We start from the raw sequence: 144,179 nt of genomic DNA, 5'->3' as shown, positions 1-144,179 counted from the left end.
TTTTAGAATTTCTTGTAGAAGTTTCCATAGAGGATGCTGGAAGTGTTGGAGGAAATTCTCGATTAGTGTTATCAAGAAGCGACAGAGCTGACGGAGCAAGTTCTCGATTAGTGTTATCAGGAAGTGACGGAGCTGATGGAGAAGATGGACATGGTGCAAGGTCACGAAGTGAGACAGTTGACTGACGTCCATCCCGATACTTGATAGTTGCATAAGTAGGGTTGACATCAGTCAGTTCAACTTCATCAACAAAAGGTTCATTCTTATTTAATCGGACATACCGACGAAGCAACACAGGCCCAGGGCTCGTCAACCATGATGGCAGAGAAGTACCACTAGAAGAACGCCGTTTTAAGTTAAAGAACCGTTCGTGTGGAGTAGTATTGGTAGCAGTTGACAGTAGAGATCTGATGGAGTGTAATGCATCTGGTAGAACACATTCCCACTGCTGATCTGGCATATCATTTGACTTTAAAGCCAGTTTCACTGCTTTCCAAATGATTCCTCTCAACCTGACCATTTCCAATAGGATGATATGGTGTTGTTTTACTTGTTGCAATTCCTCTCTTAGAAAGGTAGTCCTTTAAATCTTTTGACATGAATGAGGTGCCCCTATCAGAATGTATGTAACTTGGAAATCCACAGAATGAAAACAGTTGATCTAAACATTTGATAACCATAGCAGCTGAAATATTTGGACAAGGAAAGGCAAATGGAAACCTCGAGTATTCGTCAACTAAGGTAAGTATATAAAAATTTTGAGAGGAGGATGGTAAAGGCCCTTTGAAGTCAATACTCAAACGTTCCATAGGTTGAATAGCTTTGATCAATCTTCCTTCTTCAGGATGGAAGAACCTTGGTTTTAATTCAGCACAGATTCTACATGAAGCACACGTCATCTTCACATCTTCTGTAGAGAAAGGTAAATTTTTGGAACGAACATAGTGTCACAAACGAGTGACTCCAGGATGACACAGCCCATTGTGAAGGTCAGTGAGTGCAGAAGAATGAACAGAGGCACAAAATGCTCGAGTTAATGTGTCCGGAGCAACATTATCCTTACCAGGGCGGTACTCAATTGAATAACTATATGCGGATAATTCAATCCTCCATTCATGAATTTTACTATTTTTAATCTTCGGTCGTTTCCGATTATCCAGCATAAAAGCCACTGAACGCTGATCTGTTATCTAAAGAGTAAGCTTGATTGTAAGCTGACTGATAAATCCAAGGTTTTGTGTTCTAATAGTCTCTGTCGTATTAAAGGCGATGCCAAACCATTGATAAAAGAGTCTCGAATAACTTCCTGTCGATATTGATCAGCAGTAACTGCTTTGAAGGCACAGTCTTTACTAAGTCTTTGAAGCTCTTGTAAAAATTCATCAAGTGACTCATCAGGTTTTTTGTTTCCGAGTAGCAAGGAGGTGTCGAGAGAATGTCTTAGGGTGTCTTAACGAAGAGTTTGCTTAGTACATCAATAGCAGAATCATAAGTTATACATTCCTCTATGTAATCATATACATCAGAAGAGACAAAGCTTATTAATGTCTTGAGTTTGTCTGGTGCATCATTGCCACACTCATCAAAGAAGTTATTTAGTATACAAAGCCAGTGCTTCCAATTCTTTGCAGCAGCAGGTGAGTTGGGATCCAGATCCAAGCGTTGTGGTTTCAGTAGCTTCTCCATCCCAAGTCGGACTGTTTGACTTCTGAAAATAAGTTGCTTAAATTGTTGTGAGATAAATGAAACTTTCACTACTCGTAATTAACTTAACTTTATTTAAGCTTTAAGCAACTTATTTCTGCAATACACAAACTCAGAAACGTCTGGCAAACATGGCTGATTCCGCAGGCTTTTCCCGCCCGAAATACTTCGCACATGCGCACACTCCGGAAATGTCCTGCGCATGCGCACACTCTAGAAATGTCCTGCGCATGCGCACACACTAGAAGAGCTCCGCACATGCGCACATGCGCCCACTTCATCCCACTTTTCAAGAAAGGAGTGAGAGAGAAAACAGGGAATTACAGACCAGTTAGCCTGACTTCGGCCGTGGGAAAGATGCTGGAGTCAATTATTAAAGAGGTACTAATGGGGCATTTGGATAGCAGTTAAAGGGTTAGTCCAAGTAAACATGGATTTATGAAAGGGAAATCATGCTTGACTAATCTTCTGGAATTTTTTGAGGATGTGCCAAGTAAAATGGATGAAGGGATGCCAGTGGATGTAGTGTATCTAGACTTTCAGAAAGCCTTTGATAAGGTCCCGCACAGGAGACTGGTGACTAAAATTAGAGCACATGGTATTGTGGGTACGGTGTTGACATGGATAGAAAATTGGTTGGCAGACCGGAAGCAAAGAGTAGGAGTGAACGGGTCCTTTTCAGAATGGCAGGCAGTGGCGAGTGGAGTGCCGCAAGGCTCGGTGTTGGGGCCGCAACTGTTTACCATATATATTAATGATTTGGAAGAGGGAATTAGGAGCAACACTAGCAAGTTTGCGGTTGACACAAAGCTGGGTGGCAGTGTCAACTGTGAAGAGGATGTTAGGAGGTTGCAGGGTGACCTGGACAGGTTGAGTGAGTGGGCAGATGCGTGGCAGATGCAGTATAATATAGATAAATGTGAGGTTATCCACTTTGGCGGCAAAAACAAGGGGGCCTAGTATTATCTCAACGGGGTTAGGTTAGGTAAGGGGGAGGTGCAGCGAGACCTGGGCGTCCTTGTACACCAGTCACTGGAGTTGGCGTGCAGGTACAGCAGGCAGTGAAGAAAGCTAATGGAATGTTGGCATTCATAACAAGAGGATTTCAGTATAGGAGTAAAGAGGTTCTTCTGCAATTGTAGAGGGCTCTGGTGAGACCACATCTGGAGTACTGTGTACAGTTTTGGTCTCCTAATTTGAGGAAGGACATCCTTGTGATTGAGGCAGTCAGTGTAGGTTCACGAGATTGATCACTGAGATGGCGGGACTGTCATATGAGGAAAAGATTGAAAAGACTAGGCTTGTATTCACTGGAGTTTAGAAGGATGAGGGGGTCTTATAGAAACATATAAAATTATAAAAGGACTGGACAAGCTAGATGCAGGAAAAATGTTCCCAATGTTGGGCGAGTCCAGAACCAGGGGCCACAGTCTTAGAATAAATGGGAAGCCATTTAAGACTGAGGTGAGAAAAAACGTTTTCACCCAGAGAGTTGTGAATTTGTGGAATTGCCTGCCACAGAGGGCAGTGGAGGCCAAGTCACTGGATGGATTTAAGAGAGAGTTAGATAGAGCTCTAGGGGCTAGTGGAGTCAAGGGATATGGGGAGAAGGCAGGCACTGGTTATTGATTGGGGAAGATCAGCTATGATCACAATGAATGGCGGTGCTGCACCTATTTTCTATGTTTCTATGAGACTGGTCACAACTGATCCAATCTTGGCCTCAGCACCAATCAAAGGTATCAAAGGTATTTTATTGGTCACATTCACATACACCGAGGTGCAATGAAGTGAAATGCTTTTTGCCATTTTGCAGCACACAAAGAAAGAATACAGACATAACACCAATGAGAGTCTTAAACACAAAGAACATCCCCCCACAATGGCTCCCACCATGAGGGAAGGCATAAAGTCCAGTCCGCAACCCCAGTTCACCCATAGTCGGGCCTATTGAGGCCTCCACAGTTGCCTCTACGGAGGCCCGATGTTCCTGGCCGTTCTCGCCGGGTGGTGGTGCTCTGGCATCGGGAGAGTCCTCACAGCGGCATGGGAACCCTGGAACGGCTGCCTCCGTACTGGAGGCCGCGGCTTCCGAAGCCGACAAGGCCGTGCCGGTTGGAGCTCCACAACTGGCGATCTCGTCGCGAGATCCCAGGCTCCCGGTGTAAAGTTCGGCGCCGCCGCCCGCAGCTGGTCGCTCTACAGTCCCGCAGCTCCGCGATGTTGTTCCCGGCGGTCTCAGCTCTCCGGAGCTCCAGCGCGGCGACCCAGGCAAGGCATCGCCCGCTCCACGATAGCGCTCCAGCGCTGTGCCACCGCCGAAGCCGAGGTTCTGGGCGGTCCGCGACAGGAAACGCCGCTCCAGGCCCGCTGGTAGGCCACGAGGACGGGTCGAAGCTGCAGCCCGAAAAAAAGCTGCCTCTCCGACCAAGGTACCCTGAAAGGCAGTTTCCCCCCCCCCCCCCCCCCCCCCCCCCCACCCCCCACAAAAAAAAATCTAGACCTCCAAACAGAACACTTTAACTAACTAAAAATAAAAATAAAACGGTGAAAAGACAGACAATCTCCCCACTCTCTGCTCATTCCCGTTATTTACAAAACCTGCCATACTCCCCATTTAATACATTCTGCAAGGCTGCCTCCACTGCTCTCTGGAAAGATTCACAACCATCGGAGAAAGGAAAATCCTCCTTGTCTCTATTTGAAGCAGGCAACCTCTTATGCTGAATCTAAGCCCTCAGGTTTCAAATACCCCGATAAGGGGAAACATCCTCTCAGCAGCCACCCTGAATCATGATCATTGTTTCAGAATCACTGTTCGCTCTTGTATATTCAATGACTATTATCCTAGATAAACACAAAATGCTGGAGTCTAGGCAGGACAGGCAGCATCACTGGAGGGAAGGAATGGGTGATGTTTTGTGTCAAGGCCCTTCTTCAGACTGACATGTTGAACCTTTCATCATAGTTCACCCATTCATCCCAGTAATCAACCTGGTGAAATTCCAGAAGATTAGTCAAGCATGATTTCCCTTTCATAAATCCATGTTGACTTGGACTAATCCTTTTACTGCTATCCAAATGCCCAATTATTACCTCTTTAATAATTGACTCCAGCATCTTTCCCACCACCAAAGTCAGGCTAACTGGTCTGTAATTCCCCATTTTCACACTCGCTCCTTTCTTGAAAAGTTAGATAATATTAGCTATATGGACCTCCAATCCACAGGAACTGATCCTGAATCTATGGAACATTGGAAAATGATCTCCAATGCGTCCACTATTTCTAGAGCCACCTCCCTGAGGACCCTGGGATGCAGACCATTAGGCCCAAGGGATTTATCATCCTTCAGTCCCATTAGCCTACCCAATACCATTTCTCGCCTAATGAAAATGTCTTTCAGTTCCTCTACCCCCTTAGATCCTCTGTCCTCCAGTACATCTGGGAGATTGTTTGTGTTTTCCTTAGTGAAGACAGATCCGAAGTACCTATTCATCTCTTCTGCCATTTCTTTGTTGCCCATAATAATTTCCCCCGTGTCTGCTTTCAAGGGACCCACATTTGACTTTGCTACTCTTTTTTCCTTAACATATCAAAAGAAGCTTTTACTGCCCTTCTTTATATTCTTGGCCAGCTTCCCTTCGTACTTCATCTTTTCAGCCCGTATTGCCCGTTTTATTTCCTTCTGTTGTCCTATGAAAGTTTCCCAAATCCTCTGGCTTCCGGCTACTCTTTGCTGTGTTATACATCTTTTCTTTTAGTTTTATTCTACCCCTAACTTCTCTTGTCAGCCACGGTTGCCTTCTACTCCCCTTAGAATCTTTCTTCCTTTTCGGAATGAAATGATCCTGCGTCTTCTGGATTATGCCCAGAAATTCCTGCCATTGCTGTTCCACCTCCACCGCTCCACATCACCTCTATGGATGGAGCTCCATAGAGTCGTACAATGTGAAACCAGGCGCTTTGGCCCAACCTGCCCATGCCGACCAACATGCCCCATTTACACTAGTCCCACCTGCCTGTGTTTGGCCCATCTCCCTTAAAACCTATCCATGTACCTGTCTAACTGTTTCTTAAACTTTGTGATAGTACCTCCAATGCAGGTACATTCTTCCTTAAATGTGGAGACCAAGACTGTATTCAGGTGGCACTTTATTATAAAGCTGCATCAAAAGTTCCCTACTGTTATATTTCCATTCTCTTTACAATAAGAAACAACATCCTATTAGCCTTCCTAATTACTTGTTCTACTTGCATGCTAATTAATTGTGTTTAATGTACCAAGATCTCCAGACCCCTTTGTTTCGAAACATTTTGTATTCTCCATCCAAAATTAACGTTTGCTTTTCCATTCTTTCTTCCAAATCGCAAATCCTCACATTTTCTGACATGATACACATCTGCCAACTTCTTGCCCACTTGTGCAACGCATCTTTCTATCTTTGTGTCCTCTTCACAACTTGCATATATTTCATTCATTGTTCTTTATCTCTCTACATCATCGTCTATATCTCTCGTTTCCCTAATCCCTAGCCAGTCTGAAGAAAGGTCTCGACCCGAAATGTCACCTATTCCTTCTCTCCAGAGATGCCGCCTGTCCCGCTGAGTTACTCCAGCTTTTTGTATCTATCTTTACCACTAACCTTTGAATCCATTTACCTTTGTATCATCAGCAAGTTTGGTTTCAGTAGGGTTGGTTCCTTTACTGCAACCATCATTGTAGATGATACATGGGTCAACGCCAGCACTAATATCTGTGGAATCCCACTATTTACAGATTGCCAATTTGAAATAGACCCATGTAAATTCATTTTTATTAGTGAGCCAATCCACTGTTTATGCTAACAATATATTGCCCTCATCTCCATATGCTGCTCTGCAGTAACCTTTTACTGTTCTACCTAATCAAGTGCCCATTAAAATATCAAATACACTACTAGTTCTCAATTACCCATCCTACTTGTTACATTTAGTTTACTTTAGTTTAGAGATACAGCACAGAAACAAACCCTTTGGCCCACCGAGTCCACACCGACCAGCGATCCCTGTTCACTAGCACTAGCCTACACTCAAGGGGTGATTTACAATCTTTACCGAAGCACATTAACGTACAAACCAGTACGTCTTTGGAGTGTAGGAGGAAACAGGAGTACCCAGAGAAAACTCACCCGGTCACAGGGAGAACAAGCAAACTCCACACAGACAGCACCCAAGGTCAGCATTGAACCTGTCACTCGAGTGTTGTGAGGCAGCAACTCCACCGTTGCAACTGTGCCGCCCTATTTAAACCATAGGTTATTTGATCGCTTTATTGGGCACATTTCAATCTATTTTGTTCATATTGTAAAGAAAATGCTGCATGTTTTGAGTAAGTTTCATAGAAACATAGAAATTAGGTGCAGGAGTAGGCCATTCGGCCCTTCGAGCCTGCACCGCCATTTAATATGATCATGGCTGATCATCCAACTCAGTATCCCGTACCTGCCTTCTCTCCATACCCTCTGATCCCCTTGGCCACAAGGGCCACATCTAACTCCCTCTTAAATATAGCCAATGAACTGGCCTTAACTACCCTCTGTGGCAGAGAGTTCCAGAGATTCACCACTCCCTGTGTGAAAAAAGTTCTCCTCATCTCGGTTTTAAAGGATTTCCCCCTTATCCTTAAGCTGTGACCCCTTGTCCTGGACTTCCCCAACATCGGGAACAATCTTCCTGCATCTAGCCTGTCCAACCCCTTAAGAATTTTGTAAGTTTCTATAAGATCCCCTCTCAATCTCCTAAATTCTAAATTTCCAGACATACAGGGAAGAAAATATATTTTATGGTTAACTTCTAGACTACAAACACAGAGTTTGATTTAAAACATTTATTAAATATTTACGTTAATTAATTTTTTTGACACAGGAGAATTGAATAATTTTATTGCACATCAAATCCCAACCTTTCAAAATGATTGCTAGTTTAACAGTATTTACACCACGTTTAATCAGCCTTCAAATATTTTATGAGCATTGACGATGCATACCACAGCAAATGAGGCAATCATTTTGTGTTCTTTGGTATCTTGACAAAAGAGCTTTCTGCAAATCTGGCACGAGTACATTTATGCAGTAATACAAATGCAATAATTCTTAGCTTGCATTGTCTCGTTACATGTGCGGCTTTTTAATTACATTTTAACCTCTAGACCTCTTGCAGCTGTACGGATCTCATCCCACTCTGCACCAGTTTCCAGGTCGCCTAAATGAGAGGGAATGAGCGACTTCTCTTTTGACCATTCATCTGGCGAACCACATATCATCCGGCAGTGCTTAAATAATTATTTTTTTATTCAACGATAATATTTTAATATAAACTTCTGATACATATAACAAAGAGGGACCCGGCTGGGGGGGGGGGGGGGGGGGGCTGCCGAAAACTAAGGGGAGCTGGCAGGAGGGGGGGGGTTGAAGAAGGGATGAGTACTTTTGTACCTTTGTCAGCGCCATTTTGTTTAACTTTTAGTTTAGTTTAGAGATACAGCACAGAAACAGGCCCTTCGGCCCACCGTGTCCGCACTGACCAGTGAACCCCGCACATTAACACTATCTTACCGACACACACTAGGGACAATTTACAAGCCAATTAACCTCCAAACCTGTACGTTTTTGGAGTGTGGGAGGAAACCGATGATCTCGGTGAAAACCCACGGTCACGGGGGGGAACGTGCAAACTCCGTACAGACAGCACCCGTAGTTGGGATCGTACCCGGGTCTCCAGCGCTGCAAGCGCTGTAAGGTAGCAACTCTACCACTGTGCACTAACGACTCTTTTGTGTACTTTCTATGCAAAAAACAAAGAATTTCACTATATCTATAAGTACATGGGACAATAAATTATCATCATCATCATAAATAAATAAATATAATCAATTTTTCTCAAAGTACTATAAATGGCTCCTCTCTCTGTACAATGAGGGCAATGTGTCAAATCACAGAACAATCAGCACTGGTTAATTCCTGACATTTCAAGAAATGAGATGGTTCAACAGATTGCTAGTGATGCAGCATTACCCTTTGCATATAACGAGTACAAGGATGGGTGATTTAGCTCGAGTTTTCTTTGTCTGATGCGTTTGGCCAAAGCTTAAATTGTACCTATCAACTTTACAGTTCATCTACAGTTCCAATTTAGTGTTGAACTGTTTATCACCAGATTTTAAATTATGTTTAAACTCCCAGTTAAGGAAAGCCATTCACTTTATTCTGTTCTGTAATATTATTTTGACTCATAGTCGGAGTCATATTTGTCATGCTGTACACTTTTTCTAGGATTAATAATGTTTTTGTCATCCACATAAATTCTTGCTCCCTCCACAGTCTAGATTTGCTTGGTATTGATTCTGTCCACATCCTTTATTCCTGAGAAATCCAAAGCCATTATTTTTATTTAGTAAATGCGTCTATTTCTCCAAAATTCTTAATTAAAATGTACTTTGTTCGGTCAATATAGGCAAATTAGTATTTTCTCAAACTTGGTGATTTACTGGCTGCTTCAGATTGCTCTTTCCTAATGGTTTTCCCCTTTATAGCAATAGGCCATATTTCACGATGTGTTGTTTTATGTTCGATTCATTTCTTACCTGCAAGCATTTTTATTGTATTTTGACGTCAAATATTGAATTGCTCCTAAAATGAGAATTGGGTTCACATGTAGGTTTGCCATCTAATCCAACCACAGTTATTGGCTGAGATCATCTTAAGTGGCTGCGCCGGTTATAATACATGATATCCATTACAATTTTCTCATCTTGGAGGGAAAAAATACTCTCAATTTGACAATTATTAATTTAAAAACTCTAATTTCACACTTGCTTTCCAGTGATATAATCACAATGCAAGTTAAATATCCTTTAATGAAAGGCCTGGATAGAGTGGATGTGGAGAGGATGTTTCCACTAGTGGGAGAGTTGAGGACCAGAGACCATAGCCTCAGAATTAAAGGACGTTCCTTTAGGATGATAAGGAGGAATTTCTTTAGTGAATCTGTGGGATTCATTGCCACAGAAGGCTGTGGAGGCCGTTAATGGATATTTTTAAGGCAGAGATAGATAGATTATTGTTTAGTGCGGGTTTCAGGGGTTATGGGGAGAAGGCAGGAGAATGGGGTTGGGAGGGAGAGATAAATCAGCCATGATTGAATGGTGGAGTAGACTTCATGGCAGGCACGGTAGGGCAAGGTAGGCACTGCCTACCCTGACTAAAATTATAAAATGGTAATTACTAAATATAAATAGTAAAGGCGTGGGAGAATTATGCCTATCTCGGAGATCAATCTCTTACGTAGGCATAAATTTCTCCGTGCCTTTCATCCGCAGCGCTTGTAACCCTTGAAGGTCTGTGCAGCCCACGTGCAGCGCTGCTTCAAGCCGTCAATTTCAAGCGGGGCTGAAGGCAGCTGAAATTCTGCCTTTGCAGCACTGCGCAGTCGCATGCGCAACGCTAGTTTCTTGGCGGGGTTTTCAAATATTGATTGCCATTATTTTAAGTGTATCTTAGGAAACAAAGAGAGAAGAATGGAGTTTGTGTACCGACAATGTGATAAGTACATTTCTTGGTGATTTATGTTTTTAAATACCGTATTTCCCGGGGTGTGGGGAGAGTTCCTTTCACAGCGTTTGGGGAGTCTGGCCCGGGGTAAAGTTGCGGGGAGGGCAGGAGCGTTGTGAAGGAGGGGGTCGGGATCATGCCACTTGCGACGCTCCTTGCACGGAGCCACCGCATCGGGGCGGAGGCGGGGGTGGGGGAGAAGCAGTTTGGGTGGCTGCGAGCGGCCGCCGGGCTGGACAGCGGAACTGGTCGCCATCTCAGCGCCTTCTGCCGGCCCCCGCTCACTTCTGGCAGCTCTCTGTCTAAAAAACTCTCTCCTGCCGCTCGCTGGCCTCACTCATGTCAGCCGCTTCCCGCAAATCCTTAAATTCCAACAGCGCGATTGAGGTTACTCGGCTGTGGGAATTTAAGGATTTGCAGGACGGTGCTGATATGAGCGAAGTCGGCGAGCGGCAGGTGAGAGGTGTTCAGACGGAGAGCACTGCCAGAGGTGAGCGGGCTGGCAGAAGGCGCTGAAGTGGCGGCCAGTTCTGCTGTCGGGTCCCGGCAGCCGCTCGCAGCCACCCAAGCTGCTTCTATCCCCGGCTCAATGCGGTGGCTCCGCGCCTGGAGAGCGTCGCGGCATCGGTGAGTGAGTGAGTTACTGGCATTATCCCCGACCCCCTCCTTCTCAATGTTCCTGCCCTCCCCGCAACTTTACCCCTGGCACAGACTCCCCTACGATGTGAAAGGAACTCTCCTCCCAATTGGTCCCTTGAACAAGTGTTGTCATTCAATTAGATGACAACTGATTCAACTTTTTCCTGTACTCCCATTTTTCCCACCATCTCTCCACCTCCCATCACCCTTCACCCCCCACCCATTAGGTAATTCAGAATAAAGGAGACTAGGAAACCTTGGGCAAATTGAATTGTTACTTTTTATTTTTTATTTTTACGGAGAGAACAATCTGGGCGTGCGCGGTTTAATGTTTTAAAAAGACGACTGACTGCCTACCCTGAGTAATTACTCACAGCACGTGCCTGCTTCATGGGCCATATGGCCTAATTCTGTGCCTATCACTTTAGTTTAGTTTGGTTTAGAGATACAGCACAGAAATGGGCCCTTCAGCCCACCAAGTCCATACCGACCAGCGATCCCTGCAGATTAACACTAGGGACAATTTTTACACTCTACCAAGCCAATTAGCCTACAAACGTTTACATCTTTGGTGTGTGGGAGGAAACCAAAGATCTTGGAGAAAACCCACGCAGTCACGGGGAGAATGTACAAATACATTCCAGACTGCACCTTTAGCCGGGGTCGACCCGGGTCTCTGACGCTGCAAGCGCTGTAAGGCAGCAACGCCACAGTGACGCCCCTTATGAACTTATGAAATTAAATATCCTGTTATATTTGAAGTAAATGTATGAGGCATAGGTTATAAAAATGATACCTGCCACAGAACTATACTTGATTACTGGTATATTGCCATGATTTTCTGTCCACTAAGACTCGGTAGAAATTTAGAAGATTGAGGAGGATCTTATAGAAACTTACAAAATTCTTAAGGGGTTCGACAGGCTAGATGCAGGAAGATTGGTCCCGATGTTGGGGAAGTCCAGAACAAGGGGTCACAGTTTAAGGATAAGGGGGAAATCTTTTAGGACCGAGATGAGAAAAACATTTTTCACACAGAGAGTGGTGAATCTCTGGAACTCTCTGCCACAGAAGGTAGTTGAGGCCAGTTCATTGGCTATATTTAAGAGGGAGTTAGTTGTGGCCCTTGTGGCTAAAGGGATCAGGGGGTGTGGAGAGAAGGCAGGTACAGGATACTGACTTGGATGATCAGCCATGATCATATTGAATGGCGGTGCAGGCTCGAAGGGCCGAATGGCCTACTCCTGCACCTATTTTCTATGTTTCTATGTTTCTAATGTGAACAAAAAGAAAATTGTCAGAAGTGCACCCATAGTTTTCCACATATTCCTCAAAAATCCAAATGATGAGCCATATCTGTAACCTTTTTCGTCTGATTAGAATCTTAGTTTAGTTTAGTTTAGAGATACAGCGCGGAAACAGCCCCTTCAGCCCACCGGGCCTGCGAAGACCCACGATCGCCCCGCACCCTAGCACTATCCTGCACACTAGGGACAATTTACAATTTTCGCTGAAGCTAATTAACCTACAAACCTGTATGTCTTTAGAGTGTGGGAGGAAACCGGAGCAGCCGGAGAAAACCCACGCAGGTCACGGGGAGAACATACAAACTCCGTACAGACAGCACCCGTAGTCAGGATCGAACCAGGGACTCTGTCGCTGTAAAGCGTTACAACCACTGCACCACCATGTTGCCCATTCTCGCATCCTATTTTGCTCCTCTGAAAAATATGCTCATTATATGCATCTCCTTAGCCTTGAATGCTGTGTATTGTAATCACCATAACTTTCCTTTCAATTTCATCCAATGGAGCCATTCTAGCGGAAAGTTAAAACATTGAAAATTGCAAGTTATTTTGCAGATGCTCCTGTTTCAATGAGATATTAAATATGCTCATGTTAACTGTTAAGCAAATGCCTTTCAGGTGCAGTGTGTTCTTCACTTCTGTTGACAGGCAAATATTTTCAAATTAATAGATGCCTCCAGTGAATACAATGCATACAACAATAATACATTATACTTCTGTCACTTTTTGCTGATTAAATCTATCTGTGCTTCTTGCCATAGAAGGGGTACAGAGAAAGTTCACCAGACTGATTCCTGGGATGTCAGGACTTTCATATGAAGCAAGACTGGATAGACTTGGCTTGTACTCGCTAGAATTTAGAAGAATGATGGGGGATCTTATAGAAACTTACAAAATTCTTAAGGGGTTGGACAGGCTGGATGCAGGAAGATTGTTCCCGATGTTGGGGAAGTCCAGAACAAGGGGTCACAGTTTAAGGATAAGGGGGAAGTCTTTTAGGACCGAGATGAGAAAAACATTTTTCACACAGTGAGTGGTGAATCTGTGGAATTCTCTGCCACAGAAGGTAGTTGAGGCCAGTTCATTGGCTATATTTAAGAGGGAGTTAGATGTGGCCCTTGTGGCTAAAGGGATCAGGGAGTATGGAGAGAAGGCAGGTACAGGATACTGAGTTGGAAGATCAGCCATGATCATATTGAATGGCGGTGCAGGCTCGAAGGGCTGAATGGCCTACTCTTGCACCTATTTTCTATGTTTCTATGTTTCTGTAGATATAGTACAGTACTTCTATCCTGTCCCAATGTCTTTTTTTTCTGTTTTTCAGCAGTTTTGTTAAATCCAGCAGTGTTTCATGACCTAATTTTATTATTTTTTCTAATTTCCTTTGAATTATTGGAATTTTTAAACATGAATCACCTGCTAATTAAAATTCTTTCCTAATTATTAGTCACTGATATATATATTGTTTACAGAGTACTATGTTAACATATTCTGCTGTGCCGCTGCAAGTAAGATTTTCATTGTTCTATCTGGGACATGACAATAAAACACTCTTGACTTGACTGTGAAAGGTGAGTGTTAAAACTATTCTTTATGTGATATCTGGTGCTGATTGAAGGAATTACAATTTTACAGCTTTTGCAGGGACATCCAAAAACAGGCAAATATGTAGGCTGTGTTCATAACTTTATTTTGTTTGAATTATGCTTTTCGGGTGCAGGGATGGGGCGGTCAGGAGGGCTGCCGTGCCTCTGTTTTCCTTGCACCCACCCATCATCAAATCCCTCTAAATGTAAGAAGCCCAGAAATCCACTAGTCATTGCCATCAGAGTGACTTTGCAAGGGGAAGACACGGGAAATTGCAGATGCTGGAATCGAGCAAAACACAAAGTACTGGAGTAACTCAGTGGGTCAGGCAGCATCTGCGGTGGGAATCAACAGATGACATTTCAGGTCTAAGATGCAAACTGAAAAGTCGCCTGCCCATTCCCTCCTCAGAAGCTGCTTGACCCCTTGAGTTCCTCGCACTTTGTGTTTTGGAAAGGGGAAGACTCAGTATATGAGAGAACATGGAAATAAAATTTGTCTTTAACTAAAACCTTCACTGTTAAAAAGCTCAGACAAGTTAGACAAGTCTCTTGTCTGAAACATAATATTTTAAGTTTGCCATTCTTAAGTAGCAGTTCTTTATTTTAAATCTCAGCAAATATTTATTGTCAAGGACATAATTATAAGCAATTTGTCTGATAATAAGAAGCTAACACATATTCGAAAGTTAAATCTAAATTACATAAAAATTAAAATTACGACTTTCAATCTTTAACCATTTTAATGAAGTTAATTGTCTAAAATACGAAGCTGATGTTTGTAGTATATACATTCTCTAAATAAGTGTTGGGGAGATTGAATAAGGTTCGTCCTGACATTATCTTTGACACTTCACAGACATTGCAGCTGAAGGACATGTTCCAATGCTATACTTTACGAAAGTGCAAATACAAAATACAACAGTTACAGAAAATATGACTCAAAACTAGAAAAAGAGGGGAATTCAGCAATGAGAGAAGCAAAGAGTTGATTATGCAAGTTGATCGTATATTATCAGAATGAATTAAAAATATTTGCATTTTCCATTTTGTATCTTTAATATGGCAGTCTGAAACATATTAGTAAATTCACCGCAATATACAACAATTAGTTAGCCTAATGATATTAATAGTGAAAAGAGTGAACAACATTTATTCTGCACCCTTCAACATAATGGTTCCTGTAAAAATGTGGCATAGTATTTTCCCAAATGCTTGGAACAAACACAGTTTGAGGCCATCCACATATTGCCAAGCAACGCATTTAAGATAATGATATGAAATAGGACGAGTGACCATAAATCTTACCTCATTCTTCCTTTGTGAGATAGTTCCAACAAGTCTCTGGTGTATCTTAATACAACCTCTTCATTTCCAGATACAGATAAAGATGATAAAAAAATTCTCCATATCAAAGCTCTGACCAAACATAATGAAAGCAGTAGATTTTATCTTGCCCTTACCATGCACGGCGATTTTGATTACAGCCATAAACTGTCCAAATGTTCTCCATCAAGGAAAAAATCATTTCCAAGGAAAGAACAAATAAACTTTTTTTTCTCTTTAAGTATGCCTTCCATTATGGTAGTAAACAGTGTTATCACAATTTTATACGTTATGGCCACATCCTTGATTATCGGTTCCTTTAATGGCAACTCCTACCTTAATATCATGAGTCAGTACTCATAACATCATCTTCCTCTTTGACTCTTTTAATGACAACGTGTTTCTACTGATGAGATGTCACACAGAGAGAACCATGAAAAACAAAGTGCAATTTTTCTTCCAAAGATATCTGATTTTGAGATGAAGACATGGCCATTAGGTGATTTATTAAATCCTTGACAATGTGATTTCAATGCAGTTGATGGAAGTGTATTTGAAGCTTCATCTAGAAGAGCACCGCCACCTTAATTGCCTTTTTCAACAGCACTCACTTTCATTTGCTCTCTTCCTAGAAAAAGCACAAAGATAATTTCTGCAAATGAAAACAACTTTAACAAAAATAGAAGTTTTTTTTTTTTTAATTGATACATTTCTGGGTGAAATGTGAATTAATTTACTTTTGAGCCTTACTCAATTAAGCCTAAATTAAATGGAAACTATTTGTTCTTCCCTAGCAACAGAGTAAAACAGTTTCCATGGTAACTGTGAGATTGCATTGATAAGAAAAGTACATTATATTGACCAAATGCATTGCATTTCAAATATTTTGTCATTTATTAGTTCACAGCACCAGAGGGAAATGGCACAGATTTTCATTCTAATGATAATAGATAGTAATAAATTCTCTTTCAAGCAGTTTGTTTATGTGAAACACAGGTATCCAATATTCACAAAGGCAACAATCAGCGTGTCTTTAAAATGTGTGTCTGAAAAAGGGTCTCGACCCGAAACGTCACCCATTCCTTCTCTCCAGAGATGGTGCCTGTCCCGCTGAGTTACTTCAGCATTTTATATCTATCTCCAGTGTAAATTAGCAACTGCAGTTCCTTCCTACACATTTACAATGTGTGTATTTCTCTGAAAGTGCTTTAGAAGTGGCTTAGTTTGGAATACCTCAGGACGCATAGAGAGCAAACAACACAAGTCTCAAAACATTATGTTTAGGAAGAAACTGCAGATGGTGGTTTATACCGAAGATAGACACAAAATGCTGGAATAACTCAACGGGTCAGACAACATCTCTGGAGGAAAGGAATAGGTAACGTTTCCAGATTGAAACCCTTTAGACATCTTCTAACATTATGATAAATTCTTAGATACAGATTCAGAAGTTCCTTCAATAATTTTGTTTGTAAAAGCACCACAAAACACAAATCACGATCGAGGAAGCTTCATCCTTAATTAGACCCAGTCGGGTAATTTCCATAAGAGTAATTTACAACTAGCTGCAGATACTGTGCAGAAAATAGCCAGGATTTTCACTATAGATCATTGTCTAATGACTATACTCGTATGCATAGAGAGCATCGGGTGTGAGCTGAGGTAATAGATCCCAAGATCAAGCAATTTTCTGAAAACCATATTCTATGTTCACACATAAAGAATAGGGATTAATGTGTGAATCATTACAGCGACTGCTGTATACCCTTGGGGAGATGGAATATTACGAGGGAAAATAAGAAAAGCTTGCGACAAACACAGAAACGTAGAAACTGGTGCAGTAGTAGGCCATTCGGCCCTTCGAGCATTCACTATGGTCATGGCTGATCATCCAAAATCAGTACCCCGTTCCTGCTTTCCCCCCATATCCCTTGATTCCATTAGCCCTAAGGGCTAAATCTAACTCTCTCTTGAAGGTTTATATGCTGTAAAGTGAGATTAACAACCATGAAGACGCAAGAAACCGCAGGTGCTGGAATCTTGAGCAAAACACAAAATTCTGGAGGAATTCAATGGGCCAAGCCACATCTGGGGAGAAAATGGACAGGCGATGTTTTGCATAGGGACCCTTCTAAGTCCTCTCTCAGCCGCTTTTAAGGCAGAGATAGATAGCATTTTGATTAGTGCAGGTGTCAGAGGTTATGGGGAGAAGGCAGGAGAATGTGTGGTTAGGATAGATAGATCCGCCATGATTGAATTGCGGAGTAAACTTGATGGGCCGAATGGCCTAATTCTACTCCTATACCTTATGACCTTATTGTTTTTGCAAAGATTGCATTTAGTCTTGGCCTCTTATTGGCAAATTTGAGGATCACCATCATCACCCTTTGGGGCGACACAGTGGCATAATGGTAGAGGTATTGCCTTACAGCACCTGATGCCCGGGTTCAATCCTGACTGTGGGTGGTGTCTTTATGGAGTTTGTACATTCTCCCTGTGTCCGGTTTCCTCCCACATTCCAATGACGTGCAAGTTTGTAGGTTAATTGGCTTCTGTAAATTGTCCCTGGTGTGTGCAGGATAGAACTGGTGTTAAGGGGCTGTCCCACTGCGGCGACCTAATCCGCGAGTTCTGACGAGTTTGCCCTCGACTCATACTCACAGCATGGTCGACACGAGGTCCTAGGAGGTCTTTGTAACTCTCCTTCATGCTCGAGAGTTGTCCCCGCGTACTCGAGGTCTCAGCTAGGTCGCGGCGTATTTTTCAACGTTGAAAAATGCCCGCGAGTAAAAAAAAGGCCGCCATGGAAAAAATCAAAACTTTTTTACTCGTAGGTTTAGTCGAAGTAGGTCGTTGTAGGTCGGCATGTTATTCGTAGGTAATCAAGGGTAGTCAAAGGTAATCGTAGATAGTCTTCAACATAGTCGAAGGGAGGTCGAAGGATGTCGTCTTCACTCTCCACTATTCGGAGTCCAATTTTCCCGAAGCTAGTTGAAGCTAGTCTTCAACATAGTTGAAGGAGGTCGAAGGAGGTCCTCTACATAGTCGAAGGAGGTCTTCAACATTACATTTTTTCAAACTCTCCTAAAATCTTCTAAACTCGCCAATTAGGTCGCCGCAGTGGGAACAACCCCTTTATTAGGGCGATTGTTGGTCAGTGTGGACTCAGTGTGCCATTGGTCCTGTTCCTCACTTTATCTCTAAAACTAAAACTAAAATTAAAATAATCTAAAAAAAATTGAATTCTACATAAATTGTGAGAATTCATGTAGATTGATAAAATACCAACCAGAAAGAACATCTTAATCAGAAAGTATCACATGAAGGGAAAGTAATGATATCCCTTGGTATATATCTCTTTCTACTTTACAATAGTACCTATATTTCAATGGGAATTCAATAGCTAAAAGCACTTTCTGACATTTTAATACTGTGAAAGGTGCCACGTAAATTCAATTCATTATATTACTTGAAAATCAAACAGAGCAAAAAATAATCACATCAAATAGTTTGTACTAGACTAAGTTGGACCCGTTGGGTCCCAGCATCACGGGAGGGCTGGTCACCAACACAATATTCCACCTCTCCACCAATTCCAATATTGCTCGCCAGTGGGGGGAGGGGGGGCTGTCAGTTGCGCTATTATGCGTGTTGCGGTACGAAGGTACTGGTTTCCAGAGGGCTAGTATAGACACTGTGGGCCGAATGGATTCTTGGGCTGGCATCCAACTGTTGCAACAATTTTAAAAGCCAAGCCAAGGCAAACAATTGGGCTGCAGCCACCTGACAACCAAAATTCACTTTGTGAATACAAACTTTAAAAAAAGGCGGGGCAAACAATTGGGCTGCAGCTACTTTACAGCCGCATTGAGGGGAATCACCGTGGAGTAGACATGCGTTCAGTGTTATTCGCAGCTCAGAGAGCCGTGACCCTCTCGCTTCCTGGGTCTGGCAGAGACTGAGTGAGACACTATACTTCCGGGTTTTATAGTCCCACCCCCTGCCGCCAGTGGGGGCAGCAGAGAGAATGGGGAATTTTTTTTAAACATTAATATCTCTCTGATTTTTCATTGGAAAAAATCCTCTGGTCCCGGAAGGTGGAGGGGGGCTATAATTGAGGTGGCCAAAAATGACGGCCGTTGGTGGTGGTGTTCTCTCAGAAATCGCAGCACAGTGGGCCAAAAGCGGTCAAGATCAGACTTTTAGTAATATAGATTTGTCTCATACCCAGCGGTATGCACATTTACTTCTCTAATTTCAGTTAGTCCCTACTTTCTTCTCCCCTTCTCAGCTCTCCCTCAGCTCACTGGCTCCACCTCTTACTTTTTTCTTCCCCTCCCCCCCATGCCCCCACCTTCACATCAGTCTGAAGAAGAGTTTCGACCAAAAACGTTGCCTATTTCCTTCGCTCCATAGATGCTGCCTCGCCGCTGAGTTTCTCCAGCATTTTTGTCTACCTTTTGTATTTGGGATCCATTTTACCTTCACATGAATATGACAGCAATGATATGATAAATGACCGGATGATTTTCCAACTAGTGGTATCCTGTTTTCATGTGCAGAATTGCAAAGATGTCACATTAGTCAATTAGTGCTTGAAATGAATTTACGGCAGTTTTCAGTGCTGCCAACCCTAGTGGATTAAGAATTGCATCAACATAGTTGGCAGGACCATTCTAAACACTGTACAGAACTCCTATTTCCTTCTAGATTTTCACAGACCATTTACACGAGTAAATAATCAAATTTAAGATATAGTCTGGCTGGCTGTGAGGCTAAATCATGCAGGAACAAAAGGTTGCACTGGTGACACCATTTGTCAGGTGGGCTTTCAGTCTGAAGATGGTTCCTAACTCGAAACGTCACCTGTCCATTACCTCCCCGAAAGCTGCCTGACGTGTGCAGTTCCTCCAGCTCCATGTGTATTGGTCATAAGGTCATAAGTGATAGGAGTAGAATTAGGCCATTCAGCCCCTCAAGTTTACTCTGACATTCAATCGTGGCTGATCTATCTCCCACTCCTAATCCCATTCTCCTGCCTTCTCCCCATAACCCATGACACCTTTTGCTCAAGGTTCAGGCATCTGTAGTTCCTTGCGTCTCCATACATGTTTCCTCTATCTGATACGTAAATATAAGAAAGTTAAATGATGGCTGCTACCATGAATGAATCTATGAGCAATGAATCAGTAACTTTATTGGCATTGTGCCACCCTGGCATCAATGACCATAAGGAATTTCCACATGCCTCCTATACCTTGAATTTAGATACCAAAAACAAATCTTAGGTTTTTCTACTGAAACCAACTGGCAGATATTATAAACAAAGAAACATAGAAAATAGGTGCAGGAGTAGGTCATCTGGCACTTTGAGCCAGCACCGCCATTCAATATGATCATGGCTGATCATCTAGAATCAGTACCCTGTTCTTGCTTTCTCCCCATATCCCTTGATTCCGTTAGCCCTAAGAGCTATATCTAACTCTCTCTTGAATACATCCAATGAATTGGCCTCCACTGCCTTCTGTGGCAGAGAATTCCACAGTTTCACAACTCTTTGGTTGAAAAAGTTTTTCCTTATGTCAGGCCTAAATGGCCAACCCCTTATTCTCAAACTGTGGCCCCTGGTTCTGGACTCCCCCAACATGGAGAACATTTTTCTAAATCCCAGTGAATATTCGCCCAGACGGCCCATTCTTTCTTCATACATTTTTGCTGCTTTCTTTTTTCTTTGTAACCGTGAAGATATTTGGAGGTATGTGAATAACATCTAGCCTTTGATCCTACAAAACAAATCTCAAATGTCGTAAATGGTTGGATTTCAGAATATTGCAGTCCTGCTTTATCAGTTTTTGTTGGATTCCCTCAGCTCGTTTAATCCACACTGTTCCCGCCAACACTGAAATAGCATTTATTATAAATGGCATTTCCTACTCATTAATCTTTCTGTTGGGAGAAAGATTACCTTTTGCCCGACTTATTTTACCAGCGCAGTAAACCCTGACAATAACGGACCGTGGGGGGCGGGATAGTGTCCGTTATTGCCGATTGCACGCTATAACCGAGTGAGGAGGATAAAATTCAAACCAAGGTCAGGAGGGAGTAAATGTGTCATTGGGCGGATGGAGGTGAAACAAACAGGAATTCACATGCCAGGGACCTTCAGAGCTGCCGGCCCCACACACAGTACTCACTCCACCTTCATGCTGCCCGCTCTCTCTGCTCTGCAACCAGAAGTACATCACGTGGTACCAGCTTGTTGGGTAACTGGCGGAACGGTGCAACGGGAGCCTTGGTCCGCTATAAACAAAGTCTTTTATAAAGAGGTTCGTTATTGCAAAGGTTTCCTGTATCTCAACTCCGTTTACTTACAGTATATACTAGACTAAGTGGGACCCATTGGGTCCCAGCTTCACACGGGAGGGTTGGTCCCCCAACGCAATATTCCACCTCTGCACCAATTCCAATATAGCTGGCCAGTGGGTGGGGGCATTCTGGAGCGCTAGCATGGTTGTTGTGGGTCAAGTCAAGCACAGTGAGTGCAGGGCCAACAATCCATTTCAAGTCAAGTCAAGTCAATCCATTTCAAGTCAAGTCAAGTCAAGTCAAGACAATCCATTTCAAGTCAAGACAATCCATTTCAAGTCAAGTCAATCCATTTCAAGTCAAGTCAATCCATTTCAAGTCAAGTCAGTCCATTTCAAGTCAAGTAAAGTCAAGTAAATCCATTTCAGGCCAAAAAAACTCATGGCATTGTCATTTCATTTCCAATTTTGCATTGCAGTTTCAAGCACGGGCAGGGCAGGCCAAACAACTCATGGCATTGTCATTTCATTTCCAATTTTGCATTGCAGTTTCAAGCACGGGCAGGACAGGCCAAACGACTCATGGTATTGTCATTTCATTTCTAATTTTGCATTTCAGTTTCAAGCAATGGGCAGGGCAGACAACTCATGGCATTGTCATTATGGGCAAACAAATAATTTATTGCAAGTACATTGTAGACTCATAGTTCAGTTGATTCACAGCTTAGAATCACATTTGTGGCCTCTCCCTCGCGATTATTCCAGAGTGACTGACTCACGTCCAGGCATCTGAGGTTTTATAGTCCTGCCCCCCCCACCCAGAAGGGGCATTACCTCCATCATGGTGATTGACAGCCGAGAGGACCAATCAGCAGATCTCAAGATTATTTAAACGCTCATAACTTTTTTATTTTTCATCGATTGGAAAAATCCTCGGGGCTGCCTCAGGGGAGGAGGACTGTGAGTAAGATGGCCAAAAATTATAGCGATATACGGTAACGTCCTTTCTAAATTCAATATACAGCACAGACAGGAAGTGGTCAAGATGACACTTTTAGTTATATAGACAATAAATACTCGTAACCAATAAAAAATATGTAGACTGGCAATATATTTCGAAGGTGGTGTATGATTTGGAGGGGAAATTGCAAGTGGTGGTGTTTCCATGCATGGCCCCTTGCCATTCCTGGTGGTGCGGGCCATGGGTGTGGGAGGTACTATTGGAGTAACCTGGGCAGGTAACTGCAGTGCGTTTTATACCTAGCACATACTGCAACCACTCTGTGCCTGTTGTGAAGGAAATGAATATGAGTTTGAGAGTACACAATCACACTCCTGGCATGTCTTGTTGATGATGAAAATGCCTCAGGGGGTGAATCATACACTGCAGGATACCTGGACTATGTCCTGAACTTGTAGCCACCGGATCCATGTGCTTAGTGCAGTTGAGTTTCTGGTCAGTGGTGGTTCCCAGGATATTGATGGTGGGACTCTCAGCAATGGTAGTTTAGTTTTCTTTCATTTAATTTAGAGAAACAGCGTGAAAACAGGCCCTTCAGTCCACCAGGTCAGCGCTGACCAGCAATCACCTGTACATTAGTTCTGTCCTGCACACTGGGAACAATTTACAGAAGCCATTTAACCTACAAACCTGTACGTCTTTGAAATATGGGAGGAAACTAGAGCACCCTGAGAAACGCCACACGGTCACAGGGAAAACATACAAACTCCGTACAGACAGCACCTGTAGTCAGGATCAAACCCGGTCTCTGGTGCTGTAAGGCAGAAACTCTACTGCGGCACCACTGTGTCATTAAATGTCAATGTTAAGAGTTAACGGTTTCTAGCTGGAGATGGTCATTGTCCAGCAATGCTTCCTGTTCCACCAGCCTATGCCTAAATCTTGCTGAGGTCATGCTGAAAACAGGCATGGTCACTTCTTCGCCAATTTGCAAATGGCATCTTAATATTGTACAATTTTTAGCAGGGGCAGGATTGATGAAGTTGGTGAAGGTAATCGGGGCTAGGATACTGTCCGCAAGCGACGTGGACAACCGACCTCCTGCAATTGCAAAGATCTTTCTTTGTACCAGGTGTTATTCCAATGACTAGTGTTTACCTTTTGATGCTCACCTCATCAGCCCACACGCCCACTGAAACGCTACAATACCTCACGGTCAAGAGCAGTCACTTTGAGTTTGGGTCTAGTTCATTGTCATGTGTACCGAGGAACACAGTGAAAAGCATTTGTTGTGAGCTAACCAGTCAACTTTCACCCCATCTCTGGAATCTAATTCTTTGGTGCATGTTAAAATGGCAGCTGTGACGAGGTCTGGTGATAAGTGCTTTTAGCAGACCCAAACCTAGCCTTAGTGAGTAGGTTATTTTGTACTGCTTGACACTGCTGTATGCAAAGGCATCCATCATTTTGCTCATGAGATCGAGCATTTGGTTTGGATTCAATTTGGTGTGTTTTTTATAAACATATACTCGGGCAATTTTCCCACATTATTAAGTATCTACCACTGTTAGTGGAACAGCTTGGCTAGAGGCACAGTTATTTCTGGAGCACAACTCCCCAGTACTGCAGCTGGGATGCTGCCTGGTCCCATAGGCTTTGCTGTAACTGGTGATCTCAGCTGTTTAGTCAGAGCCATAAAATCATACAACACAGAAAGAGGCCCTTTACATAGAAACATAGAAACATAGAAATTAGGTGCAGGAGTAGGCCATTCGGCCCTTCGAGCCTGCACCGCCATTCAATATGATCATGGCTGATCATCCAACTCAGTATCCCGTACCTGCCTTCTCTCCATACCCCCTGATCCCCTTAACCACAAGGGCCACATCTAACTCCCTCTTAAATATAGCCAATGAACTGGCCTCAACTACCCTCTGTGGCAGAGAGTTCCAGAGATTCACCACTCTCTGTGTGAAAAAAGTTCTTCTCATCTCGGTTTTAAAGGATTCCCCCCTTATCCTTAAGCTGTGACCCCTTGTCCTGGACTTCCCTAACATCGGGAACAATCTTCCTGCATCTAGCCTGTCCAACCCCTTAAGAATTTTGTAAGTTTCTATAAGATCCCCTCTCAATCTTCTAAATTCTAGAGAGTATAAACCAAGTCTATCCAGTCTTTCTTCATAAGACAGTCCTGACATCCCAGGAATCAGTCTGGTGAACCGTCTCTGCACTCCCTCTATGGCAATAATGTCCTTCCTCAGATTTGGAGACCAAAACTGTACGCAATACTCCAGGTGTGGTCTCACCAAGACCCGGTACAACTGCAGTGGAACCTCCCTGCTCCTATACTCAAATCCTTTTGCAATGAAAGCTAACATACCATTCGCTTTCTTTACTGCCTGCTGCACCTGCATGCCTACCTTCAATGACTGGTGTACCATGACACCCAGGTCTCGCTGCATCTCCCCCTTTCCCAATCGGCCACCATTTAGATAATAGTCTGCTTTCCCGTTTTTGCCACCAAAATGGATAACCTCACATTTATCCACATTATACTGCATCTGCCAAACATTTGCCCACTCACCCAGCCTATCCAAGTCACCTTGCAGTCTCCTAGCATCCTCCTCACAGCTAACACTGTCCCCCAGCTTAGTGTCATCCGCAAACTTGGAGATATTGCCTTCAATTCCCTCATCCAGATCATTAATATATATTGTAAATAGCTGGGGTCCCAGCACTGAGCCTTGCGGTACCCCACTAGTCACTGCCTGCCATTGTGAAAAGGACCCGTTTACTCCTACTCTTTGCTTCCTGTTTGCCAGCCAGTTCTCTATCCACATCAATACTGAACCCCCAATGCCTTGTGCTTTAAGTTTGTATACTAATCTCTTATGTGGGACCTTGTCGAAAGCCTTCTGGAAGTCCAGATACACCACATCCACTGGTTCTCCCCTATCCACGCTACTAGTTACCCCACTGGATCTATTCCAACCACCCATTTATATTAATCCTACCCTGGTTGTTATTCTTCCCCACATTTCCATCAACCATCATGAGATTCTACCCCTCACCTCTGCACTGAGGGCAATTTGCACCAGCCAACCCACATGACCTAGGGAGCTGGGAGGAAACTAGAGCACCCAGCGCAAACCCTTGTGAACGCAGAGAGAATACGCAAACTCCACACGGCCAGCACTGGAGCTCAGGATTGAACCCGGGTCACTGGAGTCTTAAGTCTAGAGACGAGATACAGAAACCTGAAGTGCCACACTGTCAGGCTCAGGAACAGCTACTTTCCTAAAACTATCAGGTTCTGGAACGGACCTGCACAACTCGTATCCTACCTTGAAAACGGACTACTAACCACCTCTTGCACTATCATGCACTTGTTTTCTACTTGTCTTTTGCACTATTATAGACTTGCTTTGTACTTGTGTTTTGCACTAGATTCTTTGTTTTTTTGGCACAGCCATTATCTTGCGGAATCTAAGCATAATGTTAGACACAAAAGACACACCCAGGGAGTTGTGAATTTGTGGGATTCTCTGCCTCAGAAGGCAGTGGAGGCCGATTCACTGGATGCATTCAAAAGAGAGTTAAATAGAGCTCTTGGGGCTAGCGGAATCAAGGGATATGAGGAGAAGGCAGGAACGGGGTGCTGATTGTAGATGGTCATATTGAATGGCGGTGCTGGCTCAAAAGGCCAAATGGCCTACTCCTGAACCTATTTTCTATTTATCTATGTGCATCTAAAAAGCTGGAGTAACATAGCGGGACAGGCGGCATCTCTGTAGAGAAGGAACGTGTGACGTTTCGGGTCGAGACCCTTCTTCAGACCCAAAACGTCACCCATTCCTTCTTTCCAGAGATGCTGCCTGTCTCGCTGAGTTACTCCAGCTTTTTGTGTCAATCTTCGGTTTAAACCAGCATCTGCAGTTCCTCCTTATACCTTATACTTGGCATAATTGATCTGTTTGTGTGTAATGTGTGTTGTCTGAGTCCATGTGCCCCGTACCTCACATACTGTAAACTGAACTTGACTTGATGACTACAGCTCAAATTACTGCACTACAGTTCTGCCTTGGATATTATATGTGCCACATTGAATTGGCTGGACCTTGTCTTCTGTGATGGGGAAGGAGCTAATATAGATTATTCTGGCTGCACATTAAATAATCAAGTGGAGGATTTATTATCACAGTCAATTTAAAAAAAATCTACTGATGGTTGGTTTTTTGCATCCGAGCAAATCAAATATATATTGGATTGCAGAATGTTGCATTTAACCCAAATCGCAAATTTGAAAGTAAACAGCAGTTGTAAAACAAGATAATGCTGAAAATTTGATAATTACCTTCAAAACGGTCAAAAGTATTTAATACTATGCAAATAAGAGGCAGCAGTCGCACATCAACATAAAATTAATTAAAATTTGATTTAAATCTGTCGCATTTGATAGCTAATTAACGATAATAAAAGCAATTCTGGGAGACAGCGATAATCACTGGAGCTGGGTGGTGAGGATTTAACTCCTGCATTTTGCTGCATTTCCTGCTCATTCCGCAACGTGACCGGCTGTGTGAAGGTCCTTGTATTTCCCGATAACGTTGTATTTCAATCCCAAAGGAACACATTTGAAGGATTGTGTACAAAATTCCTTTGAGTTTCCTCAATCATTTGGGCTCCTTCTGACCACTGATTCCCCTCCAAAGCCCACATATACCCCATTCCCTCTGTCAATGATGCTGCAGACGCCAGCTTAGGTTCCTTTAGTTTAGTGATACAGCGCGGAAACAGGCCCTTCGGCCCACCGACTCCGCCCGTACAGCAACATCATCCCACACACACAAGGAACAATTTAGAGAAACCAATTAACCTATAAACCTGTACATCTTTGGAGTGTAGGAGGAAACTCGGAGTATCCAGAGAAAACCCACGCAGGTCAAGGGGAGAACGTACAAACTCCGTACAGACAGCACCCGTAGTCACGATTAAACTTGGGTCTCAGGTGCTATAAGGAAGCAACTCCTTTTGTACCCTTGATAACTTCCACCCGTAGAAAGCACCCCCTACACTGACCATGAGATGTGACCCCACTGATCTGTGGAGTAGCTTCCAGGTAGCGATAGCCATGATCCATGCTTGGTACTAATCTTTGAATACTTCCAGAGGTGCAATCTTGACTTCCCTGGAGGGAGGCTCCATCTGGGTGCTCAGAATAAAACATGTGAAATGGGAGATGAGTGCTGTTGCTACACTGGGCTATTTCCATTTGATTTTTTCTGAAGCACAATACAGAGCCTACCAAGTACAATGGGCTAAATGTTGTGCATTTCAAATTGTCAAATTTTACATTGTAGAATGGAGATGAGGAGGAATTTAGTTAGTCTACTGGTGGTGAAACAGTGGAATTCATTGGTACAGACGGTGATGGAGGCCAAGTCATTGGATATTTTTAAAGCGGAGATTGGCAGATTCTTGATGAGTAAGGGCGTCAGAGGTGGTGGGGAGCAGGGGGTCGAGAGGGAAAAATAGATCAGTTATTATCGAATGGTGGAGCAGAATCAATGGGACAAATGGCCTCATTCTGCTCCTTGTGTTTTATGGTCTTAAGTAGTTGTAGGTGTACGTTCCTTGACAAGGCTCCTGGAAGATTCAGTGGAGCACATGGCATAGAATAAGGATAGCTGTGTGCAACATTGTTGATTTTTACACTATGATATTGAGTAAGAAACCAAGTCCTTGGTTCACCAGTCAACCCCACTGAGGTTTTGGGTGCTTAATTGCCATTATAAAGAAACTCAAAAACCAACACATGGATCAGCACGAAAAATCATAATTGTTTCTGAGGTTCTTTTACTCAATTCTTCGTTGATGGAGCCAGTTAAAGTTGGTGCAAGTCTTTTCAAGTTTATTCTTAGTTTATAAATGCTACTACAAGCATCAAAAAATCAATGGAACTGGATGAGACCCATGGCCAAGGGTTTCCCCCTGGTGTTCACCAGATGTTACTGCATGGAAAATAAACTAGGATAATCATAATCATAATCGTAATTTATTAGCCAAGTATATTTTGCAACATACGAGGAATTTGGTTTGCCATACAGTTATACCAAAAAAGCAATGCCATATGAAAACACCATTTGTTTTGTTTGCATAAATATAACAAAGTGCTAAAAACATCATATTAACCTGTTGAAAGGATGGCAGAGGAATCCAAATCTCAATTGTATTTTGTAAATTTAAACAGTTTATGTTTTTTAATATCAGAACATAACTGGTAAAACAATCACAGCACCATTTACTAATAGCTTATGGTTCATTTGTAAGCTAAACCACATTACAGATCACAACACAACTACATCTCAATCTACAACACAGGTAAAAAATATTTGCTTTAACATTTTGAAATTAGGTAAAGTAGAAATGCCACCATGCTAATTTTCCAAATATTCATTTGTAAATGATGGCTAATTATAACTGTGGTGAAATAAGAGGAAAAAGATGTGAGCCTGCCTATATTTGCTCATTCTATTCCGTGCCAACAAAACATCATTTACGCCCGGAGATCTCTCACCATCTCGAGAAAGAGTAGAAACACAACTGATTGAATCAGTCAAAATGACGTATTGAAAAAAAAAGCTTAATGAACAGTTGAGGTATAAATGAGTCAATATAATGCAGTTTCTGAGAGTTCGATTTAAAGCACCACTTTTGAACCAGAACACTACATGACATTCCATTAATGCATCTAATACAAACTTGTAATAAAATTACTCTTATAGTTGAGCAAACATATCTAGAAGACATTTCGATTATAGTTGCTACAAAAATATGCTACAATCAGTAGATCGAAGAGACAATAAAAGTGTTTGAAAATTCTTCCTTGATTAAGAGATAATAGAAATGATTAAGCATTTAAACATGCAGCTAGATTCATGGATTCTATCAGTCAATATGAAAAATCCTTGAATATTGATGCATAATGAAATAGTCTTAATCTTAATACATGCATTTCTGGATGATAAGGGAATAATTATATTAGCTCAATCCTTTTTGTTGGATCAAAACATTTGGAATTATGAGCAGCAAAACTACAACAATTCCATGCGACTTTTCAACAATCATAGAAAATAGAAACTTAGAAAATAGGTGCAGGAGGAGGCCATTCGGCCCTTCGAGCCAGCACCGCCATTCATTGTGATCATGACTGATCATAGACCAGTCATAGATATAACTTTTTCCCAAGTGTGCAATTAAGAATTTTTTGGTGGGCTCTGGCATTTGAACTTAAGGTTATCTTAAATTCATTTTCCCCTAACAATTCGAAACTTCCGGCATGTTGTAGATTTTGATCACTACAAACGACACGCCAGAATTTCCAAGATTGCACATCATCTTGTCAACTTGCCACTCTACTCTTTCTATAAGTGTAACAAAGTCACCTAACGCCCATTAAATAGAGTATGATTATCAAACAACAGACGCATATGAATGTAGAGAAAAAACCCCCCATTTATACTGACACCATCCATTTGGTGGATAGATGTGACAGAGGACTTTTCAATGACTGCACGTGGCCACAAGCTACAAGTATATGAGGACCGTTATACTGAAAACTATACACGTTAAAAACGAATTGAATATTGCCAACGATTTAAAAAAATGTTTTGCTGCTATTTTGTTTTTCTCTTAAAAATGAATCCATAACAAAGAAAAGTTGTGCAATTTATATGTGACTTTCACACAGAACACCATCGGGTTTGTTTGTCTTCGTCTTGGGCAAAAACTCCTCACATTGCTCAAATTGGCTGCTTCCTTGAGATAAATTGTCAATGCTCTGTTTCTCTGATTGAGAGTGTACGGAGACTTGAACAGCAATCTCTTGACATTCCTCGTGCATGAATGAGTCATCGGATTCCCCCGCAGGTGAACAGCTGCGTTTCATTTCAGAATCGATAGTATAGACCTCATCACTGCACCCCTCTGCTTGACCCTCTTTGTTTTCTTCATCTGTTGCAGGCTCTGCTTCATCCATCCTCACAGCCTCGATGATTTCTTCCACAAAGGCTCTGCAATTCAGAATAAGAGGTGGCAGAGGAATGCTCCGAGCAAGTTCTTCTACATATCTGGCAAACTCCATGGTCTTAAACTGAGTCACTTTAGCTAGCTCGAGTGTCTTCGCTGATGTGATGATGGGAATGCGTTTTGCAATTTCAAATGCTTTCTGTAATTTTTCCGCTCCTTCCATTTTGAAGAAGTCGTTGATTGCTTTTTCGGTTTTCCTGAGGTGGCTGCTCATCATGCAGAGGCGAGTAATGTTCAATATCATAATGATCGAAAAAGCAATGAGGCAAATTATCATATAATAAATGCCCATATCGCCCGTGGTGAAGATAACACGCAACGTGATTGTGTAGTTTAAAGTGCCGTGAGGATGTATTGCGATGCATGTGTAACGGCCTCGATCGGCAAACGTAACGCTGGTGATGTTCAGGTCTCCACTGTCTAGAATTAGCCATTTTCCATCTGTTGAATTAAGAAATGGAAATTGGTCTTCAATAGGTGCACGTGACACATACATTTATACATTATCTTTTTTCACAGTGCTTAGGAATCATGCTGTAACATTGAGGTATTCTTTCCAATATGCCCCTTGAAAGGGCAACCTAATTAAATGCACTGACTTGCTCACTCTTTTTCACGTCAACAAATACTCCTACATTTAGGGCAACACAGTGGCGCAGTGGTAGAGTTGCTGCCTTACAGCGTTAGAGACCTGGATTCGATCCTGACTATGGGTGCTGTCTGTACGGAGTTTGTACGTTCTCCCCATGACCAGGAGGGTTTCCTCCCACATTCCAAAGACGTGCAGGTTTGCAGGTTAATAGGTTTATGTAAATTGTACCTTATGGGTGGGATAGAACTAGTGTATGGGTGATCGTTGGTCGGCACGGGCTCGGTGGGCTGAAGGGCATGTTTACATGCTGTATCTCTAAACTAAACTAAAATATTTTTCTTGCAGTTGCTTGAGCCTACATTGTTTTCTGCTTTACATATTTATCGAATTCCTTTTTTCATTTGCTAACTCTACTTTGACAATCCTTTCGGGCAATGCAATCTGACATGCAATTTGCAACCTGAAAATCTATATTCCCACATTGTTGCCTCTCATTGTTTCGCCAACTTGTCTCGCCTGGTTATTGACACCTTACCTCAAAAATGTGGTCTTTAGTATTCTATCAAAGCCATTCATTTCAAATAATCCATCAAGTCTTGCTTAAGCCTCCGCTGCTCTAAGAGCAATTCCAGTTTCTCAAATTATTCACATAATTGACTTATCTGACTTCGTCTAACATTCTATTAAATTTCCTCTGCGTTCCCTGCTGCTCAGCTCCAAGCCCCTCATGATTAGTCTGCTGCTGCTGCTGCATTTCACTGCCCTCTTTTTTGGAACTGCTGCTTATCATCTGACATTAACCAATCCTCTGGCAACTTTCTCAAATCCTAGTTGGATTGGCAGACGAAACCTCCACTATTTCCACTGCTCAGCTGCTTAACATGCGTCCCATCCATATTAAGTCATTTTTCAACTCCGAATGCAGGCATGCTTTTAACTTTTTACTTCACTGCCAGAATGAGGGCCCTGAACATAAACTGGAAGAACCACGCGTCTTCAGTCCAGGTACTTTACAACCTTCGAGAATGAATACCGAATTTTCCAACCAGATAAACTGCTCTCTCATTGTTTCCCATTATTACGCTTATGTACCTTCTCACCCCATCTCCTGAAAAACTCTCATTGGTGGTCAATGCTCATGGTCCTTTTCATTTAATCTACCTTTGCCAATCTCCACGTAATGTGTTTTATCTTGCACCTCGCTCTTCCCCACCCACAAAATCTGCTTTGAAAATTGACAGCATTTCACATAGTACATGTTGATTCCAGACCACTGTAAATGACTTGCAAATACCAACTTTGATAGTGGTTGTTTATCATGGAAAACATAGCCTTCACTAAAACTGACACTTCACTCACTATATGATAAAATTACGTTTTGCTTTTAAATTGAAACATCAAATTTTCAAATAATTCAATGTGTTCATCTTCAATTGATAAACTATTTCTAGTATATTTGCTCTGAAAGGGTAGACAATAAATTATAATTGAGTGATCTAAACTTCACATTACCTGTCGTGCTGCTGTCCTTGAGGAGACTCCCCTTTGAGTTGTACCACAGGATGTTGTAAATCTGGCTACTGTTCACATTGCATTCAATCAACACACTTGTTCCTTCTTTCACTATGAGGTCACGATGTGCTAGTAGTTTCGAAAAGAAATTAGATCCTGCATGTGGCACACCCCTTTGCACATTTACAGAACTGTCATTTGCACTGTTGTACAATCCACAAACAAGCGTGCAGCCATGAAATAGCAAAGTTACTGTTAAACCCGGATGCTTCATTGGAGAAGATTAAGATTTTCAACATTTACAATAGTTGCTGCTGTTGTACTGCAGGTCCCTGCAACACAATGTAAGTCTTCAAGCACATATAACGTTACTTCAATCACCACATACGGTTTTGTCAGGTATTGGTGTGTATGTCCAAGATCAATTCAAAACCTGCAATTACAAAAACACAGATTTATAAATACATAAGCGCTGTGGAATATTCATTGGCACAGATGGCTGTGGAGGCCAAGTCAATGGATATTTTTAAAACTGAGATTGACAGATTGTTGATTAGTACGGGTGTCAGGGGTTCTGGGGAGAAGGCAGGAGAATGGGTTTGAGAGAGGATAGATCAGCTATAATTGAATGGCGGAGTAGACTTGATGGGCCAAATGGCCTAAGTCTTCTCCTATAACTTATGAACTTACAAAGAGCCAAGTATCAATAGTGCCACAAATGTTTCCATTAACAAATCATAAAATACTATTGGAGTATTAATATTGCACTTATTTAGAAATTATGACAAAGTGGTAACTCACTCGCCATTAAACAGTTGGCTACTCTCATCATTTAATCCATGAATCTGAGTTACGGACAGGTTCATGGCTGAAATGATTATCTCACAATTAATAACATTTGCCAGTATATAATTTTGGGAGATTTCAATTTTTTTTTAAATTAGAACAGCATTTCATAAAATTAGAACACAATATTACAATGGTTTTGAGAAGCAGCGCTAAATTGACTGGACCGAATCAAAAATATAAGTACAATTGTGCAAAGGAAATAAACATATGGCTAATATGGACAGTGCAAGTTCTAGTAATTAACACAGATTATCATTCATAGGAAACTGATAATCTATATAATTTCTTAAGGAACTTATAGAGAGAGTACAGAGGAGATTTACTAGAATGTTGCCTGGGTTTCAGCAACTAAGTTACAGAGAAAGGTTGAACCAGTTAGGGCTTTATTCTTTGGAGCGCAGAAGGTTAAGGGGAGACTTGATAGAGGTCTTTAAAATGATGAGAGGGATAGACAGAGTTGACGTGGATAAGCTTTTCACACTGAGAGTAGGGAAGATTCAAACAAGAGGACATGACTTGAGAATAAAGGGACAGAAATTTAGGGGTAACATGAGGGGGAACTTCTTTACTCAGAGAGTGGTGGCTGTGTGGAATGAGCTTCCAGTGAAGGTGGTGGAGGCAGGTTCGTTTTTATCATTTAAAAATAAATTGGATAGTTATATGGACGGGAAAGGTATGGAGGGTTCTGGTCTGAACGCAGGTGTATGGGACTAGGGGAGAATACGTGTTCGGCACGGACTAGAAGGGTCGAGATGGCTTGTTTCCGTGCTGTAATTGTTATATGGTTTATATGGTTATATGAACTGTGAATTTTGTTTTTCAAGACAAATAAAATTATGGCCATGTTTACACAGCACTTTAGATGTTGCAAAGCTTGATCGTCATGTTAAAATTAGCAGATTAGTGCTATCTTCTCCCAATGCCCCTAAAATAATAAACTAGTTACTCATGGAAACATTACACATATTCCAAGTGTACACTTCAAGGGTCAAGAGTGTCGAGTCAATAGTGTTTTATTGTCATATGTCCCGAAATGGAACAATAAAATTCCTACTTTCAGCAGCACAATAGATACGTAAATATAGTACTCGGTAAACACCATAATGAACAAATAAAAAGTTCAGTATATATATTAACAAAATTATAGTGCAAAGACAAAAACAATGTCCCCCATGTCTATGTAGTTCAGAGCTTACTTGAGGTTGGAGTGTTTAATAGCCTGATGAATGTTAAACATAGAAACATAGAAATTAGGTGCAGGAGTAGGCCATTCGGCCCTTCGAGCCTGCACCGCCATTCAATATGATCATGGCTGATCATCCAACTCAGTATCCCGTACCTGCCTTCTCTCCATACCCCCTGATCCCCTTAGCCACAAGGGCCACATCTAACTCCCTCTTAAATATAGCCAATGAACTGGCCTCAACTACCCTCTGTCGCAGAGAATTCCAGAGATTCACCACTCTCTGTGTGAAAAAAGTTCTTCTCATCTCGGTTTTAAAGGATTTCCCCTTTATCCTTAAGTTGGGAAGAAGCTGCTCCTGAACCCAGAAGTTACAGTATACAGCCTCCCATACCTTCTTCCCGATGGCAGGCATGAAATGAGAATGTGGCCAAGGTGGTGTGGGTCACTGGCTGCCGTTTCAAGGCAGTGACTTCTACAGATCCCTTCGATGGTGGGAGTTCAGTACCTGCGATGGATTGGGCAGTGCTCACCACTTTTTGCTATCTCGCCTTAAGCACTGAAACAAGGTCCCTTCTGCCCACTCTGATAAAAAAAAGGTTTCAATGCATTGTTTTGAAGAGCATCAAGGTAAATCTTCCCATTGCTTGGCCAAGATTTATCCCTCAACCAACACGACCAAAACAGATTACCTGGCCATCTCATTATTGTTTTCTATATTACATTAGTGACTAAGCTTCAGAAAAATGTATATGGTATAAAGTTCAATGGAGAAAGTATTAGCGAAAGGTGTTATATAAATGATTTTTTTTTTAATTTCTCTCTTGTTGCAATATGTATTTTACTTATCAAGTTGTATAAATAGAAACGGTATTTGATTTATCATTGATTAATCCATGTTTTTAACTTCTATGGTTTTTATATTTAAAATAAACAAAAGCAACAAATGAATGCCTCGATATAAGCGGTTACTGAAAGATACACAAGCATACTGTCCATTAAAACCTAACAATATAGCTCAAATCACAATTCCCAAACAGACTCCCATTACTTTTAACTGATGCTTGGAAAATCAATTCCAAAGATCTAGTTATAGGAATATCAGCCATTCCAAAGACTAACCATTAGCAAATATAGCAGAAAATATCCTTTTATTCAAATTGTGAAATTTTGATCTCAACAAAATTGAGGGCACTACTGGGTGACTGGGCAAGCTATTGTAATTTCAATTATAAATTTCAAACAGACTTACATTTACACCGCACCTTTTATGACCTGGCAGTTTTTCTCAGTTTTCTTGGAGTCAATTTTCGCACTGCAAGCTGTTAGGAAGACTAATAAGTGATAATGACACAATAATGTATTTGAGAGTTTGTGAGATAAATATTTGCCAATACATTGCAGTTAATTCTCGTAATGATATTTGAAATTGTGTCAACAAATCATTTACACCCAACTGGCTTAATGTCAGATCTGAAAGAAGACAGCTGATAGAAAGAAGTGTGCTCCCTTCATAATAAAACGTCACACTATATTCTGTGGTCAAGTTACATGGAAATTTAAACTCGTAAATTAATAATTTTGCTTCCACAAGATCATCATGTCAAACAGGAAAGATTTCCATCTGGAAAGCATTATCAAAAACCATATGTAATTGTTTGATGCAACCGATCTTAAAAACAACAACATAGGAAACAGAGAGACGATATGCACCATTGGGCCCTTCGAACCTGTTCTGCCATAATAAGTATTAGTTTAGTATTGTCATGTGAACCATGGTACAGTGAAATGCTTAGTTTTGTATACTATCTAATCAGATCAGGTCATAAATACAATCATGCCAAACCAAAGTACAATAGATAGAGAAAACCAGAATACTTTATGATTTTACTTTAGATTGGGTAAACCTGTTCCCAAACCAAGCTCTTTGCAACTCGACAGTATACTTTCTATGGTCCTTCTGTAGAAGTTTGGAAGAGTCACTGGAGACATGCATAATTTCCTAAAGACATTTCCCAAATAAGGGTCCCGACCCGAAACGTCACCTGTCAATTATTTCCAGAGATGCCACCTGACCCACTGAGTTACCCCAGCATTTTGTGGCTATCTTTGTGTCCAAGCCCTTGGCTAAGATTGCCAAGGGCTTGGACACGCTAGAGGCAGGAAACATGTTCCCGATGTTGGGGGAGTCCAGAACCAGGGGCCACAGTTTAAGAATAAGGAATAAGCCATCTAGAACAGAGACGAGGAAACACTTTTTCTCACAGAGGGTGGTGAGTCTGTGGAATTCTCTGCCTCACAGGGCGGTGGAGGCCGGTTCTCTAGATGCATTCAAGAGAGAGCTGGATAGGGCTCTTAAAAATAGTGGAGTCAGGGGATATGGGGAGAAGGCAGGAACGGGGTACTGATTGGGGATGATCAGCCATGATCACATTGATAGGCGGTGCTGGCTCGAAGGGCCGAATGGCCTACTGCACCTATTGTCGATTGTCTATTTATGCTAAATTTGCTGTCTCCTCAGGAAGTAGAGGTGTTGGTGTGACTTCTTGGCATCCGAATCAGTGTGCTTTGTCCAAGACAGATCATGGGTAATATTAACACAGAAGAGCTTGTAGCTCTCAACCATTTCTACTTCCACATCATTGATGCTGATTGGGACATCGGTTCGGTAGGCGGCGCGACTCTTGTCAGCAGCGGCCTCTGCAGCCCGTCCGCGTTTTTATTATTTTTTGTCTATGTTTCTATGTAGTTTTTGTTATTTTTTGTTGGGGTGTGTGTGTGGGGGGGGGGGGTGGGGTTGGGAGGGAGGGGGGGGTAACCTTTAATCTCTCCCTGCACGGGAGACCCGACCTTTTCTTGTCGGGTCTCCGTTGTCGTTGGGGCTGCAACGAAGAGCGGCCTCCAACAGGAGAAGACCGGGGACTCTGGTGCCGACGACTCACCGTCACCGTCGCGGAGCTGGACGAGCCCAGAGCGGGTGGAGCGGTGTTGGAGCGCTGCTGCTGCTGCGGCCCGACCTCCGGAGATTCGGAGGCTGCAACTGCGGGTCTGGTGGACGGCGGCACCGGGAGCCCGCGGGTCCCTGGAGGGAGACCGCTTTTCAGGGCTCTCGCAACGGCGACTTCTCCCGCCCGAGTTGCGGGGTCGAAGAGCTCCTGGAGCGGGGCCTTACAGCACCGCCCCGCGCGGCTTGGAATGGCCGCGGGACTCTGCGAGCGCACACCGGGGGCTCTAACATCAAGAACCCAGTGTGCGACCTTGCACCACCCGGCGTGGCTTTAATGGCTGCGGGACAATCGCCATCGCCAGCCGGGGGCTTTGACTTTGACTCTGACATCGGGGAGGGAGGGTGCAGTGGAGAGATAAGTTTTTTTGGCCTTCCATCACAGCGATGTGATGGATGTTTATGTAAATTATGTTGTGTCTTGGGTCTATTTGTTTGTAATGTATGGCTGCAGAAACAGCATTTCGTTTGGACCTCAAGGGGTCCAAATGACAATTAAATTGAATCTTGAATCTTGACATGTACTCCACCATGCTGCCTGAAGACAATAACTAGCTTTTTTCCCTTGCACTAGCTCCTTCTTCTTAGATCATAAGGCATAGGTCCTCAGCCCATCAGATCTACCCGTTTACATGAATCTTACATTGGTTTCATTTTATTACATAGAAACATAGAAACATAGAAATTAGGTCCAGGAGTAGGCCATTCGGCCCTTCGAGCCTGCACCGCCATTTAATATGATCATGGCTGATCATCCAACTCAGTATCCCGTACCTGCCTTCTCTCCATACCCCCTGATCCCCTTGGCCACAAGGGCCACATCTAACTCCCTCTTAAATATAGCCAATGAACTGGCCTCAACTACCCTCTGTGGCAGAGAGTTCCAGAGATTCACCACTCTCTGTGTGAAAAAAGTTCTCCTCATCTCGGTTTTAAAGGATTTCCCCCATATCCTTAAGCTGTGACCCCTTGTCCTGGACTTCCCCAACATCGGGAACAATTTTCCTGCATCTAGCCTGTCCAACCCCTTAAGAATTTTGTAAGTTTCTATAAGATCCCCTCTCAATCTCCTAAATTCTAGAGAGTATAAACCAAGTCTATCCAGTCTTTCTTCATAAGACAGTCCTGACATCCCAGTAATCAGTCTGGTGAACCTTCTCTGCACTCCCTCTATGGCAATAATGTCCTTCCTCAGATTTGGAGACCAAAACTGCACGCAATACTCCAGGTGTGGTCTCACCAAGACCCTGTACAACTGCAGTAGAACCTCCCTGCTCCTATACTCAAATCCTCTTGCTATGAAAGCCAACATGCCATTCGCTTTTTTTACTGCCTGCTGCACCTGCATGCCTACCTTCAATGACTGGTGTACCATGACACCCAGGTCTCGCTGCATCTCCCCCTTTCCCAATCTACCCACATTCCCATCAACTCTATCCAGATTCTACTACTCAACTATGCACAATTTACGGTGGCTAATTAAGCTACCAACATGTACGTCTTCAGGATTCTAGATGGTGCAAGACGACTCTTTACATACTGGTCCTAAAGAAGGACCTACTCTGAAGAAGGGTCTTGAACCGAAACGTCACCCATTCCTTCTATCCAGAGATGCTGCCTGTTCCGCTGAGTTACTCCAGCATATTGTGTCTACCGTACTCTTTTAAATCTCTTTTCCATGGAACTGTTGTGCTATACATCCGCTCTTCGACCTATGCTGGGGTTACGTTCCGATAAACCCATCGTAAACCAAAAATATCGCAAGTCGAAAACGCATTTAATACATTACGATCACATGACCGGAAGTGATGTGCGGCTCGCTGCCGTTGCCGATCATAAAGTAGGACTATCGCAAGTCGAAGCATCGTAAATTTTGTGTAGCACCTGTACTGCTGAGAACTTTATTCTGCGCGCTGTATCTTTCCCTTTGTTCCACCTATTGTACTTGAGTTCAGTTATTAATAAAAATATCGTTAGAATTTAGAAGATTGAGGGGGGATCTTATAAAAATTTACAAAATTCTTAAGGGGTTGGACAGGCTCGATGCAGGAAGATTATTCCCGATGTTGGGGAAGTCCAGAACAAGGGGTCACAGTTTAAGGATAAAGGGGAAATCTTTTAGGACCGAGATAAGAAAAACATTTTTCACACAGAGAATGGTGAATCTGTGGAATTCTCTGCCACAGAAGGTAGCTGAGGCCAGTTCATTGGCTATATTTAAGAGGGAGTTAGATGTGGCCCTTGTGGCTAAGGGGATCAGGGGGTATGGAGAGAAGGCAGGTACAGGACACTGAGTTGGATGAGTTGGATGATCAGTCATGATCATATTGAATGGCGGTGCAGGCTCGACGGGCCGAATGGCCTACTCCTGCACCTATTTTCTATGTTTCTATGTTCACGAATCTGAAATGTCTTTGGCTTATGGGCTTATGACATCACCACGCACCCCCTCCCCCACCCCCTCCCACCGACAAAAGATCTTAGCCGAAGACTGCTTCAGCCCAACCGGCGCTCCTTTGGTCGACACACGCTCGCCTGCTCGCGCCTTGGCTCGGGTCACTCCCCCTCCCCTCTCTCCCTCCTCCCACTCTCTCTCTTCACCGTGGCTCGGCCCGAGCCTCCCCCACTCTCTCTCCCCCCTCTCCCCCTCACCCCCCCCTCTCCTCCCTTTCTCTCCTCCACCCCCCCACCCCTCCCACCCCTCTCCCCCCTCCCTCCCCCCCCACTTGGTCTAGTACATTTTAAATGCCTTATTTTGGCATTTCCTGAATAATAAATCCCAGCATTTGCATTGACATTTGGTATCCATTTAATTGAGACGTAGTTTCCCATTTTCTCATATCTTTCATAAATAAAATTTGTTAATTTCTAGTCCGTGGAAACCATTTTAGAATTTATGGAAATGTGGTCAAAAACAACCAGCATATCCACAACCTATAGAGCCACTCTTTCAAAAATGACTTGCAAATTAGCTGGTCATAAGGATTTATCAGCTTTCAGTTTCACTAGTTTCCCCAAGGGAAAGGTTTGATAGGAACCTTCTGAGGGGCAAAGGGACAAATTTTTTTTCATGGATCATTGGAGATTAACGGGCGACCTGATAAAAGTATATAAAATGCTGAGAGGCATCGATACGGTAAACTGTCAGAATCTTTTTCCCAGAATGGAAACGTCAAAAACTAGAGCGCATGGCTTTAAGGTAATGAAAGATACACAGTACTGGAGTGTGGAGAGAAGGAATGGGTGATGTTTTGGGTCAAAACCCTTCTTTTGGGTGAGTAGGGCAAAGTTTAAAGGAGATGTGCAGGGCAAGTTTTTTATACTGAGGGTGGTGGGCGCCTGGTACATGCTGCCAAGGGTGGCGATGGCGGCAGATATGATAGCGCGTTTAAAGGAATTTATACAGGCACATAAATATACAGGGACTGGGGGGAAATGGATCACATGCAGGCAGATTAGTTTATCTTGGCATCATCAGCACAGACATTGCGGGCCGAAGGGCCTGTTCCTGAGCTGTACTGTTCTATGTTCTATTGACGTGTTTTAATAGTCATAGAGTGATATATAGTGTGGTTACCGGCCCTTCAACTTGCCCACACCAGCCAACTTGTCCCACCCTCGCGTTTGGCCCATATCCCTCCTAACCTGTCCTATCCATGTACTTGTCTAACTGTTTCTTAAATGTTGGGATAGTCCCTGCCTCAACTACCTCCTCTGGCAGCTTGTTCCATATACCCACCACCATTTGTGTGAAAAAGTTACCCCTCAGATTCCTATTAAATCTTTTCCCCTTCATCTTAAATTTATGTCCTCTAGTCCACAAAAAAATCCTAATTTCATTCATCTCCTCTCCTCATTCACACTAAACCTGTTCCCCAAGATGTCTTTGTTTATTTCTATGGAAACTGAAATATAATCTTAATTTCTTAATTATTTCCTTTTACGAATGAAGCATACAATCAGTCAGATATATGTCAGTGCATTTGCAAGCTCTTAGAAGTAAAATATTCTGAAATGACTTTCATTGAAATAAGGGGAAACAACCGAATACTAATTCCAAATACACCACAGCGCCCATATCCTGCCACAATAAAGTCGAATAACACACGGCCCAACATTGCAGACAAAATGGGCAGGAAGGAACTGCAGATGCTGGTTTACACCAAAGATAGACACAAAAAGCTGGAGTATTTCAGCAGGCCAGGCAGCATCTCTGGAGAAAAGGAATAGGCGATGTTTCGTGTCCAGGCCCTTCTTCAGAATGAGTCAGGGAAGAGGGAGACACAGAGATATGGAAGGGTGAGGTGTGAAAAGGACAGATCAAAGCAGATGCTGGTCAAGGAAATGTAGAAGGTTCAGTTGTCCATGCGGAAGTTGACAACGAGGCATACAAACAGCAAAATGAATCAAGAGAACAGCGAAACTAGTTGGAGAATTAGGATGAGGAAGGACGGAGAGAGAGGGAATACAAGGGTCACGAAGATAAGATACAAAATGCTGGAGTAACTCAGCGGGACAGGCAGCATCTCGGGAGTGGGTGACGTTTCGTGTCGGGACCCTTCTTCAGTCATGGGTTAGTTTAAGTTAGAGAAATCAGTAGCAATGCCGCTGGGTTGTGAAATGCCCAAGAAATAAAACTCGCCATCGGTTTAATCCGGCCACTCACTGACCTTAAACTCCATTCTGCTCTTCGCCTCGACGAGACCAACAGACGGCACATGCGCACTCACCCTTCACCAAACCTTCACTACGCCATCAGAGAGCAGATAGGCGCTGTTCACCGCCCAGCCGCAGGGGGCTCTGCAACCACAGGGCAGTGAGGGGCGCTGTTCACCGCCCAGCCGCAGGGGGCTCTGCAACCACAGGGCAGTGAGGGGCGCTGTTCACCGCCCAGCCGCAGGGGGCGGTGCAACCAGAGGGCCGTGAGGGGCGCTGTTCACCGCCAAGCCGCAGGGGGCGTCGTAACCAGGGACCTGTCATGTCCCCACCTCACCGCAGGGGAGCGCTGCGGACAGGCATAAACGCTGAATTTTACATTATTATAACTCACCTACCTTATCAAATATGAACGTTGGCTTACATTAAATACCTTCATACAATATGTCCTATTCAAATTAAAGGTGAACATTGCTATCCTCATAACTTCTTGCATGCAACAAAAGATGCACAAAAAATTGATCACTTTCTCTAGGAGCATGCGCATTAACAATTGTCCTGGTGATCTACTTTAGAGCATGCGCAGTGAATACCGGAGGCCTCCGTTGGAGCATGCGCAGTAACAAGCATCTTTGGTAACAAGCAAGCGCCTGGGTCTCCCTTGGAGCATGCGCAGTGGCCCCTGTCCCGGAGCCTCCCTTGGAGCATGCGCAGTGGCCGTCAGGCCGTTTATCACAGCCCCGGTGGAAGTTCAGCGACGTGGCGGTGAGGAGTCGAAGGGACGCGTTTGGGGGGTGAGTTGTGGGATGTGACCGCGACCCATGAAGTGCTGAGTGGGATGGAGGCGAGTGGACCGGTGAAAGTCAAGTCAGTGTCGCGTTAGACTGAGGGGTACCGTAAACCTCTATTTCTGCTGCACCTTCCACCTTCCCAGGAGGTCTCGCTCACTTCACAACCAACAGTCTGAAGCAAAGATCTTAAAGATCTTTGGTCTGAAGAAGGTTCTCGCCTTTAAGACCTCACCTATTCCTTGTATCCAGAAATGCTGGCTGCCTCGTTGAGTTACTCCTATCTTTTTTAGTTTGTTATTATAGTTTGGTGCAGTGGCTGCCGTGCCTTAAAGTCAGTCTAAAGCCAGAAGTTAGGGACTGAGGGTCACAGCACCTGGGAGTAAGGTGAGGCAGTCAGATTAATAAACCCTTCAACAACAAGAACCGAGAATGCAACTCATCTCCGAGGGTCCGGCAGCACTTGTGAAGGCCAAAGCTTGCCCTTTTACCTCCACAGACCCGCTGCGTTTCAAATTCTAGCATCTGCAGTCTCCTTTGCTTTAACAAACAATGCACGCTTAATACGCATATTAGTTTAGTGTCTAGGATAGACACAAAATGTTGGAGTAACTCAACGGAACAGGAGCGAAGGAATGAATTGCATCACTCATCACTCAAGATGTGGGAACGTTGCCTTGCACTGTGGATGGCTCGATTGTAATTTAGTACCTTCTGCAGCGAGGTTTAACACATTCTGGACAGTCAAGGAATTAACAAAAATTAAGAATAGAATAATCTTGAATTTTAATACATCTTGCAAACCATCAAGAAATGTCCATTTTGCCAACACAGTTATGCACAGATTAAGTAATTTTGTTGAAAAATGAAATGTTTTAAAGTAGAAGATAGAACAAACTGCTGGATTTTGTTGATGGGTTATGATGGAGTAAATACAATCAGGCAAAAGGTATAGAAGTGTTAAAACTCCCACCTCCAGATACAGGGAAAGTTTCTACCCAGTTGTCATCAGGCAACTGAACCATCCTATTAACTAGAGAGCAATCCTGACCTACCATCTGCCACAATGGGGACCCTTGGACTATCTTTAATTGGACATTCCTGGACTATAATTTCCAATATACATTATTCCCTGTATCTGCACACTGGATGGCTTGATTGTAATCGTGTTTAGTTTTTCCACTGACTAGATAATATGCAACAACAAGCTTTTCACTGTACGTCAGTGCATGTGACAAGCTAAAAAATGTGTGCTGCCCGGAATCATTTCCTCAAGTACTTATGTTCTGTTACAGTGGTGCCCCAATTAGTACTAGCCTGTAAAGGGTTGATTTGCTATAATGTTATTGTCCTTCAGTCTGTACTTAAAAAAAAAAATAAAAAAAAATTAAAAGACAACAATATGGGGTATGTATTCTGAAAAACTACCACCCTCCATTGGTGTTCTCTAAAATTGCCCACAGCTCGGTATGAAGAGGCTGCTTGTGAGGGTTGCAGATGGGCAGGCTAGGGTGAGCAGAGTGACCACTTAATATGGGGGAACTTTATCTTGCACGGTGGATGGCTCGATTGTAATCATGTATAGTCCTTCAGCTGTCTGAATGTGTGCACATGCTCCATTTGTCCATGATAAACTCAGTAGTGTTTAGTTTATTGTTGCGTGTACCAAGGTACAGTGAAAAGCTTTTGCTGCGTGCTAGCCAATCTGGAAAGACAATACATGATACAATCGAGCCATTCGCACATGATAAAGGGAATAACGTTTAGTGCAAGGTAAAGCCAGTAAATTCTGAACAAAGATAGTCTGATGGTCTCCAATGAGGTAGATTGTAGTTTAGGACTGCTCTCTAGTTATGGTAGGATGGTTCAGTCGCCTGAGAACAGCTGGGAAGAAACTGTCCTTAAACCTGGTGGTGTGCGTTTTCACACCTCTATAGTTTTTGCCCAATGGGAGAAGGAGTGGCCAGGTTGTGACTTCTCCTTGATTATGGTGCTGTGGTTTCTCCGATAAGATTGTCAAAGAGAAATCTCTGGGCCGAGGAGATCTTGTGCAGTCAAACATAGAGAGGCGATGATGGCAACTTCGATCACATGCAGTATGGATGATGAAAGAGACTGTAGGATCTGGGCAGTGTATCTAACATGGAACAAGTGCCACCATCCCCTGTGATGGTCCACACTCCATTGACTAGGGTTAGTTACCCTGAACCTCTCATCCCAGCGATAGCAACTATCTTTCTGGCCCCACCCCCAATAATCATCAAAAGCAGCCTCACTACTCGGCTGTGGGTGATTCATTGTTGCGAGAGCACCATCGGAGAGGAAGGATTTACGCCAGGTTCCCACTGCCTGTGACACATCTTAATATTGATCTCTTTTAGCATTGATGCCATTGTTCTTTTTCATGGCAACACCAAGCAGGGTTTACCTAACAATTGGGAATGTTACAAACCTTGTGGGTTCCTCATTAAATTCAACAATCTCAGATAACCAGCTTTTCTGGTTTGGTAACACAACTAGCCAGCCTGCTCTCTTTATCTCCCTCCTCAGATGCTGCCTGACCAGTCTGTCTTGGTTTCCGCCTTGTCATAAACATTTACTGTGTTTTCTTCTTTTTTTTCCTAACGAGAGGCTAGTAAATTTAACTGTGGTGGATAAAGTTGGTGGCACAGAGGTGCAGCTGGTAGATCTGCTGCCTCACAGTGTTAGAGACCCAGTTTTGATCCCGACCTTGAGTGCTGGCTGTGTGGCGTTTGCACGTTCCCCTTGTGTCCCAAAGACATGCAGATTATATATTAATTGGCCTCTGTAAATTACGCCTTGGGTGAAGGGATGAGAAAGTGGGAAAACATAGAACTAGTGTAAACGGGTGGTCAGCATGGGCTCGATGGGCCATATGGCTTGTTTCAATGCCATATATTTTTAATTCTTGGCCCCCATTCTAAGAAACCGTTTAAAAATCCATTCAGAATTGGTGATAGTTAACATGGTGTTTTATGAAAATTTAAATTTAGAGAATTGTGGAACTAATGCATTGGATATAGCTTAAGGGTTTACAAAGGGTTTTCTGACAGACCTAAGTGGTAGACAGGTCAAAAGTGTAACAACAGCTGCTTTTGTGAGCTTGTATAGGGGTTCCATGGTTCCAGCATTTGGTCCCTTACATTTTGTGATTATATATTAATGATTTGGACTTGACTATAGAAAAAGAAAATGATAGGGAAAAAAATGATCTAGTGGTTCTCATTTCCAACTGTAGAAAGACACATTTGGAAAGAAAAATATCAAATTCATGCCAAAAGAAATTATGCAATAGATTTAGAGAGATGTAGCAAGGCAAGGAAATATCCAGTAAATGGGAGGATATTGGGTTGTGTGATGGAAAGGGGAGGACCGTAGAAAATATTTTATCGGGATGCATCACAGCATGTTTTGTGAACGGCTCCATCCAAGACCGCAAGAAATTGCAGCGATTTGTGGATGCGTCCCAGACCGTCACACAAACAAATCTCCCTTCCATTAATTCCATTTATACATCAAACTGCCTCGGCAAGGCCACCAGCATAATCAAGGACGAGTCTCACCCCAGTCATCGGGCAAGAGGTACAGTAGTGTGAAAATGCACATCTCCAGATTCAGGACTTTTTCTTCCCAGCTGTTATTAGGCAACTGAACTTTCCTATTAACAACTCGAGGGTGGTCCTGAACTACTATCTACCTCAATGGAGAGCCTCTGACGACCTTTATCTTGCACTAAGCGTCATTCCCTTATGTATTTGTACACTGGATGACGATTTGTATCCATGTACGGTCTTTCCACTGACTGGTTGGCAAGCAATAAAAGGCCTTTCACTGTACCTCGGTACACCTGACAGTAAACTAAACTTTACAGTATATGTCAGCATATCTTTAAAGAGCAGGTTCATGAAGAGGTTTGAAGAAAAATGACAGAATGCTTTCCTTTATTTGGCAAAGCATCGAATATAAGAGCAGAAAGGTTATACTGGAATTGTTTGCAACATTAATTGGGTTGCAGGTTTCGTTCTGCATGACATCTGCTCACTGTTCCCAGACCAGATATGACTGCAATGGAGAAGGTGCACAGGAGATTTACAAGACTGTTACCAGAACTGGAAAATGTTAGCACTGGCAAAGAATAAAGAGACTTGTTTACTTTGCCGCAGAGTAGCCTGGGGAGGGAGGTTTAAATGAGTTGTATAACATTTTAAAGGCTTTGAATAGAGTATAAAATCAAGGATCTATTTACCTTGGAATGGCCAAGGGTAGTGGTATAGATTTAAAGTTGACAGATGGGGAGTAGAGAATGAGTTTTTATTATTTGTAGCACAGTGAGGTCTTGAATTCAGTGCTTGAAAGATTGGCGGAGGCAGAAACTTCATCACAATTAAACAACACTTGGATATAGTGCTGGAGTAACTCAGCAGGTCAGGCCGTATCAGAGAAAAAGGATGGCTAACGTTTTGGATCGGAACCCTTCTTCAGATAGTGTATATATTACATTAAGGGTCATGGCCTGCAAGGCTGTAGCTTGAGTACTGGAAGGTGGAATTAGATTATCTCTTTCGCTCGGCTAAAGGCCTACATGTGTCATCTGTTTGTTTAAGAAGGAACTGCAGATGCTGGATAATCGAAGGTACACAAAAATTCAGACTGAAGAAGGGTTTCGGCCCGAAACGTTGCCTATTTCCTTCGCTCCATAGATGCTGCTGCACCGGCTGAGTTTCTCCAGCATTATTGTGTACCTTTGTGTCATCTCTTTTATGTGATGCCATGATTTATATAAAAGGCCATTTAAAAATAATTAATTTTGAACTTAAACAATGAGACTTTAACCACGAAATACTTAAAAGTGGCTGGAATAATTTGCAGCAGAATCTAAATTGATTCAGATTTAACAATCCCATGCAGCCATTCCCCTCCATTGAAATGAAGAAATAAACATTGATGGCGTGATTTAATTTTTGTGGCAAGTTCACTGTGTAAATGCAAAACAAAATACCCACGCTGCTGTTCCCTCGTAGGAGTGCAGCTTTGGTTATAGTCGAGACAAAATGGCAGCAAACCGGTATAACAATGTTGAGACATTGTATAGAAGTCGCAAAGTTGCGAACAATCAAGCGGGAAAATGTCTGAAGTGATGTGGGAAGCTCATCAAAATACGTGCCACGGTATTTTAGTGGGTTATTCCTAAGTTTGCAAAGTCATAGGAGCAGAAGTAGGCTATTCAGCACATCGAGTCTACTCCACCATTCAATCATGGCTGATCTATCTTTCCCCCTGAACCCCATTCTCCTGTCTTCGCTCCGTAATCCTTGACACCCTTATTAATTAGGAATCTGTCTTAAAAATACCCAATAACTTGGACTTCACAGCTGTCTGCAATGAATTCCACAGATTCACCGCCCTCTGACGAAAGAAATTCCTCCTCATCTCCTTTCCAAAGATACATCCTTTTATTGTTAAGGGCCTGTCCCACTTGGTTGTCATTTGCGCGTCACGCAGATGGCATGCGAAGATTTTGTACATCACAAAATCCTGCGACGCCGCTCGCAGCCGGGCGTCACTGCCTATGTCATCACGCACCATGCACGCATCACGTGCATGTCACGACATGTGCGTGCGTGCGTCATGACATGTAAATGATGTCGCTTAAATCACGCGCAAATGACGGCCAAGTGGGACAGGCCCTTGAGGCTGTGCCCACTGATCCTAGACTCTCCCACTAGTGGAAACATCCTCTCCACATCCACTCTGTCCAGTTTGAGTGTTGTGTTTTGAGCAGATTACCAGGAATAGCTCCTGAACTATAAAATATGCTAAGTTCATTTCAAATTCATAGCAATTTCTCCCTTTATTTCCATAGAAATAAAAAAATGACCTATTCCGAAGTGTCTCATAACTATAACTCCTCATAACCATGTACAGTTTTGGTCAGTCTCAAGAAAGGTCTTGATCCAAAACATCCAAAATGAATTTGGAGGAGAGGCAATGCTAGTTTCCCCAGTTGGTTCCTGGGATGAGATCGGTTGTTTGAGAGAGTGAGTGAAATGGGCATGTGTTTGCTGGAATTTGGAAAAATGAGGTGACTTTATAGAAGCATAAACATTTCTCAGTCCTGGACAGATGCTTCTCCTGATGTGCAGTCTTGCCTGTGGACTTGTTTCAAGTTGGAAAATGCCATAAGGAACTGAGTTGTGTGAAATCTCTTCACAGGATTTGTGAACCTTTCAGACTTCTCCATTCCAGAGATAGTGTGTCTCCATTCTGCACAATCAGTGAGTACATTACAAACTGAGATTGATAGGACCTTGGGGCACTTAAGACGGTAAGGGATATTTGGATAGGCCAGCACAGTATCATTTAAGACATTGAGGATTGATCTGACTGAATGATGGAGCAGGTTTGCGATTATATGGCTTATCCCTTTATGTTATCACAAACTAATTTTGGTGTTCACTCGCAGATATATCAAAGATGGAGGAAACTGAAACTACGGAGGCACCCGAGGATAAAGAATCTTTAATTTCAGAAGAAAGTTTAAGTGTTGCAGCCAACGAAGGGGAAAGCAATAAAAATGATGTATCATTGCAGCACTCCAAGTCTGAACATGAGACAAACACTACAGACAATTCCCAAACTGAGGACCACGAGTCTGCAGAAAGGAAACTTCAAATTAATGAAAGTAAAGGCAAGAATTCCATCAGTATGACAAGAAAGAGACCAGAATCAAAAGGATCCACTCCTGGGATAACTGAACAGCAACCCTCGGAGCTTGATGACAAGGTAGGCAATATTAGATGTTCTTGTACAAGTGATTATTTAACCTTGATTAAGTGTTTCTGTGTTGCCCTTGATCGCATTGACAGAAATTTACGTTCTTGTCCAAAATATGATTGTGCAAGTGAGAAATGTGGTTGCATGTAACCATACTGATCATGACCTGTTTTGCAGCCAAAGGTCGTCTCTGATCAGGAGGCAGGAAGTTGGGGCTACTGGGGCAATTGGGGGAAGTCACTGCTTACTACAGCAACAGCCACAGTTGCATCTGTTGGTGAGTTTATTGCTGACCTTTAGAAATATAATTCCTGCAAAATCTTGTGAATGTTTATTTTTCTAGAATTTTTTTCAAATTTACTCGTCTATGTACATCTGCAAGTTCTCCAAGACCATGAGAGATGGCATCAGCTGGGAGCATAGTGACGTAAAATGGTGCCTGGATGTCAGGCATAGCTTCTGTTCAATTGACCTTTTCCCCAATAGTCATACAACGTGGGGACAGGCCCTTTGACAACCTGCCCACACTGACCAACATTTCCCATCTATACTAGTCCCACCGGGCTGCGTTTGGACCAAATCTCTCTAAACCTATCTTATTTGTTCCTATCTAAACGTTCCTAAATGGGCCTCAAGTACCTACTCCAGCAGCTCGTTCCATACAACCACCACCCTTTGTGTGAAAAAGTTACCCCTCGGGTTCCTGTTAAATCTTCTTCTCCCTTCCCCTCTTCACCTTAAACTTGCGTCCTCTGGTTCTTAATGTAGGGACAAGTTCTTACCATATCTTTGCATTCTCTTACAAGTGTTGGCTCTCTGACCGATTTCCCCCTTGCTGAGCTCTGGGATTTTGGGTGAGTACTGCTTCCATTAACCTGAGGCATAGGAAGCACTCTGGTAGCAGAATTTGGCTGAGGGGTGAAGGAAAATGGGAGAGAGATCAATGAGGGAAAGAATTGTAGCAGGGGAATGAGATGGGAAGGAAGAGTTGGGGAAAGGAGGAATAGATTAATGGTAAGATGAGTGACGGGACAGAGGGGGGTTGGGAATGTGGGTCGTGCTTTGCGGGTTATGAGAAGAGGGGGATAGTCTGAATGGAAGAGGGGAAGAGGTCGACAGAATGAAGGGTTGGAATTGAGGGCAAGTAATCCCTGGCTCCATCCCCAAACACTACGTCTTTCCCCTTTCTGCAGTGCATACCATCTGTCACAGTGGCTGATATTTATTTCTACTTTATTAATACATCATATCGAAGCTTCCCAGTTTTTCTCTGAGGTAAGAATACAGAAGCAGTGATACTACCAGGATTTCTAAAATATAAACTATTTAAATGTTTCTTGTTGGATTACATTTTCTTCATCTAGATTTTGGAACTGCATTTGCTTACTTATTGAGTAGAAGCAAGAGTAAAGGGCCTGTCCCACCAGCATGCGATTGCATGTGTCTAACGCGACCAAACGTGGTTGCTTGAGGCGTACGGCCTCCCGGGGCCGGTCCCACTTCCAAGTGTGGAGGCGTCTGGAGTTGGGTGGGGCTGGTCTCGACATCACGCGGGGCTCCAAAAATCTTGCAGTCTGAAAACCCCGCGCGCTGACGGCCCGTAGGTGCATTGAGGGCGTCTCGATGCGCATACGCAGCATCTTGACGGCGTAGGCCTAGCGCGTGGCGTTGCGTGATGACATCATCGCCCGGCGTGCCGTTGCGTGATAACGTCATCGCCCGACACCGTGCGACGTCCAAATTCGGTCAGCCTGGCTCCTGCCCAGCTGATTAGTGAGTATGATGTCGGGACCAGCCCCGCACAACTCCATACGCCTCCGCGGTTCAAATTGGGACCGGCCCCACGTTGCTAAACGCCTCAAACGACCACATTTGGTCGCGCTAGACCCATGCAATCGAATGCTGGTGGGACAGGCCCTTAAGTCTTTTGGTTCTTGCCGAAAACTGAGGTAAAAAAAATCACTTTGCTTCATTAACCCCATATTTGATTCCCTTTTATAGAAACGTAGAAAAATAGGATCATGATGATGGCTGATCATCTAAAATCAATACCCTGTTCCTGCCTTTTTCCCCCCATATCTCTTGATTCATTTAGCCCAAAGAGCTAACTCTCACTCTCTAAACAACATCCAGTGAATTGGCCCCCACTGCCTTTCATGGCAGAGAATTCCACAGATTCGCAACTCACTGGCTGAAAAAGTTTTTTCTCATCTCAGTCCTAAATGGCCTATGCCTTATTCTTAAACTGTGACCCCTGGTTCTGGACTCGCCCAACATCGGGAACATTTTTCATGCATCTAGCCTGTCCAATCCTTTAAGAATTTTATACATTTCTATAAGATCTCCTCTCATACTTCTAAATTTCAGTGAATACAAGCCCTGTCGACCCATTTTTTTTCATCATACGTCAGTCCCGCTATCCTGGGAATTAACCTGGTGAACCTACGCTGCACTCTCTCAATAGCAATAATGTCCTTCCTCAAATTAGGAGACCAAAATCAGCTGCGGTATCACCAGGGCCCTGTACAACTGCAGTAGGACCTCCTTGCTCCTAAACTCAAATTCTCTCGCAATGCAGGCCAACATGCCATTAGCTTTCTTCACTGCCTGCTGTACCTGCGTGCCTACTTTCCATAACTGATGTACAAGCAGGTCTTGTTGCACCTCCCCTTTTCCTAATCTGATATAATTCAGATAATAATCTGCCTTCCTGTTCTTGCCATCAAAGTGGATAGTCTCACATTTATCCACGTTATACTGCATATGCCCACTCACCCAACCTATCCAAGTCGCCCTGCAGCCTCATAGCATTCTTATCGCAGCTCACACTGCCACCCAGCTTGATGTCATCCGCAAACTTGGAGATGTCACATTTAATTCCCTCGTCTAAATCGTTAATATATATTGTATATATCTGGGGTTCCAGCACCGAGCCTTGAGTCACTGCCTGCCATTCCGAAAAGGACCCATTAATTCCTACTCTTTGCTTCCTGTCTGCCAACCAGTTCTCTATCCATGTCAATACCCTGCCCCCAATATCATGTAGTATAATTTTGCGCACTGATCTCTTGTGTGGGACCTTGTCAAAGGCTTTTTGAAAGTCCAGATACACCACATCCACTGGCTCTCCCTTATCCATTCTACTTGTTGCATTCCCAAAAAAATTCCAGAAGATTAATCAAACATGCTTCCCTTCGTAAATCCATGCTGACTTTGACCACTCCTGTCACTGCTTTCCAATGAATATTTCCAATTTTAAATGAAAATTTAAATGATGGAAGCTAAGGATTGTAGGCAAATGAGTTGTGACGTCTTAGATCATTCATGAACTACCAAAAGGGTTGTATTGGCAGTCTTAATCCACGTTATGGTGGATAAGTCTCCAGGGCCTGACCAAGTACATCCTTGGATTTTGTGGAAAGCTTCGGATGAAATTGTGACCTGGAAGATGGCAACTGTTTTGCCATTATTTAAGATGGGTAGCAAGTAGATTTCTGGGAACGTCAAACCAGTGAGCTTGGGTAAGTTACTGGAGGGGATTCTGAGGGATGAAATCTACTAGTACTTGGATTGACACAAACTGATTAGGTATAGCCAGCATGAATTTGTTCTGTGGGACATTGTGTCTGATTATGGCATGCTGATCGCGAAACACATTGATGTTTTTCTGTGTTAAAAGTTTAATAATGCTTATTGTGGATGGAGTGATCACCTTACAAAAAGTGCATGATGATAGTCAGGTGGAGACTGGAATATTGCCAAGCTATCTCAGTTAATCGTAGATTGACAATATGTTCACAAAATTCGTTTTTGAATAATCTTTTTGAGTTGGTTTCAGATTTTTTTGGTGGGGGGGTGAGAAAGGTTCGGATTTAAAGATGTCTTTATTTTATAATTGTTTCAGATCTTAATATTGCTTATTGAATCTTAAATTCCAGTCGGGAGGGTCCTGAAAGTGCAATACCTGACAGCTCTTCATTGCATTCATGCTAAATATATTGAATTAGTTTTGAAAGACTTGCTTTTAGTTGCTTCTTTTAATATGGCAGTAGAAAATAAGAGAGCAGGACAGGTGCAGCCGGAAAATGGGTTACTGATCGTTAGGTTTGTCATCTGAAATCCTTCTGTAGAAGTTACAGACATTAAGAATGGTAAATTCATCCAGCAAAACAGAGTAGGATCCTCACAGTAACTTGGTTGCCAGCTCTAAAGCAAGATGCGCTTTCAAAATGTGACTGTGATTGCAGCAAGTTGTTTGCCAATGTTGAGTTGGTAAAAGCTGAGGTAATCTCTGCTCTCCTTGGACTGAAACTAATTAGTTTGTTTTTAAACTTAATAACCTTTTAACCTTTTTTGTTACTACTGTAGGTCATGGAATTTCCCACGTGATTGAAAAAGCCGAGTCCTCTCTTGGGATTCCCAGCCCTACGGAGGTTTCAGCAGAAACAAGACTGTCTGAAGGGGACAAAGGTGATCACTTGAAAATGGCGTTCCAAATTATGAAACGTTAATGTCCGTGAATGATTAAAATAGAGGACATGACGAAGGATAATGATGCAAATGACACCATGCTTTTTGGGCTACAAAATCCTCAGTTCTACCTGTTTTTACTATACATTACTTATGAAACATTATAAAGCCCCTCTTTTAAGGTGCAAGATCTCAAGAAATTAAGCATTCTCACTGACAACTGGAGAAGCCTAGTGAATAACCAACAAATCTGAAGTAACCAGGCCAGTGATATACAGTCATTGAGAGGACTAGATGCTACATGCTAAGGCTTCAAGCTTGCAAGTGGATGTAGTTACTGGGACTTTTTGCTGCTGGCAGATAAGGCTCTCTTCCCAGAGCTTGCTAAGCACTGTTGACAACAGTGAGCCATCTCGCATCTGCAAGGATGGTCAGGCAGTCACTCACCACAGACATGGGTCCATGCCAGTCATGAAGCACCATTGAACCCATCTTACATAATTCCATTTCATTCTTCCCATATTCTCATCAACTTTCTGCAAATTCTGTCACTCGCCTACCTACACACCAGAGACCATTTACAGTAGCCAATTAAACTACCGACCATAAAGCTGGGAATGTGGAAGGAAGTGAGCATCCGTGGGGAAGCCAATATAGTCACTTGGACAACATACAAGCTCCATACAAACATCACCACAGTTCGGTTGTGAGCTGGGTCACTGCCCTGTGAGACTGTTACTTTACCAGCTGCACAAGAATGCCACCTTGTTAGGTTTCCACTTTGAAGTAATTAAGCAAAGAGGACCATGTAAATACAAGTAATTAAGGATCTGCGCTTCGTTGTATTGGTGTTATAACATGATATGTGCTTAACTTGATTTGAGTAAATCATTTTAATTTCTGCAGTACTGTTTGCTTCCCAGAAAACTCTGAAGAAGGCCCTAAAACTGAAAGTGGAACCTCCTCCCCAACCAGTGGAGCGTTTGGGGTGTTTTCTACCATAACAAGTGCAGTACAAAGCACGGTGAGTATGGGTCATAGAAACATAGAAAATATTTGCAGGAGTAGGCCCCTTGCGCCAGCACCGCCATTCAATATGATCATGGCTGATCATCTAAAATCTGTATCCTGTTCCTGCTTTCTCCACATATCCCTTGATTCTGTTATCTAACTCTCTGATATCTAACACTCTCTTGAAAACATCCAGTGAATTAGCCTCCATTGGCTTATGTGGGAGAGAATTCCACAGATTCACAACTCTCTGGGTGGAAACGTTTTTCCTCATCTCAGTCCTAAATGGCCTACCCCCTTCACATATGTCATTTTTCCAAACAGTGCCTATAAAGCAATCCAAATACTAGTGGAGTCATTTGTTAGGCAGTTTTTGAGTAATTCTTTATGGAACCTTTATTTTCACACAGTTATGAGTCTGTGGAATTCTCTGCCTCAGAGGGCGGTGGAGGCTGGTTCTCTGGATGCTTTCAAGAGAGAGTTAGACAGAGCTCTATGGCTAGCGGAGTTAAGGGATATGGAGAGAATGCAGGAACAGGGTACTGATTGTGGATGATCAGCCATGATGACGTTGAATGGCGGTGCCGGCTCGAAGGGCCGAATGGCCTACTCTATTGTCTAACCTCGTGCTAAAATAAGTAGCAAGATATGTTTATATTTCAGATGAACCTTTTCTTAAAGATAGTCCTTATCCCTAGTCCTTACCTATCACCCCATCAGCCATCACATACAACACATAATCCTCTGATGTTTTCACCACCTCCAACAGGATCGCACCACTAGTCATATCTTCGCATCTCCACCCCTTTCGGTCTTCCACAGACCTTTTCCTTCGCAGTTCCCTGGTTAACTTGTCCCTTTCCACCCAAACAACCCCCTCCCCAGGTACCTTTCCCTGCAACTGCTGGAGATGCCACACCTGTCCCTATACCTTCTCCCCCAACTCTGTCCAGGGACCCCAACAGTCCTTTCAGAGGTTCACTTGCACCTCCTCCAACCTCAGCTACTGTATCGGTTGTTAAAGATGTGGACTGTTGTACGTCGGCGAGACCAAACGTAGACTGGGCGATCATTTCGTTGAACACCTTCGTTCAGTCCTCCTGGACCTATCTTATCTCCCCGTTGCTAAACGCTTTAATTCTCCTTCAATTCCTACACTGACCTTTCTGTCCTAGGTCTCCTCCAATGGCAGAGTGAGGCTAAATGCAATGATAAATCCACTAAAATAATTAATTTCATATTTTGGTTAGATTAGAGAGAGTTTTAAAAACCCAACTAAACTGATATTGGATTCATTAAAGAAACAAGGAACTGCAGATGCTGACCTGAAATGTCACCTAACCATGTTCTCCAGAGATGCTGCCTGACCTGCTGAGTTACTACAACACTGTGTCCTTTTAAATTTATTGAATGTGTTTAATTAAAAGTTAATCTACATACTTGGATGATATGATGTAAATATTGCTAACTTTATTTTCAGGGAAAAACTGTACTAAGTGGTGGTTTGGATGCTCTTGAGTTCATTGGTAAAAAAACCATGGACGTCATCGCAGAAGGAGATCCTGGATTCAAGAAAACACGAGGCCTAATGTATAGAACAACCACATTATCCCAGGTACATGCTCAATTTTTTGCAGTGACTAAATGAAAATAATTAATCTCAGAGGTTGGTGGAGGCAGGTTCTCTGGATGCTTTCAAGAGAGAGCTAGATAGGGCTCTTAAAAATAGCAGAGTCAGGGGATATGGGGAGAAGGCAGGAACAGGGTACTGATTGGGGATGATCACATAGGAACATAAAAAATAGGTGCAGGAGTAGGCCATTCGGCCCTTCGAGCCTGCACCGCCATTCAATATGATCATGGCTGATCATCCAACTCGGCCATGATCACATTGAATAGCGGTGCTGGCTCGAAGGGCCAAATGGCCTACTCCTGCGCCTATTGTTTAATTTTTTTTATTAAGTGCCAGAATAGTCACAGTGGCACAGTGGTAGAGTTGCTGCTTTACAGTAAATGCAGCACTGGAGACCCGGGCTCAACCCCGATTACGGGTGCTGCCTGTAAGGAGTTTGTACATTCTCCCTGTGACCTGCATGGGTTTTCTCCGAGATCTTTGATTTCCTCCCACATTCCAAAGAAGTACAGGTTTGTAGGTTAATTGGCTTGGTAATGGTAAATGTAAAAATTGTCCCTAGTGGGTGTAGGATAGTGTTAATGTGCAGGGATCGCTGGTCGGCGTGGGCTGAAGGGGCCTGTTTCGTGCTGTATCTCTAAACGAAACTAAACATATCAGAGGGCAGATTAATATTAAAAATAGAACAATAATTGACTAATTCAGCCATGGCACTTTAATGCAATCTGCCATCTTTATAGAGATGCACGGAACCACAGATGAAAAAGACAGTGCTGGAATAACTGAGTGGGTCAGGCAGCATCTTTGAAGGAGATGGATAGGACCCTTATTCAGACTGATTGTGATGAGGGGTGGGGTCAGATTCTGGAAGAGAGACCGGGGCTTGACAAACCTATGTGAGTGATGGGTGACGGAGTTTGATAGGCAGATGAGTGGATGAAGGCCAGAGATGAAAAGAAGACGAAAGATGAGGCATGAAGTGTGAAGCTGGAGGAAGGGATACGCGTGGAAAGGAGCAGGGGAAAGGGTGGGTGGGATAATGGGAGAAATGGATGAGCATCTATGTGGGGCACGAGGAAAAGATGGTTACAACTAGAGGGATTTAACCACAAACAGCAATGGGGCCCAGCCCCGATGCGTGAGGCACACCACACCTAAGTAGTCATTGTCTCGTACTCCACTTTCCTATACAGGAGGCGGCCCTGGAGATTATTCTGCTTTAATTTTATTTTATGCAGGTTCTGCGGGAAGCGAAAGAAAGAGAAGAAGAACAACAGGAACAACATCAAACAGCTGGTGAACATTCAACGGCTGCAGAAAAGAAGGCTAATTATGGAATTTTGTTCGATGAGTTTCAAGGTCTGTCCCATCTGGAAGCATTGGAGATTTTGTCAAATGAAAGTGAAGTAAAGGTAAAAAGGCAAAAATAAAATTACTTTTTTCCATTTTTTTTTTTTGGTCTGTTATTGCCAGATTTGTTTTTGACGTTGAATGCAGATCACCCATCCAGGATGGTACTTTATTAGATGACCCAGAAATGCCACATTATTTTGCGATTATTAAGTTTAAGTTCATAGGTTATGCTAATATTGAAAATGTATCGGATCTTTAATAATCCTCTTCATGTTTGTTTTAATGTGCTCAATGTACTTGTGTCAATTTCATTAAAATATACACTTTGATTTAGCATGCCTAATGCTAACTGCATTCTTTAGCTATTCATGTAAAGTGACGTTTGTTACTTTCTGTAGGTTAAATCGGTGATTAATTCTCTGTCTGGAGAAGAAGTTGAAAAGCTGAAGGAGGAGTTGGAAACAATTACAGAAGCGTTTTCTTCGTTTGAATTTGATGATGAGGAAGAGGTGGAGAATGAAGGTACAACAAAAGGTGTTTGGTGGGCAGTCGGGGTTTTTTTTAATTGATTGTGTGACTAGTTTTCCCCAGACTCTTTATAACCTTTATCATTAGTTTGAAATTATATGTCATTCAGCAGAAATGTATAAAGGTTTGGCATACATTTCTTGCTATCTTTTATATTCAGTTCTCTGTCTGCCGAACTAGCTGTCCCATGGCCTGGTTTAACGATCTTATTAACTTGCTATATCTCCTTTTAAAATAATTTGTAAACTTCATAAACAGCAACATTTGGGTTGCACTGCCTCTCCATGTTCTTCCCACAACCATCTCTTTACACATGAATGCCATGTTCATCATCATTGTGCCCACTTCACGGTCCCACAATCTCCGTCACTATTTACTGCAAGCTTGGTACTATGTACAACCTTTTATTTACAAGAAGAGAAAAACTAACTCTTGTATTATTACTGGCTGGTCTTTTGTAAAAAAAATACAACTGTTCTGGAAAAGTTCCTGTTTTCATTGCCTTGCCAACATTACCCAAACTATTGGCTTAATCTCAATTGTCTGTTTTTTGAATAACCTTGCAGTGTAGTCTTGTTATCCTTATGGAAATTTATTTCTACGACATTTACATTAATTTCATGAACTCTATCTCTGTCAACTCCATCAAATAACTAGATGGCTGGATTAGCCAGCCATTTCTCTGGACAACCCAATGCTGGATGTTCTTACTAACCAATTCTCCTCCCAGTGGGAATGTGAGAATTTCCTATCACTAACTGACCTCTTGTATCAGGTTTGTGTATCCCATCATTTTGTAATATTTGTAATCCACCAGAGTTTCTGGCATTATTCATTCAAGGAGGACTTAAATATTGTGGCCTTAGTCTCTTCAACTTCACCCTTGCTTCTCTCAGCAAACTAGCATGCTTACCTGGTCATTCTTTGGCTTTGAGGGTGAAACTGGTTGTGGTACAGGGCTTATCCAGAAATTGTGAGCACATATATGGCAATTCACTATTTTTTTTTTTTAACTGGCACCAAGAAAAAGGACATTGAATGCTACTGTATATCATAAATTCAAATGGTTGACCTGCATTTCAAGAAGGTGGGCTTTGCCTCTACCCCATAGAGCACATTGTACTTTGCTAATGTGCTACAATGTTGGGAACTATATTCTGCTCTAGTTTCCCCTTCACTCTATTGTATCTGAGCTTGGATATCTATTTATACTCCATTGTATCTGAGCTAGGTACATCTGACCTGTTAGGACAACTTACAAAACAAAGCTTATCAATGTTCTTCGGTACAAGTGACAGTAATAATCTAACCTAGGAAGGTCCAACTATGTCTCTTTACTCAGAGAGGTAGCTGTGTGGAATGAGCTTCCAGTGGAAGTGGTGGAGGCAGGTTTGATTTTATCATTTAAAAATAAATTGGATAGGTATATGGATGGGAAAGGAATGGAGGGTTATGGTCTGAGTGCAGGTAGAGGGGACTAGGGGAAAATAAGTGTTCGGCATGGACTTGTAGGGCCGAGATGGCCTGTTTCCGTGCTGTAATCGTTATATGGTTATATGTCCATCTGATCCAGCATTCATTACCATATATTTAAAACCACTTCATGTATTGACTCTAGGTGCCTTCAGAGCAGATAGAAAGGAATAATAAATAAGCTTTGCCAATGTCATCCTGAAAAAAATGTTTTACACAACTTAAGGTTACTTTGATATGTTTTGCAGGAGATGATGGGTCTAGATTTGTGGAAGAAATGTCTGAGTTGTTATCAGAGCTGCATTTAGCTGTAACATCTGATAAAATAGGCAAAGTAAGTGTATTTTCTGACCGATTCAGTTATTTTATGGGGGAAACAATTCACTTACTGTAAAGTGTCTTCCACTTATTGTAAATATGTGCACAAAAGGGTTTCTGTTATTGATATGGTTTTAATCTGGTAATGAACTGAAGAAAAAAACAACCATTTAGAATCAGTCGTACAATTCATCATGCTGACCAAGATGCCCTATAGAAACTAGTCCCATTTTCCTGTTTTTAGGCTATGTCCCTCTAAATGCTTCGTATCCGTGCACCTGTCCCAATTTTTTGTTAATTTAAATCTTGCAAACTTACTATTCATGTCTTGCACATTCTCATCCAAATCATTGATATGCCACAAACGGCATTGGGTCCAGCACCAAACCCCGAGGCACACCACTCGCACAAGCTTCAAGTCTGAAAAACTCTTCCACTTCCACCACCAATCTCTGTTTCCCACCATTAAGTAAATTCTATATCCAGTTAGCTAGCTCTCCCTGGAACCCATACAATCTAACCTTCCAGAGCAGCTTGCCATGCAGAACCTTATCAAAGACCTTGCTTAAGTCCATATAGAGCACATCGGCACCCTGCCCTTATCAACCTTCTTGGTTACTTTATAAAAATAAAAAAAATAAAAAAGAGAGAGGTCACGGCAGCAATTTAGTTTTGTTTAGAGATACAGCGCGGAAACAGCCCCTTCGGCCCACCGGGTCCGTGCCGACCAGTGATCCCCGTACATTAACACTATCCTACACCCAGTAAGGATAATTTTTACATTTACAAAGGCAATTAACCTACAAACCTGTACGTCTTTGGATAGTGTTAATGTGCGGGAATCGCTGGTTGGCGCGGACCCGGTGGGCCGAAAGGCCTGTTTCCGCACTGTATCTCTAAACTAAACTGAGGAGGTTATCTCCCAACCACAAACTCATGCTGACTATATCTAATCAACCTTTGTTTTTCCAAATATACGTATAGCTTATTCCTCAGAGTCCTCTCCAGTAACTTGCTTATCTCAGATGTTGGACTTGCTGTTCTATGGTTCCGAGGTTTGTCTTTGTAATCCACCTTAAATAGAGACAAGTGTTAGCCACCGTCCAGCTATCCAGCACCTTGCCCGTATGTATTGATGATTTGTATATCTCAGCCAGGGTTCCTGGAATTTCTTCCTGAGCTTCCCACAGTGTTGTTGGATATACCTGATCAGATCCAATAGATTTATTCATACATTTTGGGGAATCAAGAACTTAATCGCATGAAATATGGACTGTCCTCAAGACGTCACAAATAACTGTTCCAGGTTTCTGAGTGATCAGGTTTTTATCCATGGAATAAATAGTAAAAATATCCTCTGAGAACCTCACCCATTATTTAATCTTCTGGAAAATAAACCATTTTTTTGTCATATCCGATTAAGTCAAGCGGCATACTTTCCATGTTCGGCACCATGACATCTTTGGTTCATTAATGTAAGCACAACATATTCCGAGCATCCTAATTTGCTTCATGTTGAATCTTTAGTGAAGTTTTGTTCTGAATAATTAAAAAAATTACATTTCTTTCAGGTGAGAAAGAACGCGAATGAATGCATAATTGAAGTAAGGTCTCAAATAGAAATTATATCAGAAGAACCAGAGAAAAAAGACCAAGATGAGAAGTCTACATGTGATGGCTTGAATAAAGATCACAAAGTTTCAGTTGCGGTAATGAAACTACACACTCTTTAAAGTTTTAAGCATAAGTGCCCCAAATTGCATCAATATTAAACCACAAATAATTATGTGCCTTAAACCCTATTTTTGTGATTTTCTTTTTTGTTTTTTTTTCTATCCTGAAGCATATTGTAAAAGGGAAGATAAGTCTCCAATCAAATCTCAGGATCTGCCATATAGTTTTCAGTAAAATCTTTTGTTTGCTTTCTCTTGTTTTTATGAGTTAATTAAGCACAGGGATATAATTTCTGTCTGTATGCCTCACAGAATATCCATACATCAGCTGTAAGAAGTTTGGCTGAGCTCACTGCTCGATCCATTGAACAGTTCCATAAAGTGGCAGTACTAATTCTTCACAGCCAGAACCAAGACGTGGGGGCATTGGATCGTGCCAAAACTCTGTCTAAGTATGACATTTTAAACTTTTCCAAAATATGCAGAAGTAGATTGCTGCAGAATTTTAATGGTTGCTTGCTGGTATAAATAGAAACACGTGCACTTTAAAAGTAAACTAATGACAACCTGAATCCTAATTTTGGCGCAAGTTCTATTACGGTGTGAGGAAGAATAATATAACTAGGCGATTCATACACCTAACAAACCAACTTGGCTTTGGATGATAAGATGCTTGTTTTTAAATTGACAAAACGTTTTACGTGCTCCCAAACAATTGCTTCCAAAAGCATAATATGAGGCACTCATGCCAAGCAAGACCCATTTTCACTGTATAAATCTAATGAAAATGCTCAGTGATATTTTAAATGGTCTAATTAATCATTAAAATGCCTTAATTGGTCTTTTTTTTTGGTGACTTTAACAAAACGGGACGGCGAAGTCAGATCTCTGGTTCTGGCAATTCCATTTTAGAAAGTATTTTTAGACTGTAGCATGCATTGAACTTGATACTTAAAGGCTGTGATTTTTACCGCAGCTCTGTTTTCTGAATGAATAGATGTTTTCTGAGGCGATATGTGATATTATTCTGGCTACCTGGACAGTATCTAATAATTTACAACTCTCAGTTGCTGCAATATTCCAAGTTCTAAGTGCAAGCAAATTAATGCAACATATAATTTCCAATCCCCGGAACCACCTAATTTATTGAATTACTCTGAAGATAGACACACAAAGCTGGAGTAACTCAGCAGGAGAGGCAGCATCTCTGGAGAGAAGGAATGGGTGATGTTTCGGATCGAGACCCTTCTTCAGGTTACCCATTCCTTCTTTCCAGAGATGCTGCCTGTCCTACTGAGTTCCTCCAGCTTTTTGTGTCTATCTTTGGTTTAAACCAGCATCTGCAGTTCCTTCCTACACTTATTGAATTACTCCTACGCTTTCCCCTCGCCCCCAATGAATAATACAGATTAACAAAATATTAGATGGAGGAAGAAAATAGACTACAAAGCTTTAACACTTCGTTGTGGAACATTTTCCCTAATTTCAGTTTTTCTCCACAGATTGACTGTCGTCTTGTGTAAGGAAATGGCTACTCTTTCGAAACAGTTTACTACTTGTTTAACAATAATAGGGGTAAGAAGAAACATCACCTTTTGCAGAACGTTATTAAAAAAACTGTTGAAGAAATGGGTGCTATAATGTAAATTACCACTATTGACTTCCAAGTGACTTTGCATTACATTCCATGACCTCAAGCAGCTTATTTATTTGGGATATTTCAGTAGTTGATCTGATTTGTAAAGCCACCTTTTTCCAGATGGAAGAAAATCCTAAGGTGAAAGTACTAGAAGTTTGTCTGCTTTTTTGCACAAAACCACAGAATATGTGTTTATAATACCAAAATTCAATTAATTTAAGTTTCTTTACTAATGTCTAGTTATTAAAAATATATAAAATTATGGAAATGTTTATCTTTGTATATAAATGTAAAATATCTTCTATTTTCTTTACAGGCTAAAGAGAAAGTCGACATTCTTAATCCATTAATTACTGGAGTATTTTTGGAGGTAAATTTAATTCAATATATGAGCTTTGCTTACAAAGTAACTACAGTAATTAGATTTCTAATGTAAACCAAAATTATTCTGCCTTTGCACATGGTAGATTGAACTTTACTACTATTGCCTCAATCATAGATACATAGAAAATAGGTGCAGGAGTAGACCATTCGGCCCTTCGAGCCTGCACCACCATTCGATATGATCATGGCTGATCATCCAACTCAGTATCCCGTACCTGCCTTCTCTCCATACCCCCGATCCCTTTAGCCACAAGCGCCACATCTAACTCCCTCTTAAATATAGCCAATGAACTGGCCTCAACTACCTTCTGTGGCGGAGAGTTCCAGAGATTCACCACTCTCTGTGTGAAAAATGTTTTTCTCATCTCGGTCTTAAAGGATTACCCCTTATCCTTAAGCTGTGACCCCTTGTCCTGGACTTCCCCAACATCAGGAACAATCTTCCTGCATCTAGCCTGTCCAACCCCTTAAGAATTTTGTAAGTTTCTATAAGATCTCCCCCCCCCCCCCCATCAATCTCCTAAATTCTAGCGAGTATAAGCTGAGTCTATCCAGTCTTTCCCAGGCATCCCAGGAATCCCAGGAATCAGTGGTGAACCTTCTCTGCACTCCCTCTATGGCAATAATGTCCTTCCTCAGATTTGGAGACCAAAACTCAAGTTTAAAATCAAGTTTGTATGTATCCTCTTGGATGTTTTTCTATGTATTTTAGATCAGAAGTTAAATTAATATGCCACCCAGCTAATATATCTGGAGATTAAAATATTCCATAGCATTATTTGAAGAAGGCATGCTCTGACTAACATTTATCCCCTAAACACCACCAAAAAACAGTACTTGATCATTTATTCATGCCTGCTTATGAGCCTTTACTGTGTGTGTGCAAATTGGATTTCTTTGTAGTAACATTAACTTTTTTTTTTAAATCATGCCGAAAAGAAAACTCAAATGACATGCACATCGCTACAAAAATGCAAGATTTTGGTTATGTGAACATTTAATTGAAATGTACACTATTAATTGAAGTCATTTAAATAAAATATTCAGAACCATCAGTCTGTTTTCGAGGAAACCTTGCCGGACAAACTGTTGGCTGCAAATTTTACCACAGTGCCTGTTTGGATAGTAGCTTTACTGGTCATGTGATCTGTGTTGTTTTGGAAATCATACTGCAAATAATAGAAGTCATTAGACTTTAAAAAAACATTGATCCAAGATCTCGAACGTGCAGACTGGTTAAACAAGGTTTTGCAGCAAGCATGGCCATTTGTTGTCCAATAACTGGAGAAGCTCATTATTCAAGATGCATTTAATTGTCACATGTGCCAGATGGCTGTTGGTAAACTCTATCGCTCCCATTATTCGAAGTTCAAACAATCACCTACAAACATTTGCCTTCACCAAAGTCTGCTTTGGAGTGAAGCTTTTGAAGATTTTGACAAATTTAGCAAATATAGATGCAAAGTTTTGCAAGATGTCAAGACTGATTTAGTTTGTTTCTATTATAGATCACTACAACACGTGCGGCAGATTATAAATAAATTAGATTTCTACAATAAGCTTCTGAGATAGCATGTATATCGGATACCAGGAAGGACATTTGTAACTTTATCCAATTTATTTTAAAGGCATGCCACAAAAAGATGAGGGTTAATCAAAAAAGTTATTTATCCCTTCACATTTCCAACTCCAGTGCTCCCCGATTTACGATGTTTCGACTTTACGATCGGCAAACACTCGGCAACGGCAGCGAGCCGCACGTCACTTCTGGTCGCGTAATCGCAGTGTATTAAATGCGTTTTTGACGCGATGTTTTAGATTTACGATGGGTTTATAGGAATGTAACCCCATCGGAGGTCGAGGAACAGCTGTACTCCACAGGATAGATGTTTTCGCACTATATAAGAAATAAGAAATAGAAGCAGGGGCAGGCCGTTCAGGCTCTTGTGTCTGCTCTGCAATTCATTTTTCTTTTTAATACTTCAAAGCATTTTTTTCCTACACTAATACCACGATTTTTTAATCCTTAGAAATTTCTAGTCCAGTTTGGTCCTGAATGGCCAACCCTTATTTTAACACTGACGGGCGATTCAAATGTTCTAGGAATGGAAACTCCACATTTACCCAGTCAAATTCTTTAAGAATATTTATGTACAAGAGAAATATGTAATTGTTATGTTTACGAAATATTGTTTCAATAATAATCGTATCTCATTCATCTAAACTGGAGAGCTCGGGCTCGATCTGCTCAGTTTCTCATCGTAGAAACTTGGCATATTCGATATCACTGTGGTAAATCTTTGCTACACTTCTATACATAAAATAGGAAATGCCAGAAATACTCAGCAGGTCAGGCATCACATAGGGAGACAAACAGTTAACATTTTGGGTCCTTGGCCTCTGTAGAATGCATGTCGTGCTGTTCTCGGATACTCAACTTTTTAATAACGACTTTTTCAATGAATGTTACATCTCTCTGTTTCTCTATAGCCTTTATGGGCTTTCAATAAACAGACAAATGTGTGGTTTCATTATGTTCGGTTAAAGCTCAGACCTTTGCATCATCTACTTTAGTAAAATTCATCTTGCAGCATGTGTAAGGAGACAAGATTGCAAAGTTCATCTATGCTAGTCTGCTTGTGAATAATTGTTCTTCTGACCAAAGGAATGCCTTGCTTTCAGTATTTTGTAAAATGTTCAAACTTCTCTTACAGGCCTCCAATAGTGCAACATACATCCAGGATGCATTCCGGCTTCTACTTCCAGTTCTTCAAATTTCTCAAATCCAGACCAGCTTGAACACAACTGCGCAATGACTCATTTAACTAACTTTCCATGACATAAAAAGTTTGCATGAATTGTCTGCCAAAAATTCAGTCGCTGGTGTGGATTCCTTTAGGATGCCTTTTGTAACACTTCAAACATGTTTTTTGTTGAGAGATGGGATTTAACAGAGAGCAGGGAAAAGGTAAGTAACTTACCTCTGCATAAAAAGTAAATGGCTTTTCTCTATAAAAAAAAAAGCCACTATTATAAAAATGCACTAAGATATTTGGGTCATAATCTCCAGCATATGATCTTTCTGTTCAAATTTTCACAATTTTTTTTTAGTTCTTCTATGCATGAAAGAAAACTTAATGTTTCTCATAATTCCTACCAGATTGACTTTTCATGGAACTAAAATTTGTAGCTGTATAATAGCAATAAGTTATTTTTCATTACAGATCTTTATACAGAATTAAATGTATATTGGCTTACACTAAATGTAAATCGTAAAATAATTCAGAAAATATTTGTGGAAATAGTCTACCACGTTTATTTCTGATTTTGCCAGTCATCACTGGCTGGTCATTTAACTAAATGCAATTTTATGCACTTTTTTTGTAATCTCTGTCTCCCAAACTTTCCAAAGAAATTCACAACAGTGAAATCGATGCTTCTCATTTGTGAATCTGCTACATACCACTCCAACTCCATGGAAAGTGGTGCAGCTGGTAGACCTGCTTTCTCATAGCACAAGAGACTCTAATGCAGTTCAGACCTTGGGTGCTGCCTGCGAAGCGTTTGCGCGTTTTCCCTGTGAGCTGCAGCTTCCTCCCACATTTGTTAATTGGCTGCTGTAAGCAGTAAATTGATGGAAAAGTGCAATAAAGTGTGGACTCAGTGGGCTGAAGGACCTGTTTCCATGCTGTACATTTCAATCAATCAATACACCTTGTGCTTAAACACAATGGCTTGTTGTTTGAAAAATGTACTGTGCATTTAAAAAATACTCAGTGGAAGATGTGATTTATAAATGCAAGGGTCGATTTAATTCCTTAAGTTGTTTTGGTATAAGCCCAGGGAAAATATATTTTTGACATCTATAAAACTTGTGTCATAAGACTAATTTCCACCAAAACCTAGATGTGGGTGAGAATTAGAATGAGTTCTATTATTTTGCATATTTAGCAGCAATCCTTTACTATCTTAAAGTCAGTTTAACACTTAAACTATGAACAACAGTGTCCTAATCGCAAAATGCAATTATTAGGTAGAGTTTAAATGTATTTGCAATGTTATGCCATTGACAGCCATCAGAGTAGAGAAGTACATAAGATTCTCTTAGCTATTTAGTAATCTCAAGTAATGTCAGTGGTTTCCAATGATGTACTTTTCTCATAATTAAATTTAAAAACCTGGAGCATTATAATGTATTGACTGTTATTTAGTTATTTTGTGCCTTTTGAGAACCTTTACTTGAGTATCTCCTGTTTAAAAAGTGCAAATAATTGTTTCATGACCTTTTTGGCAGTTTTTTTAATATTAAAAGCTTTAGAATGCTCCATCAGTAACAACTAATTTGTTAGTTTTTTTTTAAATTTACTAATTAATTTTGGTCAATTGTGATTTATTCAGGCATGAGTAATTTGCATATTTATTTTGTTAACCATAAACTGGTCGTAAAACAAAATATTCTCAGAAAAGCCACTACATGTAGTATTTATTTAATTAGGCTGTCTTAATAAATCAGTTGTGCATGAGATATTAGAGAATTGTGGCTGTCAGTTTACATGTTGAAATCTATCTGTTGAATTTGAGTGTCACCTAACTAGTTTATGTTTAGAGGATTAATATATCAGATTAATTGGCTCGGGCCACAAAAGCAAAGTTGCACCTATTTTAAACGTATCATGTTGTGGCATCTTTCTACATTTATTCATTACTAATTTCCTTGTCCATAATTGTAATAGAAATTGTCTTGGTGAAACCTCAAAACTTCAGGGTGACTTTGTTCTTTACAGTAAGTTAAATTCCTCAGATGTAGCCACTGAAACTCAATTGTCTTGTGGCAAGATGTCAAGAATGGTAATGGGATCAAATCGGTTTTAATTATATGGGTTCAGAGATAAATGGTGTTCAGAACACTCTGAAGGGCACCCTGATTCTTCAGATGATGCCATAGAACTTGAACATTTGAGAATGCCTGCGTTTAACGTCTCAACCAAAAGACATTCCCTTTGACGGAATGTTTAAGAAAAAACTGCAGATGCTGGAAAAATCGCAGGTAGACAAAAATGCTGGTGAAACACAGCGGGTGAGGCAGCATCTAGGAGAAACTCAGTGGGTGTCAGCCTCACCCTCTGACAGAATAATGCCTTTCATGACACTCGGGGTGTGAAATGTGGCTGGAGTCTGCAACCATCTTACTCTGATAGAATTGCAACCACTTATAACTTGTCATGCTGTGATTACAGTGTCCGTGATGCTGAGGCACCAGATGTGAATCCTGTAAACTACTTTTCCTAAATTCCAGTTGATAGTTATTTTTTGGTTTCAATCGATCAGATTACTGAAACCTAAATGAGATCTGTGAGAAGTCCAACTTCAGCCTAGCAGCTCATCAGCTCAATGGTCCCTTGTCCAACTGTTGGAAACTTTGGAGATCCAAGATTTTTCAATTCATAGGTCACTGTATTGAAACATCTGTGATTGAAGAGAGAAATTGGTGTCTGTGGATCAGTTTTGTAGACTGTCAAGGAATGGCAGCAAAGATCAGGGTAGGATCATCACCACAATGCTATGTAGGATAATCATTATTTTTTATAATTGGGGGGGGGTTTAATACACCCTTTCTTCCAGTATATTGACATGAAAACTTGCAATGGCTGTCTCAATAAAAGGAGGGGCAACTGAGCATGCCAAATCAGGACAAAATGGAGAAACCCATGCAAGCAATTCCATAACCCTCACTAGTGAGGACCAAGCATCACACATCAGCATTGTGGTGGTTCAACATTTGAATGCCCCAAACCAAGCCCCTGGGCACTGCTCCGAGGCCCAACCTACCAAACTGTGGGTAAATCATCAGAGCAACAACCTGCCTGATTAATAGTTGGTGAATATAAATTATTAATAAATATAAATATTGTTTTAAAATGTGCTGCTGTTCACTTGCATTAACTGTAATTTACATTGTTTGGTCATTAAAATGGAAATACATTTAGCACCTTTATCATCTCTGGATTTTATTCATACTTTGAAAATCACCACCTCAGTCGTATTTGAAACATTACAAATAAATATTGTGAATATTTTTCTAAAGTTCTGCAAACTATCCCCAATTAACATCTGAATTTTGAGAAATTGTAATTATCATTTATCTAAATAGTAATTAATGTTAGTGCCCTTGAAGTTGGTTTATAGACTGACACTGTTTAAAAAAATAAGAGGTTTGTCATTTAAGACATGAGAATTCTCCTTCTGAGTCATGAATTCCTGGAAATCTTCCTCAAAGGTTAGTGGAAGCAGATTCTTATAAGTAAGGCTTGAAGGTTTACAGGGGAACATGAAAATACAGCATTGAGGTTTAGTTCATCCTTAATCTTGTTGAATGACCAAGTCTGAAAAACGGTCTCGACGTGAAACATCACCTATTCCTTTTCTCCAGAGATGCTGTCTGACCCTTTGAGTTACTCTTTTTTTGTGTCTATCTTCAGTTTAAACCAGCATCTGTAGTTCCTTCCTACACAGGATCAAGAGATAGGTGGCCAAATCCCCCTAATTTGTATGTTCAGATATAATCAGAAAAAATTGGAAGGAGAAATCTCGAACATTGATTAAATCAGAGTTTAGAATTTGAGTGGAGAAGTAGCTCTAGAATTGGCCTAACCCCTTTTCCTGACGTAAATGTTTCAAAAAGGACACAAAGTGCTGGAGTAACTCAGTGAGATCATGCAGTATTTCTGGAGAACATGGATAGAGGACTTTTTTGGGCTAGGACTCTTCTTCAGAATGTGAGATGGTAAAGGAAAGTTGGAAGAGTGGAAAGACAGGATGAAATGAAGCTTGACAAGTAGTAGGTGGAGACCAGTGGGGAGTGGGATTGACAGGTAGATGTTTGGGCAAAGGGCAGAGATGCAAACACAAGGTGTGACACGAAAGGATAGTAGAGTTGCAAATTGTGATGTAACAGGAAGATTAGGTGAGTGCAGGTGTGGTGGCGGTATGATTAGCTATCTAAAATTGAAATTTTCAATCTCATACCATTGGGTTTTGCACCACCCAAGCAGAATAAGAGGCGCCGTTCCTCCAGTTTGCAATGGAGGGGGCCCAGTACTGAAAGGGCCAGTATGGGAATGTGAAAGTTAAAATGGTTAGCAACCGGGAGATCCAGTAGGTCTAGGTGAATCTCCGCCCAGCTCGGCCAGTGGACTTCAGGAGCTGCGGACTCCAGTAGGAGGTGGCTGTTTCGGATGTCCAAGCTGCTGAGGATGTCCTCCAGTCCCGACGTCGGACTTCCATCACCCTGGTGAGCGTGCCTGAACATCGGGGGGGACATCACCCTGGCGAGCGTGCCTGAACATCGGGCCGCCCATACCGGTGACAGCGGGGGGTTCGGGAGTCCCCCGACCACGGGGGACTCCCGAACGAGGGACTGACCAGAACATGCTAGAGGAAAAACCATCCAATTCCCCATTAAACCTCCCAGCCACGTCCATTCCCTGTGCCAACTGTATATATACACGCGGCGCTTAAAAGTATATATGCCGCAGTCCAGGATCATCAAACCTGTACAACAGTATAACCATATAACAATTACAGCACGGAAACAGGCCATCTCGGCCCTTCAAGTCCGCACCGAACACTTATTTTCCCCTACTCCCATCTACCTCCATTCCTTTCCCATCCATATACCTATCCAATTTATTTTTAAATGATAAAATTGAACCTGCCTCCACCACTTCCACTGAAAGCTCATTCCACACAGCTACCACTCTCAGAGTAAAGAAGTTCCCCCTCGTGTTACCCCTAAACTTCTGTCCCTTAATTCTCAAGTCATGTCCCCTTCCCTACTCTCAGTGGGAAAAGCTTATCCACGTCAACTCTGTCTATCCCTCTCATCATTTTAAAGACCTCTATCAAGTCCCCCCTTCACCTTCTGCGCTCCAAAGAATAAAGACCTAACTTGTTCAACCTTTCTCTGTAACTTAGTTGCTGAAACCCAGGCAACATTCTAGTAAATCTCCTCTGTACTCTCTCTATTTTGTTGATATCCTTCCTATAATTAGGCGACCAAAATTGTACACCATACTCCAGAATACGAACAGCTCCGCGATGTTGGAGCAGCGGCCCAACACTCCGGAACTTCAAACGGCGATCCAGGTAGGCGGTGAATCCAGCGCTGCGCCGCCACTGCTGAAGCTCTGGTCCGGGTCCCCGGCAGGAAAGTCCGCTCCAATCCAGTTGGTAGGCCGCGAGGACAGAACTCGGAGAATAGTCACGTCCTCGCCAGGAAGTGACTGTGAACCGGTTTCCCCTTACCCTACTCCCCTCCCCCCACAGATAGAAAAGCTAAAGAATCCCCAAAACACACTTTTAAAACTGACTAAAATTTAAAAAAAGACAGAAAAGACAGGCTGCCATCGATGCAGCGCCCCTAGTGGAGCAGATGAGGAATAGGAACGTCCGAAGGGGAGGAAAGTTAAGAAAAAGAAACAGCTCCAAGCGGTCCCCCCTGGCAGTAGATAAACTCATGCTCACCTCCAAACCGAGCCCAGGGAAGCTTAAGGACCCTAGGGTCAAACGGGAAGCTGGAGAGGGTGAGCAGGTAGACGGTAGTGCAGAGGCAGAGGCTTCTGCAATGGAGCTCACTGTACCACAGCACACTAGTGGCCGGAACAGGAGGCATGGGACCTCCGATACGGACTATGGCTCTGAAATCCATTAGGGGAGACTCCGCACCCATGGGGCGGGGACCATGGGTGCGGAGAAGGGCAGGGTCTTTTCCAAATGTTTCCTCTGGTCGGACTCCAGACAGGTCCGCTCAATGCCAGCCTCGGAGATTTCCTCCGACTTCATTGTCCCCAATCCGGTTACAGAGGGCGGTGGGAACGTGCGGGAGACTAACCATTTATCAGGCAGCTTGTCGCAGTCAGAGGTACCGGTACCTGCCCCGTCACTGATCCTGGGGGTGTGATGGTGACAGAGGAGGGACCGTGTGATGTGGCCGGTGCCGTGCTCGGACCACTGCCAGGGAGGGGTGAGCGAGGCGGCTGAGAATAGGAACTGTCCAGACTCAGACATTGAGTGTGAGGAGGGGGGGGTGATGAGATGTTATTTTCTGTAGCAATCATTTTATGAATCCACTGGGCTCAACTTGTAACAGAACTTTCAAAACTGGCAACATCTCAATAAGGGTCTCGACCCATTCCTTCTCTCCAGAGATGCCGCCCATCTCACTGAGTCACTCCAGCATTTTGTGTCTACCTTCGGTTCAAACCATCACCTGCAGTTCCTTCCTGTACAGTTTGCCCGTTTCAGTTGCTTGCACAGGAACATGTGCATTAATGCTCAATCTTATCAGATTTTACGTGCATTTTTAAAGAAGCCCGCGACTATGGTTGCAATAATTGTTAACCCCAAACGCGAGCACCCATTTCCCCGCTGCTCACCCTTGGTACAGTCAAACTATGACATTATGATTGATGATTACTGGGAACTTTCAGCACGTTGTCATCTCGTTATTGCCAAAGAGCGAACTGCAGATTACTGTGCATGCATACGTTTGAAAGAGTTCAACTTTGAGCAAGACTCCGGAGAAGAATACTTTGAATACACAACTGTACTGAAGTAACAATATTCTCCAAAATGGAGACCGGTCCAAAACATGATTATTATTGTGAGTTTGTAGCGTTTTCTTTCGTACATCGCGTGTACTGATAAAAACAAATAAAAATGCAATGTTATTTTTAAAATAAATAGGCCATTGATGACATACCCACCTATGAAATCAAAACCAAAAGAATGGGAAAATAAATGATTATATACAGTCTAATTTTGCTGTTTAGTGTGTCAAATTAATTAATCAATGAGTTATGATTATGACACACATATACACACACACACACACGAGCTGAGGGAGCAAGAACAGTAGGGAGCAACAACAGGAAAACCACTGGCCTGAGGGTAGCAAAAATAATAATACTTTATTAGATTAAAAAATAAAACAGATTAAAGCAATAGATACAAACACATATAAAAACGAGACTTTATCAGCAGCCCAGCTGGACACAGAACGACGGCTCCTCTCCCCCTCACAGGACACGTTTACGATTCATTTGTGCAGTGCCAATGTTGCACTCGTTCACCTGGACAAGGGCAGAGAGTAGTTAAGTCAGTAACCCACCTGTACCCTTGCTGCACCAACACTGAGATCAGAGATAGACAGTAGGAGTCACATCGCCGCCAGCGGCCACACACACAGCAGCCAGCGGCCACACACACAGCAGCCAGCGGCCACACACACAGCAGCCAGTGGCCACACACAGCCATGTTGCAGCCCTGGTACAGCTCACTGCCGCCCCTGCAACCACACATTGTCACACTCTGCTTACCTGACTGGCAAACCGCAAGGTGTTGAGGGATTCATGGAAGTCTTCTTCCAGCGGTGACACGTTGACAAACATCAACCTGCGGGCCAGACGTGTCAGTTACAAACGAGACAGTGGGACTAGGAGAGACATGTCAGTTACAAACGAGACAGCGTCCCAGTGCACAAGTTACAGCGGAGGAGGCGAGGACTACTCACGTCTTCGAATTTCCCCCCAAGCTGTTCTGTAATAGGAGGGTCAGCTTACTATTGCGGTAAGGGATGTGAGCTTCCTGGAAGAGAGAAGGGAGAGAGAAGGGTCAGACACACAGCGTCCCTCCCTCTCACAGCCCCCCCCCCCCCCAGGCCAGGAACACGGTGAGCATCTCGGCAATCCGCATGGAGCAGCTGGTACGGAGCAGCCTGCCCAGCCCTGCTCCCACACGCAGATCTGTTGACACAACCGTCCCCTGTCCACAGAGTCCCGTTAGACACCTCACCCACACACTGGCACAGTTCAGTCCAGCAGTGTGTAACTCCACACCCCAGCACAGGGTACAGCCTGCACACACGGGTAAACGCCACACACAAGCCGCCCAGCAGTAGCACAAGGTGTGAGCACAGGCCCGTCCCACTGGTGTGCTGGACCTCACCTTGTTGGACAGTGACTGAATGACGAGTCCGAGCCAGGACAGGCTGGTGTTGATTGCCTGAGCCTCCCTCAGACGTTCCCCGGTCGAACAAGATTTATCCAGGCGCTCGCTGCCCGCCAGGTCCACCAGGCACAGGGTTGCTAAAAAAATTCAATGACGGGGGCATTAGTAAATTGCTCCACAGGACCCTCGTGTAGCAGGGCGACTGCTCGAGACAGTTAGCTCACAGCACCCACAGTGGCTCAATCTCTGCCTGTGACAGTCAGCCCACGGCAGCCACAGTAGCTCGGCCAGGTGGGACCGTCAGCTCACGCCAGCCACAGTGGCTCAGCTAGATTTGACAGTTAGACAATAGGTGCAGGAGTAGGCCATTCGGCCCCTCGAGCCAGCACCACCATTCAATGTGATCATGGCTGATCATCCCCAATCAGTACCCCGTTCCTGCCTTCTCCCCATATCCCCTGACCGCTATTTTTAAGAGCCCTATCTAGCTCTCGTTTAAAAGCATCCAGAAAACCAGCCTCCACCATCCTCTGAGGCATAGAATTCCACAAATCTCTGAGAAAAAGAGTTTCCTTTTCTCCGTTCTAAATGGCTTACTCCTTATTCTTAAACTGTGGACCGTGGTTCTGGACTCTCCCAACATCGGGAACACGTTTCCTGCCTCTACCGTGTCCAAACCCTTAACAATCTTATACGTTTCAATGAGATACCCTCTCATCCTTCTAAACTCCAGAGTGTAAAAGCCCAGCCGCATATGACAGTCCAGTCATCCCGGGAATTAACCTTGTAAATCTACGCTGCACTCCCTCAATATCAAGAATGTCCTTCCTCAAATTAGGGGACCAAAATTGCACACAATACTCCAGGTGTGGTCTCACTAGGGCTCTGTACAACTGCAAAAGGACCTCTTTGCTCCTATATTTGATTCCTCTTGTTATAAAGGCCAACATGCCATTCGGTTTTTCACTGCCTGCTGTGCCTGCATGCTTACTTTCATAGACTGATGAACAAGGACCCCCCCCCCCCAGATCCCGTTGTACTTCCCCTTTTCCCAACTTGACGCCATTTAGATAGTAATCTGCCTTCCTGTTTTTGCTACCAAAGTGGATAACCTCACATTTATCCGCCTTAAACTTCATCTGCCATGCATCTGCCCACTCCCCCAACCTGTCCAAGTCACCCTGCATTCTCATAGCATCTTCCTCACAGTTCACACTGCACCCAGCTTTGTGTCACCCACAGTGGCTCAGCCAGGTGGGACTGTTAGCTCACAGGACCCCGGCCAAACACAGACAGGACGGCAGCCACACTGGGCTGGGGTGCCCTTCACGTCGGTGCCAGCCCCTCACAATGGTGCAATTACTCACATCTACACGTCAGGCCTTTGGCAGTGTTACTCCCATCTATTTGCAGCTGGAAGACACTGTGGCTTCTTGATGATTTATGATTGACTGCTGTTTTTGCCACCGAACGGTTTGACTTGGCCGTGGCAATCAACTTGTTGACCTGTGGGGAGAGCACAAGCACTCAGTCAAACCGAGCAGCTCAAACCATTACTGACACAGCTTAAGGATAAGGGGGAAATCCTTTAAAACCGAGATGAGAAGAACTTTTTTCACACAGAGAGTGGTGAATCTCTGGAACTCTCTGCCACAGAGGGTAGTTGAGGCCAGTTCATTGGCTATATTTAAGAGGGAGTTAGATGTGGCCCTTGTGGCTAAGCGGATCAGTGGGTATGGAGAGAAGGCAGGTACGGGATACTGAGTTGGATGATCAGCCATGATCATATTGAATGGCGGTGTAGGCTCGAAGGGCCGAATGGCCTACTCCTGCACCTAATTTCTATGTTTCTATGACCAAAAGAGAAGACGCAGTGCTGGAGTAACTCAGTGGGACAGGTAGCATCCGAGGAGAACATGGATAGGTGACCTTTCACAGAGTGCTGGAGTAACCCAGCGGGTCAGGCAGCATCTGTGGAGAACATGGATCGGTTTGTGTGAGTGTGTGTGTGTGGGGGGTGCAGCATAAAGCATGGTATTGTTTTATAAATGGCACTGTATTTAGTGAGGGGGATGGAAAATGAGGAACAGTGGAAAGTGGGCCTGTTCCCATGGACCTGTGGGCAGTAACGTTACTAGGGGCGTGTACCCACCTCCTCCACTGTGTCGACAGTGACGTACTTCAAGTTGGTGACGTACAGCTGCTCCGGATGGCTCTGGTTACCGCGTTGCTTGATCTCGTACACAGCGGCCTTCTGCGATCTAGTTACCAACAGGTCACGGATGGTTTCATTGTAAATCTCCAGAAAGCTGGCGGTGAACTTGTACTGAAACCAAAAAAGAGCGAGCTGAGGGGAACAGCAGAGCTACCAGGCAAGCCCAGGAACATTTAACTCATAACCAGACAACAAGAAACAGTGCTGGTGTAGCACCCACAGGGCAGCAGCCAGAGCCCAGAGAAGGGGTTGCAACGGGGCCCAGAGTCCAGAAAAGGGCTGCCACAGGGTCTACCATAGGGCCCAGAAAAGGGCCTGCAACAGGGCTGCAGGGCCCAAAGAAAGTGCTGCCACAGGGCCCAGAGGCAGAGGCAGCCACAGGGCCCAGAGCCCAGGGCTACCACAGGGCTCTGTGTGAAGTGCAGCTTGTGTGTGCAGCCAGGGGGTGGTGCCTGGAACAAGCTACCAGTGGGAAGGCTGTGTCCAAGGCAGAGGGGCAGACAGGGACATCATGTAACAGCTGCACCAGGCCACTCCAGGCCTGACAGTAGTGAGAGCTTGCACTTAGCCAGATACCAATCTCAGGGCCACAAAATGACGGAGGACTATTTGTTATACGTGACGGCTAGTGGGGTGAAAGGTGAGGACTAGGGGGAACTCTGCCTTGTTACGAGTTGGTACATAGATGGAGATGTCCGTTTACACAGGAACAATGGGTTGGTGGAGAGCTAGAAGGATCCCACCAATTGTGAAGTGTTTTGTGTCTAGACTCCTGCCTGCCTGCTGGCCACACTGTAGATACTCACCATCCATCCCATGGTCTCGAGTCTACGCGCAGTGACGAAGATCTGATCGACTGCGCGTGGAATCATCCCCTTGGTGTCACACGTCAGCTCGTCCGGCCCCTCCATGGTGTAGGTCTTGCCACTGCCTGTTTGGCCGTAGGCAAAGATACAAACATTGTAGCCATCCAGGGCAGACTGGGAGAGAAAGGCAGGCAAGCATCACGACAGGAGAGTCCGTCCATTCATAATGCCCAAAACCTCTTTGATGCCCACGTCAACCATTCCAACACAGTGGTGACAAACATAGAAACATAGAAATTAGGTGCAGGAGTAGGCCATTCGGCCCTTCGAGCCTGCACCGCCATTTAATATGATCATGGCTGATCATCCAATTCAGTATCCCGTACCTGCCTTCTCTCCATACCCTCTGATCCCCTTAGCCACAAGGGCCACATCTAACTCCTTCTTAAATATAGCCAATGAACTGGCCTCAACTACCCTCTGTGGCAGGGAGTTCCAGAGATTCACCACTCTCTGTGTGAAAAAAGTTCTCCTCGTCTCGGTTTTAAAGGATTTCCCCCTTATCCTTAAGCTGTGACCCCTTGTCCTGGACTTCCCCAACATCGGGAACAATCTTCCTGCATCTAGCCTGTCCAACCCCTTAAGAATTTTGTAAGTTTCTATAAGATCCCCTCTCAATCTCCTAAATTCTAGAGAGCATAAACCAAGTCTATCCAGTCTTTCTTCATAAGACAGTCCTGACATCCCAGGAATCAGTCTGGTGAACCTTCTCTGCACTCCCTCTATGGCAATAATGTCCTTCCTCAGATTTGGAGACCAAAACTGTACGCAATACTCCAGGTGTGGTCTCACCAAGACCCTATACAACTGCAGTAGAACCTCCCTGCTCCTATACTCAAATCATCTTGCTATGAAAGCCAACATGCCATTCGCTTTCTTTACTGCCTGCTGCACCTGCATGCCTACCTTCAACGACTGGTGTACCATGACACCCAGGTCTCGCTGCATCTCCCCCTTTCCCAATCGGCCACCGTTTAGATAATAATCTGCTTTCCCGTTTTTGCCACCAAAATGGATAACCTCACATGGACAAGACAGCATCCGTTACCCACCCACCTCACCAATGATGGGACGGGCTCATAGACCAGGGTGTGTCTACGTTACTGTCATGCCCATCCACTGTGGGCGACACTAAATGCTGCAGTAACTCAGCATCTCTCGGGAGAAGGAACAGCGATGTTTCAGATCGAAGCCCTTCTTCCGAAGACCATTCTTCATCTGAAGAGGGGTCTCAAGCTGAAACTTCACCCATTCTTCTCTCCAGAGACGCAGCCCTTCCCGCTGAGTTAATTCAGCTTTCTGTGTCTATCTTGGGTTTAACCAGCATCATTCTGCAGTAGACAAAAGTGATGGAGAAACTCAGCGGGTACAGTAGCATCTATGGCGTGAAGGAAAAAGGCAACATTTTGGGCCAAAACCCTTCTTCAGACTGATGTAGGGGGGGGGGGGGAACCGAAGAAAGGAAAAAGGAAGAGGAGGAACCAGAGGGCTGAGGGGGAGATGAGAAGGAGAGGCAGCAGCAAGGGCTACCGGAAATTGGAGAATTCATTATTTATGCCATTCGGGTGCAGACTGCCCAAGCGGAATACGAGGTGTTGCTCCTCCAATTTCCGGTGGTGCTCACCCATGGCCATGGAGGTGGCCCATGACAGAGAGGTCAGCTTCGGAGGGGGAGTTGAAGTGCTAAGCCACCGGGAGATCAGGTTGGTTAATGCGGACCGAGCGGAGGTGTTCAGCGAAACGATCGCCAAGTCTACACTTGGTCTCACCGATGTAGATCAGCTGACATCTGGAGCAGCGGATGCAATAGATGCGGTTGGAGGAGATGCAGGTTAACCTCTGTCGCACCTGGAACAACTGCTTGAATGGAGTCAAGGGCGGAGGTAAAGCGACAAGTGTAGCATCTCTTGCCCGGGAGGGGGTAGTGCGGGAGGGAAGAATTGACCAGGGAGTTACGAGTGGTGGGGTCACGTGGAGGTGGTGAAAATGACGGAGGTCTATTTGTTGTACGTGACGGCTAGTGGGGTGAAAGGTGAGGACTAGGGGGACTCTGCCCTTGTTACGAGTGGGGGGGGGGGGGAAAAGAGAGAATCTGCAGTTCCTTCTTACACAGTGGAAGGGTGTCTGCAGACACCGAGCAATACGAGACAGAAGCCTTGAACAGGTGTAGCAGGGGGATCCACACAGAGCGAGTCAATCAGTGATGTGTACACCAGACTTACCTGCACCAGTTGAGAGATGTCTTCAAACACTTTTTCCTGCTTTGCCACTGGCTGTAAAACGTGGTCAAAACTAAAGTTGTGTTTCACCACCTCTTTCCGGTTGTTCCCAGTGTGAGACTTTAGAAATAATTTGAGAAAAAATTCAGTTTGCAGTTTAACATTGAATGACGACCTCAGCTCGGGCAGGCTCAGCACGAGGTCTTGATCAAATCCCATTACACTTTGTACACCACGTTCGCATGTTGGGAACAACTGAGACCGACTCCTTCCTCAGCCTGACCACCACAGGAGACGCCATTGAATGGCGGTGCTGGCTCAAAGGGCCGAATGGTCTACTGCTGCATTTATTGTCTATTGAGACCATGCAGACAGTGTGGGAGCAACTGAGAATGACTCCTCCATCAGCCTGACCACTACAGGAGACCACAAAGCCAGTGTTGTAGAGCCCTGTGTCACCAGAACTCCCCTCGACACCACCTCACCCCCAGGCAATGGAATCAAGAGCATGCAGCTAGTGTGATAGAGCCCTGGGACACCTGAAATCCACTTGACACCACCAGTTAATGGAGTCAGGAGCACCGCAGAGAGTGTGGGAGAGCCCTGTCCCACTATAACTCTGCACACCACCAGTTAGGACGAGCCCTGTCCCACTATAACACTGACCACCACCACCACCTGGGCACAAGGCCACCAGTCAGCGGCGACCCTTTGCTGTCTCTGTGGCCTTTCAACAAAAGCCTAGCCTGAGTCTTTGTGGCACCCCTGCACATTACTGAACAAGATGCTGGTGAGGCCACGGTTAGGAAAGTCATTTGTTCAGTTTTGGTCAGTCTGCCATTAGGAAAGATGTTGTTAAGCTGGAAAGGGTGTAGAGGATTTGAGGATGTATGTACTTGAGGGAGTGGGATATAGGGGGAGGTTGGACAGGCTAGAGAATGTAGGAGGATGAGGGGTGATCTTATAGAGGTGTACAAGATCATTAGGAGAATAGATCAGGTATTCTTTTACCCAGTTAGACAATAGGTGCAGGAGTAGGCCATATGGCCCTTCGAGCCAGCACCGCCATTCAATGTGATCATGGCTCATCATCCACAGTATCAGTATCCCGTTCCTGCCTTCTCCCCATATCGCTTGACTCCACTATTCAGCATATTCAGCCCCTTAACAACCTTATATGTTTCAATGAGATCTCCTCTCAAGCTTCTAAATTCCAGAGTAAGGGAATTAAGAAGCTGAGGACATGGGTTTGAAGTGAGGGGAAAGGTTGAACAGGAACCCAAGCGGTAACATTTTCCCCACACGTGTATGGAATGAGCTACAGGAGAGGGTAGTTGAGGCAAGGAACAACTTGGTCAGTGGGGGTAGGCTGGGCTGAAGGGCCTGTTATCACTCTATGAGCAGACTGATGTGTGAAATGCATGACTTACCTCCTGCTCCTTTGTTAGGGTGATCACCTTCTCATCACTGGGCAGGAACTGAATGTGCATCATATCATTGTGCCTCTCCCCGTCCAGAAACGGGCGAACACGGCAGATAACACGGATATTCCCCTGCAAGAGGCAAGGCAGGTAGAACGTCACTGGCTGCAGACAGCACAGAGCACAGAGCAAACACCGGGGCCAAGAGCCAAGGAGAACGTCACTGGCTGTACACAGCACTGGGCAAACGCCAGGGCCAAGAGGCAGGCAGAGACATATCACCGAGCAAACGCCAGGGGCAAGTGAATGGCCAGTTGAGAGATGTCTGGCTGCAGGACGATGGAATCCATTACTGGCTGCTGTGCCGGGAGCTCTGGTGCCCACATATAGAGCCTCTCACAACTCTCTCCCATGACCAATGAGTCGGCTCCAGATTCAGGGACAGTTTCCACCCTGACCTGACCTCCCATCTACCTCGTTGGAGATCTTTGAACTATCTTGAATTGGACGTTGTTTAAGAAAGAACTACAGATGCTGGAAAAATCAAAAGTAGACAAAAATGCTGGAGAAACTCAGCGGATGAGGCAGCATAAATGGAGAGAAGGAATTAGCGACGTTTCGGGTCGAGACCCTTCTTCAGACTGATGTCGGGGTGGGGGGGGGGGGAAAGAAGAGAAAGGAAGTAGGCAGGGACAGTAGGACTTGTGGGAGAACTGGGAAGTGGGAGGGGAAGGAAGGTGAATTGAACTTCGTCTTGAACTGAACGCAATTCCCTTTATCCTGTATCTGTTGTAGACGGCTCAATTGTAATCTCGTAGTCTTTTTGTGGACTGAATGACAAAGATTTTCACTGGACATCAGTACACGTGATCATAACAATAACAAACTAAACTATCAATGAAGACAATAGGAGGAAGATTGAAAACGGGTTGAATGTTGGCAGAACAATCCCGAGCAAGAGCAAGGAGATTGTTGACAGGGAAAACCGAGTATCCATGGACAGGTTGGTGGTGGAGAGAGTGAACAATTTCATCGCTGCCTGGGCACGTACATCTCCGACCACCTGGCCTGAACCCCGCACACTGGTGCAATCATACAGAAACTTTAGCAATGCCACAAGAAGGTTGAGAAGATTCACAATGCAGAATAGCTTCTTCCCAATAACTATCCGGCCCTTCAACACTAAATTAACCGATGAACTGTCTTTGACTTCATCAAGGTTTTTTTGGTGTTTTTATGTGGGGGAAGAGGGCACGGTGCGGGGGATACCGGACGTCCTTCAGCCGCCCTTCCTGGTGAGGACGCGACTATTATTCGAGTCGGTCCTCCCCCCCCCCCCCCCCCCCCCCCCCCCACAGCAGCCCCCCGTGGGAGAACTGGGAAGTACGTTCCTAGGCGCGAATTGCCTTTCCCCCCCCCCCCCCCCCCCCCACACTGACCTGCCTGTAGATTGGCGCGGCCTTTCCTGCCGGGATCGACCGGAGCTCCAGCAGCGGCGGGACAGCACTGGAACATCGCGGGGCTGGTGATGCCTTACCGGGGGTCGCCGTTTGGAGCCCGAAGTGCTGGACCTGCTGCACCAACACCACGGAGCTGCGGTTTGCAGAGCTCCCAACGCGGGCGGCGCTGACTAATCAACGCGGGGTCCTGTGACTCTGCCCGGCTCGACCTGCGGACTCGGGAGCTGCAGACTCCGGCAGCGGGAGGCGGCTGATCAGGAGGTCCGGGCCGCTGAGGAGGAGGCTGCTCACCGTCGGGGTTCGGCGTCGGCGTTCCACCAGCCCGGCGTGAGGGCCTGAACATCGGGCCACCCGGGGCGGCGACTGCGGGTGCTTGGAAGGCCCCGTCCACGGATGAACACGGAGGGGAGGCTGGCTGGACTATGGTGCCGTCCTCACCTGGGTGCCATTTATGTTATGTTGTGTCGTGGACTTCTGTATTTGTGCTTTTTTTAAAATTTTAATTCAATTTTAATTTTATTTTTAATATGTTTTATTATTTATTTATTATTTATTTATTTTTATAATTTCTTTGTGATTTTTTTTTAATGATACTGCCTGTAAGGAAAATTCATTTCGTTGTCTCAAATTGAGACAATGACAATAAATTGAATACAATACAATACAAAAGGCCTTTAGGCTTTGTTTGCACGAGTATTGGGGCTGTAAATTAATCGAATGTGTTTATTATATTTTCTCTCTGTGTATTGTTACTGGTAATGTTCCAGGGTCAGTACGAGGATTAAATACGACAGTGGTGAGCCGACGTCACCTTCAGCGTGTGCTTGCGTGTTTTTATTATATGTGGGCCGACGGGGGAGCGCGTGTGTGCGTGATATTTTCTCTGTTATGTTACAGGGTCAATACATGAGGATTAAACACGACCGTACCTTCAGCTCCTGCACAGTGTGTGTGTGTGTGTGTGTGTGTGTGTGTGTGTGTGTGTGTGTGTGTGTGTGTGTGTGTGTGTGTGTGTGTGTGTGTGTGTGTGTGTTATTATATTTTCTCTCCATGTGTTACTGGGTAATATTACTGTCGATACAGGAGGATTAAACACGACGGTACCTTCAGCTCCTGCACGTCGTTGTGCAATCTGCGTCTTTCCTGCTCAGTGTTTGTCAGTGCCTGCTCCATATGCTGAAGCTGCTCCTCCAGACTGTCGGCAAGCTTTTCTTTTTCATCCGCAAAGGCAGTCTTCTGGTCCAGTTGCTGCTGTGTGTACACCAGTGTACTCTGGAGGAAGCAAGCATTGCCAGTCAGCAGAATACATCACACGCTAGGAGACACATCGTACACCTCACGTGGGCATCTCGCAATAGTGGCGTGGTGTAAACTAGAGATTTTCGCTGCCTCAAAAAGGCTGGCAGTATCATCAAAGACCCACACCACCCTGGCCACACACTCATCTCCCTGCGACCTTCAGGTAGAAGGTAGAGGAGCCTGAAGACTGCAGCAACCAGGTTCAGGAATAGCTATTTCCCCACAGCTATCAGGCTATTAAACCTGGCTCGGACAAAACTCTGATTATTAATAACCACTTTCAGCTATTTGCACTTTATCAGTTTATTTATTCGTGTGTGTATATTTATATCATGGTATATGGACACATTTATCTGTTTTGTAGTAAATGCCTACTATTTTCTGTGTGCTTAAGCAAAGCAAGAATTTAATTGTCCTATACAGGGACACATGACAATAAACTCACTTGAACTCGAACTCGAGTGTGGAAACAGGCCCTTCGGCCCAACATGTCTATGCTGACCAGCAATTACCCCTTACACCAACACTACCCTGCACACTTGGGACAATTTATTTTACCAAAGCTAATTTACCCAAGAACCCATCCCCGTGAACTTGCTCTGGATGTGTTCTGAAATAGCCACTGGACAGCCCACCCCTCTCCCTGGACATTTCAACCCTCTCTCACTGGTCCACAAAGCTTTCTGCATTCTCCACTCACCCACACGTCACACCCACCTCTACCATGCCTCAGGTCTGGTGTAGGATATGCGAGCCCAGACCAGATAGTGCCCAGCCAAGTGATTCTGCGGGACACGTATCAGCTTCCCCAAATCGGACTGTCACTGGGCTATAATAATAACATTCAGAAATGCGGCTTTACCTTGTTGTCTTCCATAGCGGCGGAGAGTTCTTTCACTTCAGTAGTTAAGCTGCTGATTTGAGCTTCCCGGAGCGGCAACACCTTCTGCAGGGCAGTGATGTCATGTCGAAGCTGACCCAGCTCCGATTCCCTGCTCTGCAGCTGAGACTCCGCTGTCCTAAACAGAAGCGGGCAATGATCAGGTAAGGAGCAGAGCAAAACTCTGCACCAATGGGGGACAATTAAACACAAAGACTTTCACTGTACCCGTGGTAATAAAGTGGTATTAATTGAATGCATGGAAGGAAGTGATTCCAAAATTATCTTCATCCCCTGGTGATTAGGATGTGTAAAGGCTTAGCTTCCCCAAGATGAGTGCTGCAACAAGATGGGAGCTCAGGACACAGACAAACATGCTCACCAACGGCAGAACTCGTAGATGGAAGCGGCCCAACAGTGGTTAGTGGGGCCGTGTGTACTGACCCTGATAGCAACTAATCTCATGTACCTGCATACAATCTATACCCCTCCATTCCCTGCCTGTCTAGAGTTGCAGATGTCGGTCTAAATGAACATAGAAAAGTACAGCATAGCAACAGGCCCTTCGGCCCACAATGTTCACCCCCCAACATGATGCCAAGTTAAACTAATCTCCTCTGCCTGCACACAATCCATATCCCTCCACTCCCCGCATATCCATGCACCCATCTCAACAATGCCATTATCCTTATGTAACATTAGCAAATTTGCAGATGACACAAAGCTGGGTGGCAGTGTGAACTGTGAGGAGGATGTTATGAGGATGCAGGGTGATTTGGACAGGTTGGGTGAGTGGGCAGATGCATGGCAGACGCAGTTTAATGTGGATAAATGTGAGGTTATCCACTTTGGTGGCAAGAACAGGAAGGCAGATTATTATCAGAATGGTGTCTAGTTGGGAAATGGGGAAGTACAACGAGATCTGGGTGTCCTCGTTCATCAGTTAATGAAAGTAAGCATGCAAATATTGTTGGCCTTCATAACAAGGGGAGATGAGTATAGGAGCAAAGGGTCCTTCTTCAATTGTACAGGGCCCTAGTTAGACCACACCTGGAGTATTGTGTGCAGTTTTGGTCTCCAAACTGGAGGAAGGACATTCTTGCTATTGAGGGAGGTGGGACTGTAGGTTCACCAGGTTAATTCTCAGGATGGTGGGACTGTCATATGTTGTTAGAATGGAGCGGCTGGGCTTGTACACTCTGGAATGGAAAAGGATGAGAGGGAATCGTATTGAAACATAAGATTATTAAGGGATTGGCCACGCAAGAGGCGGGAAACATGTTCCCAATGTTGGGGGAGTCCAGAACCAGGGGTCACATAGAAACATAGTTTAAGAATAAGGGGTAAGCCATTCAGAACCGAGATGAGGAAAAAAATGTTCACACAGTTGTGAATCTGTGGAATTCTCCGTCTCAGAGGGCAGTGGAGGCCAATTCTCTGGATGTTTTCAAGAGAGGATCAGATAGAGCTTTTAAAGATACCAACCCTCGCGGTCCCTCAGATCCACATCAGCCGGTCTCCTCTCCATCCACAAGTCCAACCTCCGCAGTTTTGGGGACAGAGCCTTCTCCAGGGCAGCTCCCAGGCTCTGGAACTCCCTCCCCCAACTGATCCGCAATTCCGTGTCCCTCACCATCTTCCAGTCCCGCCTCAAGACCCATCTCTTCACCTCTGCCTAACCTTAGCCCCACGTCCCCCTCCCTTTTCATCTGTGCATTAATTGCCTCATATTGTGTTTTGAATTTATTTCATTCCCCTTACATGTTTTTATTCTACCTGCTAAATTTTTGTAAGGTGTCCTTGAGACTCTTGAAAGGCGCCCATAAATAAAATGTATTATTATTATTAAAGATAGCGTAGTCAGGAGATATGGGGAGAAGACGGGAACGGGGTACTGATTGTAGATGATCAGCAGTATACTAACCGCAGTTTGTCTTCCAGTTCTTTGACTCGGGATGTGGCATGCGACATGCCTATGGTCAGCACGTCTACACTCTCTTGAAGCCGTTTCCTCTGCAGCTCCGCGACCTGCAGCTTGCCCGCGCATTCCGACAGGAGTTTCTTCGTGTCTTCCAGCTTCCCTTTCACATCCCAGGCCGGTCGCCTCTTGGCCACAGCTGCGGAAGGAGCATACTTCACTGATTGTGGAACTGTTGACGCACACCTCACGCCCATCACCAAACACACAATCATCGCAGTGTATTTGACTGGTGAAACTTTTATAAAAGATCTTCATACAACTGCCAGCAATGGATAACTGTGAACCATGCTCTGCAATAACACTTGCACTAATGTCTCATTCTATCTCCATCCCAAGCAGATCACCAATTGCCCCCACATGCAAAACCTCAAATTGCTTACCCATTTTTGCCTGCATGCTAATGTTTACCTTCAGCAGAAACTCAGAGAGCACAAGATCAACCTCAATCTCTGCAGCAACAAAGCATTCTCCCAGTCCTGCTCCACTTGGCCCAGTGAAGATACCACCATGTAGACCTCACGTGGCACTCCCATCTAAAAGCATTTCCATCTATCCCCAGTAATCTAAAGTGAAAGACAGCAGACATACTCACCACCCTGTGCAGCAGTGCTGGGAGCTGCATCTTTAGCTACCGCTGCCACACGAGCTGTGGAAAGTAATCAGTGGTTTCGAAAGCAATTCTGAACCGCTCGTCCACATGGTGTATAACTAGAAGCACAGCAGAGCAGGCCCAGTGTACGTGATCAGGCCAGAGCTTCATGTACAGGACAACGTGACAGAGGAGTCAGGGGATATGGGGAGAAGGCAGCCGTTGTTAGCTGCCTCAGACCACGGTCTTGGCTGTCTTTTTTTATTTGGTTATGTTTAGAGTGTGTTTTTTTTCCCAGTATTTTATGTGCGGGGGTGGGGGAGAGACGGTAGGGCAAGGGGGAAACCATCCTTCGGTCTCTTCCTGGCGAGGATGCAGCTATTATCCGAGTTGCGTCCTCACCCCCCCCCCCCCCCAGCCACCACCACACCTCGTGGCCTACCAAGTGGATTGGCACAGCCTTCCCTGCCGGGACCAGACCAGAGCTTCAGCAGCGACGGCGAGGCGCTGGAAACATCGCGGAGCGGGAGAGGCCTTCCTGGGATCGCCGCTTTGAGCTCCAGAGTGCTGGGCCGCAGCTCCAACATCGCGGAGCTGTGGGTGCGGAGCTCCCAACACGGGCGCCACTGACTTTAACATCGCGGTGTCCTGGGACCCTCTGCCGGGAGTCGCCAGCGCGAACCTCCGCCCAGTGCGGCCTGTGGACGTCGGGAGCCGTGGACTCCAGTGGAAAGTGGCCGAGAGGGCCTGAACATCGGGCCTCCCGTAGTGGCTACGGAGTGTTCGGGAGGCCCCGACCACGGGTGAACATTGGGGAACAACGGCGAGGTGGTTGACTGGATTTTGGTTCCTCCCCATAGTGGGGAACTTTGGTGATTCTGTGGGGATGTTTGTGTTGTGGACTACTGTGTTCTGTGTTCTGTGGTTTTTTTTAATTTATTTTTTTTGTATGACTAAGGGAAAAATAATTTTGTTGTCTCTTCATTGAAGACAATAATAAATTAAATCAAATCAATTGGGGATGATCAGCCATGATCACATTGAATGGTGGTGCTGGTTCGAAGGGCCGAATGGCCTACTCCCGCAACTGTTGTCTATTGTGACTGCTCTGAACTATAGCACAACTTCAAACTATAACATGTGGCCAGTAATGGGCAAGACTGCGGCACAGGTATCAGGCCCAACAACACATGCAATTCAATCTGGAACCAGAATCAGTCTGGTCACTATCTCCAAACTCACCCAGCACCAGCCCAGGTTTTCACATTCCTTATCATCATAATAATCACTCTTATTAGCCAAGTATGATTTGCAACATACGAGGAATTTGCCATACAGTCATACCAATAAAAAGCAACAGTACACACAAAACACATTTTAACATGAACATCCACCACAGTGACTCCTCCACAATCCTCACTGTGATGGAAGGTGAAACAAAAAGGAAGGCTAAGCGAGATCCATCATTTAGCCACAATGGGCTGGTGGAAACTAAGAGATAGGCTGCCTCAAGGGAGAAGCGTTGAAGGGGCTTGCTGTTGGATGAGAACTTGATAGAGGATTCTCAGAAGACAGGAGGGTGATCACCATTTAGGGAGAAGCAGAGGGCAAGGATGGGTGGAAGATTTTATGGTTGAAAGCTAAGCTGCTGAGTTGGTGTGGTCACTGAACTAGTGCAACAGCTTTGGAGTCCTGCATCACAGCTAGTACTGCACGTTGCCAGTGATGGGTGATGCGTTAGAGTAAGGTGTAGCCACGGACCAGCCCACTGTGCCACAGGAAGCAGCCCAGGGTCTGTACCTTGCCCTTTGCCAGCCTCACTGTCAAAGTAAATATTGTATGTGAACGTTATATTGCAACAGCATCTTCACAGACTGGCAACATGCATCTCCTGGAGGTTTTGTCAACACAAGAGCGATAGATAAATGACCCATTTATGGGCCACCATTGTCTAAATGGTGGCCGATTAGGAAAAGGGGAGATGCAACGAGACCTGGGTGCCATGGTACACCAGTCATTGAAAGTAGGCATAGGTGCAGCAGGCAGTGAAGAAAGCGAATGGTATGTTAGCATTCATAGCGAAAGGATTTGAGTATAGGAGCAGGGAGGTTCCACTGCAGATATACAGGGTCTTAGTGAGACCACACCTGGAGTTTTGCGTACAGTTTTGGTCTCCAAATCGGAGAAAAGACATTCTTGCCATAGAGGGAGTGCAGAGAAGGTTCACCAGACTAATTCCTGGGATGTCAGGACTGTCATATGAAGAAAGACTGGATAGATGCGGCTTGTACTCGCTAGAATTTAGAAGATTGATGGGGGATTTTATAGAAACGTACAAAATTCTTAAGGGGTTGGACAGGCTAGATGCAGGAAGATTGTTCCCGATGTTGGGGAAGTCCAGGACAAGGGGTCACAGTTTCAGGATAAAGGGGAAATCCTTTAGGACCGAGATGAGAAAAACATTTTTCACACAGTGGCAAATCTCTGGAACTCTCTGCCACAGAAGGTAGTTGAGGCCAGTTTGTTGGCTATATTTAAGAGGGAGTTAGATGTGGGACTTGTGGCTAAAGGGATCAGGGGGTATGGAGAGAAGGCAGGTACAGGATACAGAGTTGGATGATCAGCCATGATCATATTGAATGGCAGTGCAGGCTCGAAGGACCGAATGGCCTACTCCTGCACCTATTTTCTATGTTTCTATGACCCCTGCATGAACAGACAGCTCCATACTTACTCTTCTTTGCCTTGCCAGGTGTGCTCTGTGCCATCCGGCCCCTGGAGGAGCTCGGCGGGATGGTGCTGCAGCCCGCCTTCTTCACTGCCCCAGCCGGCTGAAGGACAGAGAGAAGAAGCACATGAAAACACACAGCATCATCAACATTGGACAACACCCAGTGAATGGCCACTCCAGTTCTCTTCCCCCCCCTCCACACACCCTCCCCTTTCCTGATCATCGTTTACTCCTCACACATTTAACATTCCGACCTCTCCACATGAAGTTTACTGCCATCACTAAACTGACGGGTAATGAGGGACTCACGTCAGTGCTGGCCACTGCAGCTGGCATCTGTATTCGCCTCAGAGACAGCTGTGGAAGCCGTGAGCGCTGCAGGGACATGCTCTTATTATTCACTGCAGCCACGTTGATATTCTGTGGCACCAAAGGAAAGAAATAATAATTGATGCAAAAGTGGACACAAGTTTCAGCGACATTATGCATGCAGACACTATGTAAAACTATCCAGCTTGACCTGCCATGAAGCACCAAGGTATGGAATGAACTTCAATGACAATCACCCTTTCCCAGAGCTGCTGGAAATCATCAAGTAAAGAACAAAATCACATTTGTACTATAGGCAATAGACAACAGGTGCAGGAGTCCTTCGAGCCAGCACCGCCATTCAATGTGATCATGGCTGATCATCCCCAATCAGTACCCCGTTGCTGCCTTCACCCCATCCTCCGAGGCAGAGAATTCCACAGACTCACCACTCTCTGTGAGAAAAAGCGTTTCCTCGTCTACGTTCTAAATGGCTTACTCCTTATTCTTAAAATGTGGACCCTGGTTCTGGACTCCCCCAACATCGGGAACACGTTTCCTGCCTCTAGCGTGTACAAGCCCTTAACAACCTTATATGTTTCAATGAGAATCCCTCTCATCCTTCTAAACTCCAGAGTGTACAAGTCCAGCTGCTCCATTCTCTCAGCATATGACAGTCCCGCCACCCCGGGAATTAACCGTGTAAACCTACGCTGCACTCCCTCAATAGCAAGAATGTCCTTCCTCAAATTAGGGGACCAAAACTGCACACAATACTCCAGGTGTGGTCTCACCCGGGCTCTATACAACTGCAGAAGGGCCTCTTTGCTCCTATATTCGATTCCTCTTGTTATAAAGGCCAACATGCCATTCGCTTTCTTCACTGCCTGCTGTACCTGCATGCTTACTTTCATAGACTAATGTACAAGGACCCCCAGATCCCGTTGTACTTCCCCTTTTCCCAACGACGCCATTTAGATAGTAATCTGCCTTCCTGTTTTTGCTACCAAAGTGGATAACCTCACATTTATCCGCATTAAACTCCATCCCCTTGGAATCTTTCTTCCTCCTAGGAATGAACTGATCCTGCACCTTCTGTATTATTCCTAGTTATCTTTCCAGTCAACTTTGGTCAGCTCCTCCCTCATGGCCCTGTAGTCCCCTTTATTCAACTGCAACACTGACACCTCCGATCTACTCTTCTCCCTCGCCAATTGTAAATTAAACCTGACCATGTTATGGTCACTGCCTCCTAATGGCGCATTAACCTCGAGGTCCTTTATCAAATCCGGATCATTACATAACACCAAATCCAGAATTGCCTTTTCCCTGGTAGGCTCCAATACAAGCTGTTCAAAGAAACCATCACAAAGGCACTCTACAAAGTCCCTTTCTTGGAGTCCAGTACCAACCTGATTTTCCCAGTCTTCCTGCATGTTGAAATCTCCCATAAAAACCACAGCATTACTTTTGCTACATGCCAAGTTTAACTCCCGATTCAACTTGCGCCCTATGTCCAGGGGGCCTGTAGATTAGTCCCATTAGGGTCTTTTTACCCATACAATTCCTTAGCTCAATCCATACTGACTCTACATCTCCTGTTTCAATGTCACCCCTTGTAAGGGACTGAATTTCATTCCTCACCAACAGGGCAACCCACCCCTCTGCCCAACATCGGGAACATCTTTCTAGCCTTCCAATCCATGAATTTTATATGTTTCCATAAGATCCTCTCATCCTTCTAAATTCCAGTGAATACAAGCCCAGTCGACCCATTCTTTCAGCATATGACTGTCCCGCCATCCCAGGAATTAACCTCGTGAACCTATCTGAATAGCAAGAATGTCCTTCCTCAAATTTGGAGACAAAAATTGCACACAATACTCCAGGTGAGGTCTCACTAGGGGCCTGCACAACTGCAGAAGAACCTTTTTGCTCCTATACTCTTCTTGTTATGAAGGCCAACTCATTGGCTTTCTTCACTGCCTGCAGTACCTGCATGCTTACTTTCAGTGACTGATGAACAAGGACCCCCAGATCTCATTGTACTTTTCCCAACTGGACTCCATTTAGATAATAATCTCCCTTCATGTTCTTGCCAACAAAGTGGACAACCTCATATTTATCCACATTTTACTGCATCAGCCATGCATCTGCGCACTCACCCAACCCGTGCAAATGGTTTATATTGTAAATAACTGGGGTCCCAGCGCTGAGCCTTGCGATACCCACAGAGGAGACACAAGCGAGGGATCCACTAATGACAGCGGGGGAAGCCACATGTTGGATGCCAGAGGCCAGCATCATGTTGGGGACAGATGCGACAGAGACAGAGATTGGGTGCAGGGGACTGTCTTGATCAGGTATCCCAGCTCTGAGTGGCAGCCACATCAATTCAGGCTGCTCTTCAACACGCCTCCGTTCGACCGCAGCCTCACCTGTTACCCAGCAGCAAATGGTCTTTGTACAAGCGGTGTGTGGAGGTGAACATCAAGCGGTTTGGCCAGCATCAGCCACTCACCTCAGTGTTGTCATCCTGCAATCTACGCTTCTTGTCCCGAGGCTGGAACATGTCCACGTTGTCCATGCTGTGGCCAGAAGCTCTGCGGGGAGAGGAGAGAAGTGTAACTAAGACAACCCCATCTCACCCCCACACACACGTCCACGTTGTCTATGCTCTGGCCAGGAGCGCTGCAGAGATAGGAGAGAAGTGTTACTGCACTGACCGCACACTAACACCGACCCTCACCTCACACCCACATCGTCCATGCTGTGGCCAGGAGCTCTGTGGAGAGAAGAGAACAGTGTTATTGAGACAACCCCATCTCACTCCCACAACCCACACGTCCACGCTGTGGCCAGGAACGCTGCGGAGAGAGCAGTGTTACAGGCAGCATACTGCGGAGAGAGCAGAAAAACAGGCAGCATACTTCAATGAGGAGGCAAGCGCAGAGCCGCTGTCGCGACAACAACGAGTTTCGTGCCAAACCAACCGAGTGGCAACGTGGCCAGATGGCACGAGAAAACCTGACCCCTCGGAGCTACATTTTGACACTGAGCAGTACTGAGCACCACAGAAACAGAAAGGACATACGACCTACGCACAAAGCAGCTGAACCATGCCCTGGCAACATGCAGCAAAGGAGCATGAAAACTCTCCCAGACGGAGGAGCCCCTCTCCCAGATGAGACGGAGAGTCAGCCAGACGTAGGAGCCCCTCTCCCAGACGGAGCAAGCCTCACAGACTCAAGAGAGCAATCACAGCCCGCATCACAAGGTAATGTGGTGGGGGAACCTGCTTGAAGCGTGCGTGCCAAGCTACACACACACACACACAAACAGAAATGCAACACAGAATGAGTCGGAAATACCACTAGCACGAGAAGTGGGCGATTGTCAATACCCCCAACTCGACTTGTTATGTCAAATAGTTAGGCAATTATTTTTTAGTTTGTAGTATAAAGAGCACTGTGGTGCTTTGGAAATAGATTGTAGTACATGAATGTGTGACCCCAAAGTTGAAGGTGGAGATGTGATGCAAATTCTAGTGCCATTTTGAAACATTTGTACTCGTTTTCCATATGTAGATGCCAGTGTCCTCTTGAGGCCAGGAGTACAAGCTGGAGGTGTGCCTGTGCCTCGTGACTGATGACAAGTGACCTTCTAGTAGTTTTTGTTGGTTGTTGGAATAAACACTTCTTACAAGATGTCGGCCGTGTATTAATTGTGCTAGTCACAGCAGGATCATACAGCAGACATAATAAAATTATAAAAGGACTGGACAAGCCAGATGCAGGAAAAATGTTCCCAAAGTTGGGCGAGTCCAGAACCAGGGGCCACAGTCTTAGAATAAATGGCAGGCCATTTAAGACAGAGGTGAGCACACACACTGCCCCCACCCCCCCACACCCACTGGCCCCCATCCCCCCCCCCCCCCCCCCCCCCCCCCCCCCCCCCACCACTCCCCCCACACTGGCCCCCATCCCCCCCCCCACACACACTGGCCCCCCCCCCCCCCCCCACCACACACTGGCCCCCATCCCCCCCACCACACACACACACACTGCCCCCCCCCCCCCCCCCCACACACACTGGCCCCCCACCCCCCCCCCCACACACACACTGGCCCCCATCCCCCCCCCCCACACACACACTGGCCCCCACCCCCCCCCCCCCCACACACACACTGGCCCCCATCCCCCCCCCCCACACACACACACACCCACCACCCCCCCCCCACACACACTGGCCCCCATCCCCCCCCCCCACACACACACTGGCCCCCATCCCCCCCCCACACACACTGGCCCCCATCCCCCCCCCCCACACACACTGGCCCCCATCCCCCCCCCCACACACACTGGCCCCCCCCCCCCCCCCCCCCCCACCACTGGCCCCCATCCCCCCCCACACACACCCCCCCCCGCACCCACGCACACCACCCACCCCACACACACACACCCCCCCCCCCCCACCACACACTGGCCCCCATCCCCCCCCCACACACACTGGCACACACACACTGGCCCCCCCCCCCCCCCACACACACACACACACCCCCCCCCCCCCCCACACACACACTGGCCCCCCCATCCCCCCCCACACACACACTGGCCCCCCCCCCCCCCCACACACACACCCCCACTGCCCCCCCCCCACACACACACACACTGACCCCCCCCCCCCCCCCCCCCCACACACACACACTGGCCCCCACCCCCCCCCCACACACACACACACTGGCCCCCACCCCCCCCCCCCCCCCCCACACACACCACCCGCCCCCATCCCCCCCCCCCCACACACACACACACTGCCCCCCCCCCCCCCCCCACCACACACCACTGGCCCCCCCCCCATACACACTGACCCCCCACCCCCTGGTCCCCGCTCTTGTCCCTCTGTATCGCTGTCCCCTCTCCCTCACCTCCTCTCTCGCTGTTGTCTCGGTTATCTCTCCGTCTCTGTGTCGCCGTTGTTGTTGTCCCGCTGTCTCTCGCCCCGTCTCTCTCCGTCTCTGTCTCTGTCTCTCTCTCTCTCTAGTATCTTTCGTCGACGGCGGTTGAACAGTGAGTGACACAGATCTTTGACACAGATCATGGAGCGGAGCTTTATATAGGATTTTTGAATCCTATAGCCCGTGACGTATTTGAATGGGGGAGGGGTACTCGTCATGTGACCGACAGCCGCCCAATCAGCGAGCGGCAGGCCCGCTCCATGTTGTGGGAGGGAGCGGGCTGTTGGTCACGTGGTGGGGTGTCTGGACGGCAAGATGGCGGAGGGTAAGCGCAGTCAGGTGGGAGCAATGGGAGCCTCCTGTGTGTGTGTGAGAACTTGAGTGTGGCACATAACCAAATAAAAATTGTCATCCCCTTAGGGCTGGGAGTCTCAGTCACCTAAAGTTTACTCTAAAATCACATGGAAAATCTGACTGGAAGTCTCAGTCACCTAAAGTTTACTCTAAAATCTTATTTCCACATAGAAAATCTGAAATAAAAGTTGTTTTTTAGTAGGAATTTGGCAGTTTTTGAATCAGTCCCTGTGACTGGGTGGAGGCTGGAGGGAAAGATGGCCAGTGTACAATCTTCTGCGTATTGCCCAGACCATCAGTAGAAATAAGAATGGTCCATCGAGGAAAATTGAAAGCTTTTGATGAATGAAAATAAAAATGCTGGCAGAATTCAGCAGTGCAGGTAGCATCTTTGGGCAGCATTTCATACGTATAGGAGTAGAATTAGGCCATGCAGAGCCCATCAACTCTACTCTGCCATTCAATCATGGCTGATCTTTCTTTCCCTCTTAACACATGACTAATCAAGAATCTATCTCTATCTGCCTTAAAAATATCCATTAACTTAAGCTCCACAGCCTTTTGTGGAAAGAAAATGAGTTGATATTTTGGGTTGAAGCGGTTGTTTGACGTTGTAAACTTGGAATGCAGGGGTGGATATCACAAGAGATTGCAGATGCAGAAGCCGTGAGCAGAAACAAACTACTGGAGGAATTTAATGGTCCAGGCAGCATATGTGAGAATATATGGGACAGAAGACTGGAATTTGAAGAAGGGCCCAATCCGCAATGTCTTCTGTCCATTTCCCTCCATAAGGCCTGCTGAGTTTTTCTCGATGTTTTTATTTTGCTCAGGGATTGATAGGCAGTTTTATATATTTTAAAAACTCATTAGCAATATATTGCAATAACTTTGAAATCTGAAATAAAAATGTCTGAAATGCAAAGGGATACGACAATATCTTCGCAAAAGTAAATAGGCACTAAATGACCAGAGGCACATTAGTAAATGGGTATCTTTATACAAATGACTGGTTCTATAGAATATCTCTGGAAAACTAAAGAAACTTTATCACAAGTTATCCTTCAGTGGTACGAAGCCTTGTCTGGAGTGCTGCCTTCTGTTTTAGCACCATGCTTGAGGCAAAAATACATTGAAAGCTTTGGAGAGGAAAATGCAACTGGATAAACTGATTGATTAATTTTATTGGAGAACCATGGAACTACAGATGCTGAAATCTTGAGTAAAACACAGTGCTGGAGTAGCAGTGTGTCATGCAGCATCTGTAGGGGAAATGGATAGGTAGAGTTTCAGGTCAGGACCCTAGAGGATATAGCTTTGCTAGAATTAAAATGGAGCTTAAACGTGTTAATTCACTTACACTATGTTGATATTTCTTTGTATTTAGATCGTTGAGGTTGGATTAGATTCCAGTTAAGTGTATAAAATGTCTATCAGCACTCCCCTCGGCCTCCGACGTTCCAGAGAAAACAATTCAAGTTCATCCAACATCTCCTTATAGTTAGTACCCTCTTATTCAGGCAACATTCTGGAAAATATTTCTGCACCCTCTCCATAGTTTCCACTTCTTTCCCATAATAAGGAGACCAGAACTGCAAATAGGACTCCAAATGCAGATTAACCAAAGTCTTGTAAAGCTGCAACATGACTTCCTGGCTCTTATTCTCAATGCTCTGACTAATGACGGCAAAGGTGAATATGTCACTTAGCACTTACCATATATTTGCTATCCCACTATATCCAATTGTGTTGCTACTTTCAGGAGTACATCAATGCTGCTAAGGGTTCTGCTATTTACTCTCTACTTTCCCCTTACATTTGACATCTTTGTAACATCTCACACTTGCCCAGGTTAAACTCCATGTGCCAATTTGTCACATATACCTGTAACTAATCTATGGATTGCTGTATCCTTTTATAGCCTTCAAGGTCCACAATTCCATTAACCAACACATCTATATTTTTGTCCAAGTTACTTATATATATCACAAACAACAGAGGTCCCAGCACTGTTCCCTGTGGAACACCACTGGTCACAGACCTCTAGCCAAAAGAATACCCTCCCACCACTCCCCTCTGTCTTTTATGCGTAAGCCAGTTCTCGTTTTAAACTATCAAGCCACCCCAGGGATCCTATGTATCGTAATGCTTAACTTCTGATGGATGTACCAGTGTAGTGAAGCTTAAAGGGAAGGATAAATCAGACAGGACCGGCAGATTAATGATTATAAACTATGCAAGTCCACTTGAACTATACAATTTTTGAAATTTAGTATCAGATACTCTCCTTAAAATATTGAGCCATGATCACCAAAGCAATGCTAAACATCAAAAGTACTTTGGAAATGTGAAGGTTGGACAAATATTTCAATTTCCTAATGTGATTCAGTGAAAAATATAATGCATCTTCCAAATCACGGTGTAATTCAAATCAAAGATTCAAATCAGGCACTATTTTGGAATATTAAAAATGTGTTTTGAGCTTTAGAAGAAATAGAAAACTTTCATCGGCTTTTCCCCAGATAGAACAAACTCATAATTTTTCCAATTAGCTAATCACAATTTTTAATGTCCTTGATTATATTTCATTTTTAAAAAAAGGTCTGGTTGTCCTTGTAAACAAGTTATACAGTCTATTTTGATGACATCATCAATATTTATTTTCACTAAACTTTGACTATTTAAAGAGGCTGGCATTATTAACATAATGACAGGCTTGTGAAGAAACACTTGACCATTATTATTACCATTGTTGTTACTTTTTAGCATGTACAAAGATGCATCTCTGCAAGACGCAAGCATTATAGGGAAATGCATTAACAAATATTGGCACTACAAAGAACAGTCAATCATGAAAAGTATTCTGAATTTTAACTTGGACAAAATAATTTAGAAGGGAATATTACAAAAGACATAATCATAGACACTAAAGCATTTTACAGTAAAATAAATAGTTTTGAAGTGTAATGTAGGAAATGCAGCAATATGTTTGTGCAGACCAAGCACCGTTGTGTTCATGACCTGGTCATTGTATTTAATTATACTGATTCAAATATGAAAATTGGAAGAGCACCAGAGAGAGCTGAACTGCACATCTTTTGAATTATGACTTTTGGATTCTCTTCAACTTTAGCAACCACAAATTTGTTTCAAGTCTCACCTGAAATCCCTCAGTCTAAATTTAAAATCCAAATTTAAATCTTTGAATGGACATAAATATTAAATTATCTCATATCAGAGGAATTATATTACATTAGATTATTTGTGTCTGTTATGTGTGCGATATGTGAATCTTTTGGGCTCGTGAAATAATACTTATCAATATCAACATCCTATTTCAAGAGTCAAGAGTATTTTATTGTCATTGTCAAATGCGAAACAAAGAAATTCTTACTTGCAGCAGCACAACAGGCTTGCAAACACAGTACTGTGTTTCTGGTACAAATTGGATATGAGAAATTCATTATGTCAATTGTTTCAAAATCTGTGGAAACATCTACATGCAACTCCCTGCATTACGGCTGTTTGTGTAATGGAAATTCACCTTTACAGAATTCATAATCACCACTCAAAAATTCAATATACTGAATAAAATTTGCTGGCACCGAATTTATGTGTAAGAAAAACTAAATAAATAAACATTTTTTTATCAACACATGTTTCATGACACGTGCAGATGAGTTATGGAAAATTGTTTCTAGGAATGCAACTTCTCTCCACAACACCTGAATTATCGTTTATTAAATAGTTTTGATTTTATCCACCAGCAAATCACTTTTGCCAAAGGTAGAATATTCTTCTCATGAAAGTGAAGTGAACTGACATTTCCACCACAATAGCCAAGGTTCTTACTTTTAACCAGAATAATTTACGATTGGATGAGACATAATTCTTTTCTACAATCATTCATTTATTGCACTTCTAAATGATTCTTGAATCTTCGGTGTTTTTCTCGTCTTCCTTCCTAAGAAAAGTATATTCATCCTACAGCAAAAGCTTCAATTAGATCTTTCACCCACCAACACCTTGGCAAATCTCCTTTTCAGCCTCCCTACACAAATCCTTTCTTTACAAGAACTATCAAAATTGTTCAGAGGATTCTGATGTGGCCATCTAAAGCTATTATATAACTTATGGGCTCTTATATTCTATGTCCCATCACATGTATCTTCTTTACCACCCAATCTACCAGTGATGCCACCTTCAGGGATCTTTGAACTTGGAACATCAAGATCCCTCTGTTCCTCAATCTATCCTTGGGCTAATATTCATTGTAAATGACCTCCCAAATGTGTCACTTAACATTTATCAGGAATAAATTCAAACAGCCATTGCTCTGCTATTTTGATATTTTACACCTGGCAAGTTACTATATTACCTGGACTTTTGTGGACTTTATTAGAGAAGATATAGAGTTATTAGAAGTTATTAGAGAAGATTCCAGTTACAAGAAATTAGATGCTGGATGTCTTGCAGCAAGTGACATCCCAATGTCCCACGGCTTTCCAGGAACTTCTCGGCACAAGATGGAATGCACTCCAATTGCCCGGATGAGTTCAGCACCAAAAACTCCCAAGAATTGCAATAACATCCAGTGACCCTATTGAGCACCTAAATATTAATTCCATCCATCCACCATCTCAAAATGCTTGCAGTTTGTACCATCTACAGAAGGCTCTACAGCTACTCCCTCTCGATACTCAAAAGCACCTCCCAAACCTACAAGCTCTGCCATCAAGAAGGGCAGGGTAGCTGGTGCATATGAAGTTGGCGCATTCAGATTTCTCTTTGTGCAACTCACGCAACATGCTGACTTGGCAGGATACATATTGCCAGTCCTTCATTATTACTAGATCTAAATCCTGGAATTCCCTTTCCATTTGCACTGGGACTACCTTCACTAGTTGGATGATCAGCCATGATCATATTGAATGGCAGTGCAGGCTCGAAGGGCCGAATGGCCTACTCCTGCACCTATTTTCTCTGTTTCTATGTTTCACCAGAGCACTGTAGCAATTGTACAAAGGTAGTTCATCCTTTTGAAGGAAATTTAGAGATGCATAATAATGCTGACTAGCTATGCTCAGATCCCCCAAAGAAGTAAAATCAGCAACAAGCTAAAAATTGGAAATTGCTGGTTCTGACAGCATCGGAAATATGAAAATCAAAACAACTGCAAATGTTGGAGACGGACACGAAACACTGGAGTAGCTCAGCGGGTCAGGCAACATCTCTTGAGAAAAGGAATAGGTTTCAGGTCGAGACCCTCATATGGAAATCCGAAATAAAATCAGAAAATGCTGAAAATACTCAGCAGGTTGGGCTGCATCAATGGATAGAGAAACAACAAAGACCCGCAGTGAGTGCCAGAGATCGGTTGAGGACACCACCATCGAGAGAGTAAAGAGGGACCCTGCATAGGAGGAACGTCGAGAACAAAGAAGGTCCCAGCGTAAGGATGGGGGGGGGAGGGCGTTGGCACTACCATGACCATTTTGTAACTTTGATGCCCTATACGACTATTTGCATACTTTGCATATGTTATGCAAAATAGAATTTCACTGTGATAATAAAGTGTCATTCATTCAATTATTCATTAAAATATTTTAGGTTGAGGACTTATTTCTGACAAAGGGTCTTCGATCTGCAGCACTTGAAATATGTGATGGTTGAAAGGTACAAGCTCATGGTCCATTATCTGTTTTCCGGGGGATGTTGTACTACATTTGTGCTGAAGTGGAAGTTAGGGTTATTGACAAGGACAACCAGAGAGAAAAAGAACAGTACCAGGGTAGGACTAGGGCAAACAGGACTAGGCCCATTGGCCCTATGATGTATGTGCCAAACATGATGCTAAATTAAACAAAGCTGCACATGATCCATAGCGGTATTAGTCTATTATTGTTATGTGTACTGAGCTAAAGTGAAACATCCAGTCAAATTAAATCATACCATACGCAAGCACAAAGAGAAAAATATAAAATATCAGAGTGCAGAATATAATATTACAGCATTATAATGTTACAAATTACAGAGAAAGAGTTCAAGGTACACAATGAAGTATTCCACCCCTCCCCCCTCCCCCCCCATTCCTTATATAATCATATGCCCTCTAAAACCCTCTTAAAAGCTACCATCATAATTGCTCCCACCACCCCTGGCAGCATATTTCAGTCACCTTTCACTCTCTGTAAAACAAATCCCACACACACCCACCGTCTACATGCCGCCCCAGACACACATTTGTTTAGCATTGGAGGAGCGGCAACTAACACCAGATGGCGTACCTTGACACCTTTCCCAACATAGCTGTGGACTTCAACAAAGCCAGGTTGAAGAAGTCACTTCCAATCTACCACCAGCAGGTGTCCTGCAGCACCAGAAGATCAAACATTCTCAACCACTGCTTTTCCACCATTGAAGTTGCTTATCACTCCATCCCTCGCCCTCGTTTTAGGAAATCAGACCATCTGCCGGTGTTTCTTCTTCCTGCATATAGGCAGCAACTGAAGAACGCAGCTCCAGCAGTGAAGACTGCATACAGGTGGTATGGGGAGGTAGAGAAAAGTCTCCGGAATTGCTTGGAGTCTGGGTGATATTCAAGGACAGCAGCGGATCTGAATGAATGGAAATACGTGGAGGAGTTTATTCCTAAGCCATTCACGTGTTCGCAAACCAGGAGACTTAGATGAACCAGGAGGTCCGAAAATCTTCTGAGGACCAGATCGCAGGCATTCAAGTCTGGCGACACAGATTCATACAGGAATTCCAGGTACGACCTCGATAAGGTCATCAAAAAAGTGAAGAAACCTAAGCTCTAAATTGAAGGAAGAGACAGACATTCGGCAGCTGTGGCAGTGCTTACACACCATCACTTACTACAAAGCAAAACCAGGTGGCAGCTCAAACGACAGCAAGGCATCACTCACGGATAAGCTCAATGCAATTGAGCACGCTTTGAAATGGAGCACACTGATATGACTTCTCGGGACCCCATTGCCCCCATTGGCATTGCAATCTCAGTTTTCAAGGCCAATGTCAGAAGATCCCTCAAGTGGGTGAACCCTCAGAAAGCGTCTGGACCTGATGGTGTACCTGGTTACACTCAAAACTGGCGAGGACCAACTGGCTATAGTTTTTGCAGAGGTCTTTGGCCTCTCATTACTGAGGGTTGAGATTCCCACCTATTTTCAAGTCGTCAAGTCGTCACTTTTATTTATATAGCACAAAGCGCTTTACATTGGTGGAGGTACTAACATTATACAACAGTGGTTCATAGATTAAATACAAACTTCACTTATTTTAGAAGGATATCAATAATACCAGCGCCCAAGAAGAGTAAGGGGACATGCCTCAATGACTGAACGGTGGCACTAAAGCCTGTGGTGACGAAGTGCTTTGAGAGGTTGGTTATGGCACATATCAACTCCTACCTCAGCAAGAACCTGAGAACACTCTACAATTTGCCTACTACCACAGGAGATCAACGGGAGAGGTGATCTCGCTGGCTCGCCACTTTGTATTGGACAATAAGAACACGACTGCCTAAGAATTAAGGAGATTGCAAAAAGTAGTGGACAATGCCTGGTCCATCACAGGTACTGACCTCTCCACCATGGAAGGGATCTATAGGAGGTGCTGCCTCAAAAAGTCAGCCATCATCATCAAGGACTCACATCACCCTGGCCAGGAAGGTAGAGAAGTCTGAAAACCAGTTCAGGTTCAGGAACAGCTCCTTCTCAACATCCATCAGGCTTTTGAAAACTACAAACAAAAGCATTCAGGCATTTTGCACTAATATGTTTTTTGTAATTTATTGAACTTTTTTTTGTTTATTGTGTTCTGAGTACTGTTTTTTACAAACCTGTTATGCTGCAGCAAGTGAGAATTTAATAGTTCCATTTTCAGTACATATGACAATGAAATACTTGACTCCTTTAAACATTCCCCCTATCGCTTTAAATATATGCCCAATGGTATTTCTCATTTCCTCTATGAGAAAACATATTTTCACTGTCTACCGAATTTGCCTCTATAATATTATAACTCCTATCAGGTCGCCCCTCAGTCTATCCCGCTGCAAATAAAACAATCCTAGCTTATCCACCCTCTCCCTGTAGCTGATATTGGTATTAATTTATGATTTCCTCTAATCTAGGAAGCATAATGGTAAACCTCTTTTACGTGCCTCCAAAATCTCCACATCCTTGCTGCAATGGGGTGACCGGAACTGCACACAATACTCCAAATGTGACCTAATCAAAGCTTTATAAACTTGGAATTTGTTAAGGAGGATATTCAGAATGAGTTTGGAAGAGATAGAATTTTACAGGGTACAGACAGCCTGAAGGGTTACAGCTACGTGTGTTTTGTGGATTTGGTGGTGATTATTGAGACAGAGGGTGTAGAGATTTGAGATGTACAGTGATATAGGAGGGTCAAATGAGGAAGAAATAAACTTACGCCGAACCGATAATTGTTTGAAAATAGTCAAACTTTTGTTCTGGATCCATAATAATGAATTCACTTTATGTATACATTCAAATCAAATTAATAGTGTTTGTACAATGCAAAATACAAAGTACTGGAGGACTCAGCAGGCCAGGTGGTGACCCGAAACGTTGTCTGTTCTTTTTCCTCCACAGATGCTGCCTGGCCTGCTGAGTCCCTCCAGCGCTGTTTTTTGCTCAAGATTTCAACATGTGTGAATTCTGTATGTACAATTTTTTGACTTTCTATATTGTTTTAAATTGACTAATGCTTTAGTTCAGAATTTTTTGCATACACAAAGCTTTAGTCAACACTAAGATAAAGAGAAAGATTGTTATTATTGTTATATAAGTGTTATAAATGGTGGATCTGGGTGTTTTAGGAGGGGGGGAGGGGTTCTAAATGTTTCCGTTTGAATATTAGCAGATTAAAGGAGTATAATTAATCATTGAAAAACTAGCAGCAATTATTGCATTGTACTGCTTTTGATTATAAGATAAATCCAAAACCATAATAATCAGTACAATATAACAAGAGGAATCGGAGCAAAGAGGTCCTTCTGCAGTTGTACAGAGACCTAGCGAGACCACACCTGGAGTATTGTGTGCAGTTTTGGTCCCCTAATTTGAGGAAGGACATTCTTGCTATTGAGGGAGTACAGCGTAGGTTTACAAGGTTAATTCCCGGGATGGCGGGACTGTCATATGCTAAGAGAATGGAGCAGCTGGGCTTGTACACTGGAGTTTAGAAGGATGAGAGGGGATCTCATTGAAACATATAAGATTGTTAAGGGCTTGGACACACTAGAGGAAGGAAACATGTTCCCGATGTTGGGGGAGTCCAGAACCAGGGGCCACAGTTTAAGAATAAGGCGTAAGCCTTTTAGAATGGAGACGAGGAAACACTTTTTCTCACAGAGAGTGGCGAGTCTGTGGAATTCTCTGCCTCAGAGGGCGGTGGAGGCAGGTTCTCTGGATGCTTTCAAGAGAGAACTAGATAGGGCTCTTAAAAATAGTGGTGTCCGGGGATATGGGGAGAAGGCAGAAACGGGGTACTGATTGGGGATGATCAGCCATGATCACATTGAATGGCGATGCTGGCTCGAAGGGCCAAATGGCCTACTCATGCACCTATTGTCTATTATCAGTGTCATTAGTTATTGGTGATATAAAAGTTCTACCTATTTCAGTATCTCCTGCTAATTTCAGGATCCCATTGTTGTGCTTTCATTCTCTCTTACTCACCTGTCTCTTGGCACAAGCAAAGACAATTCCAACTGTTATAATACAAATGCAATCATATTTGCAAAATATCATATGATCCAAATTCCAGGTGTGCCTCAAACCATAGCACAAGGAACATGCCTTCGGGAAGAGAAGCTAATGTTGGAGTCTGAATCTATATTGGTGGAATTGAAGCAGAGCAGTTTTATTGAGGCTCACAACAGAGATGTTATTTTATCAGTGAAAATTATGCTACATATTTGTTGTACTGATGGTTCAAATTATCAAGATGGAGTAACATTGAATGATAATACTAAAAACAATATTATTTTAACATTAGGTACACAAAAATGCTGGAGAAACTCAGCGGGTGCAGCAGCATCTATGGAGCGAAGGAAATAGGTTTCGGGCCAAAACCCTTCTTCAGACTGATTATTTTAAAGTTGCCTATTTCCTTCGCTCCATAGATGCTGCCGCACCCGTTGAGTTTCTCCAGCACTTTTGTCTACCACCTATTATTTTGATTAACCTGAAATGTCATTGATGAATGATTTTCTGAAAAAGGGTCCCGACCCGAAACATCCTTGGTCAGAGATGCTGCATGACTTAGTTAGTCAAGCACAATGCTTGACTAAAAATGCTCCAGTAGCATCACTGGAGGACATGGATAGGTGTAGAGGGAGTGCAGAGAAGGTTCACCAGACTGATTCCTGGGATGTCAGGACTGTCATATGAAGAAAGACTGGATAGACTTGGTGTATACTCTCTAGAATTTAGGAGATTGAGAGGGGATCTTATAGAAACTTACAAAATTCTTAAGGGGTTGGACAGGCTAGATGCAGGAAGATTGTTCCCGATGTTGGGGAAGTCCCGACCCACAAAAGGATAAGGGGGAAATCCTTTGAGAACCGGAACCAGAGATGGAGAACTTTTTTCACACAGAGAGTGGTGAATCTCTGGAACTCTCTGCCACAGTTAGTTGAAGCCAGTTCATTGGCTATATTTACGAGGGAGTTAGATGTGGGCCTTGTGGCTACAGGGATCAGGGGGTTTGGAGTGAAAGCAGATACGGGATCCTGAGTTGGTTGATCAGCCATGATCATATTGACTGGCGGTGCAGGCTCGAAGGGCGAATGGCCTACTCCTGCACCTAATTTCTATGTTTCTATGATGTTTTGGGTTGGGACCCTGCTTCAGATTGATTGTAGTAGAGGGGAGAAAGTTGGGAAAGAGGTGGGGCAGGACAAAGCCTTCCAAGTGATAGTGGATATAGGTGAGGATGAGAGGGGGGATTGTTTCCTAGATGGGTGAGCAATTGCTAGGGATGAAAATGAGTCAAAAGAGAGAAGACTGAAATGTGAATTCAGAGCTCCACTGCTAAATACATCCTCAAGGTATCCTACTTTTCTCCAGAGATGTTGCCTGTTACTCCAGCATTTTTGTGTCTTATCTTCGATGCAAACCAGCATCTGCAGTTCCTTCCTACTACTTTTCTGTTGCTCCTTATTTTCACCCAACAAACATGGAACAGCAGAAAATTAGAAAATTTAAGGTTCCTTTATCACCTTTACTTTTTTGAATATCTTTCATTAATTGTGCTTTATCTCTCCACATCATTGTCTATAACCCTCGATTCCCTTTTCCCTGACAAGTCTGAAGAAGGTACACAAAAATGCTGGAGAAACTCAGCGGGTGCAGCAGCATCTATGGAGCGAAGGAAATTAGCAACGTTTCGGGTCTCAACGCGAAACGTCACCCATTCCTCCTCTCCAGAGATGTTGCCTGTCCCACTGAGTTACTCCAGCATGTTTGTGTCTCTCTCCGGTGTAAACCAGCATCTGCAGTTCCTCCCTACTACTTTTCTGCTGCTCCTTGTCTCTGAGTTGCTCCAGCACTTTGTGTTTTGCTGAATGAATGACGTGTTTACTCTGTCGTGGCCCCGCCCTTCCCGCGCATGCGCATGCGCGTGGTGGCCGCCGCTGATTACCGGGTCGGGACGCTGCCCGAGTCGCGGGGAATGAGCGAGAGAATCTGCCGGCGCCCCTTCCACCCGCTCTGAGAATCAGCCGGTAAGCGACGTGTGGGGGTTGCATTGTTGCCCGGGGGGGACGCGGGACGCGGGACGCTGCATTGTTCCCCCGAGGACGGATCCGAGCGGACCGGCCGATGTGCCGGCGTCGTAAACATTCCCACCTATCTCCGTGGGCAGCGCGGATGGGCCGGACGCTCGCTCGCCAGCAACCCTGCTCATTCACCATTGGAAGCAACTGCTTTTATATTTGGGCCTAATGTTGCTGCTGTTCCGGATCCTGCCCTTAACCGTGCATCAGCTTAACATCCTGGATGGCAACATTGTGTTTTAAGGAAAGACCCTGCAGCATCACTGTTTGCTTACTTACATGCATGATGATCCACCAAGAAATTTGTTTTAGAAAATACATGATTGGAACAAGAATCATAATACTGGACTTGATTAGTTCTGCACTAAAATGTCTCCTTGCTTGCATGGGTCATTATTTTGTATACAATTGAAGATCTTGGAACATCTTTTAGACCACGCACATGCAAGGCCGTTTCTTGAACACTTTGTATCAACTGTGGCCCCGTGGGCGGCCCTTTCGTGTCTTAGTGGAATATGCATTTGCCTTCATTCAAGCTTTGTGTGTGTGTATAATCACATATACATCAGGACTTGCGTTTAGTGCAGGAAGTGATGCATTATCAGAAGTGGCGTGTTTCTGGACGACGTCTTGCCTTCAGTAAACCACCCGTTCTCTCGGAGGACTTTAGGATCCCAATGGACAATAAGAGTGAGGAGGGAAAAGGGTTAATTCTGATGTCTAACCAATACTTATTTTGCATTTTTCGCTGACGTAAGCAAAATATCTATCACCTGGAGGATGGTTGTGGGCTAGAAAGGATAGCATGAGGGAAGTGATGAAGCAAAATTCTATCACCAAGAGAATGAACTATCACCAAAAAGGCTTTGGAAAGACAACTATTTAAATAGTAGTTTCACAGTAACATGGTGTATTGTACTGGATTGGGTTGATCTTTGGTTGATTAATAAAGCCAGTCACCTAGTAAATATTGTAGATTTACTCTGATCATTACAATGTTATTTGGTAAATCTGACTGTTGTATTTCCCACACTATAAATCTGCCCTGTGTTCCAACACTATTTCATTATCTGAAAAGCACTTTGGGATGTTCAGAAATTGTGAAAGGTGCCTTTTAAATGTTAATATAAAAATAACCACAGACAATAGCGATCTGAAATGGGGGAAAAAGTTTAAAACAGGGTGCCATGTAAAAATATTGAGTCCTCTAGTACGCTATATGCTATGTGTTTTTTTTTAATTAACTATTGTTCCAGAATATCTTAAAAATGTAAAGGGGGAAATTTGGAGTTTGGTTTCAAACTGCATCTTTTTTTTACAGACCACGTTAGCCCATTTTGGCAATCTATTCAAAATGCCAGCTGCAGAAGAAGACCACAGTCAGATAATCCGTGAGGTATGGGCAAATAACCTGGAAGAAGAGATGAGACGTATTCGTCTAATTATTCAGAAATACAACTATATAGCTATGGTAAGTTTTTTTTTTTGAACCATGTGAATGTAGTTCACTGTTGATATCCTTCTGGAAATGGGGTATAAAGGAAACCAATTTAAAATCCTAGGGAATGAAACAGTGGCACAGCTGGTAGAGGTCACCTCAAAGTTCGACCCTGACCTCAGCTGCTATCTGTGGAGTTTGCACGTTCTCTCTGACCACATGGGTTTCCTCCTGGTGAGCCAGTTTCCTCCCACATCCCAAAGACTTGTGTGTTTGTGGGTTAATTAGCCTCGGTAGATTGCCCTTAGCGAGTGGATGAGAAAGTGGGATAATGTGGAATTTGTGTGAACGGATGATGGATGATCAATGTGAACTCTCACAGAAGGGCCTGTTTCCATTTCCAACAGTGCTAAATTGCATTGTTAGTCTCAAATGTTTGCTCAAATCGTTGTAGCGTGCTTTAAATCAACAAAATCACTGCCAAAAGACTAACTAAGAAAATAACAAAGTGGAACCATTTATATAAGTAGAAGAATTGGAGCAAAATTGAGTGTCTTTCTGTGGCGAGAGTGAAGGGGTTCGAGGTGCACAGCCAGTAGATGCGAGAAATTTAAACAAACAGAAAACACTGGAACTGCTAAACAGGATAGGTAGCATCTTTAGGGAAAATAAACATAAAGTGCTGGAGTAACCCAGTGGCTCAGGCTGCATCTCTGGAGAAAAGGAATTAGTGACATTTGGAGTCTGAAGAAGGATCTCGATCTGAAATGCCATCTATTCCTTTTCTCCGGAGATGCTGCCTGACCTGCTGAGTTACTTCAGCGTTTTGTGTCTTATGTTCGATGTAAAACAACATCTGCAGTTCCTTCGTACACTCTAAGCATCTTTAGGGAACTGACATTTCTAGTTAACTTTTTTGCCTTCCTGAGTAGCTGACAATCATTTTCTTATTGTTTGAGCATTCTCCATTATCCATGCTGTTCACTGCTGATGCTCATTTCTGGATCATCTTTACTGCTTAAGCACCAAACCACAGAAGGGGCATATCCTGAAATGTTGACTCTGTTTCTCTTTCCACATGTGCTACTTGACCTAAGTGTTTTTGGCATTCTGTTTTTCCTCAGATTTCCAGTGTTTGGTTTAATTTGTATTTGGTTCAATATGTTGTTTTTGTTTTGTTTTCATAGGACACAGAGTTTCCTGGTGTTGTGGTAAGACCCATTGGAGAATTTCGTAGTACTGTAGATTACCAGTATCAACTCCTGCGATGTAACGTGGACCTGCTTAAAATCATCCAGCTAGGCTTGACATTCATGAATGAGAAAAACCAATATCCTCCTGGGACCTCCACCTGGCAGTTCAACTTTAAATTCAACCTCACGTGAGTGCCATTGACTTTGCCAACTCAGCATTTTCTACCTTTACCTCCCACTCATGAAAGCTTAGCATTTTGCTGGGGATTGATTTTATTACTACAGGCTCTCCGTGACCAATATCCAACAAGCTACTGCGACATTACTTATTTTGTCCCATCCCAGAGATTCTTGCAATCCTGGGGTAATGGTCAGAAGCAATATTTCAATCCTCCCTTCCCCTTGGTAATTGAATTGCAGCATCTGAGCACTACCATAGTTGAGGCTAATTAACATGTGACAGATGTAACTTACGTGGTGCCATGTTGATCTGTGTAATTACTTATAGACCAGGTCAACTTCTGAATCATTGCGAGTACCCATGTGGACTTTAACTGGATTGTGTTTCATTTGTTTCAAAGTGATCCAGCTTCAAAATTCTTGTCTATAATGCATTACTTTTGTTAATGATTCTTTTTTTCTTTAATCTTGTGACCTTAAAGGGGTAAGTTATTTTATTTGGGGAACAAACCTGCATTTCCATTGAGCTTTGCCGATTTGTTACATCAAATACCAATGATAATTTACATGCTCGCAATAGGAGGGAAAGAACACAATTTAAAAACGCCCTTTTGTTTTAAAGGGAGGATATGTACTCTCAAGACTCGATAGATTTGCTGAGAACTTCTGGGCTCCAATTCAAAAAACATGAAGAAGAAGGCATTGAAACCTCTTACTTTGCAGAGCTGCTTATGACATCTGGGGTAGTGCTTTGCGATAATGTTAAGTGGCTTTCGTTTCACAGGTTGGTGTTAATAATTAAAGTTAAGATGGGATATTGGATTTGTATATTGGAGTGATTATTTCACTCTTTCGGTGCCCCCCCCCAGTCTATCTTCTGACAATGAATTTTGCTCAGCTAGACCCCCATTGTGTTGTGCCTTTAATATAATGAATATAATATAATTTAAGATAATTCACCACACTTAATCTGGCTTGAAACTTTGCACAAGTAAACTGTTAAACCCTTTGCAGCTGCACTATATCTTGTGCCTATATTTTATGAGGATAAGAAAAATGATTAGAAGTTAACCCATGTTTGCTTTTACACAGTTATGCCTTTTTGTTTGTGCTTGTATAAAAGTTTGCATAAATATGCCAAATTCCTTTGATCGATTCATAAGAAAAAGACAATTTTCATATCAAAGCACGCAGTTTATGCATTGAGACTCTATGACATCCTAATGTCATATATTGATAACTGTTTGGAAACACCAGTTTAGTGTATTGTCACGTGTTCCGAGGTACAGTGAAAAGCTTTTGTTGCATGCTATCCAGTCAGCAGAAAGACAATACATGATTACAATCAAACCATTTACAGCGTACAGATACAAGATAAGGGCTGTAGGAAAAGCAGTTGTAATATAAGTTTGTAGATCTGCTTCTGTGGCTAGCTCACAAATAGTTGCCTGGGTTGGGCGCCATGCAGTTAAAACAGAATCTGTGTAGAACTTGTCTCTCTGTCTGGGAATCTACAATTTGATCCAGCCAATTGCAGCATTCCCTATGCTGCCCCCATTTGAGCTAAGCTAATTAAAACTCGGTCCAATAATGAACTTGCAGGCCATGTGCCGTTGCAGTTCCTGTTGCTCACTTGCAAATTCTTGTTGCACTTTCTCCTGTGCTTCCTATAGGGTGATTTCACGAAAGGTCACTGGAGCGTAAATCCGCACCCACGTGACCGAAAATCTCAAGTGGAGGACATGCTAGACATCCGGTACATGTTAGTGGATGGGAAAACACGCACTTTCCCACCCGTTAAAAACATAGAAAACGGCCAGGTTTTGATCTGCAATTTATTGTACCAGTCGGGGCACAGCTACCTAGATTTACAGTTTTAAAAAAAAAGATAGAAACTAAGGTAAATTACAGAGGGAGCTGAAGGTACCAATCCAGCAGAAGTGAACAGCGGACATTTGCCGTGGAGATTTAAAGGTCCAAAATATCGGGAATTATCGCGTTTGCTCGCTGAATTTCATCAAAAGTAAGGCATTATTGACAATTCCGCTGGATTGGCACCTTCAGCTCCCTCTTGAATTTACATTGGTTTCTATCTTTTTTTTTACTGTAAATCTAGGTAGCTGTACCTCACGGTCACCCCGACTGGCACAATAAATTGCAGATCAAAACCTGGCCGTTTTCTATGTTTTTAACGGGTGGGAAAGTGCGTGTTTTCCCATCCACTAACATGTACCGGATGTCTAGCATGTCCTCCACTTGAGATTTTCGGTCACGTGGGTGCGGATCTACGCTCCAGTGACCTTTCGTGAAATCACCCTATATCATGATGGCTTGAATTGTCTGGGTCTTGTCAGCTATCAGGTGTTTGTGCCTTGACTCCTGTTTGGCGATGCCAGCATGTTTGCCTGCCAGCTCTTTTTTTTGAGCTTATGGTGGAACGTGCATCATTTGCGAGGGTCCAGATACGCCTTTGATCCATCTCCACCTCTGCTTTCCATCAGGAAAGGCTAGCGTAAGAATAATCATCCGCACCCACACTCTTACCACCGCTTTCATTTGTTTGTGAAGTCAATTGTGTAGATGGCTAGTGCATGTGCCTTTAACATAGTGACCTCACCACCACTAACCACTCCCCCTATTAGGTGTATAATTGCATGCGTCCCACCCTTAGCTCTCTCTAGCTCCGGTGACTGACCACGTACAGCTAGAGCAGTAGTGTTTGTGAACTGTTAATAAACTAATAGTTAAGACACAATGTGTTGTTGAGACTTCTTTACATGGTGTCAGAAGTGGCGAACATCGCACCCGGTCTGGCAGGCTGGTTAAGCCGCCTGTCCGGTATGGGGATTTCGCTTAGTTCTTTAACTGTTTGTTTACCTGCTTGTAGCGCATGAGACGTGGTCGCTCAGTCACTACTATATTGCTTTGTTCCAAGAGGAAGGATGTAGATGGCTAGTGCATGTGCCTTCTTTACAAATTGTCCTCCTGAAAGAATTAAACTGCTTGACATTTTACTTTAGTGCTTTCAATAATTTATTTGCACTTTACACTATTAATTTTTGTTCTTAGTTTTAAATTCTTATCTATTTTGATGATTGAATATCTTTTATTATGAAACCTTTTTAAAATAACTGCATCAACCATGGCCAGTCAGCAAGCTACTGTTACCTTGTAGAGTGGAATGGGTCTGAGGCTACGTAGCAGGCTAAGATAGCAACTATCAGGCCAAATAGGGACACAAATTGCTTTGTTTGAGGCACTGAGTCAAGATTGGTTGCTCCTTGAAAGCATCCTGCTTTTCTAACCTGTTATTTGATATTTGAAGAAAAGCAATAGTAGCCATGATCCTCTCTTCAGCTATGGGTTTATGCATTGCTTTTGGAGAAAATGTCGAGGAGCCAGTAAAGTGTACCTTGCATCGCAGATCTCTGAGGGCGACCCAATGTCAAAGCTGTTGGAGCTGCTGCTTCACAGCACCAGAGACCCAGATTCGATCCTGACCGTGGATGCTGTCTCTGTGGAGTTTGCCGTTCTCCCTGTGACAGTCGATTTCCTCTGGATGTCTTTTTTTTCTCCTACATCCCAAACGTGCAGGTTTACAGGTTAATTGGCCTCTGTAAATTACTGCCAGTGTAGGGAGTGGGTGCGAACGTGGGAACTAGTGTGAGCAGGTGGTCGGTGTGCGCTGAAGAGCCTGTTTTCATTCGGCGTCTTTCAATCAACTTCATTGAACGATAACATAAAGATAATTATTATGATTGTTTTGTGAACAAATATGTATAAAATGTTTAAACTTTTCATTTTGTTACATAGAAACATAGAAATTAGGTGCAGGAGTAGGCCATTCGGCCCTTCGAGCCTGCACCGCCATTCAATATGATCATGGCTGATCATCCAACTCGGTATCCCTGTCCTTGTTGTAAGGAAAAGGACTGTTATTAAATTTGAATTATTTTCTGATTGTTTCATTACATCTAAAAATTGTGTTTGCTGCAGTGGTTATGACTTTGGCTACTTGATTAAACTTCTAACCCACTCCCGACTACCTGAAGAGGAGCAAGAATTCTTTGACATCCTCCATTTGTTCTTTCCAGCAATCTATGATGTGAAGTATCTGATGAAGAGCTGCAAAAACCTGAAGGTAAAGATCAAACAACTGGAGGTACTCAGCTGGTCAAGCAGCACTGGTGGTGGGAAATGGATGGTCTATGTCTGAAGGGTCCTGACCCAAAATGTCACATGTCCATTTCATTCCACAGAAGCTGCTTGACCCTCCCAGCAGCTCCAGCAGCTTTTTTTTGCTTAAGATTCCAACAACTGCCGTCTCTTAAATCTCCAATTCATGAAGATATTCGTTTGAAGCTGCACATGAATTGCATGTTTTCTGGTTGTGTTGGCTGTTACATTCAACAATTCTCGGGGATCTAGTCATTAAGCATGTGTAGGTTTTCAAAATAAGATTAGTGTCTATATTATACATGTTTGTATGTCACAATGAGATGGATAATTTGGCTGATGTTATTTCCATCAGCTAAATTTCTTGACCATTTCTTAAGATTTCTAAATTGTTAAAGATTTGCCACATATAATAAGACCGTTTAAGACCAATCTTGTTTCAGACCAATCCTGTTTAAGACCAATCTCGTTGTGCATAGCGATAGATTTCGCAGTGGTTTCGCGTATTTTCAGGTGCAAGAATGCTCTTCCCATTTTCACATTAAAATCATGAGTCAGTTACTATTGCAAAGATCTTCCCCTGCCTCCTAGTTTGTTGCACCAGGCCAGGAAAATAATTTGTAGGACTGTTTAGTTTAGTTTATTGTCATGTATACAGAGGTGTTATGTAAAGCATTTGTTGTGTGCATACCAGTCAGCGGAAAGACAATAGATGCAATTTACAATCGAGCCATCCACGGGGTACATGACAAAGGGAAAAACGTTTTGTGCAAGATAAAGTCCGATCAAAGATAGTCCGAGGGTTTCCAATGAGGTAGATAGCAGCTCAGGACTGCTCTCTAGCTATTGGTGGGATGGTTCAGTTGACTGATAACATATGTTTCCAAGGTTACACAAAAAAGCTGGAGAAACTCAGCGGGTGCAGCAGCATCTATGGAGCGAAGGAAATAGGTAACGTTTCAGGCCGAAACCCTTCTTCAGACTGATCGCGGGGGTGGGTGGGGACAAGAAAGGGAAAAGGAGGAGGAGCCCGAAGGCTGGGGGATGGGAGGAGACAGCAGGGGGGCTGAGGAAGGGGAGGAGACAGCAAGGACTAACAAAATTGGGAGAATTCGATGTTCATGCCCCCAGCGTGCAGACTCCCCAAACGGAATATGAGGTGCTGTTCCTCCAAGTTCGGCGAACACCTCCGCTCGGTCCGCAATAACCAAGCTGACCTCCCGGTGGCTCAGCACTTCAACTCCCCCTCCCACTCCGTCTCCGACCTCTCTGTCCTGGATCTCCTCCATGGCCACAGCGAGCAGCACCGGAAATTGGAGGAACAGCACCTCATATTCCGTTTGGGGAGTCTGCACCCCGGGGGCATGAACATCGAATTCTCCCAATTTTGTTAGTCCTTGCTGTCTCCTCCCCTTCCTCAGCCCCCCTGCTGTCTCCTCCCCGCCCCCCAGCCTTCGGGTTCCTCCTCCTTTTCCCTTTCTTGTCCCCACCCACCCCCGCCCCCGATCAGTCTGAAGAAGGGTTTCGGCCCGAAACGTTACCTATTTCCTTCGCTCCATAGATGCTGCTGCACCCGCTGAGTTTCTCCAGCTTTTTTGTGTAACCTTCGATTCTCCAGCATCTGCAGTTCCCTCTTAAACATATGTTTCCACCTGTGTTAACTGTTTTCTAAGCCAAAGTTGTTTAATTGCTCTGAACATTCAGTCTGAATTCTGCAGCCATTTTATAATGGATTTCTCCACAGGGTGGTCTGCAAGAAGTTGCTGAACAGCTTGAGCTGGAGCGAATTGGACGACAGCACCAGGCAGGCTCAGACTCCCTTCTGACGGGCATGGCTTTCTTCAGAATGAGGGAGGTATGAATGGACTTCCATTATGAGAATCTTCTGTAAAGATTGTTCAAACTTCTACATGTCAAGAAAAAATATCCACGGGTTGAAGATTTAAGATTTTAAAAAATGTCCCCACTTTTAAAATATATTTTCTGTTTTTTCCAATTTCATGGCTAGAATTCCCGAATATTGTATCCAATATCAAGCGCACATCCTTAATGTTCTCTTAGATAGTGAGAGAGTAGATTTTTGTATTTTGCCCTTCATTATTCAGAAGGTTTCAGTGTGATTTTTTTTTTCTTCTTCCCCCTCACCTAGTTACCAAAATGAAATATGAACAATCTTCTACGCTACCAATGTCATGCTAGTTTTGAAGGCAGGTGTCATTGTGGTATTCAAAAGGGAGTGCAATAGGATCTGACAGCAAAACTAAATATGGATAGATGAAAGGGAATTGGGACTAGCAGGATTACATACAATGCCCTCCATAATGTTTGGGACAAAGACCCATCATTTATTTGCTTCCACAACTTGAGATTTGTAAAATTAAAAAAATCACATGTGGTTAAAGTGCACAATGCCAGATTTTAAGAAAGGCCATTTCACCATGTAGAAATTACAGCAGTGTTTATACGTAGTCCCCCCCCCCCCCCCCCCCCCCCCCCCCCCCCATTTCAGGGCACCATAATGTTTGGGACACAGCGATGTCATGTGAATGAAAGTAGCCATGTTTGGTATTTTGTTGCAAATCCTTTGCATGCAATGACTGCTTGAAGTCTGTGATTCCTGGACATCACCAGTTGCTGGGTGTCTTCTCTGGTGATGCTCTGCCATCTTTTGCTTATGCTTGATTTGGGGGCTAGTCCCCTTCAGTTTTCTCTTCAGCATTTAAGAGGCATGCTTAATTGTGTTCAGATCAGGTGATTGACTTGGCCACTCAAGAATTGACAATTTTTTAGCTTTGAAAAACTCCTTTGTTGCTTTTGCAGTATGTTTGGGATCATTGTCTTGCTGTAGAGTGAGCTGTCAGCCAATGAGTTTTGAGGCATTTGTTTGAACTTGAGCTGATAAGATGTGTCTGTACATTTCAGAATTATTGTGCTACTACCATCAGCAGTTGTATCATCAATAAAGATAAGTGAGCCAGTACCTTCAGCAGTCAATCATGCCCAGGCCATAACATCCCATACCACCGTGTTTCACAGATGAGGTGGTATGCTTTGGATCTTGGGCAGTTCCTTCCCTCCTCCATACTTTACTTTTGCCATCACTCTGATATAAGTTAATCTTAGTCTCATCTGTCCACGAGATCTTTTTCCAGAACTGTGGTTGCTCTTTTAAGTACTTCTTGGCAAACTATTACCTGGCCATCCATTTTTGCAGCTAACAAGTGGTTTGCATCCTGCAGTGCAGCCTCTCTGTATCTCTGTTCTTGAAGTCTTCTGTGGGCAGTGGTCATCGACAAATCCACACCTGACTCCTGAAGAGTGTTTCTGATCTGTCGGATAGGTGTTTGGGGATTTTTCTTTAATTTTGGGGAAATTCTTCTGTCATCCGTGGTGGAGGTCTTCCTTGGTCTCCCAGTCCTTTAGCGATTAGTAAGCTCACCAGTGCTCTCTTCTTAATGATGTCCCAAACAGTTTTTGGTAAGCCTAAGGTTTGGCTGATGTCTCCAACACATTTATTCTTGTTTCTCAGTCTCATAATGCCTTCTTTGACTGTCATTGGCACAACTTTGTTCCTCATTTTGATAAACAGCAATAAAGGTTTCCAACGGTGATGGGAATACTGGTGCAAAGGCTAGGTGCTGAGTGCTCTCTTATACCTGCATTAAGGAGGCATTTAAACACACCTGAGCAATTACAAATGCCTGTGAAGCCACGTGTCCAAAACATTATGGTGCCCTGAAATGGGGGGACTATGTATAAACACGGCTTTAATTTCTACACGGTGAAACCAAAATGTATAAAAAATGGCCTTTAATAAAATATGCCAATGTATACTTTAACCGCATGTGATTTTTTTTCCTATTACAAATCTCAAAATTATGGAGTACAGAGGCAAATAAATAAATGATGGGTCTTTGGCCCAAACATTATGGAGGGCAAGATGTAAAACCATCTATATGTAACTATGTTGGGACAGATTCTTTTTTATAAATGATGATTGAACAAGCACTGACTTCAAAGGTCATGTCTATTAGCTGTTGTGTGTATTTGGAACTCTTGTTAATAGTTTGATCTCAGCAATTTAGCAAATGTGTTTGGACAAACAAATTGGACTGATTTCAATGAAACTCAGGAGTTACAGTGCATGTTATTTTGTTTTTTAAGATCATCAAGTTGTTCTGCTAAATATTTAATTTGGATCTAAGTGAGAGACCTGATAATTCTAGGGCTCTACGGTGGCACAGCAGTAAAGCTGCTGCCGCACAGCGCCAGAGACCCGGTTTTGATCCTGACTACAGGTGCTTGTCTGTACACGGTTTGTACGTTCTCCCCGTGACCTGTGTAGGTTTTCTCTGGGATCTCCTTATTCCTCCCCCACTCTAAAGATGTACAGGTTTGTAAGCTGATTGGCAAAGCATAATTGTAAAGTGTCCTTGTACGTGTCGGATAGCGTTGGTCGACGTGGACTCTGTGGGCCGAAGGGCCTGTTTTCGCGCTGTATCTCTAAACTAAACTATACTAGTATACCCAAGGTTTGACCTAATTTCGGATACCTGATTTCTGAAGAGGGGTCTTGACCCGAAACGTTCTCTCCAAGACGCTGCCTATCCCGCTGAGTTACTCTAACTTTTTACGTCTACCTTCTGATGCCCCTTGCAAGTTAAAATTAGTGTGCTGATTTGGTATAATGTTAAGCCTATTAGCTGACCTTGCTTTCTGGGGCAAGGCTAATGAGTTCTGCAAGGTGGTTTGCACAATGCCATTGTTCCTGAGCAATGCCAACCCAGTGGAGATGTACAGTACTTCATTATATATCCCTTGTATTGGTGGTTGTTACATGCGCATCCTAATTGCTTGTACTTTATTTTTCAGTTATTTTTTGAAGACAACATTGATGATACAAAGTACTGTGGACATTTATATGGTCTTGGATCAGGTTTAACTAACAACCATAATGGGACAGCTGGCACATCTGAAGAAGAAACCAACAGCAAACAGCACTGACCTTGGCTGGGATATTTTATCAACTCTTGACATTTTTAACAGACATTTTACTACAGAATGAGTATTCTCTTTGCACAAATTTTTGACATATTTGGCAGAATAAGCAAACATGGCTGCACATACAATATGTATATATTGTGTGCCATTTAACGTTTGTAAATGCTGTCCTGCTGTCTTTTATTTAGACCCATTGAAGGCATAGGAGGGAAGCCAGGCTCAAGGATAATCTGCCAAGATTTAGTGATGCTCTTTCAAATTGAATGCAACAGTGCTTATTTTCTCATTCTTCTCTTGCCAACCCATTTTTCTTCGTGACTGCGTTCATCTTTGTAGTGTGCGAGTCTTTTGCATACTCTTACCATGGGCTTTGGCATACACGGGTAACTGAGAATTATTCGCATATCTGTGCCTAAACACATTCCTTTTCTGAGTGGTATGGGTGTAAAATGGTTTCAGAGCTAAAGTTTTTTAAAAATCTGGTTATTGTTTATCTTGCAATACAGTGTTCACAAAATATTTCAATGGCATCTAGGGTGAAATTTTCCTTGTATTTAAAGGGAAATTCCACACCAGTAGCAATGTAGAAATCTTAAATTGTAATTGTTCTATTCAATTGGCTTAAACAGTCAAACGCAGGTAAATCAGTTGAGAATTGAACTTGTTTTATGGTGGTGCTGTGCTGTTATTAATCTTCAGAATGAATTAGTTCATTGAAAGTGAGTTGTTGATATTTATACTTTTATCCGATGTGTTTATAGTTCCAAGTCCTGCTCAAAGGGGAAAAAACATCAATACATTTTAAGCAAATTTAGATCTTCATTTCATCATCAAATACAAGTAACATTACAAATAGTATATTCGTACAGCATTTGAGCCCTAAATCTGAACGGATAGGGTGACCCCAATCATTCATTGTGACTTCAATGGGATGGCAAGACTTATAATATTTTTGTTGTATTAGAGTTAATTGTTCCATTAATAATACCACAAGAGCTTTAAATTGATCCATTCATACATTAAATATCACAGCTTGTCATGAGTACAACCTTCATGCTGTTTATTTTTCACTTTGGCAGTAAAATTTACTTGTACATTTTCATGTTTAGAGAGAGATCTTTGTTGATGAAGTATTTTTAATTATACATACGTAATTTTAGCTCAAAAAAATGAATCTTGATATAAAATATTATTGTAGGACTCAGTGATTGGTATCTCATGAGATTGGAATCGATTGGTTTTATGCACTTCCTTCCACAGAAATCTTTTTTTTTAAAGAATTAACTGATTTGTAATTATTTTAATACTTTGTGGCAAGCTATCCACCTTTAAAATTCCTGAACCAATGTATTTTAAACAAGTTTGTAAATTAAAGTTTTGTTCTGACAAGAACTTGATGTGTAAACTTGGTCTGATGTGTGTTAATAACAAAGAATAGTATATTACTTTAATTTGCATCCATGTGGACAATATGGAGTTGGAACATGTCTGTCTTTCTCCTCTATAGGGGAAGATTCTGTAAAAAGTTGTGCTTTTTTTAGCTGCAATTAGATTCTTGCAAATTTTTGTTTTGTTATGAATCTGTCTATAACTTTGATTTATATTGGTGTTTTAAATTCTTTTGACTGCCGTTACATGTTTTATCGTCTGCAAATTTTAAAATAGCAGTTCTCTAATTTATTGATGAAAATGAACAATTTAATTTCAGCTATTATACTTAAAGACCATACCTAAATGCTGAATGAACTTAAATGAAAAAAAAATACTGGGCCCAAGTTATGGACAGACCAACAAGATGATGGAAATAAAAGCTGGAGTAACTCAGTGGAATAGGCAGCATCTCTGGAGAGAAGGAATGGGTGACATTTCGGGTCGAGAACCTTCTTCAGACTGGTATGGGGAAGAGAAACGAGAGATTTAGATGGTGATGTGGAGAGATAAAGCGCAATGAATGAAAGATGTGCAAAAAAGTTACGATGATGAAGGAAACACTATTGTAAGCTGTTTGGAGGGTGAAAATAAGAGTGTGAAGGGTGGGGGAGGGATAGAGAGAGAGGGAAGGAATGCCGGGGCTACCTGAAGTGAGAGAAATCAATATTCATACCACGGCTGCAAGCTGCCCAAGCGAAAGAAAATATGCTGTTGTTCCAATTTGCGTTTAGCCTCACTCTGACAATAGAGGAGACCTACGACAGGTTTGTAGGAATGGGAAGGACAATTAAAGTGTCCACAACCGAGAGATCAGATTGGTTCGCGTGGGCTGAGCGAAGGTGTTCCGCGAGACGATCACCCAGTCTTGATTGGTCTCGCTGATGTACAAGAGTCCACATCTTGAACAACTAATACAGATGATTAAGTTGCAGGAGGTGCAAGTGAACCTCTGCCTAACCTAAAAGGACTGTTTGGACAGAGTCGAGGGTGGAGGTATAGTGACAGGTGTTGCATCTTCTGTGGTTGCAGGGGAATGAATGTACCTGGGGAGGAGGTGGTTTGGGTGGGAAGGGATGAGTTAACCAGGGGGTTGTGGAGGGAAAGGTCTCTGCTGAAGGTGGAGATGGGAAAATGTGGCTAGTGGTGGGATCCCGTTGGAGGTGGCGGAAATTTCAGAGGATTATGTGTTGTATGCAACGACTGATGCGATGGAAGGTAAAAGGACCAGGCGGACTCTGTCGTGACGGGGGAAGGGAAGCGGGGTCAGAGCTGCGGGGTACCAAGGAGACACGAGTGAGGGCCTTATCTATGCTGGGAATGGGGAACCCCAGTTCCCTAAAGAATGAGGACATCTAGGATGTTCTAGTATGGGTGCAGATGGGGTCAGATGGGGTCTAGACGGCTAAATCGGAGTAGGGGATAGAGTCTTTGCATATCTTTCATTCATTGTTCTTTATCTCTCCACATCACCGTCTATATCTCTCGTAACCCTTATCCCTAACCAATCTGAAGAAGGGTCTCAACCCAAAACGTCACCCATTCCATCTCTCCAGAAATGCTGCCTGTCCCGCTGAGTTACTCCAGCATGCTGTGTCTACAGTTTAAACCAGCATCTGCAGTTCCTTCTTACACAAGATAGAAATATTGTTTTTACGTAATTGCAATAATTTGCAGATAAGTGTAAATTCATTACTGGAGGGAAGGTAGATGCAGCTTGAAGTAGAATAACATTTATTTTGGATAACAGTTTAAATCATGCTGGTAAATCCTGCCTTTATAATTGTTTATTTTTCAATATGCATGTATACACACCTTGTTACTGTAGTTTGTTACTCCAGTCCGGGCATGTGTTTGGTTCAGTTCACGGTATTTGCTGCAGAAATGGCTATGGCTGAGCTCTGGGAATGATTGAGATGGGGGCTTGGAGTTGGGGAGATGGTCAAATGAACTGTCCCATTAGAATGGTGCAGAACCCACAATTTCCACAATATTTAAATTCATGCAGGGCTTTCATTATGTTATGTATTCTGAGCAGCTACATGTTTTGCCAGAGTTAGGGTGCATGTGATCTATGCTAACATGAAAGGTTCAGGCTTTAAATACATGAGATGCATGTATTAAATGACTTGAGTAAAACACAAAGTAACTCAGCGGGTCAGGCGGCATTCTGGAGGGCATGGATAGATGACTGTCCCAAGTCCTCCAGTGATGATGCCTGACCTGCTGTGTTACCCCAACACTTTGTGTTTTACTCAATATTCCAGTGTCTGTTGTTTCTTGTGTCTCCATTAAAATGTCTTGCCAACTTGCTGCAAGCAAAGGTATTGTGCAATATGCTCACTTTTGCACAAAATGTAATCGTATGAGAATGGCCCAATTTCCCTGTGTATCTATAAATGAGATGTATGTCATTAATTTGAAAGGTGATGCTGTCAACTTGGATCCCTGGTTAAGAGTGGCTATGAGGTTGACATGAATTGGTTATAGCCCAACTCAGTGCCCTGCTTGCCTGCCAATTTATTAAATGCGGGTATGACATGATCTGTGCAATAGAAAGAGCTTAAACTCTGAGCTGTGAAGGTTGAGTACAGAAAAATGTGTCATGGTTCATTGACAAGTTTGAACGTTTTCTGGAAGAGACATTCATGTAATGGTCTCACTTCAGTTCGAGACAGTGCATTCAGAGATTCTTGATTAGCAAGGGTGGCCGGGGTTATGGAGTGAAGGCAAGAGAATGGGGTTGAGAGGGAAAGATAGATAAGCCATAATTGAATGGCGGAATAGACTTGATGGGCCGAGTAGCCTCATTCTGTTCCTAGAACGTATGAACTAGGTGCGTGCCAGATAGAGAAAATAAAAAGCAGCGTAGATGATGCACTTCTGGAAAAAATAGAATAGGAAGATGTACTTTAGATTCCTGGGAAATCAAGTTGTTGGGGGAAAGTCATTTGAATTACTCATTGGATTTTAGCAAGTCTTTTCACATGGTCTCGTACGACAGACTAATCAAATACAACGCCTGTGAGATCCAAGGGACAATGGCAAAATGGGTTAAAAATTGGCACAGCAGCAGAATGCAAAGTACATGGGGTTTCTTTCTGACTCGAGAGACTATTACCGTTAGAATGCTACAGGGGTCGGAACACGCAACCTTTTCTTTATGTTAATTAACTTGGACACATGACTTTATCGGGTGTGGGGGGGGGGCTTCATAAGAGTTTGCACGTGATACAAAATATGGCTAAATGGTGAGAGTGATGAGGAAAGTTACGTTTTAGGCAGGAATAGATGGCTTGGGCAGCTGGACATAAAAACACAAACGACATTTAATCCAATGAAATGGGGATAATCCATTTATGAATGTGCAACAAAACAAGGGAATAAATAATAAATGGAAGGATATGAAGGGGCATAGAAACCTTGAAGTGTATATGCAAAGACCTTTAAAGATAGCAAGACAGGTCTACAAGTGGGTTAACAACATCTATGGTGGCAAACAATATAGAAACTGACAGGTTATGTTTTACCTAACACTAGATTTTGTTCTGAAGAAGGATCCCGACTCGAAACGCCACCCTCCTTTTTCTCCACAGATGCTGTCTGAGCCGAGTCACTCCAGCATTTTGTATAACTTCGGAATAGACCAGCATCTGCAGTTCCTTTCTACACACCTGAATTTATTCCATAGGCTAAGTATTTCTTACAGCTCTGATCATTGCATTGGAGGAAAGATCTGACTGTGCTGGAGGAAGTGAGGAAGAGATTTATGAAGATGATTGCACAACTAGAAAATTATAGCCTCGAGCTAAGATTGGATAATGAAAAATAATTGTCTTTGAAATCGAGGAGGCCAAGTAATAGAAGTAATTGAATATGCTTAATTGAAGATATGATAAGGATTAATTTAGGAGGGTAAAATGAGGGGCGTGTGGTACATTTTATATAATTTATTAAATAAATAATACGTAGAACTTGTAGAGATTCTTTTAACCAACAGATGGTAGGGGTCTTAAATTCAATGCCTAATAGGTTAGTGGTGGCAGAAGTCTACATCACACTTACATGGTACTTGGATGTGTGTGTGTAAGGAGTTGCATCTTGCAGGACTAATGAACAAGTGCTGTATTTGAAGCATTATTCCAGAGCTGGATCTTTGAAAGGGAACTTGTGTATAATTCTCGTTCCTTATTTTTGAAGGTTTCTCTCTGGGTTCCTCATTTATTCCAACTTACTTTGAAAATCTATGTAATGAATCAGAGGCTTGTCTACTGTTCCATGCTCTGAAATTGTCATTTCCTGATACAAATAGGCAATAGACGATAGGTGCAGGAATAGGCCATTCGGCCCTTCGGCCATTCAATGTGATCGTGGCTTATCATCCCCAATCAGTACTCCGTTCCTGCCTGCTCCCCATATCCCCTGACTCCGCTATCTTTAAGAGCCCTATCTAGCTCTCTCTTGAAAGCATCCAGAGAACTGGCCTCCACCGCCCACTGAGGCAGAGAATTCCACTATGTATTAGCACAAAATAATTTTCATCCATTGAAATATGAAATAGCTTCAAGAGATGCATGATCTCTGAACGGAAAAGGATTGGATTCTGTGGATTATTTTACTTAATTGAATTAACTGAGATAAGCATTGGTTATAAATGTGCTTTTTTTTTGTTCAGGATATGGGGTTTTTTTTCTCTTGAAGGGAAATGTCAATCCTATATCGTTTAACATATTTAATCGTTCTATTTTTAGCCAGCGTTTTGTCTAAAAACTCCCCAACTTCTGTTGACAAACACTGTCTGAATCCAAGTATATTGTTTTAAGCATGTTACAGGTACGATAGAAATCCTTCATATGTGCTGTTCCCAGTGGCTGCCTTTGCTCTCTTGGCATAAAGGTTGAATGCAGAGCTGATCTTCACTGTTACTGTTAGTAAATGAAAGACAACCTGTTGCAATTCTTGCAAGACTTCGTTTACTATCTCCATAGTGAAATTCTGTGTTCTCATGTATTTTTCTTTATACAGAAGTAGTGAATCTGCAGAAAACCTGAAATTTGATTACTCTGGTGTTTTGTGTGCCTTTATTGTACTTCCAATTGTAACATACCGTCAAAATGACACGGTATATGAAGTATAGTTTTTTGTTTTTTTTAATTTAGTTTATTGTTATGTGCACCAAGGTAAAGCTTTTGGTGCATGCTAACCATTCAGCAGAAAGATGATACAGGATTATAATCGAGTCATCTATGTTTCTATCTGCAGTGTACAGATACATGGTAAAAGGGAATAGTGCAAGGCAAAATCCAATTCAAGATAGTCTGATGATCTCCATTGAGGTAGATAGTAGCTCAGGACTGCACTCTAGCTGTTGGTAGGTTGCTTCAGTCATCTGATAACAGCTGGGAAGAATCCCCCTGAATCTGGAGGTGAGCATTTTCACATTTTAGCCTGATGTGAGGGGGGTGAAGAGGGAACGACTGGGGTGAAAGTCGTCCTTGATTATGCTGGTGGCCTTGCCAAGGCAGAGTGAGGTGTAAATAGAGTCAATGGAAGGGAGGTTGGCAGGGCCGGCCTTAGGAGGTCCAGTGCGGGCCCAATTGGGAACAATTTTGGTGAACCCCAGGATCCCAGGCAAGGTCTGTCAGCCCTGTTATTTAGTATATAATATGAAATATGAGTCCCGTGAATTTTATTCAGAGGAACGCGGCGTCATTGATACTTGGTCAAAACACAATTACATTTACTGAGGAATGTGGATCGATGTATTGATATTGTATAACTACATGTTATTGTATAACATTGTATAACTACGTGTTAATCAAAGATTATAGAGTAGAGCAAGATGCGCCACTCTGTGAAAAAAGCGTAGTATGACATGGGTATGACATGACGCCATTTTATTGAGCTGCAATTTACAATAATATTAATAAAATTGACAATAATATTAACTAAATATGTGAAGTGATCGATGCTATAAAACACTGTTCCTTACAACACTGATTACACCAAAGATGATCGATCTTTGGAACGGATTACATCAAAGATACTAGAGGAGCATTGCCCGCTTGAGGCTCTCCCGCCGACCGCCTTCATCTGGTATCGGAGGGACCGAGAATCAGTCCTGGATCAACTCGGGAGTGGAGGAAATGTCCTCTTCCCCCAAAGATACTAGAGGAGCCTCTAGTATATCTGCTTTTCCCTGCGACCTGATGTAAGAGCAGATTGTATAACTGGAGTCCATCCCCGCTACCAAAGATGTCGCGTTCGGCATAAACAAATGGCGGCCGTGACGTTCCGTTACGTACTACATTTCAGTCCATTGGATTTCGGAGGAGTGGCCTATCTTGCTCTGCTCTATAATCTTTGGTGTTAATGACTGGCTGTTAATAACTACTAACAGTGGAAGTTAACAAATCATTTTAGCCTCATGGCCAGTGCAGCGGGTGACTCGTAATGATTATCCATGGTCGTTTAAAAAAAAAAATCCAAATTCAACAATGCGAATTCGTATTTCCGTATTCGTATTAATTCCGTACGAAATACAGAAAATTAGCTCGGGGCCCCCTTAGGCGCAGGGCCCAATTGGGAGCAATTGGTCCAATTGGCTTAAGGCTGGCCCTGGAGGTTGGTTTGTGTGATGGTCTGGGCTGCGTCCAGAATTCTCTGCAATTTCTTGCGGTCTTGGATGGAACTGTTCCCAAACCATGCTGCGATGCATCCCGATAGGTAAGATTCATATTTTGTTCAATATTACACAAATACATTCTACTAATGAGGAAGAGGAAAAGAGTTTGTAATCCTCACGTTAATTTATGAAGAGTCTAATTCTTCAGAGCAACATTAAACAAAAATAGGACGTTTGACATATTTTATTCTTATATCACTGTTACATAGATACATAGATAATAGGTGCAGGAGTAGGCCATTGTTCTTTCCTGTTTTGGTTAGGCATGTTCCTGCCCATAGTCAGCAAATGTTAAAACAATTGTAGAAATGTAACCAGTACATCCAATAAATTAGTTTTAACATTTTGTAACTTGTGCATTTTGCATAACATTTATTTTGGAAAACAAAAAAATTGGGGGGGTGGAGGGAGAGACTTACCAGCCACCAATTGATTTTTTTTAAATTAAGAATTCTGGGCTGCTGGGGTTTTTTTTTTTAACTGTTTATAAATTGTTAGTCATTTCCACCAGATGGTGCTCTAAATGATAAATCCAACTTCAAAGTTATACACAAATTGCTGGAGTAAATCAACGGGTCAGGCTGCATCTCTGGAGAAAAAGGATGGGTGGAATTTTTGGGTTGGGACTCTTGAATTGGCGGTACTCTCCAATTGATATCTATGTGAACAACACTGTCGCCAGCCGGGGGCTTTGACTTTGACTCTGTCATCCGGGGGGGGGGGGGAGTGCAGTGCAGTGGAGAGATAAGTTTTTTTTGGGCCTTCCATCACAGCAATGTGATGGATGTTTATGTAAAATGTAAATTATGTTGTGTCTGGGGTCTATTTGTTTGTAATGTATGGCTGCAGAAACGGCATTTCGTTTGGACCTCAAGGGGTCCAAATGACAATTAAATTGACTCTTGACTCTTGAGGCCATCATGTAGGTGGATGAGGAGGGAATCTTGTTTAAACCTACCGGATAAAGAAAGCCTTGAAAGAGTGGACGTGGAAAAGATGTTTCCAGTAATGAGAGGGTCTTCAGAATGGAGATGAGAAGCAATTTCTTTAGTCAGAGGTGGCGAATCTGAAAATTAATTGCCACCGACTGCTGTGGAAGCCAGTCACTGGGTATTTTTAGAGCAGTGATTGACAGATTCTTGATCAGTCCCCCCCCAATACCTCTTTATCTTCCCTCTCCACTCTCATTTCTGATGCAGGGTCGAAACCTGAAATCGCGACAAATCCTTTCCATCCAACAAGTATTGCAGTTGTTTTATATTTAACTTTAAATAGACTTTGGAAATAAACATATCGAAGCTGAGTAAAAAGGCTTGAATTTGAAATGCTCTGCAACAAATTCTGCCCCACCTACAAATTATTGACTGATATAGTGAGTTCAACAACCATCTTATGTTACATTGTTCTGTGAAGAATCTTGTTTGCTTGAGCTATAGCATGGACTAGAATACTAAAAAAATGCCAAAAAAAGGCAAGAAATAAAAAGATTACCACCTGTCGTCAAATTCGCTGTGAATTCTGTGACAACTGGAAGGATTTTATTGTTGATCTACATATTTTTATGTGACAAAAAAATACAGTAAATCATTATGATGGATGGAAATGGGAATTTAATAAGCAACAGTAACCATGATTAAATGAAATTCAAAAACCACCAATAAAGATTGAGTAGTCACTAAAGCATTACCAATAATAAAAATAGATTGTGTTTACTCTTTTTTTACATAAATCTTTTCTGCTTTTAATTGTGCAAGAATTTGGGTTTTGGTTGGGGATAATCTGTCAATTTTAATCAAGGGTTAGGTTGATGCAGATATTAATGTAAACAAGAAACAGTCTTTTAAAAAAGCGTGTTCACAATTAACATCCATGACATTGTCGCACACTCAGTGCTGGATTTTAATCTGGTTTTACACTGTTGTGAATCACGCATGGCATAACAATAGATGAAGGTTTATTAATCGGCCCACATTGGAACTTACAGGATGAGATCAAGGAATGAATTGAAAGGCCATGCAATCGCTTAACACTGAGCTAAATATATATTTGTGCTGTCAATATTTGAGGTGCTTGTATATCAGGGAACAGTTACTTAATATTGTTATTAAATGTGTCCGGGGTATGTGCTCAGAACTCTTCAAACCACCCACAGACATTTGAATATTCAAAGGAGTCTTGTCAGTGGAGGTGCACTGCCTTTGTAAATATGTAATTCCACAACATTATTTGTCTACACCCAAAATGTTGAAGTAAACTATGTAATTAAAATCACTGAACCTGTATTTTATTCCCTGCTAGACACAAAAAGCTGGAGTAAGAATCAGCAGGACAGGCAGCATCCCTGGAGAAAAGACATAGGTAACGTTTCGGGTCCAGACCCTTCTTCAGAGTAAAAGTCATGGGAAAGGCAAAGGAGAGATTATGAATTGGATGCAAAAAAGATGAAAGCTAAAAAGTAATGATGATAAAGAAACAGGGCAGGGTTAGCTGTTTGTTAGGCGAGAACGAGAACCTGATGCGACTTGGGTGGGAGAGGGATGGAGAGAGAGGGAATGCAGGGGATACTTGAAGTTGGAGAAATCAATATTCATACCACTGGGTTGTAAGCTGCCCAAGTGAAATATGAGATGCTGTTTCTCACTACGACATTAGAGGAGGCGCAGGACAGAAAGGTCAGTGTGGGAATGGGAAAGAGAGTTAAAGTATTTAGCAACTGGGACATCAGGTAGGTCCAGACGGACTGAGTGACGGTGTTCAGCGAAATGATCGTCCAGTCTACGTTTGGTCTCACCAATGTATAAGAGTCCACATCTTGAGCGACGCATATAGTAGATGAGGTTGGAAGAGGTGCAAGTGAACCTCTGCCTAACCTGAAAGGACTGTCGGGGTCTCTGGACAGAGTCGAAGGAGGAGATATTGGGTTAGGTGTTACATCTCCTGTGGTTGCAGGGGAAGGTACCTGGGGTTTGAGTGGGAAGGGATGAGTTACCCAGGGAGTTGCGGATAGAATGGTCTCTGCGGAAGGCGGAAATGGGTGTAGAGTTGGGTATCTAGTGGTGGGATCCCGTTGGAGGTGGCGAAAATGTCGGAGAGTTGCGTGTTGTATGCGACGGCTGATGGGGTGAAAGGTAAGGACTAGGGGGACTGTCCCTGTTGCGACTAGGAAGAGGGGGAGCAAGGGCAGAGCTGCGGGGTACTGAGGAGACACGTGTGAAGGCCTCATCTATGATGGAAGAGGGGAACCCCCACTCCCTAAAGAATTAGGACATCTCGCATGTCCTGGTATGGAACACCTCATCTTGAGCACAGATGCGGCATAGACGGAGGGATTGGGAGTAGAGGGACAAGTCTTAGCAGGAAGCAGGGTGGGAAGAAGTGTAGTTGGTGTAGTTGTGGGAGGTGTTTAAAAGGTAAACTGCTGGAAGAACTCAGCAGGCCCAGCAGCATCTGTGAAGACAAAGATGTTCAGTATCAGGACCATATTGAAGACGACCTGTTCTCTGTTCACAATGGCTACTTGATACTTCAACTCTGCTCCCCATTCCCACACTGACCTGTCTGCCCTCGGCCTTCCCCAAAAAAGATAACCAGTAGATAGACGTTGGGGGCAGCACCGTGGACCAGCGGTTGTGTTGCTGCCTTACAGCGCCAGGACTCCTGGGTTTGATCATGATTATGGGTGCTTGTCTGTACGGAGTTGGCATGTTCTCTACAAAGGGTTACCTCCCACACTCTAAAGACATACAGGCTAGTAGGTTAATTGGCTTTGGTTAAAAAAATTGTCAATTGTTCCTAGTGTGTTGGATAGTTTTGTGTATGTGGTGTTTGCTGGTCGGGGTGGACTCGGTTGGCCAGCGGACCTGTTTCTGCATTTTATCTCCAAACTAAAACTTAAATTATGTCACCATTCATCTGTGAGATTAATTTCTGTATATGTAAAGCACCAGCACTGCCTTTTGTGTCTCCCATAAATTCTCAATGTGACTTGAGTCCTATTCTTCCAGACCGTCTGAAGAAGGGTTTCGGCCCGAAACGTTGCCTATTTCCTTCGCTCCATAGATGCTGCTGCACCCGCTGAGTTTCTCCAGCTTTTCTGTGTAACCTTCCAGACTGCCTGCTTGTCATGCAAAACAAAGACTTCACCTCCGTGTATGACTCATTCAAAGTCTCAACATTGCCAATAAGATTTGTAACAATTATTGTGTTTTGTATGTAATATTTTAAATGCCAGCAATATTTTCTCTCGGGGCCCGTGCCTTGGACTTGAATTCATGCAGCTGCCTAAATTCATCACTCTTGGTTAAACGTAGAGAATCAATTAGGTTGTAAATAATAAACTGAATGCAATGCCACTTAGTGTAATTACTGTGGCAAGACTCATTTATTTTATGATCTGATAGCAGGATTTCCCAGTCAAACGTGGTCCTCCTGCCCATCACATACTGCTACTTAGTTAGTACGTATAGAAATGAAACAAGCTATTCATTCGATGGGTCCAGTCTCACATTCTTTTCCCCTCCTTCATGCAACTCCACCAACATATTTGTCTTTTCCTTCCTTCCTTATTATTCTGGTTTTTCCGAGTGGCTGACTATTAACAGTGGCAATTAGTGATAGATAATTAATGGCAAGGATTTTATTTAAAAAATATATGTACTTGCCACCACAGCTTTACTTAAGGTAGCAACAAACACATTCCACTTATTCTCTAGGAAAAGACACTCTCGTGATTGACTCCACCCATCTGCAAATCAAGCCAACCTGACCTGTATCCATCTATCACTTGTGTAAGAAAGAACTGCAGATGAAGATACACATGGAAGATAGACACAAAAAGATTGTGTAGCTCAGTGGGTCAGACAGCATCTTTGGGGGAAAAGGAATGGATTGCCTGATCTGCTGAGTTACTCCAGCTTTTTGTGTCCATCACTGGCCAGACTTTGTCTCGTCACCATCTCTCCTTTCCAGCTTTCTCCCCCCTATTACAATCAGTTGGAAGAGGTTTCCAGATCTAAAATATCACCTGTTCACTTCCTCACAAATGTTGCCTGACCGACTGAGTTCCTCCAGCACTTGGTGTTTTGCGTCTACAGTTCCCGTGTCTCTTGAATTCTCTGTTGGCCTGCAATTAGTTGACAGTTTATTTTTAAAGGCCTATTTCCCCTGTGTCACTACTTTTAGTAACGCGAATATTTTGATTTTAACTTACAAAATTCTTAAGGGGTTGGACAGGCTAGATGCAGGAAGATTATTCCCGATGTTGGGGAAGTCCAGAACTAGGGGTCACAGTTTAAGGATAAGAGGGAAGTCTTTTAGGACCAAGATGAGAAAATCATTTTTTACACAGAGAGTGGTGAATCTGTGGAATTCTCTGCCACAGAAGGTAGTTGAGGCCAGTTCATTGGCTATATTGAAGAGGGAGTTAGATGTGGTCCTTGTGGCTAAAGGGATCAGGGGGTATGGAGAGAAGGCAGGGATGGGATACTGAGTTGGATGATCAGCCATGATCATATCGAATGGCGGTGCAGGCTCGAAGGGCCGAATGGCCTACTCCTGCACCTATTTTCTATGTCTATGTTTCTATGATTCCGATTCCAGCATCAGTATTTTTAATTTTTTATTAATGTGGTTTTATTCAAATTTTCAATGATTTACCACAATTTAGACATGATGTTTTATTAGGGTCAGTATTTTTTAAAGCAAAACTTAAAGCAAAAAGCAAGGCTGGTTCCGTAGGAGCACTAATGTACAGAGAGATCTTTGGGTGCAAGTCTATGTCCTCCTGAAAATGGTAACACGAGTGGATGGGGTGGTAAAGGATGTGATGGCTTGCCTCTATTTATTGGTCAAGTGTTGAGTATAAAAGTCGGGAAGTCACTATGTATAAAACTGATTGGGCAATATTTGGAGTATTTGAGTGCAGTCTGCTCGTATCATTGGAAGGATCTGAAGGCTTTGGGGTGGGTGCAACACTGTGATTATAGTTTAATTTAGTTTATTGTCATGTGTGCTGAGGTGCAATGAAAAGCTTATGTTGTGTGCTAACCAGTCAGCGGAACGACAATAGACAATAGGTGCAGAAGGAGGCCATTCGGCCCTTCGAGCCGGCACTGCCATTAAATGTAATCATGGCAGATCATCCACAATCAGTACCCCGTTCCTGCCTTCTCTCCAAAGCCCTTAACTCCGCTATCCCAAAAAGCTCTATCTAACCCTCTCTTGAAAGCATCCAGAGAAACAGCCTCCACCGCCCTCTGAGGCAGAGAATTCCAATACATGATTACAATCGAGCAATCCACAGTATACAGATACATGATAAAGGGAATAAAATTTAGTGCAAGATAAAGCCAGTAAATTTGTATCAAAGATTGATCTAGGGTCACCAATGGGGTAGACAGTAGTTCAGGACTGCTCTCCAGTTGTTGGTAGGATGGTTCAGTTGCCTGGATTAGAGAGTATTTGCGATGAGGAGAGGTTGGACAAACTTGGATTGTTTTCTCTGGACAGAAGCTGAGGGGTAGAACGTGTCAGAGTTTATTTATTCCAGGGTGGAAAAGCCAAGTACTTGAGGGCATAGCTTGAAGGTGAGAGGGGGAAAGGTTAGAGGAGAATTAAAAGGCATTTATTTTGTTACACATAGCAGGTGCATGAAGCATGCTGCCGGGCAAAGCAGTGAAAGTGGATACAATAGCAATGCTCGAGGCATTTAGACGGAAATGTGAAATGGCAGGGACTTCAGAGAGAGAGAGAGATTTATTATCACATGGTACAGTGAGATTTGAATTACCATACAGCCATATGAATAAAAAGCACACAATACACGATATAATTTAACATGAACATCCCCCACAGCGGAATCAATGTTTCCCATTGTGAGGGAAGGCAATAACATTCAGTCATCTTCCTCTTATATCCTTTTCAAGGATATAAATCCCATGCAGGCATATGTACATTTTAAATTGGCATCCGAATCAGCACAGACATAGTGGGCCAAAGGGCCTGTTCCTATGCTGCACTGATCTGTGGTCTGTAAGGTTTTTTTGTTTAATACATATATGCCTTGTCACGTGTGTGACAATGTGACTTTGTAAAATGTAGACATTCATACATAGATGCATTCATTCATTTCACTATAGTGTCATAGAGTGATAAAATGTGGAAACAGGCCCTTCTGCCCAACTTGCCCACACCGGCCAACATGTCTCAGCTACACCAGTCCCACCTGCCTGTGCTTGATGCATATCCCTCCAAACCTGTTCTATCCATGTACCTGTCTAACTGTTTCTTAAACGTTGGGATAGTCCCAGCCTCAACTACGTCATCTGGCAGCTTGTCCCATACACCCACCACCCTTTGTGTGAATACGTTTACAATCTATTTTATATTCCTTGGTTCACTTTATTAAAACCTCCATGAAAAGCAATGGATCTGTAGTTAATTTAACATTCCTGGCAAAGAGTTCCTGTATTTATTATTTTTTATAGCATTTTTGAAAGTGCTATATTTATATATATTTCAAAACTAAATGGAATTATGTTGTATCTCTGGTCGTGACAGAATATGCATGATTTAGATATGTTTAAGCATTGTTTGAAATTCCGAATAGGAATCTAGTTTTCTTCTTGATTTCTGCAATTGCTCTTTCTTGGATATCGATCGACTTTCCCCTAGAACAAAGCTTCCAACATATTACCTGGGAGTGAATTCCAAATCCTAATCAAATTTTGGGGGGGGAAAAAAAGCATTGGTAATTTATCTTTTCTTTTCGTGCTAATCAGTTTAAATCTGTGACCACTAAAGCTTCAGCTATCAGGTCACAATTCATCTCCCTTTAATTTATCAAAATGCTTCATGGTTGATTCACTCCCATCAAACCAGTCTGAAGAAGGGCCTTGACCCGAACCACGGTCTATCCATTTCCCTTTACAGTTGCTAATTGACCTGCTATGTTCCTCCAGCACTTTGGGGGTTTTTTGCTGGAGGATTCCAGCACCTGCAGTTTCCTGGGCCTCCTTCAAATCAAAGATCCTATAGCAGAGCTCTGCTATAGGATCTTTGCTTCAAATCTTCACACTACCATGCTGCCTTGCAGCGCCAGAGACCCGGGTTCGATCCTGATTACAGGTGCTACCTCCTGCTTGTACAGAGTGTTCTCCCTGTGACCCCGTGGGTTTTCCTTCGGGTTCTCCGGTTTCCTCCCACATTCCAAAGACGTAGGTTAATTGGGCTTCGGTAAAGATTGTAAATTTTCCCGAGTGTGCAGGATAGTGCTGGTGTACGGACTCGGTGGGCCGAAGGGTCTGTTTATTCGCTGTAAACTGAACTACAGCCGCAGGTCTTAATCTGACCCCACACCACCTCCAAGGGCCAAAGACTTAAAGCCAGTAACGGCTTTTTAAAGATGAAAATCACCATGAATTAAATAAAACCGCAGGTCCGAGATTTGCAACTCGGAGGTAGAACTTCACCGCTACAAAATCCAATGCTTTCTAATATCCAATATGTTCATAGTAAAACCGTTAATAATAACCGGCAATAATATTTAATATCAACTCGAAATTATTCAAGTTGTATAAAAGGAATGTGACATTTACAAACGTATGTTTGTTTGTTTTTACCGCATACGGTAAATATTGAAATATTTTCATTGGAATTAGAAAGAGAACGGAGAATTAACTCGGAGGTGGTTTCAAAATGCTGACCGATCAAGGAACTGTAAACTTGAAGGAAATTGATTTTTTTCAACGGTTAATTCTATTTCTGAAAATCCATTTGTGTGCGATACATTTTACTCCTAAGTTTGGGGTCGCGCTTTAAAAATCGCGAGGCCGGCGCCTTGGATCATGTAACAATATAAATATTGTTGGTAAATTAAGTTCTAAACTAACTTTTTTTTGTAGCGACTTGAAACCGCCACTGAGCCACCTTCACATTTCCTGTTCAAACACCAGATTTTGTATTGTTTTGCGATGATGTGGAAAGAAGTCCGTTCAGTTTGGAATCGCAGACTTCTCGTCGCCAGTCTCCACAACGTCATGTAGCCACTGGGCCAAAAGCAAAGAGCCTCATCGCAGTCCTGGAATGAGCAGCGAATCCAACGCAGAGGAGAGAGTTTCATCCGCCACTGCAAATAGTGAAGACAAAGAAAGAAAATCAAGATCGCCTTGTATAACATTACTCCCGCGAACGGTGCCGTTTCTAAAGGAGTATTCGTTCGCTATTCTTCTCTTTAAACTGTATCCAATGCATTTCCCCCACATTGAGTCACGAACACAAACCACAGACAACGCAGTTACTTTTCTTTTGGAAGATTTATTCTGTTTAAAATAGCCAAACTCGAACAACAAATATCCCCTGCAGTCTCCCCGCGTTCATTTTCATGATTGAAGAGGTTGTTGTAAGCAGTGATTTGTTTGAAGACGCGGAGTTAACAAGACATTCGCTTGCGCCCAGTACCCGCGTGTGTGCAACTGCATTCCGAAAGAGAACAAAAATGAAGTGAAACCCGGAAACATGTTTTTTTTTTAAGTTTTCGAGCGACTCTGGAAGCCTGTATCATTTGTCTGGGAATGTGCTTTTCAGATCAACGTTCAGCCGCCCTACTGAGTATCACAAGAGTAAAACAACAATTTACAGCCTTGCTTTGATAAACTGCGCCTTGTTAAAATTGCGTATGATAGACATGGTTATAATATCGGTATCATTTAAACCTTCACATGCATCTTTGCTATTCGGTATGAGAATGTTTTGCTGAAAAGTGCTAACTCGGGAATAAATGGATATACTGCCTGTCCCGCTGAGTCACACCAGCATTTAGTGTTTATAATGGATATACGATATGGATTAATTTCCGATAATCCGTATCAGATTATCAGCAATAAAATATGTTGAAAAACCAATTCCCAACGCACATCGAACGGACATAGAGGGTTACTAAAACCAGTTGCTGTAGAAAATAAGCAGATATTTAAGCATTCATTTATTCTGGGTGCTAGTTGAATTAATATTCAAGGAATCTTTCACAATAGTATCACGCTGACAAAACGTTGGAGGTCGTGAAAATCACTGTTATCCTGAGCAAAACACAAAGTAGCGGAAGAACTCCGCGGGTCAGGCAGCATCTGTGGTCGGACTACAATCAGCCTGTAGACGGGTCCCGACACGAAACGTCGCCTGTTTATTCCCTCTTCAGATGCTGTCCGACCCGCTGAGCTCCTCTAGCACTTTCAGTGTTGCCACTAATAATAGTTTGGGTTTATTTGACTAGACTGTGAATCACTATTACTAAAGTTATAAATAGTTATTAAAGAATTTCATATTTTCTTCTGACAAACTCGTCTAGTATTCAATTATTCACCAGGTCAAGCTTCTGTTTGTCTTCGAGTGAAGCCCCCCATGGTGCCTTCAGTGGATCGCCCTCCTCAATGTCCACATGTGCAGCACGATCATCCCCTTTTACGCCCCTCAGCATTTTGAAGAGACCATTTTTCAGAAATTCTCTAGTCCATTCCTCATCTGCATCATTACCAAACCCTCCCCATTCTTTCCGTGCACCAACTCCCCACTGTCCAAAGACACATAGTAACTTACTTGTAACTGTTTTCAATATATTCCAAAGTACTTGCTACTTGTGTAGAACACAGAGCTCTGAGGTAAAGTCCCGAAATGTCTCCTATCCATGTCCTGCACAGATGTTGCCTGGCCCACTGAGTTACTCCAGCACTTTGTACTCTACTCAAGATTCCAGCATCTGCAGTCCCTTGTGTGTCTACTTGCTACTCATTATGTCAAAATCAAATTTGACAAAAAAGTTGGCGTGCAGGTACAGCAGGCAGTGAAGAAAGCTAATGGAATGTTGGCCTTCATAACAAGAGGATTTCACTATAGGAGTAAAGAGGTTCTTCTGCAGTTGTATAAGGCTCTGGTGAGACCACGTCTGGAGTATTGTGTACAGTTTTGGTCTCCTAATTTGAGGAAGGACATCCTTGTGATTGAAGCAGTGCAGCGTAGGTTCATGAGATTGATCCCTGGGATGGCGAGGCTGTCATATGAGGAAAGATTGAAAAGACTAGGCTTATATTCACTGGAGCTTAGAAGGATGAGTGGGTTCTTATAGAAACATATAAAATTATAAAAGGACTGGGCAAGCTAGATGCAGGAAAAATGTTCCCAATGTTGGGTGAGTCCAGAACCAGGGGCCAGTCTTAGAATAAAGGGGAGGTCATTTAAGACTGAGGTGAGAAAAAAAACTTTTTCACCAAGAGTTGTGAGTTTATGGAATTCCCTGCCACAGAGGGCAGTGGAGGCCAAGTCACTGGATGGATTTAAGAGAGAGTTAGATAGAGCTCTCAGGGCTAGTGGAGTCATGGGATATGGGGAGAAGGCAGGCATGGGTTATTGATAGGCGTTGATCAGCCATGATCACAATGAATTGCGGTGCTGGCTCGAAGGGCTGAATGGCCTCCTCCTATTTTCTATGTTTCTATGTAAATAGCGTGACTAATTTGTGGAAGTCCATCCAGTTCAACTTCAAGCTGCAAAACACTTTTATTCAAGAAGGAACTGCAGATGCTGGAAAATTGAAGGTACACAAAAATGCTGGAGAAACCCAGCGGGTGCAGCAGCATCTATGGAGCAAACACTTTTATTCGCCGTCTAATCTGCCCTCAATATTCAGCCCCAGGCACCATTCTAACGAAGCTCTCTGCAAGCTGAAAAAACACCATCATCTATCTGCAGGTACATTATAGTTTGCCACCTTCAATATTGGGTTCAATCATTTCAGGTATTTGCACTTTAATTACAGACTTCGAGCGTTAGTAGTCTGCCCTCTATATCTGACACCTTCTCAGACTATCTAAACGCCATCTTCTTTCACTTTACATCATCACCCTTTGCCTATATTCCTCGCATATGAAATATAGTCATAGTCATACAGCATGGAAACAGGCCCTTCGGCTAACTCGCCCACACCAACCAACATATCCCAGCTACACTAGTCCCATATACCTGCGTTTGGCCCAAACCTGTCCTATCCATGTGCCTGTCCCATTTTTTTTTTAAACATTGCAATAGTCTGCTTCAACTACTTCCATACTCCACCCACCCTGTGGAGTGTGGAAATGTTACCCCTCAGATTCTTATTAAATCTTTTCCCCTTCATCTATGATCCTTGATTCCCCCACTCTGGGCAAGATACTTTGTGTATTCACTCGATCTATTCCTCTCATGATTTCATACACCTCTACGGATGCTGAATATGTTAAATATAAATAGAGGGAGGTAAGTCATGAGCTGGCAGAAGGGATTTAATTTGACGTTAGACACAAAATGCTGGAGTAACTCAGCTAGTCAGGCAGTATCTCTGGGGGAAAAGGAATAGGTGACGTTTCGGGTCGGGACCCTTCTTCAGGCCAATTGTAGTAGGGGGGTAGAAAGCTAAGAAAAGTGGTGGGGGTGGGACAGTGACAGAAGAAGCCTGGAATTTCATCGTTGAAAGGCAAAGTGGCGGCCGAGTGAGTTTGACGTTTGAGCACCTTTATAAGAATAAAAACAACCAATTGAAATGGTTGTTTCGATCAAAATTAGCCTCTTTTATTTCAAAAATAAACTTCAGCATAAAAAACATACAAAACGAAAACTGTACGAAGTTACATACGTTCTCAGTATCTGTTGTCATACCTAGCAATGTTTATATTTTTACCAACTTGAACTTTATTCAGAATGAAAAAAATATACACAAAATATACGTGCATAAAACTATACATTCTCGAAACATTTGATAGTGTCACACTCAGTAATGTTTGCTTCAATTTTTTCCAAAAATAAACTTTATTTCGAATAAAAACTACCTACAACACAAAAATCGCACGTCATACATGAGTGACTACATTTAGTAGTCATACCAGGTAATGTTCGTCCCTAACCCCCCCCGGGTACATAGCCTCTTATTTGAGGAGTGCCTATTTTTTAAGAAGACAATCAGACTGAAGGAGGATCCCGACCTGAAACGACGATCCTTAAACATAAAATGTGTTGAGAAGAACTGCAGATGCTGGTTTATAGCGAGGATACACATAAAACGCTGGAGTAACTCAGCGGGTCAGGCAGCATCTCTGGTGAAAATGGATAGGGGTCGTTTTCGGGTCTGGAGAGGGGAGAGGGAGGGAGGGAGAGGGAAAAGGTTTGGAGGGGGGAGGGGTAAGAGGGAAGAGGGAGATTGGGGAATGAGGGGGGAGGTGAGAGGGGATGAGGGGGGAGAATGGGGGGGGAGAATGAGGGGAGAATGAGGGGGAGAATGAGGGGGGGAGAATGAGGGGGAGAATGAGTGGGGGAATGAGGGGAGAATGAGGGGGGGGGAATGAGGGGGGGATGAGGGAATGAGGGGAGAGAGGGGGAGAATGAGGGGGAGAATGGGGGGGGGGAATGAGGGGGAAATGTGAGGGGGGAGGATTGATGGAGGGGAGAATGGGGGAGAATGAGGGGTGAATGAGGGGGAGAATGAGGGGGAGAATGAGGGGGGGAATGAGGGGGAATGAGGGAGCATGAGGGAGGTAATGAGGGTAGAATGAGGGGGGAATGAGGGGAGAATTAGGGGGGGGGAATGAGGGGGAGAATGAGGGGGGGAATGAATGAGGGGAGAATGAGGGGGTGGGGGAATGATGGGGGGGAATGTAGGGGGAAGAATGAGGGGGAGAATGAGTGAGATGTGGAATGGGGGGGGGTAATGAGGGGGAAATGAGGGGGGGTAATGAGGGGGGGAATGAGGGGGGAATGAGGGGGGGGAAAATGAGGGGAGACTGAGGGGGAGAATGAGGGGGAGAATGAGAGGTGAGAGAGTCCACACAACTTCCCCACTTCGCTCTACAACTTGTTGCTGGCTGTGTTGCTCCGCATGGACGCCCCCCCGCGGAGGGTCACAGCGCCGGTGCTCCGGCCGGCCGGCGGCGAGGGACACAGCGGCTGGTGCTCCGCCCCAGCGCAGTCGGAAAGTTGGGTGGAAGGAAGATCAAAAGCGAGGACGGTTAAAAGTCGGAGCGAAGGGAGGTAAAGGCGGGCGGTTGGCCGGGACGGGCGGGCGGAGGGGCGGGGAACGTGTGGGCGCCGATGCCCGGCATCTAGCGGTGGCGGGAGAGGCGGAGGCGCCGTCAGGCCGCGAGTTTTTCCCAGGTCCCTGTCATGGCGTCAGCGCCCAGCGCCGGGAGCAGAGCCCCCCCCCCCCCCCACACACACACACACACACACACCCCCCCCACACACACACCCCCCCCCCCCACACACCAACCCCCCCCCCACACACACAACCCCCCCCCCCCCACAACACACACACACCCAACCCCCCCCCCCCACACACAACCCCCCCCCCACCACACACACCCCCCCCCCACCCCCACACACACCCCCCCCCCACCCCACACACCCACCCCCCCCCCCCCCCCCCACCCCCACTCCCCCCCCCCCCACCCCCCCCCACCCCCCCCCCACCCCACACAACACCACCACCCCACACAACACCCCCCCCCAACCCACCCCCCCCCCCCCCCACACCCCCCCCCCCACCCCCCCACACCCACCCCCACACACACACACCCCCCCCCTCTCACACACACACACACACCCCCGCACACACACACACACACCCCCACCCCCACCCACCCACCCCCCCCCCCACACACCCACACACACCCCCCCCACACACACACCACCCCCCCCCACACCACACACACCACACACACACCCCCCCCCACACACACAACCCCCCCACACAACACACCCCCCCCACACACAACACCCCCCCCCACACACACCACACAAACCCCCCCCACACACACAACCCCCCCCCCCACACCACACCCCCCCCACACACCCCCCCCCCCCCCCCCCACACACACACGCCCCCCCCCCCACACACACCCCAACAACACACACCCCCCCCCCACACACACAACACCCAACACCCCCCCCCCCCACACAACACACTCCCCCCCCCACACACACCCCCCCCCACACACCACACACAACCCCCCCCCCACACAACCACCCACAAACACCCAACCCCCCCCACACACACCCCCCCCCCCACAACCCCCCCCCCACACACACAACCCCCCCCCCCCCCCGACCCACACAACACCCCCCCCCCCACACAACCCCCCCCCCACACACACAACCCTCCCCCCCCACACAACACCCCCCCCACACAACCCCCCCCACACACACACAACACCCCCCCCCACACACACAACCCTCCCCCCACACAACCCCCACCCCACAAACCCCCCCCCCCCACAACACACACCCCCCCCCCACACACCACAACACCCCCCCCCACACACAAACACCCCCCCCCCACACAACACCCCCCCCCCACACACACACCCCCCCCACACCACACACACCCCCCCCCCACACAACACCCCCCCCCCACACAACCCCCCCCACAGAACAACCCCCCCCCACACAACACCCCCCCCCCCCACACACACCAACACCCCCCCCACACACACAACACCCCCCCCCCACACACACACCCCCCCCACACCACAACACCCCCCCCCCACACCACACAACCCACCCCCCCCCCCCACACAC

General features: G+C 43.7%; 4 protein-coding genes across 14 annotated transcripts; 2 read left to right on the top strand and 2 right to left on the bottom strand.

Moving 5' to 3' along the window:
* Nucleotides 1–28,455: 28,455 nt before the first annotated feature.
* LOC129701768 (microfibrillar-associated protein 3-like) lies at nt 28,456–42,839 on the bottom strand. 7 transcript variants are annotated; one of them, XM_055643188.1, is made up of 4 exons: nt 42,700–42,839; nt 35,894–35,975; nt 32,610–33,042; nt 28,456–30,946 (listed from the first exon to the last, which is right to left on the bottom strand). In XM_055643188.1, exons 3-4 carry the CDS (start codon nt 32,881–32,883, stop codon nt 30,147–30,149), a joined length of 1,074 nt encoding a protein of 357 aa, XP_055499163.1. In that variant the 5' UTR covers nt 32,884–33,042; nt 35,894–35,975; nt 42,700–42,839; the 3' UTR covers nt 28,456–30,146. The 7 variants fall into 7 exon arrangements, with proteins under 7 accessions (XP_055499163.1, XP_055499165.1, XP_055499161.1 ...); XM_055643190.1 differs by having other exon boundaries at nt 35,894–35,963; XM_055643186.1 differs by lacking the exon at nt 42,700–42,839 and adding an exon at nt 42,316–42,433.
* Nucleotides 42,840–42,954: 115 nt separating this feature from the next.
* On the top strand, nt 42,955–68,703 carry LOC129701767 (protein FAM114A2-like). Of its 4 annotated transcripts, none has more exons than XM_055643181.1 (14): nt 42,955–43,066; nt 49,574–49,893; nt 50,062–50,161; nt 54,253–54,354; nt 55,278–55,378; nt 56,846–56,980; nt 58,237–58,410; nt 58,750–58,873; nt 60,601–60,686; nt 62,242–62,379; nt 62,656–62,795; nt 63,846–63,918; nt 64,299–64,352; nt 67,081–68,703. In XM_055643181.1, the coding sequence occupies exons 1-14, from the start codon at nt 42,970–42,972 to the stop codon at nt 67,180–67,182; spliced, it is 1,746 nt and encodes a 581-aa protein (XP_055499156.1). In that variant the 5' UTR covers nt 42,955–42,969; the 3' UTR covers nt 67,183–68,703. The 4 variants fall into 4 exon arrangements, with proteins under 4 accessions (XP_055499156.1, XP_055499159.1, XP_055499158.1 ...); XM_055643184.1 differs by having other exon boundaries at nt 42,960–43,095; XM_055643183.1 differs by lacking the exon at nt 42,955–43,066 and adding an exon at nt 48,221–48,278.
* Nucleotides 68,704–74,309: 5,606 nt separating this feature from the next.
* On the bottom strand, nt 74,310–94,128 carry LOC129701766 (carboxy-terminal kinesin 2-like). The gene is made up of 17 exons (XM_055643180.1): nt 94,093–94,128; nt 93,865–93,946; nt 91,344–91,454; nt 91,038–91,134; nt 88,307–88,360; nt 87,658–87,850; nt 85,716–85,872; nt 84,659–84,826; nt 82,104–82,226; nt 80,677–80,793; nt 78,395–78,568; nt 77,526–77,699; nt 76,741–76,879; nt 75,371–75,510; nt 74,937–75,010; nt 74,743–74,818; nt 74,310–74,496 (listed from the first exon to the last, which is right to left on the bottom strand). The coding sequence occupies exons 1-17, from the start codon at nt 94,110–94,112 to the stop codon at nt 74,443–74,445; spliced, it is 1,953 nt and encodes a 650-aa protein (XP_055499155.1). The 5' UTR covers nt 94,113–94,128; the 3' UTR covers nt 74,310–74,442.
* Nucleotides 94,129–105,344: 11,216 nt separating this feature from the next.
* cnot8 (CCR4-NOT transcription complex, subunit 8) lies at nt 105,345–121,867 on the top strand. 2 transcript variants are annotated; one of them, XM_055643178.1, is made up of 7 exons: nt 105,345–105,367; nt 109,809–109,958; nt 111,113–111,306; nt 111,921–112,082; nt 115,295–115,439; nt 117,219–117,329; nt 120,347–121,867. In XM_055643178.1, the coding sequence occupies exons 2-7, from the start codon at nt 109,842–109,844 to the stop codon at nt 120,476–120,478; spliced, it is 861 nt and encodes a 286-aa protein (XP_055499153.1). In that variant the 5' UTR covers nt 105,345–105,367; nt 109,809–109,841; the 3' UTR covers nt 120,479–121,867. The 2 variants fall into 2 exon arrangements, with proteins under 2 accessions (XP_055499153.1, XP_055499154.1); XM_055643179.1 differs by lacking the exon at nt 105,345–105,367 and adding an exon at nt 108,309–108,436.
* Nucleotides 121,868–144,179: the final 22,312 nt, after the last annotated feature.

This window comes from Leucoraja erinacea, chromosome 11, assembly GCF_028641065.1.
Source record: "Leucoraja erinacea ecotype New England chromosome 11, Leri_hhj_1, whole genome shotgun sequence".
In the NCBI taxonomy this organism is placed as follows: Eukaryota; Metazoa; Chordata; class Chondrichthyes; order Rajiformes; family Rajidae; genus Leucoraja; species Leucoraja erinaceus.
This window is presented reverse-complemented; position numbering and strand designations above follow the sequence as displayed.

Bases quoted from the DNA above. Each gene is read 5' to 3' on its own strand.
- LOC129701768 (XM_055643188.1), bottom strand. From the start codon at position 32,883: ATGAAGCATCCGGGTTTAACAGTAACTTTGCTATTTCATGGCTGCACG. The intron at 30,947-32,609 runs GTAATGTGAAGT...TTAATTCAACAG, and splicing joins CAAGGACAGCAGCACGACAG to ATGGAAAATGGCTAATTCTA.
- LOC129701767 (XM_055643181.1), top strand. From the start codon at position 42,970: ATGCGCAGTGGCCCCTGTCCCGGAGCCTCCCTTGGAGCATGCGCAGTG. The intron at 50,162-54,252 runs GTGAGTTTATTG...TTACTACTGTAG, and splicing joins AGCCACAGTTGCATCTGTTG to GTCATGGAATTTCCCACGTG. The intron at 56,981-58,236 runs GTACATGCTCAA...TATTTTATGCAG, and splicing joins GAACAACCACATTATCCCAG to GTTCTGCGGGAAGCGAAAGA.
- LOC129701766 (XM_055643180.1), bottom strand. From the start codon at position 94,112: ATGGACGATGTGGGTGTGAG. The intron at 84,827-85,715 runs GTAAAGCCGCAT...TGCTTCCTCCAG, and splicing joins CCGCTATGGAAGACAACAAG to AGTACACTGGTGTACACACA. The intron at 74,819-74,936 runs GTGAGTAGTCCT...TCTGGCCCGCAG, and splicing joins TTGGGGGGAAATTCGAAGAC to GTTGATGTTTGTCAACGTGT.
- cnot8 (XM_055643178.1), top strand. From the start codon at position 109,842: ATGCCAGCTGCAGAAGAAGACCACAGTCAGATAATCCGTGAGGTATGG. The intron at 111,307-111,920 runs GTGAGTGCCATT...TTTGTTTTAAAG, and splicing joins AACTTTAAATTCAACCTCAC to GGAGGATATGTACTCTCAAG. The intron at 117,330-120,346 runs GTATGAATGGAC...TTTATTTTTCAG, and splicing joins CTTTCTTCAGAATGAGGGAG to TTATTTTTTGAAGACAACAT.